The 144,179-nt window shown below is 37.7% G+C and overlaps 3 protein-coding genes and 3 long non-coding RNA genes across 6 annotated transcripts; 3 read left to right on the forward strand and 3 right to left on the reverse strand.

The window, feature by feature from the left end:
• Positions 1-2,905: 2,905 nt before the first annotated feature.
• On the forward strand, positions 2,906-17,085 carry LOC146730154 (uncharacterized). The gene is made up of 3 exons (XR_014927959.1): positions 2,906-3,054; positions 13,564-13,661; positions 17,019-17,085. It is a non-coding gene; the product is annotated as an uncharacterized LOC146730154 (long non-coding RNA).
• A 2,108-nt stretch (positions 17,086-19,193) lies between these two features.
• hox1 (homeobox 1) lies at positions 19,194-22,908 on the forward strand. Its single transcript, NM_001164912.1, is given in 2 exon segments — positions 19,194-19,905; positions 21,000-22,908. Coding segments are annotated over 2 exon segments (963 nt in total). The 5' UTR covers positions 19,194-19,244; the 3' UTR covers positions 21,302-22,908.
• A 2,389-nt stretch (positions 22,909-25,297) lies between these two features.
• LOC102800474 (uncharacterized) lies at positions 25,298-32,674 on the reverse strand. The gene is made up of 2 exons (XR_438246.3): positions 32,340-32,674; positions 25,298-25,711 (listed from the first exon to the last, which is right to left on the reverse strand). It is a non-coding gene; the product is annotated as an uncharacterized LOC102800474 (long non-coding RNA).
• LOC144341973 (uncharacterized) lies at positions 25,573-90,718 on the forward strand. Its single transcript, XR_014927799.1, has 2 exons — positions 25,573-26,199; positions 88,473-90,718. It is a non-coding gene; the product is annotated as an uncharacterized LOC144341973 (long non-coding RNA).
• Positions 90,719-97,328: 6,610 nt separating this feature from the next.
• On the reverse strand, positions 97,329-106,957 carry LOC144341975 (uncharacterized). The gene is made up of 6 exons (XM_085494341.1): positions 106,832-106,957; positions 103,017-103,035; positions 102,125-102,751; positions 101,788-102,023; positions 100,728-101,014; positions 97,329-98,903 (listed from the first exon to the last, which is right to left on the reverse strand). The coding sequence occupies exons 1-6, from the start codon at positions 106,889-106,891 to the stop codon at positions 98,894-98,896; spliced, it is 1,239 nt and encodes a 412-aa protein (XP_085350467.1). The 5' UTR covers positions 106,892-106,957; the 3' UTR covers positions 97,329-98,893.
• A 23,557-nt stretch (positions 106,958-130,514) lies between these two features.
• Positions 130,515-133,818, reverse strand: LOC144341974 (perlucin-like protein). The gene is made up of 3 exons (XM_078005414.2): positions 133,693-133,818; positions 132,289-132,307; positions 130,515-130,990 (listed from the first exon to the last, which is right to left on the reverse strand). Exons 1-3 carry the CDS (start codon positions 133,744-133,746, stop codon positions 130,515-130,517), a joined length of 549 nt encoding a protein of 182 aa, XP_077861540.1. The 5' UTR covers positions 133,747-133,818.
• Positions 133,819-144,179: the final 10,361 nt, after the last annotated feature.

Here is a 144,179-nt window from a genome sequence, read left to right on the forward strand (position 1 = left end):
ACTGTTATATATAGAAGTAAAAAAACAAGAGAACTTAGTCGACCAGATGCATTATGGGAAGTGGCACACATAGACACAACGAGGCAATTGTAGAATGCAATATTTACCATATAAGCATGTCACGCGCAGTGAGCACAGCCGTTAACACACGTGTTACCAACCAGATTTCAATTCAAACATGAATACTAATAATTAAAAAAAAGCTATATAAAATTATGTGAGCAATCTTCGTAAAAGTATAATTTTACTACGGGTGTTGTTGAGCTGATTGACAATCTGGTATCAGTTTGTTGCCAAGTAACGCAAGACCGCCATGTTGCATATTTGAAAATAAAACTCAATGGCGTACTCATCTGTCAAGATAATAAGATTTCAATTATTAAACATTCAGTGTAATGTACTTGACTTCTCACTTGTATTTAGTGTCATTAATCCGAATTATTCTCAGGGCGGAGCTACGTCACAGGACGTTATATGTTGCTAAGACGCATACCATGTATTTCTATGGGTTCTGCACGAGCTGCTGTCGAGCGCCGGTCGAAGGGTCGGTTAAAACGGCTGAAGTCGAGTAAACAGCACAAAATCAACTTTGAAGTAATCCTGAGCAACCAAACTTATATATCTTGCACACGTCGGGATAATCGTATTACACTGTTCAGGGGAGTCTCGACAACTATCCAAAAGTACTGTTTTCTGAGAGTTTTCGGCCTTTGTTTTCACTGTAATGGTTGCCAGGCAGTGAAAATACCCGGATGTTCGACCCCGATAACATTCAAGATTAATGTACTTGCTGCATAAACGATAACACTGTATATATATATAACACTGACACTTCAATTCAATACAAAATAATTAAAATAAAAACAATACTTGAAAAATAAAATAAGAAATCCTTCAAAACATTCGTTGTTGTTCGGTCGACATCCGTGAAATTTAGACTCCTTTTTTTATCGGTCTCAGTAGATCCCCAGAATAATAATAATGAAATCAGACCTAGTTCCAGTCCGGGATCTCAATAAAAATGTCAGATTTCATCTTCATTAGTTTTGTGCTGCTATTTGAATTACATGAACGTGTATTGCTTTGAACATGCCCAAATCGCCACACTAGTTATGCATCTTTCAAATTGCGCGAAAAAGAAAAAAAACTGTTATATACGTGGCATGGGACTCACGTCGAACACGGCGATGCCCAGCATTGGAACGCCACAAACCTCTAAAGTCAACTATCTTCCAACTATACATTTACTATAAAATGTATTGATTAACTGTCATTGTCAATATCTACCACAACAACTTGAATATTTAAAATCTATGCGATATTACCAGCAAATATTGTCCCGGCGATATCAAGAACATTTACGACACCTGTGATATCAAAATCAAGTGTGATCCTGTCGATATCAACAATTATAATCTCTCCGATATCAACATCAAATAAGACCTGCCGATATCTACACCATTTGTGATCTCATCGATATCAACAACAACAATTATTATCCCAATATATCACCAACAATTAAGGAACAAGGAATATTAACGATAATTAGTATGTCAGTGATATTGACAACAATCATCGTCCGTGCGATATCAAAAACAATCATCCCCCGTGCGATATCAAAAACAATTATGCCTCGGCAATACCAACATCATTTGTGATACCACGATATCAGCAACAGTTATCATAACACCAAAATTATTAACAACATTTATGATAAAATAAATATCAACAACAATTGATTCCCTAAAGATTTAATTTAATATGAGTCTGGCGATATCAATAACACTTAGATTTACGGTGATATCTCGTCGATATGAACACAAATTATTATCGATAATATATCCAAAATAACTTTGAACCTGGCAAAATAAACATTATTTATGACCCTAGTGATATCGGCAATATAATTATCACTCCAGCATGTCACAGCATTAATGCTCATCCCTCGTTGTGTACAATAAATATTACCACTGCGATAAACTACCAGTTAAGATACAAACGATTAGAAAAGAAATTGAGATTAAAAAGATGACCTGAAAGATGCTAGCAACATGTGAACATGCATCGTACCCACTTTCGATCAAAGCAGAAAAAATACATTTTTTTTCTCGCCTGCGAGGAATTGTTTACCAATGGTTGGCTATAGGAAGTACTTTCATTTTCAAATATCTTACAAATACTACTACAGTTTACCTATCCCTTATTCCCAATGTCCATTCCACAGACACACGTTTCTGAGAATTTTGCGTAAATAAAACAACATTTTCGTGTCAAATGCCTCGTATTATACCCCGGAAATTAGGAACTACGAACAAGTATAAGCTTAAAGAGGGAGGGTCGTCACCTGCGCACGCGCGGGAATTGAGTGCCAAGCGACGATAACAACACACGCTAATAACGCAAAGGCTCGTGGGTAGACGCTTGTTTGTAAACAATGACACGCTATGGCCATGTGACGCATGCGCAGGTGACGACACCCCCTCTTTAAATGGTATTTGGGATAACGATGTGGTCTTTGTGATTGCAACCTACAGTGCCTTCAGTAAAATTAGAGTTAATATATATTATCTAACGAACCCAGGGTGTCCAATACTGAGAGAAGAGATACATACGTGATCTCATGAAAGGGTGAATGTAAATTCTACGTTTGCGTTTGTTTTTTTAAATAAGAAGTAACATAATTTGTTAACATAATTTTTAAATATGGTTGCCCCTGGTGATTGTTTTCGAACGTGAACGTCACAGTTGTCCCTGACTTCTGTCAGTTTTATCTTATGTGAAATTTACAAGTAAATTAATATTATATATATATATACAGTGCACATGGCAAGGCTGTGTGACTATCCCTCTATCATAATGATATTATGGCAATGTAACACGTACATACAGTGCATTTTTTCCACAGAAACCATGTTCTATGTTGGGACTACATGACAGGGCTATGTAACCATCTTACTATCATAATGACATTATGGCAATATCATGTATACATACAGTTGGATTGTTAACGCACCAACAGGGAACGTGAGCTGATATCAGATCGTCCTGAGACAGGTTAGTTTTATCCATACTATTTTGCGTCAGAAGCCATATTCCATGTTTGGGGATGTGTGATTATCCGTATATCATAATGGCATTATGAAAATAAAATGCATACATACAGTGCATTTTACCACAGAAACTATATTCCATGTTTTGGGCTACGTGGACTGTGTGACCATGTTCCTATCATAATGGCATTATGGCAATTTAATACATACACACAGTGCATTTTACCACAGAAAGCATATTCCATGTTTGGGACTATGTGACAGGGCTGTGTATCCATCTTCCTATAATAATGTCATTATGGCAATTTAATGCATACACACAGTGCATTTTACCACAGAAAGCATATTGCATGTTTGGGACTATGTGACAGGGCTGTGTGACCATCTTCCTATCATAATGGCATTATGGCAATTTAATGCATACATACAGTGCATTTTACCACAGAAACCATATTGCATGTTTGGGACTACATGACAAGGCTGTGTGACCATCTTTCTATCATAATGTCATTATGGCAATGTAATGCATACATACAGTGCATTTTACCACCGAAACCATATTCCATGTTTGGGACTATGTGACAGGGCTGTGGGAACATCTTCCTATCATAATGTCATTATGGCAATTTAATGCATACACACAGTGCATTTTACCACAGAAACCATATTCCATGTTTAGGACTACATGACAGGGTTGTGTGACCATCTTTCTATCATAATGTCATTATGGCAATTTAATGCATACATACAGTGCATTTTACCAAAGAAACCATATTCCATGTTTGGGACTAAGTGACAGGGCTGTGTGACCATATTCCTATCATAATGGTATTTAACATTTTGATGCATACATACAGTGTATTTTACCAAAGAAACCATATTCCATGTTTGAGACAACGTGACAGGACTGTGTGACCATCTTCCTATCATAATGTCATTATGGCAATTCAATGCATACATACAGTGCATTTTACCAAAGAAACCATATTCTATGTTTGGGACTAAGTGACAGGGCTGTGTGACCATATTCCTATCATAATGGTATTTAACATTTTGATGCATACATACAGTGTATTTTACCAAAGAAACCATATTCCATGTTTGGGAGTATGTGACAGGGCTGTGTGACCATCTTCCTATCATAATGGCATTATAACATTTTAATGAATACATACAGTGAATTTTACCAATGAAACCATATTCCATGTTTGGGACAACGTGACTGTGTGACCATTTTTCTATCATAATATGGTAATTAAATGCGTACATGTAGTGTCCCCCGTTAGTGTAAAAATGACATTGATGTTCATATGTATTTCTGTTAGTTATTCATATATTGTAAAATTTTTGCTTGGAATATATAATCCATGTTTTCGTAGACGTCGTCGAAGTCAGAAAATCCTTCGAAATTAGTTTTTCTAACATTTACAGTAAAAATACAATTACGGGTTTCAGGTAACTTTTGAAAATTAAATAATGCCTTGATGACGTAAAGAAATCGGTAATTAACAAAAGCACATCGGGTTGCACGCCCTACTCGTAATTCGTGCGAAAACATGTTAAAATCAGTATATATTGTTATATATGCCTTTGTATGCTACTTAAAAAAATGCATCAAATATTATGCAAAAAATATACATGTTTTGCTTGTTTCCATAGTAATCGGTTACCAATAAAACTAATCATCAACTTACTTTGAACAGTAAAAAGTTTGTGCCGTTGTTCACTACTGAAAATTCAGTTTAAAAAAATATGGTTACCGAACAAAATTAGGGTAAATATCCATGAATGTTTTTATTTTTGGTAACTTATTAATAATAACCATTAGTTTTTATGCAAAACAAGTCTCATCAAGTCGTAAAAGTGTGTTATCTATAGTTAAAAGATGGATACTGCTGGTTTACATGTGTTAATATGAAATTGCGTTGGTTAATATTTAATTTTATGAAATAATGCTTTTACATGGCCTCTCATGAAAAAAGTTTCTAAAATAGATATTTTTGAAAAACTAATGTTTCGTGCTAGGTAAAATAATAGTTCATTTTCCTTGCATACTAATTCAATGATGGTCAACTTTGCTGAACTTATGTAGCTCAATGTCATATTTCGCTCAGGGAATCTCGGCACTTCGATATTGATCTATACAAAAAGAAATTCATGTTCATAACTCTTGATTCTTGCAGCAGACGTTTTATTCGCGCCTTTCTCGCATTATGCGAGATCTCACAGTGACCAAAAAAGTCACTCAATATTTAAACAATGTTTGAAACTAAATATTGTGATAAATTGCTCTCCACCATATAATAATAGGTCGAATACCTGCGAACAATATTAAACTGTCACCATGTCAGTAATTTCACCTCATTGTCACATTCAAATATGAGATGTTACTGAAGTAGGCGATCATAAGAAGATTCCAAAATTGGAAAAACTGGTCGCGAGTACTTTATTTATACCCATCATTTTCTCAAACAATTTTTGGGGTAAGCTCCATGGTAGTATTTGGATATTTTTGAACATGCCTCATCTTAGTTTGTATGGTGACAGGTTGGTGGAAATACTTATTAGATAATTACACTGGGGTCAGATGTTCACTGTTTAGTATTTAGTCTTTGTAATGTATATGGTTTTCATTATTTGTATCGCTATTGCTAAATAACATAACCGGCCTGCGCCAAAACTTCACGAGATCACTCACGCTCCACGGACGACATAAAATTATATTCGTTGGAGAAATGTTTTGTTCGTATTGTCTGGCCTCAAATGGCGGTTATTGCGTTCATATCGTTACTATTGTCAGTTTCATCGCTTAGGGGAGAAAAGGTCACACCCAGAGTCACAGCTGTGTGCATTACACTGCTGCTCTGTCAGTATCCAAGTAGCAGCGCCATATGTTGGAAAAACCAAACATTGTTTTTAGCAATCGACTTCCAGCTTTATTTCGATAGATCGGAAGTCAAATGATAGTGAACACGTCTGTGCATGTCGCCGAGATGTATAGACCATCTAGTAGTGTCTCAATAGCACGAGAGCGAGATCTGGACCTTACAATGAGTGCTCGTTGGTCAGAGTCAGCGTTGTTCTGAGTAATCTAGTTACCAGATATTGACATTGTTAATTTCAGTCTCATTTTGCAATTTTTTACAATATGACGATAAGATCGAAACAAAAAGAATATGATATATGTAAAATATAAACTAGTTAATATATATAAAGATAATAACACAATTATTGTTAGTGAACAAGAGCTACCAATATATAATCTTAAAATATGCACGTTCTAATGTTTATAATGTATCCTAGTCACGTTTTTTTAGCTCCGCTGTCGACTTTGTCGAGCGGAGCTTATCATATGAGTGATTGTCCGTCGTCGTCCGTCGTCGTCGTCGTCCGTCGTCGTCGTCCGTCGTCGTCCGTCGTCCGTGTCAATGTTTTACTTTTTCGACTTCTTCTTGAAAACTACAAGCCTGAATGCTTTGATACTTGGTGTATATGTACCTTGGGTAGACCTCTCTTAGGTTTGTTCATTTCATGTTGATATCTTCAATTCTCTAATTTTGGTGAATATTTTTGTCATTTTTAGTAAAAAGTGATATTTTCGACTTCTTGTTGAAAACCGCAAGTCCAATTGCTTTGATATTACATATATAGGTAATACATGTAGACCTCTCTCAGATTTGTTCATTTTGTAATGATATCTTCAATTCTCTAATTTTGGTGAATATTTTTGTAATTTTTGGTAAAAACTGATATTTTCGACTTCTTGTTGAAAACCGCATGTCCAATTGCTTTGATATTACATATATAGGTACTACATGTGGACCTCTCTTAGGTTTGTTCATTTCATGTTGATATCTTCAATTCTCTAATTTTGGTGAATATTTTTGTCATTTTTGGTAAAAAGTGATATTTTCGACTTCTTGTTGAAAACCGCAAGTCCAATTGCTTTGATATTACATATATAGGTAATACATGTAGACCTCTCTCAGATTTGTTCATTTTGTAATGATATCTTCAATTCTCTAATTTTGGTGAATATTTTTGTAATTTTTGGTAAAAACTGATATTTTCGACTTCTTGTTGAAAACCGCATGTCCAATTGCTTTGATATTACATATATAGGTACTACATGTGGACCTCTCTCAGATTTGTTCATTTTGTAATGATATCTTTAATTCTCTAATTTTGGTGAATATTTTTGTAATTTTTGGTAAAAAGTTATATTTTAGACTTCTTGTTGAAAACCGCAAGTGCAATTGCTTTGATATTACATATATCGGTACTACATGTGGACCTCTCTCAGATTTGTTCATTTTGTAATGATATCTTTAATTCTCTAATTTTGGTGAATATTTTTGTAATTTTTGGTAAAAAGTGATATTTTCAACTTCTTGTTGAAAACCGCAAGTCCAATTGCTTTGATATATTATACATATAGGTACTACATGTGGACCTCTCTCAGATTTGTTCATTTTCTAATGATATCTTCTGTTCTTTAATTGCCATGTGCATTGGTAACAGCGGAGCTATCTCAGCCGACAGGCTGCTTGTTTTTCTTAAAAATTCTGTGCAGTAACATACTTTCAAAAGCGTTTACGGATTTTTTTTCTCTGTTAATTCAATTACCTTAGCTCAATTTATTGTGCATTTTTTTATTTGGTCTCTGAAAATTCATAAAATATTGTTATTGACATGAACTCAACTAATATTGTTATTGACATGAACCCTACTATTATTGTTATTGACATGAACCCTACCAATATTGTTATTGATATGAACCCTACTAATATTGTTATTAATATGAACACATACTAATATTGTTATTGATATGAACCCTACTAATAATATATGGACATGTACCCTACTAATATTTGTATTTACATGAACCCTACTAATAATGTTGTTGACATGAACATACAAATAATATTGTAGATAAGACCCTTCTAAATTTGTTATTGACATGAAATTTACTAATATTGTGTTTCATATGAACTGTGCTAATATTGTTATTGACATTAACCCTACTAATAATGTTGTCGACATGGTCCCTGCTAATATTGCTGTGGACATGGCACGGTTCATGTCAATAACAATATTAGTAAGGTCCATATCAACACCATTATTAGAAGCGTTCATATCAATAACTATATTGGCAGGGTTCATATCAATAACACTCTTAGTAAAGTTCACGTCAATAACAATATTAGCTCGGTTCATGTCAAATAAAATTATTAGTAGTGTTCATATCAACATATTATTAGTAGGGTTCATGTCAATATCAATATAAGTGGAGTTCATATTAATAACAATATTAGTAGGGTTCATGTCAATAACAATATTAGTTGAGTTCTTGCCAATAACAATATTAGTAGGGTTCATGTCAATAACAATATTAGTAGGGTTCATGTCAACAACATTATTACTAGTGTTCATGCCAATAACATTATTAGTAGGGTTCATATCGGAAACAATATTAATAGGGTTCATGCCAATAACAATATTAGTAAGGTTTATATCAATAACAATATTAGTAGAGTTCATGTCAATAGTAGGGTTCGTGGCGATAATAATATCAGTAGGGTTCATGCCAATAACAATATTAGTAAGGTTCCTCTCAACAACAATATTATTAGGATTCATACCAACAACAATGTTAGTAAAGTTCATATCAATAACAATATTAGTAGGGTTCATGTCAATAACAATATTAGTAGGGTTCATGTCAATAACAATTTTATTAGTGTCCATATCAATAATATTATTAACCCTAACCCTACTAATATTTTCATTGATATGAAGCCTACAAATAATAGTGTTGACATGAGGCCTACTAATAATAGTGTTGACATGGAGCCTACTAATAATAGTGTTGACATGGAGCCTACTAATAATATTGTTGACATGGGGCCTACTAATAATATTGTTGACATGGAGCCTACTAATAATAGTGTTGACATGGGGCCTACTAATAATATTGTTGACATGGAGCCTACTAATAATAGTGTTGACATGGAGCCTACTAATAATATTGTTGACATGGGGCCTACTAATAATAGTGTTGACATGAAGCCTACTAATAATATGTTGACATGAAGCCTACTAATAATAGTGTTGACATGGAGCCTACTAATAATAGTGTTGACATGGGGCCTACTAATAATATTGTTGACATGGAGCCTACTAATAATAGTGTTGACATGGAGCCTACTAATAATATTGTTGACATGGGGCCTACTAATAATATTGTTGACATGGAGCCTACTAATAATATTGTTGACATGGGGCCTACTAATAATAGTGTTGACATGAAGCCTACTAATAATATGTTGACATGAAGCCTACTAATAATAGTGTTGACATGAAGCCTACTAATAATAGTGTTGACATGGAGCCTACTAATAATAGTGTTGACATGGGGCCTACTAATAATATTGTTGACATGGAGCCTACTAATAATAGTGTTGACATGGGGCCTACTAATAATATTGTTGACATGGAGCCTACTAATAATAGTGTTGACATGAAGCCTACTAATAATATTGTTGACATGGAGCCTACTAATAATGGTGTTGACATGGAGCCTACTAATAATGGTGTTGACATGAGGCCTACTAATAATAGTGTTGACATGGAGCCTACTAATAATAGTGTTGACATGGGGCCTACTAATAATAGTGTTGACATGGGGCCTACTAATAATATTGTTGACATGGAGCCTACTAATAATATTGTTGACATGGAGCCTACTAATAATATTGTTGACATGGAGCCTACTAATAATAGTGTTGACATGGAGCCTACTAATAATAGTGTTGACATGGAGCCTACTAATAATAGTGTTGACATGGAGCCTACTAATAATAGTGTTGACATGGAGCCTACTAATAATATTGTTGACATGGAGCCTACTAATAATAGTGTTGACATGGGGCCTACTAATAATATTGTTGACATGGAGCCTACTAATAATATTGTTGACATGGAGCCTACTAATAATATTGTTGACATGGAGCCTACTAATATTAGTGTTGACATGGAGCCTACTAATGATATTGTTGACATGGAGCCTACTAATAATAGTGTTGACATGGAGCCTACTAATAATAGTGTTGACATGGAGCCTACTAATAATATTGTTGACATGGAGCCTACTAATAATAGTGTTGACATGGAGCCTACTAATAATAGTGTTGACATGGAGCCTACTAATAATAGTGTTGACATGGAGCCTACTAATAATAGTGTTGACATGGAGCCTACTAATAATATTGTTGACATGGAGCCTACTAATAATAGTGTTGACATGGAGCCTACTAATAATATTGTTGACATGGCGCCTACTAATAATAGTGTTGACATGGGGCCTACTAATAATATTGTTGACATGGAGCCTACTAATAATATTGTTGACATGGAGCCTACTAATAATAGTGTTGACATGGAGCCTACTAATAATAGTGTTGACATGGGGCCTACTAATAATATTGTTGACATGGAGCCTACTAATAATATTGTTGACATGGAGCCTACTAATAATAGTGTTGACATGGAGCCTACTAATAATAGTGTTGACATGAGGCCTACTAATAATATTGTTGACATGAAGCCTACTAATAATAGTGTTGACATGGAGCCTACTAATAATAGTGTTGACATGGAGCCTACTAATAATAGTGTTGACATGGAACCTACTAATAATAGTGTTGACATGGAGCCTACTAATAATATTGTTGACATGGAGCCTACTAATAATATTGTTGACATGGAGCCTACTAATAATAGTGTTGACATGGAGCCTACTAATAATATTGTTGACATGGAGCCTACTAATAATAGTGTTGACATGGGGCCTACTAATAATATTGTTGACATGGAGCCTACTAATAATATGTTGACATGGAGCCTACTAATAATAGTGTTGACAAGGGGCCTACTAATAATAGTGTTGACATGAGGCCTACTAATAATAGTGTTGACATGGAGCCTACTAATAATATTGTTGACATGGAGCCTACTAATAATGGTGTTGACATGAGGCCTACTAATAATAGTGTTGACATGGAGCCTACTAATAATATTGTTGACATGGAGCCTACTAATAATAGTGTTGACATGAAGCCTACTAATAACAGTGTTGACATGGAGCCTACTAATAATAGTGTTGACATGGAGCCTACTAATAATAGTGTTGACATGAGGCCTACTAATAATGGTGTTGATATGAGGCCTACTAATAATAGTGTTGACATGGAGCCTACTAATAATAGTGTTGACATGGAGCCTACTAATAATGGTGTTGACATAAGGCCTACTAATAATAGTGTTGACATGGAGCCTACTAATAATATTGTTGACATGGAGCCTACTAATAATAGTGTTGACATGAGGCCTACTAATAATATTGTTGACATGGAGCCTACTAATAATAGTGTTGACATGGAGCCTACTAATAATGGTGTTGACATGAGGCCTACTAATAATAGTGTTGACATGGAGCCTACTAATAATATTGTTGACATGGAGCCTACTAATAATAGTGTTGACATGAAGCCTACTAATAATAGTGTTGACATGGAGCCTACTAATAATAGTGTTGACATGGGGCCTACTAATAATGGTGTTGACATGGAGCCTACTAATACTAGTGTTGACATGGAGCCTACTAATAATAGTGTTGACATGAAGCCTACTAATAATATTGTTGACATGGAGCCTACTAATAATAGTGTTGACATGAAGCCTACTAATAATAGTGTTGACATGGAGCCTACTAATAATAGTGTTGACATGAAGCCTACTAATAATAGTGTTGACATGGGGCCTACTAATAATGGTGTTGACATGAGGCCTACTAATAATAGTGTTGACATGGGGCCTACTAATAATATTGTTGACATGGAGCCTACTAATAATGGTGTTGACATGGAGCCTACTAATAATGGTGTTGACATGAGGCCTACTAATAATAGTGTTGACATGGAGCCTACTAATAATAGTGTTGACATGGGGCCTACTAATAATAGTGTTGACATGGGGCCTACTAATAATATTGTTGACATGGAGCCTACTAATAATATTTTTGACATGGAGCCTACTAATAATAGTGTTGACATGGAGCCTACAAATAATATTGTTGACATGAAGCCTACTAATAATATGTTGACATGGAGCCTACTAATAATAGTGTTGACATGAAGCCTACTAATAATAGTGTTGACACGGAGCCTACTAATAATGGTGTTGACATGGAGCCTACTAATAATGGTGTTGACAGGAGGCCTAATAATAATGGTGTTGACATGGAGCCTACTAATAATGGTGTTGACAGGAGGCCTACTAATAATAGTGTTGACATGGAGCCTACTAATAATAGTGTTGACATGGGGCCTACTAATAATATTGTTGACATGGAGCCTACTAATAATATGTTGACATGGAGCCTACTAATAATATTGTTGACATGAAGCCTACTAATATTATGTTGACATGGAGCCTACTAATAATAGTGTTGACATGGAGCCTACTAATAATAGTGTTGACATGAAGCCTACTAATAATATTGTTGACATGGAGCCTACTAATAATAGTGTTGACATGGAGCCTACTAATAATATTGTTGACATGGAGCCTACAAATAATAGTGTTGACATGGGGCCTACTAATAATAGTGTTGACATGGAGCCTACTAATAATAGTGTTGACATGAAGCCTACTAATAATATTGTTGACATGGAGCCTACTAATAATAGTGTTGACATGGAGCCTACTAATATTAGTGTTGACATGGAGCCTACTAATAATATTGTTGACATGGAGCCTACTAATAATATTGTTGACATGGAGCCTACTAATAATAGTGTTGACATGGAGCCTACTAATAATAGTGTTGACATGGACCCTACTAATAATAGTGTTGACATGGAGCCTACTAATAATAGTGTTGACATGGAGCCTACTAATAATAGTGTTGACATGGAGCCTACTAATAATAGTGTTGACATGAAGCCTACTAATAATAGTGTTGACATGGAGCCTACTAATAATATTGTTGACATGGAGCCTACTAATAATAGTGTTGACATGAAGCCTACTAATAATAGTGTTGACATGGAGCCTACTAATAATAGTGTTGACATGAAGCCTACTAATAATAGTGTTGACATGAAGCCTACTAATAATAGTGTTGACATGGAGCCTACTAATAATATGTTGACATGGGGCCTACTAATAATAGTGTTGACATGGAGCCTACTAATAATAGTGTTGACATGTAGCCTACTAATAATATTGTTGACATGGAGCCTACTAATAATATTGTTGACATGGGGCCTACTAATAATAGTGTTGACATGAGGCCTACTAATAATATTGTTGACATGGAGCCTACTAATAATAGTGTTGACATGGAGCCTACTAATAATATGTTGACATGGACCTTACTCGTAATAGTGTTGACATGGATCCTACTAATAATAGTGTTGACATTTGAAGAAGTAATTTTTTCATCTTTCAGAGCGTATGGTTATTGCAGATTCTACTACACGAGTCGTTAAAAGTGGATAGCAAGCAGGACTTCGCAATCTATAGACACGTGAAAATCTCTACAAAAAGGTTGGTGATCAATTATTTCAATATTCAGATTATTCTCAACGTTTTTCTACATTAAAAATTGAAACAAAAACTATACCATCAATTCACAATATACTGTAAAACATGTCTTTTTCACGAATTTAGCGAGAGAACTGATTTGCTAATTCAAGATGTCGCTAATGACTTTATTATCAATTCAAAATGGCCGCCAAACATAGAAATCAACAATGACAAGAAAGATTCTCTAAATCAACATTTCGCTATTACGTCATTTTACCACAATTCGCGGGCTAATCTGCACTGGCTCGGAAGGTTGTAAATGATTAGCTAGTTTGAATTTGCATAACAATACTGACAATGAACGTGCATTCAACGCCACAAGTTTTTTTTGTTTTTTTAGCCAATCAGAATTCATCTTCCGAGCCAGTGCAGATCAGCCGCAATTCGCTAAAAATTGAATGCCGCTTTTTCAACATGTTTTACAATATACGTTTTCAGCATATGTCACCAACCTATTTCTCGAAAATTAGGCTGGTGGACCCCAAGTTTTTTAAGTCAATACCATATTTCCCGGGAGTATAGATTATTGTAAAATAATTAAATTCTTGTTATTTTCATTTATAGACAGGCTTCAACCTTAAATGATTCTGGTCAGTGAATATATTATAATAGAACTATGTTTACAAAAATAAAATTAAAAAGTTCTCAATGTTCTCATTTGCATGGCCGTGCCAGTCACACTTAAATGTTAAAGCGCGGTGGTCGTCGCGCAGCGCGTGTTCGAATTTCATGTAAATAAACAAGGTATTTTACACGCGTTGTATACGTCGCTATGAGTCCCATATCGAACAGGACGCGGCACGACGACTACCGCCCTTTAAGAATGTTGCAAATGTAACGTAATTAATAGTACAGTGAACGCTTTACTGTGTCCAATACTGCCCGGTGTGATCAATGAGCGTACATTAATTTGAACTTGATTACTGTTTAAAGGGCGGCAGTCGTCGCGCCGCGTCCTGTTCGATATGGGACTCATAGCGACGTATACAACGCGTGTAAAATACATTGTTTATTTACATGAAATTCGAACACGCGCTGTGCGACGACCACCGCGCTTTAATTGTGGTTGACCGTGACCTTCGTGAAGTTGAAGGGTAACAAATTCGCGTATTACACTGCAAGATCGATGTTTGTCGCACTACATTTGAATTGTCGTAAGAATATATCAGTAATTTTATAGTATACGTGACTTTACTCGCGGTAAACAATGCTGAAATATATTAGTCACGTGTTTTCGCTGCGCGTGATATTCCGTCTGATTACGTAGGCTCGTTCCTAGCTGGGTATTACGTGACGCGGTCTCATACACAGTCTCATCAAAACTCAAAATACCTAACCATTACAACTTTTCCCTGATTTCGCGACTGTACTTCAATCAAACCTGCCAGGTAGTGGTGCGATTCACGGATATTTGGAAGATCTACTTGGTGATTATGATTTCAGGGCTATCTTCAAACTAGACTTGATAGTACGCAGTATTTGATGACGTACTTGAACAAAAATACCACGCGACATTAAAACCTGCTAATACTGTAAAATACTTTATTTTGGGTGTTTTGTATGGAATTTATTTTCACTGATTTTTGACAAGTTGAATGTAAACTATAGGAAAAAAAGATTAATTCCAAGTGTAAATAAAGTATTTTACAGTAGCCTGTTGTAGGATTTGACATGATACCAAACCACCGTAATTGCTATTGTGTCGTTCAATGCAGAACGCATGTAGGGTTCCTCCGTTTACCCACAACACATTGCGACCGCATCTGACTACTCTCTTTACCGATAATACCATTCGACCATACCTATTTTGTTTTCTTGTATGACAACATTATGCAACATCGAGAACGACTGTTTCCGTTTTGAATTTAATTTTAGAAAACAAATAATAAATATAACAGAAATGTATTTCAATTCTTATTTATTTTATAATTAGAATTATCGCTATTGACATATTCCCGATAAATATTGTTATTTACACGTAGCCTAATAATATTTTTATTGACATGAACTATATTAATATTGTTTTGTCAGACGTTCGTGCTATACACTAATGTAATCTAGGCAAAAAACTAAGTCTCCGAAATTACCAATCTCAAGTAATCACAATGTTTTATCCACAGAAGTTAAAAATAAACGATGAGTGTGAGGGGGGGGGGGTAACGATATATGTTGAAGATGAAGTTTGCAGTGTTGATATTGCATGCTGATGATGATGATAAAATTGGCTTATAGTTATCACATACTGAATGTATTGATTTTGTTTGCAGGGTGCACAACAGGTCTAGTATTCGTTCTATGGCAAATTACAACCATGTGCAGTGACTTTTTACTGTACGTACCAAAAACACTAGGTGTCAGTGTATCATTGTATAAACACTTAACTCTGTACCATGAAACACCGTGTTCACTTGATGATAAAATCATAATCCAAATAATTGTAATCAACATACAGTATCAAAGAACAATATTAAATTACACGTTCTTGTTTATATTGCGTCTTTAACTTACATTTGGTACTTTGGTGCCGAAAATCGCGAATACGTGATTTTTTTACACAAAACGTACACGAATTGTGCGTTATTTTCAAAATTGAATTAATCTCTATCGCATGAAATTGGCTTAAATTTGTAACTTCAGCCTGGACATTTAGGCCAGTTTATCAATTAAAAAACAACAACAAAACTATTTTTTCAAGTTGATATCCGCTGGAAAATCAAGCTTGGAGTTTCCATAGATATATGGAATTATGAAGAGAGATTTGTGAACCCCTATACGCTGTAAAATGTTTGCTTTGAATTAATTTTCGCTATTTTCGCTGAAGGAACGATTCAGTAAAAATAAAATCCAATAAATATATCCTCTTTCCCTTATTTTACATTCGAAATCATTGAAAATAGTTTCCATACAAAAATTCTTTTCAGCGAAAATTAATTCCAGCTAAAATAAAGTATTTTACAGTAAAACAGACATACACTTTAATACAAACAAGCAAAATATAATCATAGTGTATGTAGGTCAGTGTATCAGCGCGTAGCAGTTGTTTGAGGAGAGTCAGCTGGTACACAAGTAGAACGAGAAGAATGGAAAATGAGAAAAAAAATGTTTATCTAAAAAAAAAAACCCACAAAAGGCAAAAAGGTATAATAGTAACGTGTGTAACCCTGAATAAATATTCTAAGAACCGTACTTTTTGGTCAAATGTAATGTATGTGTTTGTAAAGGTGATATTCGTCAATAGTATTTAAACTTCTAAACATCAAATTTCTGTTTGATTCATACTTTAATCGTCATGCTCAAACAAATAATTACTTGTTTCAGAATCGTGGTGACGTGTTGCATTGTTTTTTTAATGGCTACTTCGCTGAGTTCGGCGATCGCCGGCCAAGACGCGGCACAGAGGCTATTTTGTATTTGAACTGTGACAGCGAGGTAAGCAAGGCCACAAAGAGTGTGCTCTTGTAAATTTCCTAACTACTATATACACGTTTTCACTCACTAGGGTCTGTACAGTGTTGAAAGTACCGTGGGTCATCGTCGACATCAGCCTCGGCTAGTTCTCGCATACAAATCGATCTTGTACACGCCCAAGAGCGGCTTGTTTCAACAAATATGGCCCGAGAGTTCTACGCAAGCGTTCATTGATAAGTTAAACAATCTCTGTGTATTGTCATCGTGCTATGCAAATTTATGCAAAACTGGGGCTGATTTGGTGCTAGTCTCGTCCCTGCACGAGTCAATACATTCTGACATTGACATTGAATTTTGGTAAACATGCGCACCGCACTTTGCTTGTTATGTACAGGATCAATAGCAATCTCCCAGCGGTTTGTCAACACAGTGGACGGTAGTTTGCCATCAATGAAACATTTCTATCGTTTTGGAAATTTCACCTAAATTCCGATCACAGTTGTTGCCAAGATACGCAAAAGACATTTTGTGGCAAAATTTATAGAAATTTTGCCGAAAATTGTTGCCGCGCGTAATTTTTTTACCCAATTCTCAGCGCCATGTTTGTCTGCCACCTCCGAACAGGGAACGAATCACTATGAGGCGCGTCCGGGAAACAATGTACTAATGCATTATAAAAATGCAAATAAATTTCCAACTGAATTATTACGCACACTAACAAAGTGTGTGTGAGTGCGTCCTTCCTGTCTCACCGACAGAAGACACGCCAGGCGCCCATTTTCGATTAGGTCTGTCTCGGTCACGCTGGGCTTTTGCTGCCATATTTTTGGCATATTGTAACATCGTTTATTGGCGAAATATAATAGCTAATCCAGTCGCTTTACCAGAAACAATTGAGCGAATATAAACTGCACAGTATCGAATTTCTGACTATTTGTGTGCGCACCATGTGATAGGGCATTAATATTTCATATCGGACGACAATGATTACGATGGTTTTACAGATCATATCACACAATAAACTGATTTACCGTTTTTGCTAGCTTATATCTGTCGCCTTTTATTCTAATTCGAGCACAATCTGAAATTACCGCCGATTCACGCACACTTAGCCCTCGAGTTGGTCTGTAATACGCCCAAAACATAAATCGACACATCTGCACAGACTCACCACGAAACAATTACAATTTGCTATTTTTTATTGGTCACATGCATGCATTTATATGTAGCGCGAGTTTTGTTGTTTACGTTTTAACTGTTAGTGAAAATGGCTGATAAATAAACGATATTAAAAAAAATGATTGTGTAATATTTGACCTTAGTTTATTGGGTCATATCTGCGATGAACCGAGCCGGAGCCGACCAAGGGTGGATTTGACAGTAAATAACGGTGTGGCGACATGAATCAAAACATTCACACATCATTCACAACGAATTAAGTCATTGGAAAGTGTTCAAGTTTAAGCGAAAGGAAAAATTAATTAAACGTGAAAGGTCCAACTTGTTTTGCGTCCCCTTGCATTCCGTGGTTGGCGGATAACTACCGTGGTAACCGAGGTCGGATGACCTCGTCACCTGCCAGTGATTGCCAAGTAAACCGTCGTTCCATTACGTTGATATTGATCGACTCAGAACTTGGACGTCATTGGAAAATAACCGGAAATCGGCTGTGTTATAGATCGAAAATCGAGTACAAATATCACGAAAATGTCACCTGCTTAGTTGAATTCTTAACGAGAGCACAGCTGAACGCTGGGATAGATATCTGCTGTTTCCGTATTCCGAGTCGACGGCACTGGTTAGTTTCCGCCAATTCTAAGAAAAGAACCCGCCACAAGAATCACAATATCACGATAAAATACATTTTAAGAACTGGGGAAAGTCTTGCTTGATCAGTAAAAATGAAATGAGTAATAAATATGTCATTACGGGTGATAGATGATCGCGGTGCTAATGCAGAAATTACAACCATGGTTGCTGATTGGTTAGAATGTGTCACGTGAGCAAGTAAATAAGCATAGAAGTGTGACGGCGTGTGAAGGCAAGTGTACCTTCGGACGCTGGCTATTTATCATCAAAGAGAAGACAGCATTGAGGCATATTTCAAAATTACGAGCCTGAACTGACAGCTGCGTAATGGACACTTCGAAAATGGCAGCCTACGTTGATTACGGTAGCGACTCAGGCATGTATCCGGCAGTTCGAAATTTGAATTACGGGTCCGAAGTTGCCGTTAACTCAGCCCCGTCTCACTACCAACACACAGCGTACGGTGTGGGTAATACCGACGCGATTGACGCACGGATGCTGTCAGGGGTGAATTCACGTGCCTCTTTGAACACCTATCAGCACTCCCATGACCCGAGCATCGCCGGACCCCCTTCTATGTACAGCAGCGCGCCTGTGACCCCACAAATGAACACTGCCGCGAATGCGTATTCCTACCCGGACTCTGTGTACTACAATCAAAACCATTACCACAATACGTCGCCGCTGACCCGGGGAACCTACCTAGAGCCGCAATGTGGGAATACCACGATATCGCCGTATAACAATAACGGTCACTACACGTCTCATCACGACCACCATCATCACCAACATCACCCACAACAACAGCACAGCCAGCCATCTCACCATCACCTCGAAGTCAGCCCAAACCACAGCGTCGCAGACGGCAGTCCCGAACCGAGTCAACATAACGGTAACAGTGACAAGGAATCGTCAGATCCAAAGTCGGGCGGCGAAACGCCGGCGATGTACAATTGGATGAAAATTAAGAGAAATCCACCCAAAACTGGTACTAACGTTTTACTTTACTAAGCTATTTAGATCGCTTCACAATTTTCGAGTCTTCCAGAGGAGACAGGTTGCTTTGTTTATTTACACAAATTATTGTGATTAATCTGCGTAGCTGTTGAGACCCCTCCAAAAGTGGGGCTTGGCACGACGGCGCGTGAAATAGCTATATTTACAATAGATCAAACATCGTCATAATTCTTCTTTATATTGACGTGTTTTAGACGTGATCTCTATATTCTACCAAAGTGCATGCCGTTTTTTGGAGTTAGCTTGATTGCTTGGCCACCAGTGTGTAAATGTACATCAAAATTTGGCAGGAAAACCATGATTTTTGCCCGTTTTTTTTTACCAATTTGTTGTTCGAGCAGACGATACGTCATATTTGCTAGGTCGATTGCTATTCTATTGCCCACATATGTTTTTCATGCATTTTAAGTCGACGGATAATTCAAACTCATAAATCTATTTTTATGACGAGACTTGTCGGTTTTAATATATATTTGGGCCAGAGAAATTGTAGTAAACGTTAATATCACCGATATTTGTTTAAACCCCGAAATACTGAGCATTGAGTTGTGTGAACGCCAGGCACTCAGGTGGCCGCATCGCTTTCCAATCATTCACGGACTTTGTGCTGCCCCTCTGAGGACCCTTGTTAACAACACCGACGAGCTTTTTTTTCTTTGATATGTGACCTGCTTTTAACAGAATTAAAAAAAAAATTGCGTTATCAGTCGGTTTCTACCGACGATTCAGTCCTCTTGTTTATTAAGGTGTGCACAATTTTTAAATATTTTTTTTTTTTTCAAAAAGGTTTTTTATACACCGCTCGCATTTCAAGCTAGAACAACAGCTAGCCACTAACGATGATATTATTGTTTCCAATCGGTTGTAATGTTACAGGTTCAATTTACTCCCCACAATTTTGCCACCTGAAGAGAATACCCCCACTCGTTTCTTGACTTCCCTGTTTTGTTGACCCCGCATACGATCGGCGACGCACAGTATGTTTTATCAGATATAGACCACAACGAACACACATTTTTGCGTATCCCAGCAACCATTTCATTTGTTTTTCTTTTAATTTTCCAGGTAAAAGCGGTGAGTACGGGTTCACGGGATCGCCAGCGAACGGGAGGACAAATTTCACAAATAAACAATTAACGGAACTGGAGAAAGAGTTCCATTTTAACAAGTACCTAACACGAGCGCGGAGGGTGGAAATCGCCGCTATGCTGGGTCTTAACGAGACACAGGTGAAAATTTGGTTCCAGAATCGCAGAATGAAACAAAAGAAACGTTTTAAAGATGGTCCTAGTTATAGTCATTCTATAAACGACGCATTAGGTGGTAAAAATGCTGATACGGTTGGAGTGACGGTCAGTACATCGTAGAACGTATTGCCAGTTTCAAAGTGACACCGTGTGCCTGGGACCATTCACTTTGTCTGGGTAAAAAGTTATATGAACAAAAAGAACTTTTTTTATTTATTTATTTGTTATGCATTACTTTCCAGTGATATTTTGTTTGTATATATCAGAACGTTATTTTGGTATGATGATTGGGGAGTTGCTGCGTAACGGTAAATTCAAAACTAGCTGAAAAAACTACTCTATATGTCTACGCTTTCTCGGTATGGCAGTACAAGTACTAAAGGTTTCGTGGCAAGATCTATTCCGAATTTACTGGTACGACGATGTTATTGAAATCTGTCAAAAATTGACCCACCATCGTAATCGCACTGACTATTGAGATGTTACAACCCACGACAAACCTACGCAAAAGGAAAGTGTGTTTAAACTCGTCATCAACACGGCTTCTTGTTAGGACACCTTGCCAAAACTCGATGCTTGACTATATACGTAACACCATGGATTCGTATGGTGGAATTTTACATTCGATCAAACAGGGTAACTAGCAAGGTATTGTGTGAGCTCGGTACTATCCGATCACCCAGCCACCACCGTTCTTGGTACGATTCAGAAATTGTAAGTTCGTTTCTCATCAAATAATCGACCTACCTCCGTAAATTAATTCGACAATGGTACCTCGAATCGTGGCGGGTTTATCGGTTAGCTGCAGTAGTTCACAGAACAATCTTGTTTTTAACAGAGTTAACATTTTTTTTTTTACCTGTGCTTCAACTTCACTTATCCCTTCCAGTCTCTTGCTGTTTCGGTACATATTCTTCGGATGCAATGAATGTTGTAACGGAGAGTCAAAACATAACAAGGTCATACATACTCCTAATTCTTATTTTGCCGTCATTTTGCAGTTTTCATTATAAAAACAATGACATTTCAATCTATGATGTGCCAGTTGTAAGTGCAACTCAGACAACAAATCAACAAATTGTGGCGTTTTCGCCGAGCAGCCCACCTATACCGTGAAGCTCGTTCTTTTGACATCGTATTTAGGTGTATTGTGCGGGATATAGGGGAGGATGACCGGCCGGTGACATTCGTTAGACCTCAGTTATAACGTGGTACACAGTGGTAGAGAGCCCCCCGGGGTTTGTCAGTCAGCCAGTGTCAACTGCTTTGTCCGTGATGGATGTCCACTCGGCCCGCGTGCATTCAAACATACATGGAGAAATACAGGGTTCTTTACAGCTTAATATTGTCAGTTTGGTTTGTGTTTGATGGCCAAACTTAGTTTAAAACGATGAACTCCTATTTATTTTACATAAACGGTACAATGTCGAGGAAACCCACACAGGACTGTGTTGCAATATATATATATATATATATATATATATATGAATTTGTACCCTTCTTCGGCTGTGTGTTGACTGTGTACCAACTGGATTCGCCAATTACTTGGGAGTCTGTGTGTTCCTACTACATATATATTTCTTTAAAAAACTGTAATCAAAACGTTGTATATGTGTTTCGTCTTATGTTATGAAAATGTGAAGTGTGTTCCGTGGCATTTGTCAACAAATTTGAATTAGGCTGTTTTGTTGCCGATGTCATAACCACGAAATAAAATCGAAAAAAAACACAGAAAATACATGTACTTTGTCTGTAGTGTTTCTGTCCTGGGTTGTCAAAGGATTTGGGGCGGAGGGCAGCGATTCCCTAGGGGGTTAGATGCGTCAACGCCGACTGAGGAGCCAAGGTCTAGTCCGTTCGGTAATTGCCCGTCACATTGTCCGTGTCGGCGTCTTTTGGCCTGTGAAAACCCAATGCATACATCGACCATTACCTCACCTCTTTTTTGTATGCAGGTGTATTTTTAACCAAGACGCCTACCCGCACTAACAATTTTCACGCCATATTTTCCCACAAACACCCTGATGCTACATTTTAACGTATTTTTCTATAACTTAATTTTGGAGAAAATTAATATAAATTTTCCCCCACAGGTTTTGATAAAAACAGTTGACTTATGTGTTTACGTAAATTGTATAGATTGTCGCAAACTTTTCTGCTTGGGGTATCAACTTTAAGCGTAATATGCTTGTCTAATAGGGAGATGATTTTAAGGAACTATTGTAGTGGATGCCTAGGAAAAAGATCTATCATCCAACGTAGGAGATTTTGACAGACAGCTCTCACATAAAATCATTAATTTCACAGTTGCCGATATAGGTGTACTTGCTGACACGCCATCTCCGGATTTTTCACACCGTAATTCATCATGTTCAAATCCAATGCATGTCTATTAATTATCTAAACTGTATTACAAGGAAGCTTTAGGAAGAGGAGGCATACTTGACAAATCAGACATAAAAATGAAATTCTGAGAATGGTGACATGTGTACAAAGGGGGATTGAAAGCAGTTTCGGTTATATTACATTATATCATACTACATTGCAAAACATTGCATTACATTACACTCTTTAGGTTTATTGATCTACGATTACGTGTGTTATTTTGACACCTCGTTCCATTACATTACATTACATTACACTGCATTACCTTATATACTACCTTACAGAGAATAACACTACATTACATTACACTCCATTGATTTATTGATCTACGATTACGTGTGTTATTTTAACACCTCGTTCCATTACATTACATTACATTACCTTATATACTACCTTACAGAGAATAACACTACATAGGAAAGATTTCAACAACACATTTACCAGTAGTTGTATGGTCACATCTGGCGCAGTCATCGTGTATCAAAAATATTGGGAACACACAGACATGGTTTGATACGGAGTATCTTTTTTCGTGTTTATTACCCGTCCACGTACGCATTCCTGACTTACAACGGTCTGTATTTGCGGTTACAGTTTCGTACTCCAGCAAACAGGATTAGGACGGGAATGATGGCATCATGTTTATACAAACGGTTAGGACTACAATAATAATAATAATTCGATTTGAATACAATATCATGCAGCTGACAAGAAAGGATTTAATTTCCAGCGTGTAACTTGATATCTGTACGATAACTGATACAGGCAAATATGCAAACAGTAGTATGGCTTTGGTGGAGGTACGGCGCTTGCGTTCAAGTCAATAATATCCGCTCCACATTGGGTGAATAAAATATGTGATATCAGGTCGGTTTAATTGGCACAAATCGGTGTGATGGTACCGGTGGGCGTTATTAATAGACAGGCAAGTCTGATCATGGTCGCCGCTATAAATACACATGATACCATTTTCTTTGTTGTCCCAGACTCGTGGTTTTATGTTTTGACTCCTTTTCTGACGGACAGCATTTTTTTTTTTGAAGTAAAATTGTTGTTTATTCGTTCATTTCAGTCGTGTTCAACGTGTGTTATGGCTCGCGTTGCGTTAGTAACAAGAAATGAACACCTCAAGTTCCGGGAGGCCGGCAGGCCTTTGTGCTGTGCGGCCTCTGAGTACAATGGTTTGGTACTAGTGGGTCGGTTCGACGGGCTTCCCTCATCCAACCACAGTTACGTAATAATGACCGAACAAGGAGTAAACAAAAAAAGTTCTCGTTGATACCTGTCTTACAGAAAACACCAATTACTGAACTAGTAGTTGTCAATGTTGTGTTACTATGGTGATAAACAACATGAAGTATACACAAAAATGCCATTTTGATGCCAGTATTCGAGTGGCGTAGTCACGGTAGCAAGGAAAAGCACATTGAAATATGTGTGCGGTCTGTTTTATTCAATACATCCCCGTATAATAGAACGTTGTAGGAAATATGGTCACCGGAATATCCCGTATATTTTACACCGATGCAGAAAAAACAACAACAGTTGTATGATATTCTGAATGCACTAAAATTGATCATTCGATAAATATTTAGTGTATTCGAGTTGAATGTTACAAAGATGCTATTCCCAATTTTTAAAATGACCAGATTTATACAGATTTCACAATTGTACACCTTGAATTCGTAGACACATACACGGATGACGTCACTACAATGCCAAGTTCACATCTTAATTTTATGTACAGTAACATTTTAATCGTTTTAAAATTACAATTCGGCAATATTTCGAAAATTAGCACAATAATTGTTCAAGTGATACTATCTGAACTTTTAGACGGAATTTTTGATAAAAGTTAGAAACAACTGTAAAAATTAATTTTAAAACGTTTTAATTGTCACATTTGAAAAGATAATGATTTTGTAGCTGTTAAGATTTCTGTGTTGTTAAATTCTGTGCTGTACAGGGGTCAAAGTTCACTGAGGCTCTCCCCCTACAGCACATTCTCACTTCATAATCAATCTTCAAGGGCCTACATCAAAAAGTCCGCCGTATCAACTTTCCATGTCCGATTCATCATCTTCAATTCCCTATTTTATTTCTGCCTCTGTCGTCACCGATTTCAGTCACACTCTGTAGTCATAACTGCAAGAGAAAGAGAGAGACATGCGATTAACATCAGGTCTGACCGAGATATGACAAGGCCGTTGTGCTGTGGCGGTCCGTCAAGTTCAGTCGGGGGGAGAACTTCGTATTTTTAAGGGTCTCGGCCGTTTCTGTCGCTCATGCTGGGTGGAAGAGTTAGCGACGAAGTTCGGTTATTGCGCTAACTGTGCCTTTCCACCGCAAAGAGCCATGCAGCAAAGTTGTGGGAAAATATGCGCCTCCGTCATCGTAAGAGCCCGGGTCTAACGAAAGTTTAAACGCCAGTTACAAGGTGGAAGCGGTTGTTATGACGCGATATACGGGCATGGTCTGAAACATGGATTAGACAAGCCGAAGCATCGGGATGAGTGATTGGTGCGAGTAGGATGTCGACATGAGATTACAGTGAGTTTGGGGGATTTTGCCTGCAATTATGAAAACCCGACAAAATGGCGGATAACGACACCGTGATCATATACAGATTGAAGGTGGGTAAGACGTACGTCTACAGATTTAACAATCTGCTCTATACAAATAAAGTATAAAAAATAACACACACCAATCCATAACAATAAAATTAATTGCTTTCTCATTATTCTTTATTATTTTCAATTGAATGTAAAGACCGCGAAGGCGTTCCGGAAGATAAAGCAAGAGTCGTGTATATACAGCCTGGCTCTCGTTAAAACTAGAACATGTACTGCCCATGTACCCGTTGTGCAATTTGTCGGCGAGTTTTTTGATTTAAAATTTCTTGATTCCCGTTAGAACATAATTCTATTTTATAATTCATCGTCATATTTGGGAAATAAAGAAATGTTTAGATACTCAACTCTGGTAAATAACCCCCGTATAATAATATGGTGTTACAACATTTATTGTTTTGTGCCGTTGTTCGAATTTTCTGTAACCTGTCCGCCATTTTCTTCGCAAAGAGGAGAACAGATTTGACATTTTTAACAAGTGAAGGGCGAGTTTGGGACAAATTACAATGTTCACCCCATGAGAAATCAATGACTATTGGGTACATATGTGTATAGATGATCTCAGCGCGGGCAATCCCAACAGTCTGATTTAAACAACAACCATTTATCTATTATTTGGGTCATTATATTATTTGCATATATATGTTTGTCTAATTAATGTAAAATATGACACAAATCCATTATTTAGTAGACTCAAATTTCAGACTCATTGACTAAAGTATTTATTTGGTAGTGTTACATTTTGAGAAAAAAAAATCAACATTTTTTCTACAAACAATCGTATGTCTACAATTGCGGTTTCGGTTTGTTCAACAAATGTGGTTGATAAAACTACACGGGACATTAGACTCGACTGAAAATGTGAACACCAAATTTTGATGTTATTTGGTCTGAACAGAATATTAAACCTTTCCCAAAGGTAACATCACATCGCCGTCCACTGCGATTTTAATACAATCATTAGTAGTGAGTAAAGTTTGTTGTTAGCATTGTTGGCACAAATGTTGTACTTTGGAACCTCTGTCTGAGGTTGGTTATTTATTTGCAAATTCTATAATCATCGGGTATTATTGAATAACAATCATTTCACTGGTAGCCAAGATATGCCACCGTGGTAGAACCAAACAGCGTGTATAATCGCATCCACCGAAACGCTGCGTTTCAGTGGTCGAATATTAAGGTGGTATAATGTTTAGGTTGCAAAAACAAAAACAGAAATATCTGTTCAAAAACTGGGTAGAGGCCGTAGATGTTGGTCACGCTGGGATGGTGGTGGTCATTAACAACTAGGAGTCAAATGTAACAATACTGGAATACAACTGGGGAATAAACTAATGTAATGTTTTCGACGGAAGTTATATGCATGCACATATACGTCCGTCTAATGTTGTGTTACGCAAGCTGTGTGTGATGTTGTCGACAATAAACCTGTCTGTACTATTACCGCAATTTAATCAATTTAGAATTGAGCTGAGGAATTGACAATGATATGAACTGCTTTTGAGAATGGATTGTTTTCTGTTAGACGACCACATTGGTCTCTATTCCGTGTCTGTGAATGCGATTACTGTAGCTATTGTTCCACCGATTATATAACGTACGGTCACCGTATTGTGATGGTCAAACGGTTTCCTTTTGACAAAATGCGATTTCCAACAAACAATCAACGGTAAAGATGCCAAATTGAGTCACGATTTTATAGTAAATTACCCCAGAATGTCTGCTGTTTGGTGTTGCCGCGTGGGTTCGTGTTCAAGCAATTGTGTCGAATGGTAATGGCTGAAGCCGTCACAAATTAATAACGAAAACTCTCCGTTTGGGTTGAAAAATTGTAATTTACTGTTACACATTAGCGTACTCGGCTCCGTGTCCGTGTCGTGGAAATACAGCGGAGACGACGAAGGGGGGGGGGGGGGTTACTGTGTCCTGTATGACGCAAATACGACAACTCAATGTTGTGGAACAGAAACAAATATGGCGTCCGTGACGATGATGGAGTGAAATTACAGAGTTTAGCTTGACGATGACGCGCCAGAATCACAAAATGATAATTTCACGCTATTTATTAACTTATTTTCGTTCTATATCTTTCTCTGGCATCTTGTCGTATTTAATCCGCAGTAAATTTAGCACGGCACCCTATTCTCAAGTTACAAAATAGCGGCAAACAGCGACAAGTAATTCATGACCTTTCAGTGTCTAGTACGAACTGACGGCTGATGACGAATGACCCCAAACATTAAAACACGTGGTTTTCTGAAACATACACACAAACCTTCTATCTACACAGCCGCCATTACAGAAATCTTCAGTCGTCTGCGAACGTGGTGAATGTTTAAATTCGTGTTTGTGAGATGTGTATGATGACGGATTCAACATACAGTAATTTGTTCTGTCATAATATTTTTTTCGGGTGCACGAAGAACGAATTACACCGTGTTTATGCACGAGACTTTCTGGAGAAGTGTTCGAAAAACTACAAAATTTTCCCTGTAAAATGAAATATTTTCCTGAATTAAAATGAAACATCATTTTCTGCGTGTCGCTATAAATGATGCCACATACAATAATGATTAAAAAAAAATTTGAATTTTTTTTTTGGTTATGTCGATTAGGAATTTTCCCGTGTTCGCGTGTTTTGCCAAAAGGTCACTGAACTGTGTTTGTGTAAGTTTGGCTCAAGACAACTATACCAATAACTACAATGTCGATGTCAACAACCATAATCGAATAGATATATTTCCATGACAAAAACTACTTTTTTCAATTTAAAATTTAGAACATAGTTTTAAGTGATATTTAATAATACGGCACTCATCCAAAATTTCTTGTCTCAAAATTGTGTACTAGTATTTACTCTTGTATTGATGTGACACAATTCTGCATGAAAGCTTAAAACTATATAGTTATATCAGCGTACCGACGCGACATAAACGGTGTCAGCCATATTGCCCATAATGAAGTTCTCATTTACCGTTGGACTGAAACTATTAGTATGCATGTGTCTGTTAGTCAATCCTTCGACCTTAACTCGTCGGATTAACGGTGTTATCTGTGTGCTAAGTAAAGAAGAGGTGTTTACAGCTCCGTTCGTGTCACGGACCGTGTACAAACAGGCTAACAAAACATTAGCCATGAGCTGGAGTTTACTGATCGGACAGTCTGCTTTGACGAAGCCCTGCGTGGCCTTCTTTCTGATGAACAGTAAACATTGCTGTACGCTGTAGCTATGCGTGTCAGTAGTCGGGTCATAGCAGTGAACGAGACACCACCGAAAACACAGATAATATAGGAGTGATATAACTTGTGAAACCATACGTATTTGCAAATTTATCAGAATATTTTTTTAGGAATGGGTCATTAGGCAGGTTAGGTGATTAGAAAATCTGGGGGAACCTGCACACAGGGAACATTTTCAAAAATATGTACAGAGAGTTACCGAACAAGAGTATATTTAAAAAAAACACTAAATGCTTAAAATAAAAAAACTCAAAACTTGGTGAAGGAAAAAAGACTGAATTATCTGCAAGTAGTTGTCAGCTACCCCCCCCCCAGTTTCCAATGGTCAACTCCTTATATGTCAACTTGTTTTGACCGATATTGCTCGGGTCAGCGTAAAAAAAACGCAACTTCGTTATAATAGTGGAATTTAGGGGGGATTCTTGAATGAGTATATCGTGGGCGCAGTAGGCAGACAAAAAGGGAGAATTTATGAGAGAAATATGGGCCCTAATTTTGTTATTTGTCATGTATTATAAATGTTTATATCTAAACAATAACACGTAAACGACTTTATTATTGTTATAAGATTCTGGTCAAATTATGTTAAACTACAATGTTTACCATGTTTAAAGTAATGATTTTCGAATTCTGGACATTTTGACCACCCAACTTAAAGTATTAAATAAACTGAAATAAAGAGAGTATATTATTCCATGTGTATGTATCCGATTGTTCGTAGAAATGTTGCTGTTTTTTTTGACAAAATGTGTTGTCGTCTGCGTGGATGAACGCGGCAAAACAAGTACTGCAATCGCCGGGTCTTCTGCTTGAATTTTGTTCCACAATGCTGTGTTCAGACCACACACGCGCTGACTGCACCCGGATAAAAGATAGGAAAACGTTTAAAGTATTCTTTTGAATCCAGGACAACTGCAGTGAAAAACACACCAGTAAATCTGTGAATTCCCCTATTCTGCCTGCCTGGTTCGACTTGATAGTTTAGCAAAACAACTATTCAGATCCCGATCTCCTGTCTTTCACTTCGTTCTTTGTCTGTAAAAATAGACTACTGCGAAGACTGAATTGCATTGTCAGATGAAAGAAGGCAAATGTCAGCAGACGATAACGCCCGTAGCGTGCCTACTGCCAGAAGATCGGTCTGAATAGAGCGTCTTTGTGCCGAGCAACTTCACAATGGAGGCATGTTATCGTTTACAAAACACGGCAAACTGGCATGGCGTCTCTTATTCGTGTGTATGTGTGAGACCAGTTACAATCACGCGAACAGAACTTAAGTAAGCAGCCAGAAAAATTTCGCACTTTGCAATTGTTGCCCAGTATGTTTTTATATAAAAATAAAAGACAAAAAAAAAAAAAACGTGTTAACTGTACCCCATTTTTGTACAGCCGAAATACACTAAATTGATCTGCAAGAAGCAACTTAAAGTTAAAAGTCCGGTTTAAAGTTGAGTTATGTTGCCTTGTTTTATTAAATAACGCCACCTACAATATGTAGTTATTGAAAGTGGATTCCCTTTCACGACGAATGTTCGAAAACGTTCTGTAAAGCGGAGTTTTGATCAAGCCAAGATGGCCGACCCTACAGAGTGACAAAATTCCTCGTTTCACATGCGACACACACTGTTGGCTGTTCTACATACAAATTGAGGCGATACTTTCCAGCGCCCCAGGGAACTGTTGCAGCGTTAATGTAAGATTTACTAGTCAACTTTCCAGTCAAATTTCCCGTTTAGCCGGGCGATGTGATACAACATCAGTAAATGTGTAACTCGGCTCTGTATTCGGCGAAAACGAATTAACCTGCATTAATGCGCCAGACTTTCTAGAGAAGTGGTCGGCAGACTACAAAATGTTTCCTGCGAGATAAAATGTGTTATTGTTTTGCATGTTTTTGCTATTAATAGCTGAACTTTCACACTAGTACATGTTTATTGTTGTCTTATTTAAATCACGAATATTTTGCTACATTAGCTGTCTCCTTTCAAAGCGATGCCATCCAAAATACACGGATTTGGTGAGAATATATGAAAATGGAGTTTTGACAATGAATCTTTAATGAAATACGCCCAGTCCCGTGTTGCGCGCGCTGATTTTACGCAGATGACAATCTATAGTGTCGGAAACCGAACTTCCCCTTTTATTCCACCTGAAAATACGAGGGAAATCAACGCGGTTTTATTCTAATGTCTCACTCAGCGCGAAAGATTTAATACGCGAGATCTGCTCCAATCTGTCATGGGAACAGTCGTCGCGGTTTTTCAGTTGCCTTTGATCACTGTCACGTTGTTGTACGAAATGAAGACATTGAACTTGGCAGTATGTCAGATTGTAAACCAACATTAACGCGCGCTTGCTTTTACAGTGTTATTGCTTTCAACGCAGTTCCATGCTGATTGACCTGTTGATAATTTTTTCAGGTGACAAAAAATCGTAAAATAAGTTTGTTAGTGTAACATGAAAGATTAACTGAAAATATCCCGCGAAAAGGGGGCCAAATGAGACGATGTATTATGAACTAACAGTGGATATCCGCGCTGTAATTACGACGTATCGCCCGCCTTGAGTGTAAACTAACAGCTAATACAGCAAAATCTTTGCTTGTCGGTGAACTTTGTGAACCCAAGGACCCAATATCTAAAGACAATTCGCTTGATTTTAACTTTAACTGGTTCAATTTAGAGGTTTCGTCGGTTTTATTGTTCGTCGATTTTCGGTGAATCTTTCCTTGTTTAATCAAAGGACGGTTTTGAGTGGACGGAGAACTTCAGTAAAAGCCGCCGCCTCGTTGTTGAGATTAGGTAATGACGGTGGGAGGGTGCCAGGGAGTGATTTACAACCCCGGGTCGGGCATTCAACTTTATAAATTGCTATATTCAAACAAACAAAACTATCAAACTCACCGAAACTTCTATGTGCCAACTTTCCTCTTTGAAAGCGTGAGGGGAAATCCGTTGTTTTGGTGGCTCTTTGTTGTAGTGTGAACGACTACTTCCCAGCCGCAGACGTTTTTTTAAAAAAATAATATAAAAGTCTGTTGAGTACGACGACCTCTTTGTTTACTCCAAAATTATTAGTGAAGTATGGTTTCCAACAGGGACAATAACTCCTAAAAACCCGTGTGTGATATCCCATATAGCGAACTACAACGATACACCCCTTCGGTGGTTAATAGTCGGCTTCGGGACTGGGCGATTTTTCAAAACATGGCCGAGTTCAAAAGAAACGTACGCACGTGGCCTAGACGAACGTGAAGCCCATGGAAAGGGATTAGATGAGATAGGGGACACTCAAACACCGTATCGTTTACACTTGTTATGCATTTGTATAGAAATCCAATTAAGGCATTTTCTTATTAGGTGTACGCTATTACCCGCACTGAATAGAAGCTCACATTGCGGCGTCTCGATCTGTACGTGCATTGTGTATAGTACTATTACGTAATGAACACGCCTTTACGTGGCCGCCACACGTTTGAAAATTCTTATTTCCAAGATAACAACCGCGTTTTTTTTTTGGAAAATATTTATCATCTCGTTTCCCGATCGTAGGTCATCGGTAGTTCAAACTCATCGTTACACGACAGCGAACTGTTTTGTGCACTGAGTCCGTTATATAAGAGTTCGCTGTGAACCATGACGCGACAATCACTGAGACGATGTCGGTTTCCTTTCATATTAGCCGCGTTCAGGGTCCCCCGCTACACGGAAGCGATTCTATTATTAACGGGTCGACTGTCAAAGTATTATGCGGAAACGCGCCTCCACCATACGGGAATACATACATCCTTACTAGCATACGATTAATCGACCAGTTTTATCCATGTACGTACACCTACGGTTTTACCCACCAGAGACTGCTTCACATTGCTCCTTACAATACCGCGACATTTATTGTATTAATACTCTTAGTGGCCCGCCAGCCACTTGTACCAATAAACAAATTAATATGACGTATAAAAAAACTACCCGATTAAGAATTGTGATAATTCTGGATAACTTGAACAATAAAACAACGTGCGTGAAAATAAAGATTTCAAAATAAATAAATACTAACCGAGACATATCAATGTTTCTAATTGCTGCCCAAATAACAAATAAATAAATAAATAAATAAATAAATAAATAAATAAATAAATAAATAAATAAATAAATAAATAAATAAATATAATCGAGACACGGATCTTGTGTTTCAAGCATTGGCCAAATAAATAAATAAATAAATAAACAATTTTATAAGCAAAAACAATTTCAAAAAAGAATTGAGACCGGATCACTTGTTCTAATTATGAATAATTAAATAAATTCAAAAATTAAATATTGGTAAAAAATATCGAGACAACAATAAATTGTTTTAAATAGTGGCTAAATAAATAAGCAAACTATTGAATGAATAGCACGCTTGGCAGAAATCTCATTTAATACTTTCTAAACAACAATTGAATTTGAACGTCCAGTCATGTCCTCTTTATCGCTAATAAATTGACCAGATGTGATGCTCTTTCTCAATAACCTTTGTCACAACAATTAATGATAATGGTTATGAGTAACAATGCATTTACAGTCAATGTTGGTGGAGGAATTATTTGTCATAATTAAAGGGCGGTGGTCGTCGTGCCGCGTCCTGTTCGATATGGGACTCATAGAGACGTATACAACGCTTGTAAAATACATTGTTTATTTACATGAAATTCGAACACGCGCTGCACGACGACCACCGCGCTTTAACTATGCTAGTTTCAGGTGGCGATTCGCGTTGTTTAAGTTATTGATGTTGGTAGTTACAGTCTCGACTGTCAATTTTGTGTGTTGAAAATAGTAATTTATCAGTTATAGATGCGATGCATTTACAGCCATCAACTTAGCTCATAATTAGTAATAATGTTGCTTACAAATATCAGTTAATGCGGATAGTTAATAATGTTAACAATTAGTAATGATGATAGTTAATGACGGTTATAAATAGTGATGATAATTGTTAAAGCGCGGTAGTCGTCGCGCTGCGCATGTTCGACATTTGTGTTGATAAACATTGATTTTCCCATAATCCAATGCGCTCTTCAAATAGAAATCACAAGTATGAGGTTTGACCTGGGCGCGACTTGCACTGATTACCACCGGTGACTCCTTCGATACCTTCCAATCACATGAAAATTACCTAATTACAGCTTGGAAACGTGCCAGTTCGTACTCGTTGATCTGCGCAACAGTCAAAGTCGCCATCTTTGTTTATATGAGACCCATATATCTCGCACATGCGCAGCGCGACGACTACCGCGCTTTAAACGCGTCAGTTATGTGTAATGGTCGTTGATATTGTTAGGATATTGAGTTGTCAGTTCTAGTCAGTGATATACTTTGTTGACAATGGCTCAAATTTACCGTGTGCATTTTATTTTATTTTATGCACCCAAATACAGTATTTTTACCAAATAATATCACATTTATTAAAGTTATTGTTCATACATGAGTTGTTGAACACACTACATAGTTTGTAATTTCATTCAGCTTCTTTCAGTCATAATTCAAGTCAAGTCTGTAATATTCTTGTAAAATCGGTAATTATGAAAAATGTTTATGGGTGCACAAAGAATCCATTTCATTATGAATTATTCTTAATATAAATTTTCTGAAGTATCTTGTCAAAATAATTTTTTTCAGGATTTGTTCTCCCAAAAAACGAAAGAATTTCACAATGTCGAAAACGGAAAGGTTTTACCGTAGTGTTTTATTTTGAGATCTGTCGCGTATTTTAATTTGCCTTTCTAGAAGAAATTACTTTATTGTATTTAGGCCTACCCTGTTTAACTAGAGTGTTATCATTATGATTATTAATATTATGAAGTCTAACAGATATTTTATTTTTCACACGAGCAATCGCTTACTTGTTTAAATGTCACGAATCGTTAATTTTTCTTCTGAATATTTACACAAATAGATGAGTAAGAAAAAAGGGTCAGCGGAGTGCAACCCCATTGAATAAACATAATTATGCAAGTTTATTTTATTTGATCACATTTTTTCTTAAGTTGAGTTTGGTGCTCATGAGATACTATCAGTCTTAGAAAGAAAATGTCCCTCAATGTTTCGGTGGGAAAAAATTGAGTATGCACTGTCTTTGTAATCCGCATCTTCCCATGACATTTGAAAGACAAAACATAAAATTTTGGTTGTGCGCATGCTCGAATCTGCTAATAAGTACTATGATGTGTTGTTCACAGTTCTCAAAACTTTGACCACAAGACGTACTCGGAAATGACGGTGTTTGATACAGTAACAGTCCCAAAGCAGCTGAACGCTTTATTGAAGACGAGTTCAATAAACATTTATATAAATACAATAAATGCTGTTAATATTGCAGGCACAATTTGTTTTGGCGGGATTGATGACAACTAGTGATATTTCGAGATGTCGTTTCCTTTTGACCAAAAAAGCACATTTTTGTGCATATTTCAAACCACAGTGTCCATAAAAAAAATACTAACAAAATTTTAAAATTCATTACAATAAGCTTTCCGAAAACATATAGTTTTGTGGACAAAGGGAGGTCATCTTGGTTTCCTAATTAACTAATTAAAATACCTATCAGGTAAACTGCATCTCTACCTTAAGTGACAATGAAACCAAACCAACCAATCACCGACCAATAATTCGAAAAAAACAATAATGGAAACCTTGAATTCGAGCATTTATTCAGACAAGATGTTACCTGTTTAACACTTTGGTCATTCAGAGCAAAACAAAACGTTTTTTTTTTTTGTTTTTTTTTTTAAATATGCTAATCAACACCAAAAGTCAATAGTGATATTATGCGTGTTGGTTTTAATTAACAAAGACATTAATGGATGATTCACTAATATATAGCAGCCATATTATGACGAGATAAAATAGGGTATGAAAAGGTTAATTTAAATGTGTGTTAACTGATATGTCAATGTTCCAATAGTGACAGCTTACGAGTATACTGTAAAGGGATTAATTATTCACTGGGTTTTAATTTTGCTTATTTCGCTGACTGGAAAATGCGCTAAATTAAAACACAGTGAATATGTAAAATTGAGCATAGAACACATTATCTAAATGATAAAACCGTGAATTTAAAACCCACTGAATATGCCTGAAACGGTAAATCAGCAAAAATTAAACCCACTGAAAATTAGTCATTTTACAGTACATATCTAGTTTTCAGTTAATAGAAAAATCGATAGCAGTTGAACTCCCATGGTGCATCTCACTTATACATACAATAGATAAATTGTCTATAAGCTTCAAAAGATAAATTACTATGTATATAACTGTGCATTTTATGTCATCATTGTTCATTTGTTTATTTCAGTCATTTATATTTCATAATTCCATGGCAAGTTCATGACTTATGGCATTGGCCACAGAAGCCAGTTTGCAGTTTAAAAAATATGTGCAGATCGCTGTCTATGAATACATCATATTCATATGAAGCATACACAGTAGTGTACTTCCAGGATGCATCACGATAATTTCATTCATATATTTCTGCTGTGAACAAATAATAAAGATCAATAATTAAAGAGTATTGCAGGTAGGCCATGGTTATGTTTGAATTGTAAGTTTTATTTAAAAAGTAATCATAGACCCTTCAATGTTTTCAAAATTAATTAATTAAAAAAAAATTGATAATTGCTAATGGGTGTTTGTGGCTGGTAAAGGGTGTAACTTGGCACATTTCAAGTGAAGGAGTAATGCAAATAAGATTCATGTTTAGGGGTTGTTTAATGGGTGTTTGTGGCTATTAAAGGGTGTAACTTGGCACATTTCAAGTGAAGGAGTAATGCAAATAAGATTCATGTTTAGGGGTTGTTTAATGGGTGTTTGTGGCTATTAAAGGGTGTAACTTGGCACATTTCAAGTGAAGGAGTAATGCAAATAAGATTCATGTTTAGGGGTTGTTTAATGGGTGTTTGTGGCTGGTGAAGGGTGTAACTTGGCACATTTCAAGTGAAGGAGTAATGCAAATAAGATTCATGTTTAGGGGCTGTTTAATGGGTGTTTGTGGCTGGTGAAGGGTGTAACTGGTACATTTCAAGTGAAGGAGTAATGCAAATAAGATTCATGTTTAGGGGTTGTTTAATGGGTGTTTGTGGCTGGTGAAGGGTGTAACTTGGCACATTTCAAGTGAAGGAGTAATGCAAATAAGATTCATGTTTAGGGGTTGTTTAATGGGTGTTTGTGGCTGGTGAAGGGTGTAACTGGCACATTTCCAGTGAAGGAGTAATGCAAATAAGATTCATGTTTAGGGGTTGTTTAATGGATGTTTGTGGCTGGTGAAGGGTGTAACTTGGCACATTTCAAGTGAAGGAGTAATGCAAATAAGATTCATGTTTAGGGGTTGTTTAATGGGTGTTTGTGGCTGGTGAAGGGTGTAACTTGGCACATTTCAAGTGAAGGAGTAATGCAAATAAGATTCATGTTTAGGGGTTGTTTAATGGGTGTTTGTGGCTATTAAAGGGTGTAACTTGGCACATTTCAAGTGAAGGAGTAATGCAAATACGATTCATATTTAGGGGTTGTTTAATGGGTGTTTGTGGCTATTAAAGGGTGTAACTGGCACTTTTCAAGTGAAGGAGTAATTCAAATAAGATTCATGTTTAGGGGCTGTTTAATGGGTGTTTGTGGCTGGTAAAGGGTGTAACTGGCACTTTTCAAGTGAAGGAGTAATTCAAATAAGATTCATGTTTAGGGGCTATTTAATGGGTGTTTGTGGCTGGTAAAGGGTGTAACTGGTACATTTCAAGTGAAGGAGTAATGCAAATAAGATTCATGTTTAGGGGTTGTTTAATGGGTGTTTGTGGCTGGTGAAGGGTGTAACTTGGCACATTTCAAGTGAAGGAGTAATGCAAATAAGATTCATGTTTAGGGGTTGTTTAATGGGTGTTTGTGGCTGGTGAAGGGTGTAACTGGCACATTTCCAGTGAAGGAGTAATGCAAATAAGATTCATGTTTAGGGGTTGTTTAATGGGTGTTTGTGGCTGGTGAAGGGTGTAACTTGGCACATTTCAAGTGAAGGAGTAATGCAAATAAGATTCATGTTTAGGGGTTGTTTAATGGGTGTTTGTGGCTAGTAAAGGGTGTAACTGGCACTTTTCAAGTGAAGGAGTAATTCAAATAAGATTCATGTTTAGGGGCTGTTTAATGGGTGTTTGTGGCTAGTAAAGGGTGTAACTGACACTTTTCAAGTGAAGGAGTAATTCAAATAAGATTCATGTTTAGGGGCTGTTTAATGGGTGTTTGTGGCTATTAAAGGGTGTAACTGGCACATTTCAAGTGAAGGAGTAATGCAAATAAGATTCATGTTTAGGGGTTGTTTAATGGGTGTTTATGGCTCGTAAAGGGTGTAACTGGCACTTTTCAAGTGAAGGAGTAATTCAAATAAGATTCATGTTTAGGGGCTGTTTAATGGGTGTTTGTGGCTAGTAAAGGGTGTAACTGGCACTTTTCAAGTGAAGGAGGAATTCAAATAGGATTCATGTTTAGGGGCTATTTAATGGGTGTTTGTGGCTGGTGAAGGGTGACAATCACCTAGTGTGTTATTATCAAAATTAATGTCAGGGTATCAGTGTTCAAGGGTGGTAACAATAGTAGAGAATGGGGGGGGGGGTATTATTGGTAGGGACAATATAATTGGATTTATTGGGTGAAAAACGTCACTAACCTACAGTGTTATTCCCATAATTTATGGCTTGTCGGAGTTTAAAGGTGGAGTTAAAATTGGTCGGGATGGGCACAGTGTAATTGGATTTACTTGGTGGGAAATATACATCACCTACTGTGTTTTTGTCAGAATTAATGTCTTTGTGCAACGGGTGGGGAAATAAACCCTTAGATAAATTAGTTTGGCCTACTTCCATAACAAAACAAAAACACCACTACACCACAAAAAAGTAACAACAACGTTGCTGATAGGACAGAGTTAATATTCGTGTTGTTAAATGAGTATCTGTGGCTTGTAGAGTGTGTAGTAACTGTCACCTTTTCAGAGAAGAGTAATGAAAATAAGATTAAGCTTATGGTATTAGGGTGGCTGGAAACAGTCAATGCGATTTGCAGGATGGGAAAGAGGTTTGTGAAGGTTACAGTGTAATTGGGATTACTTGGTGGAAAATACCCATCACGCAATTTATTATTGTCCTAAATTATGGCTTGGTGTCAGTGTCTAAGAAGGTATGAATATTGGAGAATTACAGGTGGGTGGAGCTAATATTGGTTTTGATGGGGAGAATGTCATTGGATTTACTTGGTGGGAAATACCCATCACCTACTGTGGAATTGTCATAATTTATAGCTTGGTGTCAGTGTCTAAGAATGGTATGAATATTAGAGAATTACAGGTGGGTGGAGCTAATATTGGTTGGGATGGGGAGAATGTCATTGGATTTACTGGGTGAGAAGTACCCATCACCTACTGTGGAATTGTCATAATTTATAGCTTGGTGTCAGTGTCTAAGAATGGTAAGAATATTAGAGAATTACAGGTGGGTGGAGCTAATATTGGTTGGGATGGGGAGAATGTCATTGGATTTACTTGGTGGGAAATGCCCATCACGTACTGTGTTATTGTCATAATTTATAGCTTGGTGTCAGTGTCTAAGAATGGTATCATTATTGGAGAATTACAGGTGGGTGGAGCTAATATTGGTTGGGATGGCGAGAATGTAATTGGATTTACTGGGTGAGAAGTACCCATCACCTACTGTGTTATTGTCATAATTTATTGCTTTGGTGTCAGTGTCGAAGAATGGTATGAATATTAGAGAATTACAGGTGGGTGGAGCTAATATTGGTTGGGATGGGGATAATGTAATTGGATTTACTGGGTGAGAAGTACCCATCACCTACTGTGTTATTGTCATGATTTATTGCTTGGTGTCAGTGTCTAAGAATGGTATGAATATTGGAGAAATGCAGGTGGGTGGAGCTAATATTGGTGGGATGGGGAAAATGTAATTGGATTTACTGGGTGAGAAGTACCCATAACCTACTGTGTTATTGTCATAATTTATGGCTTGTTGTCAGTGTCTAAGAATGGCATGAATATTGGAGAATTACAGGTGGGTGGAGCTAATATTCGTTGGGATGAGGAGAATGTAATTGGATTTATTTGGTGGGAAATACCCATAACCTACTGTGTTATTGTCATAATTTATAGCTTGGTGTCTGTGTCTAAGAATGGTATGAATATTGGAGAATTACAGGTGGGTGGAGCTAATATTGGTTGGGATGGCGAGAATGTAATTGGATTTACTGGGTGAGAAGTACCCATCACCTACTGTGTTATTGTCATAATTTATGGCTTAGTATCAGTGTCTAACAATGGTATGAATATTGGAGAATTACAGGTGGGTGGAGCTAATATTGGTTGGGATGGCGAGAATGTAATTGGATTTACTGCGTGAGAAGTACCCATAACCTACTGTGTTATTGTCACAATTTATAGCTTGGTGTCAGTGTCTAAGAATGGTATCAATATTGGAGAATTACAGGTTGGTGGAGCTAATATTGGTTGGGATGGGGAGAATGTCATTGGATTTACTGGGTGAGAAGTACCCATCACCTACTGTGTTATTGTAATAATTTATGGCTTAGTATCAGTGTCTAAGAATGGTATAAATATTGGAGAATTACAGGTGGGTGGAGCTAATATTGGTTGGGATGGCGAGAATGTAATTGGATTTACTGGGTGAGAAGTACCCCTCACCTACTGTGTTATTGTAATAATTTATGGCTTAGTATCAGTGTCTAAGAATGGTATAAATATTGGAGAATTACATGTGGGTGGAGCTAATATTGGTTGGGATGGCGAGAATGTAATTGGATTTACTGGGTGAGAAGTACCCATCACCTACTGTGTTGTTGTCATAATGTATTGCTTTGATGTAAGTGTCTAAGAATGGTATCAATATTGGAAAATTACAGGTGGGTGGAGCTAATATTGGTTGGGATGGCGAGAATGTAATTGGATTTACTGGGTGAGAAGTACCCATCACCTACTGTGTTATTGTCATAATTTATGGCTTAGTATCAGTGTCTAAGAATGGTATCAATATTGGAGAATTACAGGTGGGTGGAGCTAATATTGGTTGGAATGGAGAGAATGTCATTGGATTTACTGGTTGGGAAATACCCATCACCTACTGTGTTATTGCTATAATTTATGGCTTAGCGTCAGTGTTTAAGAATGGTATCAATATTGGAGAATTACTAGTGGGTGGAGCTAATATTGATTCGGATGGCGAGAATTTAATTGGGTTTACTGGGTGAGAAGTATCCATCACCTACTGTGTTATTGTCATGATTTATTGCTTGGTGTCAGTGTCTAAGAATCCTATGAATATTGGAGAATTACAGGTGGGTGGAGCTAATATTGGTTGGGATGGCGAGAATGTAATTTGATTTACTGGGTGAGAAGTACCCATTACCTACTGTGTTATTGTCATAATGTATGGCTTGGTGTCAGTGCCTAAGAATGGTATGAATATTGGAGAATTACAGGTGGGTGGAGCTAATATTGGTGGGATAGGGGAAATGTAGTTGGATTTACTGCGTGAGAAGTACCCATCACCTACTGTGTTGTTGTCATAATATATTGCTTGGTGTCAGTGTCTAAGAATGGTATCAATATTGGAGAATTACATGTGGGTGGAGCTAATATTAGTTGGGATGGAGAGAATGTCATTGGATTTACTGGGTGAGAAGTACCCATCGCCTACTGTGTTATTGTCATAATGTATTTATTGCTTGGTGTCAGTGTCTAAGAATGGTATCAATATTGGAGAATTACAGGTGGATGGAGCTAATATTGGTTGGGATGGCGAGAATGTAAGTGGATTTACTGGGTGAGAAGTACCCATAATCTACTGTGTTATTGTCATAATTTATAGCTTGTTGTCAGTGTCTAAGAATGTTATCAATATTGGAGAATTACAGGTGGGTGGAGCTAATATTGGTTGTGATGGCGAGAATGTAATTGGATTTACTGGGTGAGAAGTACCCATCACCTACTGTGTTGTTGTCATAATGTATTTATTGCTTTGATGTCAGTGTCTAAGAATGGTATCAATATTGGAAAATTACAGGTGGGTGGAGCTAATATTGGTTGGGATGGCGAGAATGTAATTGGATTTACAGGGTGAGAAGTACCCATCACCTACTGTGTTATTGTCATAATTTATGGCTTAGTATCAGTGTCTAAGAATGGTATCAATATTGGAGAATTACAGGTGGGTGGAGCTAATATTGGTTGGAATGGAGAGAATGTCATTGGATTTACTGGTTGGGAAATACCTATCACCTACTGTGTTATTGTCATAGTTTATTGCTTGGTGTCAGTGTCTAAGAATGGTATGAATAGTGGAGAATTACAGGTGGGTGGAGCTAATATTGGTTGGAATGGAGAGAATGTAATTGGATTTACTGGGTGAGAAGTACCCATAATCCACTGTGTTATAGTTATAATTTATAGCTTGGTGTCAGTGTCTAAGAATGGTATCAGTAATGGAGAATTACAGGTGGTGGAGCTAATATTGGTTGAGATGGCGAAAATGTAATTGAATTTGCTGGGTGAGAAGTACCCATAATCTACTGTGTTATTGTCATAATTTATAGCTTGGTGTCAGTGCCTAAGAATGGCATGAATATTGGAGAAATGCAGGTGGGAGGAGCTAATATTGGTGGGATGGGGAAAATGTAATTGGATTTATTGCGTGAGAAGTACCCATAACCTGCTGTGTTATTGTTATAAGTCGTAGCTTGGTGTCAGTGTCTAAGAATGGTATGAATACTGGAACATAACAGGTGGGAGTAGCTAATATTGGTTGGGATGGGGAAAATGTAATTGAATTTGCTGGGTGAGAAGTACCCATAACCTACTCTGTTATTGTTATAAGTTATAGCTTGGTGTCAGTGTCTAAGAATGGTATGAATAATGGAGAATTACAGGTGGGAGTAGCTAATATTGGTTGGGATGGGGTAAATGTAATTGGATTTACTGGGTGAGAAGTACCCATCACCTACTGTGTTATTGTCATAATTTATTGCTTGGTGTCAGTGTCTAAGAATGGTATCAATATTGGAGAATTACAGGTGGGTGGAGCTAATATTGGTTGGGATGGTGAGAATGAAATTGGATTTACTGTGTGAGAAGTATCCATCACCTACTGTGTTATTGTTATAATTTATGGCTTAGTATCAGTGTCTAAGAATGGTATCAATATTGGAGAATTACAGGTGGGTGGAGCTAATATTGGTTCGGATGGCGAGAATGTAATTGGATTTACTGCGTGGGAAATACCCATCACCTACTGTTTTATTGTCATAGTTTATTGCTTGGTGTCAGTGTCCATGATTGGTATGAATATTGGAGAATTACAGGTGGGTGGAGCAAATATTGGTTGGGATGGGGAGAATGTCATTGAATTTACTGCGTGGGAAATACCCATCACCTACTGTGTTTTTGTCATAATTTATGGCTTGGTGTCAGTGTCTAAGAATGGTATGAATATTGGAGAATTACAGGTGGGTGGAGCTAATATTGGTTGGGATGGCGAGAATGTAATTGGATTTACTGCGTGAGAAGTACCCATAACCTACTGTGTTATTGTCATAATTTATAGCTTGGTGTCAGTGTCTAAGAATGGTATCAATATTGGAGAATTACAGGTGGGTGGAGCTAATATTGGTTGGGATGGGGAGAATGTCATTGAATTTACTGCGTGGGAAATACCCATCACCTACTGTGTTATTGTCATAATTTATAGCTTGGTGTCATTGTCTAAGAATGGTATGAATATTGGAGAATTACAGGTGGGTGGAGCTAATATTGGTTGGGATGGGGAGAATGTCATTGAATTTACTGCGTGTGAAATACCCATCACCTACAGTGTTATTGTCATAATTTATAGCTTGGTGTCAGTGTCTAAGAATGGTATGAATATTGGAGAATTACAGGTGGGTGGAGCTAATATTGGTTGGGATGGCGAGAATGTAATTGGATTTACTGCGTGAGAAGTACCCATCACCTACTGTGTTATTGTCATAATTTATTGCTTGGTGTCAGTGTCTAAGAATGGTATCAATATTGGAGAATTACAGGTGGGTGGAGCTAATATTGGTTGGGATGGGGAGAATGTCATTGAATTTACTGCGTGGGAAATACCCATCACCTACTGTGTTATTGTCATAATTTATAGCTTGGTTTCAGTGTCTAAGAATGGTATTAATAGTGGAGAATTACGGGTGGGTGGAGCTAATATTGGTCGGGATGGCGAGATTGTAATTGGATTTACTGGGTGAGAAGTACCCATAACCTACTGTGTTATTGTCATAATTTATTGCTTGGTGTCAGTGTCTAAGAATGGTATCAATATTGGAGAATTGCGGGTGGGTGGAGCTAATATTGGTTGTGATTGTGAGAATGTAATTGGATTTACTGGGTGAGAAGTACCCATCACCTGCTGTGTTATTGTAATAATTTATTGCTTGGTGTCAGTGTCCATGATTGGTATGAATACTGGAGAATTACAGGTGGGTGGAGCTAATATTGGTTCGGATGGGGAGAATGTCATTGGATTTACTTGGTGGGAAATACCCATCACCTACTGTGTTATTGTCATAATTTATGGCTTGTTGTCAGTGTTTAAGGATGGTATGAATACTGGAGAATTACAGGTGGGTGGAGCTAATATTGGTCGGGATGGCGAGAATGTAATTGGATTTACTGGGTGAGAAGTACCCATCACCTACTGTGTTATTGTCATAATTTATTGCTTTGGTGTCAGTGTCGAAGAATGGTATGAATATTGGAGAATTACAAGTGGGAGGAGCTTATATTGGTTGGGATGGGGAGAATGTAATTGGATTTACTGGTTGAGAAGTACCCATCACCTACTGTGTTACTGTCATAATTTATAGCTTTGTGTCAGTGCCTATGATGGTATCAATAGTGGAGAATTACAGGTGGGTGGAGCTAATATTGGTTGCGATGGGGAGAATGTCATTGGATTTACTGCGTGGGAAATACCCATCACCTACTGTGTTATTGTCATAATTTATAGCTTGGTGTCTGTGTCTAAGAATGGTATGAATATTGGAGAATTACAGGTGGGTGGAGCTAATATTGGTTGGGATGGGGAGAATGTCATTGGATTTACTTGGTGGGAAATACCCATCACCTACTGTGTTATTGTCATAATTTATAGCTTGGTGTCAGTGTCTAAGAATAGTATCAGTATTGGAGAATTACAGGTGGGTGGAGCTAATATTAGTTGGGATGGGGAGAATGTCATTGGATTTACTTGGTGGGAAATACCCATCACCTACTGTGTTATTGTCATAATTTATAGCTTGGTGTCAGTGTCTAAGAATGGTATGAATACTGGAGAATTACAGGTGGGTGGAGCTAATATTGGTTGGGATAGGGAGAATGTCATTGGATTTACTTGGTGGGAAATACCCATCACCTACTGTGTTATTGTCATAATTTATAGCTTGGTGTCAGTGTCTAAGAATAGTATCAATATTGGAGAATTACAGGTGGGTGGAGCTAATATTAGTTGGGATGGGGAGAATGTCATTGGATTTACATGGTGGGAAATACCCATCACCTACTGTGTTATTGTCATAATTTATAGCTTGGTGTCAGTGTCTAAGAATGGTATGAATACTGGAGAATTACAGGTGGGTGGAGCTAATATTGGTTGGGATGGGGAGAATGTCATTGGATTTACTTGGTGGGAAATACCCATCACCTACTGTGTTATTGTCATAATTTATGGCTTGGTGTCAGTGTCTAAGAATGGTATTAATATTGGAGAAATGCAGGTGGGAGGAGCTATTATTGGTCGGAATGGCGAGAATGTAATTGGATTTACTGGGTGAGAAGTACCCATCACCTACTGTGTTATTGTCATAATTTATGGCTTGTTGTCAGTGTTTAAGGATGGTATCAATAATGGAGAAATGCAGGTGGGAGGAGCTATTATTGGTCGGAATGGCGAGAATGTAATTGGATTTACTGGGTGAGAAGTACCCATCACCTACTGTGTTATTGTCATAATTTATGGCTTGTTGTCAGTGTTTAAGGATGGTATCAATAATGGAGAAATGCAGGTGGGAGGAGCTATTATTGGTCGGAATGGCGAGAATGTAATTGGATTTACTGGATGAGAAGTACCCATCACCTACTGTGTTATTGTCATAATTTATTGCTTTGGTGTCAGTGTCGAAGAATGGTATCAATATTGGAGAATTACAAGTGGGAGGAGCTTATATTGGTTGGGATGGGGAGAATGTAATTGGATTTACTGGGTGAGAAGTACCCATCACCTACTGTGTTATTGTCATAATGTATGGCTTGGTGTCAGTGTCTATGATTGGTATGAATATTGGAGAATTACAGGTGGGTGGAGCTAATATTGGTTGGGATGGCGAGAATGTAATTGGATTTACTGGGTGAGAAGTACCCATAACCTACTGTGTTATTGTCATAATTTATGGCTTGTTGTCAGTGTCTAAGAATGGTATGAATATTGGAAAATTACAGGTGGGTGGAGCTAATATTGGTTGGGATGGTGAGAATGAAATTGGATTTACTGTGTGAGAAGTATCCATCACCTACTGTGTTATTGTCATAATTTATTGCTTGGTGTCAGTGTCCATGATTGGTATGAATACTGGAGAATTACAGGTGGGTGGAGCTAATATTGGTTGGGATGGGGAGAATGTCATTGGATTTACTTGGTGGGAAATACCCATCACCTACTGTGTTATTGTCATAATTTATGGCTTGGTGTCAGTATCTAAGAATGGTATTAATATTGGAGAAATGCAGGTGGGAGGAGCTATTATTGGTCGGAATGGCGAGAATGTAATTGGATGTACTGGGTGAGAAGTACCCATCACCTACTGTGTTATTGTCATAATTTATGGCTTGTTATCAGTGTTTAAGGATGGTATCAATAATGGAGAAATGCAGGTGGAGGAGCTAATATTGGTTGGGATGGGGAGAATGTCATTGGATTTACTTGGTGGGAAATACCCATCACCTACTGTGTTATTGTCATAATTTATTGCTTTGGTGTCAGTGTCGAAGAATGGTATCAATATTGGAGAATTACAAGTTGGAGGAGCTTATATTGGTTGGGATAGGGAGAATGTAATTGGATTTACTGGGTGAGAAGTACCCATCACCTACTGTGTTATTGTCATAATGTATGGCTTGGTGTCAGTGTCTATGATTGGTATGAATATTGGAGAATTACAGGTGGGTGGAGCTAATATTGTTTGTGATTGTGAGAATGTAATTGGATTTACTGAGTGAGAAGTACCCATCACCTGCTGTGTTATTCTCATAATTTATTGCTTGGTGTCAGTGTCTAAGAATTGTATCAATAGTGGAGAATTACAGGTGGGTGAAGCTAATATTGGTTAGGATGGGGAGAATGTAATTGGATTTACTGGGTAACAAACACCCATCACCTACTGTGTTATTGTTATAATTTATTGCTTTGGTGCCAGTGTCTAAGATTGGTATGGATATTAGAGAATTACAGGTGGGTGGAGCTAATATTGGTTGCGATGGGGAGAATGTCATTGGATTTACTGGGTGAGACGTCCCCATCACCTACTGTGTTATTGTCATAATTGATGGCTTGGTGTCAGTGTCTATAGATGGTATCAATAGTGGAGAATAACAGGTGGGAGTAGCTAATATTGTTTGGAATGGGGAGAATGTCATTGGATTTACTGGGTGAGAAGTACCCATCACCTACTGTGTTATTGTTATAGTTTATTGCTTGGTGTCAGTGTCTAAGAATGGTATCAATATTGGAGAATTACAGGTGGGTGGAGCTAATATTCGTTGGGATGGGGAGAATGTCATTGGATTTACTGCGTGGGAAATACCCATCACCTACTGTGTTATTGTCATAATTTGTAACTTGGTGTCTGTGTCTAAGAATGGTATGAATATTAGAGAATTACAGGTGGGTGGAGCTAATATTGGTTGGGATGGCGAGATTGTAATTGGATTTACCGGGTAACAAACACGCATCACCTACTGTGTTATTGTCATAATTTATGGCTTGGTGTCAGTGTCTAAGAATGGTATAAATATTGGAGAATTGCAGGTGGTGGAGCTAATATAGTTTGGGATAGGGAAAATGTCATTGGATTTACTGGGTGAGAAGTACCCATAACCTGCTGTGTTATTGTCATAATTTATTGCTAGGTGTCAGTGTCTAAGAATGGTATCAATATTGAAGAATTACAGGTGGGTGGAGCTAATATTGGTTGGGATGGGGAGAATGTCATTGGATTTACTGCGAGGGAAATACCCATCACCTACTGTGTTATTGTCATAATTTATAGCTTGGTGTCAGTGTTTAAGAATGGTATGAATATTGGAGAATTACAGGTGGGTGGAGCTAATATTGGTTGTGATTGTTAGAATCTAATTGGATTTACTGGGTGAGAAGTACCCATCACCTACTGTGTTATTGTCATAATTTATTGCTTGTTGTCAGTGTCTAAGAATGGTATGAATATTGGAGAATTACAGGTGGGTGGAGCTAATATTGGTTGTGATTGTGAGAATCTAATTGGATTTACTGGGTGAGAAGTACCCATCACCTACTGTGTTATTGTCATAATTTATTGCTAGGTGTCAGTGTCTAAGAATGGTATCAATATTGAAGAATTACGGGTGGATGGAGCTAATATTGGTTGTGATTGTGAGAATCTAATTGGATTTACTAGGTGAGAAGTACCCATCACCTACTGTGTTATTGTCATAATTTATGGCTTGTTGTTAGTGTCTATGATGGTATCAATAGTAGAGAATTACGGGTGGGTGGAGCTAATATTGGTTGGGATGGGGAGAATGTCATTGGATTTACTGCGTGGGAAATACCCATCACCTACTGTGTTATTGTCATAATTTATTGCTTGGTGTCAGTGTCTAAGATTGGTATCAATATTGGAAAATTACAGGTGGGTGGAGCTAATATTCGTTGGGATGAGGAGAATGTAATTGGATTTATTTGGTGGGAAATACCCATAACCTACTGTTTTATTGTTATAATTTATGGCTTAGTATCAGTGTCTAAGAATGGTATGAATATTGGAGAATTACAGGTGGGTGGAGCTAATATTGGTTGGGATGGCGAGAATGTAAGTGGATTTACTGGGTGAGAAATACCCATCACCTACTGTGTTATTGTCATAATTTATGGCTTGGTGTCAGTGCCTAAGAATGGTATGAATATTGGAGAATTACGTGTGGGTGGAGCTAATATTGGTTGGGATGGGGAGAATTTAATTGGATTTACTGGGTGAGAAGTACCCATCACCTACTGTATTATTGTCATAATTTATGGCTTAGTATCAGTGTCTAAGAATGGTATAAATATTGGAGAATTACAGGTGGGTGGAGCTAATATTGGTTGGGATGGCGAGAATGTAATTGGATTTACTGGGTGAGAAGTACCCATCACCTACTGTGTTATTGTCATAATTTATAGCTTGGTGTCAGTGTCTAAGAATGGTATGAATATTGGAGAATTACAGGTGGGTGTAGCTAATATTGGTTGGGATGGCGAGAATGTAAGTGGATTTACTGGGTGAGAAATACCCATCACCTACTGTGTTATTGTCATAATTTATGGCTTGGTGTCAGTGCCTAAGAATGGTATGAATATTGGAGAATTACATGTGGGTGGAGCTAATATTGGTTGGGATGGGGCGAATGTAATTGGATTTACTGGGTGAGAAGTACCCATCACCTACTGTATTATTGTCATAATTTATGGCTTAGTATCAGTGTCTAAGAATGGTATAAATATTGGAGAATTACAGGTGGGTGGAGCTAATATTGGTTGGGATGGCGAGAATGTAATTGGATTTACTGGGTGAGAAGTACCCATCACTTACTGTGTTATTGTCATAATTTATGGCTTGGTGTCAGTGCCTAAGAATGGTATGAATATTGGAGAATTACAGGTGGGTGGAGCTAATATTGGTTATGATGGCGAGAATGTAATTGGATTTACTGGGTGAGAAGTACCCATCACCTACTGTGTTGTTGTCATAATGTATTGCTTTGATGTCAGTGTCTAAGAATGGTATCAATATTGGAAAATTACAGGTGGGTGGAGCTAATATTGGTTGGGATGGCGAGAATGTAATTGGATTTACTGGGTGAGAAGTACCCATCACCTACTGTGTTATTGTCATAATTTATGGCTTAGTATCAGTGTCTAAGAATGGTATCAATATTGGAGAATTACAGGTGGGTGGAGCTAATATTGGTTGGAATGGAGAGAATGTCATTGGATTTACTGTTTGGGAAATACCCATCACCTACTGTGTTATTGTCATAATTGATGGCTTAGCGTCAGTGTCTAAGAATGGTATCAATATTGGAGAATTACTAGTGGGTGGAGCTAATATTGGTTGGGATGGGGAGAATGTCATTGGATTTACTGGGTGAGAAGTACCCATCACCTACTGTGTTATTGTCATAATTTATGGCTTGGTGTCAGTGTCTAAGAATGGTATGAATATTGGAGAATTACAGGTGGGTGGAGCTAATATTGGTTGGGATGACGAAAATGTATTTGGATTTACTGGGTGAGAAGTACCCATCACCTACTGTGTTATTGTCATGATTTATTGCTTGGTATCAGTGTCTAAAAATGGTATCAGTATTGGAGAATTACAGGTGGGTGGAGCTAATATTGGTTCGGATAGGAGAATGTCATTGGATTTACTGGGTGAGAAGTAAACATCACCTACTGTGTTATTGTCATAGTTTATTGCTTGGTGTTAGTGTCCATGATTGGTATGAATATTGGAGAATTACAGATGGGTGGAGCTAATATTGGTTCGGATGGGGAGAATGTAATTGGATTTACTGGGTGAGAAGTACGCATCACCTACTGTGTTATTGTCATAATATATAGCTTGGTGTCAGTGTCTAAGAATGGTATGAATAATGGAGAATTACAGGTGGGTGGAGCTAATATTGGTTGGGATGGCGAGAATGTAATTGGATTTACCGGGTAACAAACACCCATCACCTACTGTGTTATTGTCATAATTTATGGCTTGGTGTCAGTGTCTAAGAATGGTATCAATATTGGAGAATTACAGGTGGGTGGAGCTAATATTGGTTCGGATGGGGAGAATGTAATTGGATTTACTTGGTGGTAAATACCCATCACCTACTGTATTATTGTCATAATTTATGGCTTAGTATCAGTGTCTAAGAATGGTATCAATAGTAGAGAATTACAGGTGGATGGAGCTAATATTGGTTGGGATGGGGAAAATGTAATTGAATTTGCTGGGTGAGAAGTACCCATAACCTACTGTGTTATTGTTATAAGTTATAGCTTGGTGTCAGTGTCTAAGAATGGTATGAATACTGGAGAATAACATTTGGGAGTAGCTAATATTGGTTGGGATGGGGAAAATGTAATTGAATTTGCTGGGTGAGAAGTACCCATAACCTACTGTGTTATTGTTATAAGTTATAGCTTGGTGTCAGTGTCTAAGAATGGTATGAATACTGGAGAATAACAGGTGGGAGTAGCTAATATTGGTTGGGATGGGGAAAATGTAATTGCATTTGCTGAGTGAGAAGTACCCATAACCTACTGTGTTATTGTCATAATATATAGCTTGGTGTCAGTGTCTAAGAATGGTATGAATACTGGAGAATAACAGGTGGGAGTAGCTAATATTGGTTGGGATGGGGAAAATGTAATTGAATTTGCTGGGTGAGAAGTACCCACAACCTACTGTGTTATTGTTATAAGTTATAGCTTGGTGTCAGTGTCTAAGAATGGTATGAATACTGGAGAATTACAGGTGGGTGGAGCTAATATTGGTTGGGATGGGGTAAATGTAATTGGATTTACTGGGTGAGAAGTACCCATCACCTACTGTGTTATTGTCATAATTTATTGCTTGGTGTCAGTGTCTAAGAATGGTATCAATATTGGAGAATTACAGGTGGGTGGAGCTAATATTGGTTGGAATGGCGAGAATGTAATTGGATTTACTGGGTGAGAAGTACCCATCACCTACTGTGTTATTGTCATAATTTATAGCTTGGTGTCAGTGTCTAAGAATGGTATGAATATTGGAGAATTACAGGTATGTAGAGCTAATATTGGTTCGGATGACGAGAATGTAATTGGATTTACTGGGTGAGAAGTACCCATCACCTACTGTGTTATTGTCATAATTTATTGCTTGGTGTCAGTGTCTAAGAATGGTATCAATATTGGAGAATTACAGGTGGGTGGAGCTAATATTGGTTGGAATGGCGAGAATGTAATTGGATTTACTGCGTGAGAAGTACCCATCACCTACTGTGTTATTGTCATAATTTATTGCTTGGTGTCAGTGTCTAAGAATGGTATCAATATTGGAGAATTACAGGTGGTGGAGCTAATATTGGTTGGGATGGCGAGAATGTAATTGGATTTACTGGGTGAGAAGTACCCATCACCTACTGTGTTATTGTCATAATTTATAGCTTGGTGTCAGTGTCTAAGAATGGTATGAATATTGGAGAATTACAGGTGGGTGGAGCTAATATTGGTTGGGATGGGGAGAATGTCATTGGATTTACTGGGTGAGAAGTACCCATCACCTACTGTGTTATTGTCATAATTTATGGCTTGGTGTCAGTGTCTAAGAATGGTATGAATATTGGAGAATTACAGGTGGGTGGAGCTAATATTGGTTGGGATGGCGAAAATGTATTTGGATTTACTGGGTGAGAAGTACCCATCACCTACTGTGTTATTGTCATGATTTATTGCTTGGTATCAGTGTCTAAAAATGGTATCAGTATTGGAGAATTACAGGTGGGTGGAGCTAATATTGGTTCGGATAGGAGAATGTCATTGGATTTACTGGGTGAGAAGTAAACATCACCTACTGTGTTATTGTCATAGTTTATTGCTTGGTGTCAGTGTCCATGATTGGTATGAATATTGGAGAATTACAGGTGGGTGGAGCTAATATTGGTTCGGATAGGAGAATGTCATTGGATTTACTGGGTGTGAAGTAAACATCACCTACTGTGTTATTGTCATAGTTTATTGCTTGGTGTCAGTGTCCATGATTGGTATGAATATTGGAGAATTACAGGTGGGTGGAGCTAATATTGGTTCGGATGGGGAGAATGTAATTGGATTTACTGGGTGAGAAGTACCCATCACCTACTGTGTTATTGTCATAATATATAGCTTGGTGTCAGTGTCTAAGAATGGTATGAATAATGGAGAATTACAGGTGGGTGGAGCTAATATTGGTTGGGATGGCGAGAATGTAATTGGATTTACCGGGTAACAAACACCCATCACCTACTGTGTTATTGTCATAATTTATGGCTTGGTGTCAGTGTCTAAGAATGGTATCAATATTGGAGAATTACAGGTGGGTGGAGCTAATATTAGTTGGGATGGGGAGAATGTCATTGGATTTACTTGGTGGGAAATACCCATCACCTACTGTGTTATTGTCATAATTTATAGCTTGGTGTCAGTGTCTAAGAATGGTATGAATATTGGAGAATTACAGGTGGGTGGAGCTAATATTAGTTGGGATGGGGAGAATGTCATTGGATTTACTTGGTGGGAAATACCCATCACCTACTGTGTTATTGTCATAAATTATAGCTTGGTGTCAGTGTCTAAGAATGGTATGAATACTGGAGAATTACAGGTGGGTGGAGCTAATATTGGTTGGGATAGGGAGAATGTCATTGGATTTACTTGGTGGGAAATACCCATCACCTACTGTGTTATTGTCATAATTTATAGCTTGGTGTCAGTGTCTAAGAATAGTATCAATATTGGAGAATTACAGGTGGGTGGAGCTAATATTAGTTGGGATGGGGAGAATGTCATTGAATTTACATGGTGGGAAATACCCATCACCTACTGTGTTATTGTCATAATTTATAGCTTGGTGTCAGTGTCTAAGAATGGTATGAATACTGGAGAATTACAGGTGGGTGGAGCTAATATTGGTTGGGATGGGGAGAATGTCATTGGATTTACTTGGTGGGAAATACCCATCACCTACTGTGTTATTGTCATAATTTATGGCTTGGTGTCAGTGTCTAAGAATGGTATTAATATTGGAGAAATGCAGGTGGGAGGAGCTATTATTGGTCGGAATGGCGAGAATGTAATTGGATTTACTGGGTGAGAAGTACCCATCACCTACTGTGTTATTGTCATAATTTATGGCTTGTTGTCAGTGTTTAAGGATGGTATCAATAATGGAGAAATGCAGGTGGGAGGAGCTATTATTGGTCGGAATGGCGAGAATGTAATTGGATTTACTGGATGAGAAGTACCCATCACCTACTGTGTTATTGTCATAATTTATTGCTTTGGTGTCAGTGTCGAAGAATGGTATCAATATTGGAGAATTACAAGTGGGAGGAGCTTATATTGGTTGGGATGGGGAGAATGTAATTGGATTTACTGGGTGAGAAGTACCCATCACCTACTGTGTTATTGTCATAATGTATGGCTTGGTGTCAGTGTCTATGAGTGGTATGAATATTGGAGAATTACAGGTGGGTGGAGCTAATATTGGTTGGGATGGCGAGAATGTAATTGGATTTACTGGGTGAGAAGTACCCATAACCTACTGTGTTATTGTCATAATTTATGGCTTGTTGTCAGTGTCTAAGAATGGTATGAATATTGGAAAATTACAGGTGGGTGGAGCTAATATTGGTTGGGATGGTGAGAATGAAATTGGATTTACTGTGTGAGAAGTATCCATCACCTACTGTGTTATTGTCATAATTTATTGCTTGGTGTCAGTGTCCATGATTGGTATGAATACTGGAGAATTACAGGTGGGTGGAGCTAATATTGGTTGGGATGGGGAGAATGTCATTGGATTTACTTGGTGGGAAATACCCATCACCTACTGTGTTATTGTCATAATTTATGGCTTGGTGTCAGTATCTAAGAATGGTATTAATATTGGAGAAATGCAGGTGGGAGGAGCTATTATTGGTCGGAATGGCGAGAATGTAATTGGATGTACTGGGTGATAAGTACCCATCACCTACTGTGTTATTGTCATAATGTATGGCTTGGTGTCAGTGTCTATGATTGGTATGAATATTGGAGAATTACAGGTGGGTGGAGCTAATATTGGTTGTGATTGTGAGAATGTAATTGGATTTACTGAGTGAGAAGTACCCATCACCTACTGTGTTATTCTCATAATTTATTGCTTGGTGTCAGTGTCTAAGAATTGTATCAATAGTGGAGAATTACAGGTGGGTGAAGCTAATATTGGTTAGGATGGGGAGAATGTAATTGGATTTACTGGGTAACAAACACCCATCACCTACTGTGTTATTGTTATAATTTATTGCTTTGGTGCCAGTGTCTAAGATTGGTATGGATATTAGAGAATTACAGGTGGGTGGAGCTAATATTGGTTGCGATGGGGAGAATGTCATTGGATTTACTGGGTGAGACGTCCCCATCACCTACTGTGTTATTGTCATAATTGATGGCTTGGTGTCAGTGTCTATAGATGGTATCAATAGTGGAGAATAACAGGTGGGAGTAGCTAATATTGTTTGGAATGGGGAGAATGTCATTGGATTTACTGGGTGAGAAGTACCCATCACCTACTGTGTTATTGTTATAGTTTATTGCTTGGTGTCAGTGTCTAAGAATGGTATCAATCTTGGAGAATTACAGGTGGGTGGAGCTAATATTCGTTGGGATGGGGAGAATGTCATTGGATTTACTGCGTGGGAAATACCCATCACCTACTGTGTTATTGTCATAATTTGTAACTTGGTGTCTGTGTCTAAGAATGGTATGAATATTAGAGAATTACAGGTGGGTGGAGCTAATATTGGTTGGGATGGCGAGATTGTAATTGGATTTACCGGGTAACAAACACGCATCACCTACTGTGTTATTGTCATAATTTATGGCTTGGTGTCAGTGTCTAAGAATGGTATAAATATTGGAGAATTGCAGGTGGTGGAGCTAATATAGTTTGGGATAGGGAAAATGTCATTGGATTTACTGGGTGAGAAGTACCCATAACCTGCTGTGTTATTGTCATAATTTATTGCTAGGTGTCAGTGTCTAAGAATGGTATCAATATTGAAGAATTACAGGTGGGTGGAGCTAATATTGGTTGGGATGGGGAGAATGTCATTGGATTTACTGCGAGGGAAATACCCATCACCTACTGTGTTATTGTCATAATTTATAGCTTGGTGTCAGTGTCTAAGAATGGTATGAATATTGGAGAATTACAGGTGGGTGGAGCTAATATTGGTTGTGATTGTTAGAATCTAATTGGATTTACTGGGTGAGAAGTACCCATCACCTACTGTGTTATTGTCATAATTTATTGCTTGTTGTCAGTGTCTAAGAATGGTATGAATATTGGAGAATTACAGGTGGGTGGAGCTAATATTGGTTGTGATTGTGAGAATCTAATTGGATTTACTGGGTGAGAAGTACCCATCACCTACTGTGTTATTGTCATAATTTATTGCTAGGTGTCAGTGTCTAAGAATGGTATCAATATTGAAGAATTACGGGTGGATGGAGCTAATATTGGTTGTGATTGTGAGAATCTAATTGGATTTACTAGGTGAGAAGTACCCATCACCTACTGTGTTATTGTCATAATTTATGGCTTGTTGTTAGTGTCTATGATGGTATCAATAGTAGAGAATTACAGGTGGGTGGAGCTAATATTGGTTGGGATGGGGAGAATGTCATTGGATTTACTGCGTGGGAAATACCCATCACCTACTGTGTTATTGTCATAATTTATTGCTTGGTGTCAGTGTCTAAGATTGGTATCAATATTGGAAAATTACAGGTGGGTGGAGCTAATATTCGTTGGGATGAGGAGAATGTAATTGGATTTATTTGGTGGGAAATACCCATAACCTACTGTTTTATTGTTATAATTTATGGCTTAGTATCAGTGTCTAAGAATGGTATGAATATTGGAGAATTACAGGTGGGTGGAGCTAATATTGGTTGGGATGGCGAGAATGTAAGTGGATTTACTGGGTGAGAAATACCCATCACCTACTGTGTTATTGTCATAATTTATGGCTTGGTGTCAGTGCCTAAGAATGGTATGAATATTGGAGAATTACGTGTGGGTGGAGCTAATATTGGTTGGGATGGGGAGAATGTAATTGGATTTACTGGGTGAGAAGTACCCATCACCTACTGTATTATTGTCATAATTTATGGCTTAGTATCAGTGTCTAAGAATGGTATAAATATTGGAGAATTACAGGTGGGTGGAGCTAATATTGGTTGGGATGGCGAGAATGTAATTGGATTTACTGGGTGAGAAGTACCCATCACCTACTGTGTTATTGTCATAATTTATAGCTTGGTGTCAGTGTCTAAGAATGGTATGAATGTTGGAGAATTACAGGTGGGTGTAGCTAATATTGGTTGGGATGGCGAGAATGTAAGTGGATTTACTGGGTGAGAAATACCCATCACCTACTGTGTTATTGTCATAATTTATGGCTTGGTGTCAGTGCCTAAGAATGGTATGAATATTGGAGAATTACATGTGGGTGGAGCTAATATTGGTTGGGATGGGGCGAATGTAATTGGATTTACTGGGTGAGAAGTACCCATCACCTACTGTATTATTGTCATAAATTATGGCTTAGTATCAGTGTCTAAGAATGGTATAAATATTGGAGAATTACAGGTGGGTGGAGCTAATATTGGTTGGGATGGCGAGAATGTAATTGGATTTACTGGGTGAGAAGTACCCATCACTTACTGTGTTATTGTCATAATTTATGGCTTGGTGTCAGTGCCTAAGAATGGTATGAATATTGGAGAATTACAGGTGGGTGGAGCTAATATTGGTTATGATGGCGAGAATGTAATTGGATTTACTGGGTGAGAAGTACCCATCACCTACTGTGTTGTTGTCATAATGTATTGCTTTGATGTCAGTGTCTAAGAATGGTATCAATATTGGAAAATTACAGGTGGGTGGAGCTAATATTGGTTGGGATGGCGAGAATGTAATTGGATTTACTGGGTGAGAAGTACCCATCACCTACTGTGTTATTGTCATAATTTATGGCTTAGTATCAGTGTCTAAGAATGGTATCAATATTGGAGAATTACAGGTGGGTGGAGCTAATATTGGTTGGAATGGAGAGAATGTCATTGGATTTACTGTTTGGGAAATACCCATCACCTACTGTGTTATTGTCATAATTGATGGCTTAGCGTCAGTGTCTAAGAATGGTATCAATATTGGAGAATTACTAGTGGGTGGAGCTAATATTGGTTGGGATGGGGAGAATGTCATTGGATTTACTGGGTGAGAAGTACCCATCACCTACTGTGTTATTGTCATAATTTATGGCTTGGTGTCAGTGTCTAAGAATGGTATGAATATTGGAGAATTACAGGTGGGTGGAGCTAATATTGGTTGGGATGACGAAAATATATTTGGATTTACTGGGTGAGAAGTACCCATCACCTACTGTGTTATTGTCATGATTTATTGCTTGGTATCAGTGTCTAAAAATGGTATCAGTATTGGAGAATTACAGGTGGGTGGAGCTAATATTGGTTCGGATAGGAGAATGTCATTGGATTTACTGGGTGAGAAGTAAACATCACCTACTGTGTTATTGTCATAGTTTATTGCTTGGTGTCAGTGTCCATGATTGGTATGAATATTGGAGAATTACAGATGGGTGGAGCTAATATTGGTTCGGATGGGGAGAATGTAATTGGATTTACTGGGTGAGAAGTACCCATCACCTACTGTGTTATTGTCATAATATATAGCTTGGTGTCAGTGTCTAAGAATGGTATGAATAATGGAGAATTACAGGTGGGTGGAGCTAATATTGGTTGGGATGGCGAGAATGTAATTGGATTTACCGGGTAACAAACACCCATCACCTACTGTGTTATTGTCATAATTTATGGCTTGGTGTCAGTGTCTAAGAATGGTATCAATATTGGAGAATTACAGGTGGGTGGAGCTAATATTGGTTCGGATGGGGAGAATGTAATTGGATTTACTTGGTGGGAAATACCCATCACCTACTGTATTATTGTCATAATTTATGGCTTAGTATCAGTGTCTAAGAATGGTATCAATAGTAGAGAATTACAGGTGGATGGAGCTAATATTGGTTGGGATGGGGAAAATGTAATTGAATTTGCTGGGTGAGAAGTACCCATAACCTACAGTGTTATTGTTATAAGTTATAGCTTGGTGTCAGTGTCTAAGAATGGTATGAATACTGGAGAATAACATTTGGGAGTAGCTAATATTGGTTGGGATGGGGAAAATGTAATTGAATTTGCTGGGTGAGAAGTACCCATAACCTACTGTGTTATTGTTATAAGTTATAGCTTGGTGTCAGTGTCTAAGAATGGTATGAATACTGGAGAATAACAGGTGGGAGTAGCTAATATTGGTTGGGATGGGGAAAATGTAATTGAATTTGCTGAGTGAGAAGTACCCATAACCTACTGTGTTATTGTCATAATATATAGCTTGGTGTCAGTGTCTAAGAATGGTATGAATACTGGAGAATAACAGGTGGGAGTAGCTAATATTGGTTGGGATGGGGAAAATGTAATTGAATTTGCTGGGTGAGAAGTACCCACAACCTACTGTGTTATTGTTATAAGTTATAGCTTGGTGTCAGTGTCTAAGAATGGTATGAATACTGGAGAATTACAGGTGGGTGGAGCTAATATTGGTTGGGATGGGGTAAATGTAATTGGATTTACTGGGTGAGAAGTACCCATCACCTACTGTGTTATTGTCATAATTTATTGCTTGGTGTCAGTGTCTAAGAATGGTATCAATATTGGAGAATTACAGGTGGGTGGAGCTAATATTGGTTGGAATGGCGAGAATGTAATTGGATTTACTGGGTGAGAAGTACCCATCACCTACTGTGTTATTGTCATAATTTATAGCTTGGTGTCAGTGTCTAAGAATGGTATGAATATTGGAGAATTACAGGTATGTAGAGCTAATATTGGTTCGGATGACGAGAATGTAATTGGATTTACTGGGTGAGAAGTACCCATCACCTACTGTGTTATTGTCATAATTTATTGCTTGGTGTCAGTGTCTAAGAATGGTATCAATATTGGAGAATTACAGGTGGGTGGAGCTAATATTGGTTGGAATGGCGAGAATGTAATTGGATTTACTGGGTGAGAAGTACCCATCACCTACTGTGTTATTGTCATAATTTATTGCTTGGTGTCAGTGTCTAAGAATGGTATCAATATTGGAGAATTACAGGTGGTGGAGCTAATATTGGTTGGGATGGCGAGAATGTAATTGGATTTACTGGGTGAGAAGTACCCATCACCTACTGTGTTATTGTCATAATTTATAGCTTGGTGTCAGTGTCTAAGAATGGTATGAATATTGGAGAATTACAGGTGGGTGGAGCTAATATTGGTTGGGATGGGAAGAATGTCATTGGATTTACTGGGTGAGAAGTACCCATCACCTACTGTGTTATTGTCATAATTTATGGCTTGGTGTCAGTGTCTAAGAATGGTATGAATATTGGAGAATTACAGGTGGGTGGAGCTAATATTGGTTGGGATGGCGAAAATGTATTTGGATTTACTGGGTGAGAAGTACCCATCACCTACTGTGTTATTGTCATGATTTATTGCTTGGTATCAGTGTCTAAAAATGGTATCAGTATTGGAGAATTACAGGTGGGTGGAGCTAATATTGGTTCGGATAGGAGAATGTCATTGGATTTACTGGGTGAGAAGTAAACATCACCTACTGTGTTATTGTCATAGTTTATTGCTTGGTGTCAGTGTCCATGATTGGTATGAATATTGGAGAATTACAGGTGGGTGGAGCTAATATTGGTTCGGATAGGAGAATGTCATTGGATTTACTGGGTGAGAAGTAAACATCACCTACTGTGTTATTGTCATAGTTTATTGCTTGGTGTCAGTGTCCATGATTGGTATGAATATTGGAGAATTACAGGTGGGTGGAGCTAATATTGGTTCGGATGGGGAGAATGTAATTGGATTTACTGGGTGAGAAGTACCCATCACCTACTGTGTTATTGTCATAATATATAGCTTGGTGTCAGTGTCTAAGAATGGTATGAATAATGGAGAATTACAGGTGGGTGGAGCTAATATTGGTTGGGATGGCGAGAATGTAATTGGATTTACCGGGTAACAAACACCCATCACCTACTGTGTTATTGTCATAATTTATGGCTTGGTGTCAGTGTCTAAGAATGGTATCAATATTGGAGAATTACAGGTGGGTGGAGCTAATATTGGTTCGGATGGGGAGAATGTAATTGGATTTACTTGGTGGGAAATACCCATCACCTACTGTATTATTGTCATAATTTATGGCTTAGTATCAGTGTCTAAGAATGGTATCAATAGTAGAGAATTACAGGTGGGTGGAGCTAATATTGGTTGGGATGGGGAAAATGTAATTGAATTTGCTGGGTGAGAAGTACCCATAACCTACTGTGTTATTGTTATAAGTTATAGCTTGGTGTCAGTGTCTAAGAATGGTATGAATACTGGAGAATAACATTTGGGAGTAGCTAATATTGGTTGGGATGGGGAAAATGTAATTGAATTTGCTGGGTGAGAAGTACCCATAACCTACTGTGTTATTGTTATAAGTTATAGCTTGGTGTCAGTGTCTAAGAATGGTATGAATACTGGAGAATAACAGGTGGGAGTAGCTAATATTGGTTGGGATGGGGAAAATGTAATTGAATTTGCTGAGTGAGAAGTACCCATAACCTACTGTGTTATTGTCATAATATATAGCTTGGTGTCAGTGTCTAAGAATGGTATGAATACTGGAGAATAACAGGTGGGAGTAGCTAATATTGGTTGGGATGGGGAAAATATAATTGAATTTGCTGGGTTAGAAGTACCCATAACCTACTGTGTTATTGTTATAAGTTATAGCTTGGTGTCAGTGTCTAAGAATGGTATGAATACTGGAGAATTACAGGTGGGTGGAGCTAATATTGGTTGGGATGGGGTAAATGTAATTGGATTTACTGGGTGAGAAGTACCCATCACCTACTGTGTTATTGTCATAATTTATTGCTTGGTGTCAGTGTCTAAGAATGGTATCAATATTGGAGAATTACAGGTGTGTGGAGCTAATATTGGTTGGAATGGCGAGAATGTAATTGGATTTACTGGGTGAGAAGTACCCATCACCTACTGTGTTATTGTCATAATTTATTGCTTGGTGTCAGTGTCTAAGAATGGTATCAATATTGGAGAATTACAGGTGGGTGGAGCTAATATTGGTTGGGATGGCGAAAATGTATTTGGATTTACTGGGTGAGAAGTACCCATCACCTACTGTGTTATTGTCATGATTTATTGCTTGGTATCAGTGTCTAAAAATGGTATCAGTATTGGAGAATTACAGGTGGGTGGAGCTAATATTGGTTCGGATAGGAGAATGTCATTGGATTTACTGGGTGAGAAGTAAACATCACCTACTGTGTTATTGTCATAGTTTATTGCTTGGTGTCAGTGTCCATGATTGGTATGAATATTGGAGAATTACAGGTGGGTGGAGCTAATATTGGTTCGGATAGGAGAATGTCATTGGATTTACTGGGTGAGAAGTAAACATCACCTACTGTGTTATTGTCATAGTTTATTGCTTGGTGTCAGTGTCCATGATTGGTATGAATATTGGAGAATTACAGGTGGGTGGAGCTAATATTGGTTCGGATGGGGAGAATGTAATTGGATTTACTGGGTGAGAAGTACCCATCACCTACTGTGTTATTGTCATAATATATAGCTTGGTGTCAGTGTCTAAGAATGGTATGAATAATGGAGAATTACAGGTGGGTGGAGCTAATATTGGTTGGGATGGCGAGAATGTAATTGGATTTACCGGGTAACAAACACCCATCACCTACTGTGTTATTGTCATAATTTATGGCTTGGTGTCAGTGTCTAAGAATGGTATCAATATTGGAGAATTACAGGTGGGTGGAGCTAATATTGGTTCGGATGGGGAGAATGTAATTGGATTTACTTGGTGGGAAATACCCATCACCTACTGTATTATTGTCATAATTTATGGCTTAGTATCAGTGTCTAAGAATGGTATCAATAGTAGAGAATTACAGGTGGGTGGAGCTAATATTGGTTGGGATGGGGAAAATGTAATTGAATTTGCTGGGTGAGAAGTACCCATAACCTACTGTGTTATTGTTATAAGTTATAGCTTGGTGTCAGTGTCTAAGAATGGTATGAATACTGGAGAATAACATTTGGGAGTAGCTAATATTGGTTGGGATGGGGAAAATGTAATTGAATTTGCTGGGTGAGAAGTACCCATAACCTACTGTGTTATTGTTATAAGTTATAGCTTGGTGTCAGTGTCTAAGAATGGTATGAATACTGGAGAATAACAGGTGGGAGTAGCTAATATTGGTTGGGATGGGGAAAATGTAATTGAATTTGCTGAGTGAGAAGTACCCATAACCTACTGTGTTATTGTCATAATATATAGCTTGGTGTCAGTGTCTAAGAATGGTATGAATACTGGAGAATAACAGGTGGGAGTAGCTAATATTGGTTGGGATGGGGAAAATATAATTGAATTTGCTGGGTTAGAAGTACCCATAACCTACTGTGTTATTGTTATAAGTTATAGCTTGGTGTCAGTGTCTAAGAATGGTATGAATACTGGAGAATTACAGGTGGGTGGAGCTAATATTGGTTGGGATGGGGTAAATGTAATTGGATTTACTGGGTGAGAAGTAAACATCACCTACTGTGTTATTGTCATAATTTATTGCTTGGTGTCAGTGTCTAAGAATGGTATCAATATTGGAGAATTACAGGTGTGTGGAGCTAATATTGGTTGGAATGGCGAGAATGTAATTGGATTTACTGGGTGAGAAGTACCCATCACCTACTGTGTTATTATCATAATTTATTGCTTGGTGTCAGTGTCTAAGAATGGTATCAATATTGGAGAATTACAGGTGGGTGGAGCTAATATTGGTTGGAATGGCGAGAATGTAATTGGATTTACTGGGTGAGAAGTACCCATCACCTACTGTGTTATTGTCATAATTTATAGCTTGGTGTCAGTGTCTAAGAATGGTATGAATATTGGAGAATTACAGGTATGTAGAGCTAATATTGGTTCGGATGACGAGAATGTAATTGGATTTACTGGGTGAGAAGTACCCATCACCTACTGTGTTATTGTCATAATTTATTGCTTGGTGTCAGTGTCTAAGAATGGTATCAATATTGGAGAATTACAGGTGGGTGGAGCTAATATTGGTTGGAATGGCGAGAATGTAATTGGATTTACTGGGTGAGAAGTACCCATCACCTACTGTGTTATTGTCATAATTTATTGCTTGGTGTCAGTGTCTACGAATGGTATAAATATTGGAGAATTACAGGTGGGTGGAGCTAATATTCGTTGGGATGAGGAGAATGTAATTGGATTTATTTGGTGGGAAATACCCATAACCTACTGTTTTATTGTCATAATTTATGGCTTAGTATCAGTGTCTAAGAATGGTATGAATATTGGAGAATTACAGGTGGGTGGAGCTATTATTGGTTGGGATGGGGAGAATGTAATTGGATTTACTGGGTGAGAAGTACCCATAACCTACTGTGTTATTGTCATAATTTATTGCTTGGTGTCAGTGTCTAAGAATGGTATCAATATTGGAGAATTACTAGTGGGTGGAGCTAATATTGTTTGGGATGGCGAGAATGTAATTGGATTTACTGGGTGAGAAGTACCCATCACCTACTGTGTTATTGTCATAATTCATGGGTTGGTGTCAGTGTCTAAGAATGGTATCAATAGTGGAGAATTACAGGTGGGTGACGCTAATATTGGTTGGGATGGGGAGAATGTAATTGGATTTACCGGGTAATAAACACCCATCACCTACTGTGTTTTTGTCATAATTTATGGCTTGGTGTCAGTGTCTAAGAATGGTATCAATATTGGAGAATTACAGGTGGGTTGAGCTAATATTGGTTGTGATGGGGAGAATGTAATTGGATTTACTGGGTGAGAAATACCCATCACCTGCTGTGTATTTGTCTTAATTTATGGCTTGGTGTCATTGTCTAAGAATGGTATTAATATTGGTGAAATGCAGTTGGATGGAGCTAATATTGGTTGGAATGGAGAGAATGTCATTGGATTTACTGGGTGGGAAATACCCATCACCTACTGTGTTATTGTCATGATTTATTGCTTGGTATCAGTGTCTAAGAATGGTATCAATATTGGAGAATTACAGGTTGGTGGAGCTAATATTGGATGGGATGGGGAGAATGTCATTGGATTTACTGGGTGGGAAATACCCATCACCTACTGTGTTATTGTCATAATTTATGGCTTGGTGTCAGTGTCTAAGAATGGTATGAATATTGGAGAATTACAGGTGGGTGGAGCTAATATTGGTTGGGATGACGAAAATGTATTTGGATTTACTGGGTGAGAAGTACCCATCACCTACTGTGTTATTGTCATGATTTATTGCTTGGTATCAGTGTCTAAAAATGGTATCAGTATTGGAGAATTACAGGTGGGTGGAGCTAATATTGGTTCGGATAGGAGAATGTCATTGGATTTACTGGGTGAGAAGTAAACATCACCTACTGTGTTATTGTCATAGTTTATTGCTTTGTGTTAGTGTCCATGATTGGTATGAATATTGGAGAATTACAGATGGGTGGAGCTAATATTGGTTCGGATGGGGAGAATGTAATTGGATTTACTGGGTGAGAAGTACGCATCACCTACTGTGTTATTGTCATAATATATAGCTTGGTGTCAGTGTCTAAGAATGGTATGAATAATGGAGAATTACAGGTGGGTGGAGCTAATATTGGTTGGGATGGCGAGAATGTAATTGGATTTACCGGGTAACAAACACCCATCACCTACTGTGTTATTGTCATAATTTATGGCTTGGTGTCAGTGTCTAAGAATGGTATCAATATTGGAGAATTACAGGTGGGTGGAGCTAATATTGGATGGGATGGGGAGAATGTCATTGGATTTACTGGGTGAGAAGTACCTATCACCTACTGTGTTATTGTCATAATTTATGGCTTGGTGTCAGTGTCTAAGAATGGTATAAATATTGGAGAATTGCAGGTGGGTGGAGCTAATATTGGTTGGGATGGCGAGAATGTAATTGGATTTACTGGGTGAGAACTACCCATCACCTACTGTGTTATTGTCATGATTTATTGCTTGGTATCAGTGTCTAAAAATGGTATCAATATTGGAGAATTACAGGTGGGTGGAGCTAATATTGGTTGGGATGGAGAGAATGTAATTGGATTTACTGGGTGGGAAATACCCATCACCTACTGTGTTATTGTCATAATTTATAGCTTGGTGTCAGTGTCTAAGAATGGTATGAATATTGGAGAATTACAGGTGGGTTGAGCTAATTTTGGTTGGGATGGTGAGAATGTAATTGGATTTACTGGGTGGGAAATACCCATCACCTACTGTGTTATTTTCATAATTTATGGCTTGGTGTCAGTGTCCAAGCTTGGTATCAAAAGTGGAGAATTACAGGTGGGTGGAGCTAATATTGGATGGGATGGGGAGAATGTCATTGGATTTACTGGGTGAGAAGTACCCATCACCTACTGTGTTATTGTCAAAGTTTATTGCTTGGTGTCAGTGTCCATGATTGGTATGAATATTGGAGAATAACAGGTGGGTGGAGCTAATATTGGTTCGGATGGGGGAATGTATTTCGATTTACTGGGTGAGAAGTACCATCACCTACTGTGTTATTGTCATAATTTATGGCTTGGTGTCAGTGTCTAAGAATGGTATCAATATTGGAGAATTACAGGTGGGTGGAGCTAATATTGGTTGAGATGGCAAGAATGTAATTGGATTTACTGGGTGAGAAGTACCCATCACCTACTGTGTTATTGTCATGATTTATTGCTTGGTGTCAGTGCCTAAGAATGGTATCAATATTGGAGAATTACATGTGGGTGGAGCTAATATTGGATGGGATGGGGAGAATGTCATTGGATTTACTGGGTGAGAAGTAACCATCACTTACTGTGTTATTGTCATAGTTTATTGCTTGGTGTCAGTGACCATGATTGGTATGAATATTGGAGAATTACAGGTGGGTGGAGCTAATATTGGTTGTGTTTGTGAGAATGTAATTGGATTTACTGGGTGAGAAGTACCCATCACCTACTGTGTTATTGTCATAATTCATGGGTTGGTGTCAGTGTCTAAGAATGGTATCAATAGTGGAGAATTACAGGTGGGTGACGCTAATATTGGTTGGGATGGGGAGAATGTAATTGGATTTACCGGGTAATAAACACCCATCACCTACTGTGTTTTTGTCATAATTTATGGCTTGGTGTCAGTGTCTAAGAATGGTATCAATATTGGAGAATTACAGGTGGGTTGAGCTAATATTGGTTGTGATGGGGAGAATGTAATTGGATTTACTGGGTGAGAAATACCCATCACCTGCTGTGTATTTGTCTTAATTTATGGCTTGGTGTCATTGTCTAAGAATGGTATTAATATTGGTGAAATGCAGTTGGATGGAGCTAATATTGGTTGGAATGGAGAGAATGTCATTGGATTTACTGGGTGGGAAATACCCATCACCTACTGTTTTATTGTCATAATTTATGGCTTGGTGTCAGTGTCTAAGAATGGTATCAATATTGGAGAATTACAGGTGGGTGGAGCTAATAATGGATGGGATGGGGAGAATGTCATTGGATTTACTGGGTGGGAAATACCCATCACCTACTGTTTTATTGTCATAATTTATGGCTTGGTGTCAGTGTCTAAGAATGGTATCAATATTGGAGAATTACAGGTGGGTGGAGCTAATATTGGTTGGGAAGGGGAGAATGTAATTGGATTTACTGGGTGAGAAGTACCCATCACCTACTGTTTTATTGTCATAATTTATGGCTTGGTGTCAGTGTCTAAGAATGGTATCAATATTGGAGAATTACAGGTGGGTGGAGCTAATATTGGATGGGATGGGGAGAATGTCATTGGATTTACTGGGTGGGAAATACCCATCACATACTGTGTTATTGTCATAATTTATGGCTTGGTGTCAGTGTCTAAGAATGGTATAAATATTGGAGAATTGCAGGTGGGTGGAGCTAATATTGGTTGGGATGGCGAGAATGTAATTGGATTTACTGGGTGAGAACTACCCATCACCTACTGTGTTATTGTCAAGATTTATTGCTTGGTATCAGTGTCTAGAAATGGTATCAATATTGGAGAATTACAGGTGGGTGGAGCTAATATTGGTTGGGATGGTGAGAATGTAATTGGATTTACTGGGTGGGAAATACCCATCACCTACTGTGTTATTGTCATAATTTATGGCTTGGTGTCAGTGTCCAAGCATGGTATCAAAAGTGGAGAATTACAGGTGGGTGGAGCTAATATTGGATGGGATGGGGAGAATGTCATTGGATTTACTGGGTGAGAAGTACCCATCACCTACTGTGTTATTGTCAAGATTTATTGCTTGGTATCAGTGTCTAGAAATGGTATCAATATTGGAGAATTACAGGTGGGTGGAGCTAATATTGGTTGGGATGGTGAGAATGTAATTGGATTTACTGGGTGGGAAATACCCATCACCTACTGTGTTATTGTCATAATTTATGGCTTGGTGTCAGTGTCCAAGCATGGTATCAAAAGTGGAGAATTACAGGTGGGTGGAGCTAATATTGGATGGGATGGGGAGAATGTCATTGGATTTACTGGGTGAGAAGTACCCATCACCTACTGTGTTATTGTCATGATTTATGGCTTGGTGTCAGTGTCCAAGCATGGTATCAAAAGTGGAGAATTACAGGTGGGTGGAGCTAATATTGGTTGGGATGGTGAGAATGTAATTGGATTTACTGGGTGGGAAATACCCGTCACCTACTGTGTTATTGTCATAATTTATAGCTTGGTGTCAGTGTCTAAGAATGGTATGAATATTGGAGAATTACAGGTGGGTTGAGCTAATATTGGTTGGGATGGTGAGAATGTAATTGGATTTACTGGGTGGGAAATACCCATCACCTACTGTGTTATTTTCATAATTTATGGCTTGGTGTCAGTGTCCAAGCATGGTATCAAAAGTGGAGAATTACTGGTGGGTGGAGCTAATATTGGATGGGATGGGGAGAATGTCATTGGATTTACTGGGTGAGAAGTACCCATCACCTACTGTGTTATTGTCATAGTTTATTGCTTGGTGTCAGTGTCCATGATTGGTATGAATATTGGAGAATTACAGGTGGGTGGAGCTAATATTGGTTCGGATGGGGGGAATGTATTTGGATTTACTGGGTGAGAAGTACCATCACCTACTGTGTTATTGTCATAATTTATGGCTTGGTGTCAGTGTCTAAGAATGGTATCAATTTTGGAGAATTACAGGTGGGTGGAGCTAATATTGGTTGAGATGGCGAGAATGTAATTGGATTTACTGGGTGAGAAGTACCCATCACCTACTGTGTTATTGTCATGATTTATTGCTTGGTGTCAGTGCCTAAGAATGGTATCAATATTGGAGAATTACATGTGGGTGGAGCTAATATTGGATGGGATGGGGAGAATGTCATTGGATTTACTGGGTGAGAAGTACCCATCACCTACTGTGTTATTGTCATAGTTTATTGCTTGGTGTCAGTGTCCATGATTGGTATGAATATTGGAGAATTACAGGTGGGTGGAGCTAATATTGGTTGAGATGGCGAGAATGTAATTGGATTTACTGGGTGAGAAGTACCCATCACCTACTGTGTTATTGTCATGATTTATTGCTTGGTGTCAGTGCCTAAGAATGGTATCAATATTGGAGAATTACAGGTGGGTGGAGCTAATATTGGTTGGGATGGGGAGAATGTAATTGGATTTACTGGGTGAGAAGTACCCATCACCTACTGTGTTATTGTCATAATTTATTGCTTGGTGTCAGTGTCTAAGAATGGTATCAATATTGGAGAATTACAGGTGGGTGGAGCTAATATTGGTTGAGATGGCGAGAATGTAATTGGATTTACTGGGTGAGAAGTACCCATCACCTACTGTGTTATTGTCATGATTTATTGCTTGGTGTCAGTGCCTAAGAATGGTATCAATATTGGAGAATTACATGTGGGTGGAGCTAATATTGGATGGGATGGGGAGAATGTCATTGGATTTACTGGGTGAGAAGTACCCATCACCTACTGTGTTATTGTCATAGTTTATTGCTTGGTGTCAGTGTCCATGATTGGTATGAATATTGGAGAATTACAGGTGGGTGGAGCTAATATTGGTTGAGATGGCGAGAATGTAATTGGATTTACTGGGTGAGAAGTACCCATCACCTACTGTGTTATTGTCATGATTTATTGCTTGGTGTCAGTGCCTAAGAATGGTATCAATATTGGAGAATTACAGGTGGGTGGAGCTAATATTGGTTGGGATGGGGAGAATGTAATTGGATTTACTGGGTGAGAAGTACCCATCACCTACTGTGTTATTGTCATAATTTATTGCTTGGTGTCAGTGTCTAAGAATGGTATCAATATTGGAGAATTACAGGTGGTGGAGCTAATATTGGTTGAGATGGCGAGAATGTAATTGGATTTACTGGGTGAGAAGTACCCATCACCTACTGTGTTATTGTCATGATTTATTGCTTGGTATCAGTGTCTAAAAATGGTATCAATATTGGAGAATTACAGGTGGGTGGAGCTAATATTGGTTGGGATGGCGAGAATGTAATTGGATTAACTGGGTGGGAAATACCCATCACCTACTGTGTTATTGTCATAATTTATGGCTTGGTGTCAGTGTCTAAAAATGGTATCAATATTGGAGAATTACAGGTGGGTGGAGCTAATATTGGTTGAGATGGCGAGAATGTAATTGGATTTACTGGGTGAGAAGTACCCATCACCTACTGTGTTATTGTAATGATTCATGGCTTGGTGTCAGTGTCCAAGCATGGTATCAAAAGTGGAGAATTACAGGTGGGTGGAGCTAATATTGGTTGGGATGGTGAGAATGTAATTGGATTTACTGGGTGGGAAATACCCATCACCTACTGCGTTATTGTCATAATTTATAGCTTGGTGTCAGTGTCTAAGAATGGTATGAATATTGGAGAATTACAGGTGGGTTGAGCTAATATTGGTTGGGATGGTGAGAATGTAATTGGATTTACTGGGTGGGAAATACCCATCACCTACTGTGTTATTTTCATAATTTATGGCTTGGTGTCAGTGTCTAAGCATGGTATCAAAAGTGGAGAATTACAGGTGGGTGGAGCTAATATTGGATGGGATGGGGAGAATGTCATTGGATTTACTGGGTGAGAAGTACCCATCACCTACTGTGTTATTGTCATAGTTTATTGCTTGGTGTCAGTGTCCATGATTGGTATGAATATTGGAGAATTACAGGTGGGTGGAGCTAATATTGGTTCGGATGGGGGGAATGTATTTGGATTTACTGGGTGAGAAGTACCATCACCTACTGTGTTATTGTCATAATTTATGGCTTGGTGTCAGTGTCTAAGAATGGTATCAATATTGGAGAATTACAGGTGGGTGGAGCTAATATTGGTTGAGATGGCGAGAATGTAATTGGATTTACTGGGTGAGAAGTACCCATCACCTACTGTGTTATTGTCATGATTTATTGCTTGGTGTCAGTGCCTAAGAATGGTATCAATATTGGAGAATTACATGTGGGTGGAGCTAATATTGGATGGGATGGGGAGAATGTTATTGGATTTACTGGGTGAGAAGTACCCATCACCTACTGTGTTATTGTCATAGTTTATTGCTTGGTGTCAGTGTCCATGATTGGTATGAATATTGGAGAATTACAGGTGGGTGGAGCTAATATTGGTTGTGATTGTGAGAATGTAATTGGATTTACTGGGTGAGAAGTACCCATCACCTACTGTGTTATTGTCATAATATATAGCTTGGTGTCAGTGTCTAAGAATGGTATGAATAATGGAGAATTACAGGTGGGTGGAGCTAATATTGGTTGGGATGGCGAGAATGTCATTGGATTTACTGAATTTGAAATACAAATCACATACTGTGTTATTGTTATAAATTATGGCTTGGTGTCAGTGTCTAAGAATGGTATGAAAACTGGAGAAATGCAGGCGTATGGAGCTAATATTGGTTGGGATGGAGAGAATGTCATTGGATTTATTGGGTGCGAAATAACCATCACCTACTGTGTTATTGTCATAATTTATGGCTTGGTATCAGTGTCTAAGGATGGTATTAATATTGGTGAAATACAGGTGGATGGAGCTAATATTGGTTGCGATGGCGAGAATGTAATTGAATTTACTGGGCGAGAAGTACCCATCACCTACTGTGTTATTGTCATAATATATAGCTTGGTGTCAGTGTCTAAGAATGGTATCAATATTGGAGAATTACAGGTGGGTGGAGCTAATATTGGTTGGGATGGCGAGAATGTAATTGGATTTACTGGGTGAGAAGTACCCATCACCTACTGTGTTATTGTCATAATATATAGCTTGGTGTCAGTGTCTAAGAATGGTATCAATATTGGAGAATTACAGGTGGGTGGAGCTAATATTGGTTGGGATGGGGAGAATGTAATTGGATTTACTGGGTGAGAAGTACCCATCACCTACTGTGTTATTGTCATAGTTTATTGCTTGGTGTCAGTGTCTAAGAATGGTATCAATATTGGAGAATTACAGGTGGGTGGAGCTAATATTGGTTGAGATGGCGAGAATGTAATTGGACTTACTGGGTGAGAAGTACCCATCACCTACTGTGTTATTGTCATGATTTATTGCTTGGTATCAGTGTCTAAAAATGGTATCAATATTGGAGAATTACAGGTGGGTGGAGCTAATATTGGTTGGGATGGCGAGAATGTAATTGGATTTACTGGGTGGGAAATACCCATCACCTACTGTGTTATTGTCATAATTTATGGCTTGGTGTCAGTGTCTAAGAATGGTATCAATATTGGAGAATTACAGGTGGGTGGAGCTAATATTGGTTGAGATGGCGAGAATGTAATTGGATTTACTGTGTGAGAAGTACCCATCACCTACTGTGTTATTGTCATGATTTATTGCTTGGTATCAGTGTCTAAAAATGGTATCAATATTGGAGAATTACAGGTGGGTGGAGCTAATATTGGTTGGGATGGCGAGAATGTAATTGGATTTACTGGGTGGGAAATACCCATCACCTACTGTGTTATTGTCATAATTTATGGCTTGGTGTCAGTGTCTAAGAATGGTATCAATATTGGAGAATTACAGGTGGGTGGAGCTAATATTGGTTGGGATGGCGAGAATGTAATTGGATTTACTGAGTGAGACGTACCCATCACCTACTGTGTTATTGTCATAATTTATGGCTTGGTGTCAGTGTCTAAGAATGATATCAATATTGGAGAATTACAGGTGGGTGGAGCTAATATTGGTTGGGATGGGGATAATGTCATTGGATTTACTGGGTGAGAAGTACCCATCACCTACTGTTTTATTGTCATAATTTATGGCTTGGTGTCAGTGTCTAAGGATGGTATCAAAAATGGAGAAATGCAGGTTGGTGGAGCTAATGTTGGTGCGATGGGGAGATTTACTGCATGGGAAATACCCATCACCTACTGTGTTATTGTCATAATTTATAGCTTGGTGTCAGTGTCTAAGGATGGTATTAATATTGGTGAAATACAGGTGGATGGAGCTAATATTGGTTGCGATGGCGAGAATGTAATTGGATTTACTGGGTGAGAAGTATCCATCACCTACTGTGTTATTGTCATAATTTATGGCTTAGTATCAGTGTCTAAGAATGATATCAATATTGGAGAATTACAGGTGGGTGGAGCTAATATTGGTTGGGATGGGGATAATGTCATTGGATTTACTGGGTGAGAAGTACCCATCACCTACTGTGTTATTGTCATAATTTATAGCTTGGTGTCAGTGTCTAAGAAAGGTATCATTATTGGAGAAATGCTGGTGGGTGGAGTTAATATTCGTTAGGGTGGGGAGAATTTCATTTGATTTTCTGGGTTTGAAATACCCATCACATACTGTGTTATTGTCATAAATTATGGCTTGGTGTCAGTGTCTAAGAATGGTATCAATAGTAGAGAAATTCAAGTGGGTGGAGCTAATATTGGTTAGGGTGGGGAGAATTTCATTGGATTTTCTGGGTTTAAAATACCCATCACCTACTGTGTTATTGTCATACTATCAGTGTTTTAGGGTCATGTTTAAGGGTGGTATCAATAGTGGAGACATGCAGGTGGGTGGAGCTAATATTAGTATGGACGCGTATTTTGATTTTTTGGGTGGATACCTCGTGTTTTACGATGGGAGCAAAACTTGAGAAATAATATAGGTAAACAAGAAAAAGTGTAAGGCCATCATGGGTTTGTTAAAAGTTGACGAAATAATTCAGAAAAAATAGTGGGGATAACTTCCAATGGTATGCCTTGAGAACAAAGATGATGAAAGGGGATCGTGAATGACTGCTTATACTCGAACTCAGTAACCTAGCAACCTAACAACCACGAGATTAAAATTGCCAGTAAACAAAACATTTGACCCCGTCCGATATCGGAGACATAAGCATAGACTAGCTATTCTGTCATATCGAAGATTATATTAAGTTTTGACTAAAACATTTGTCGTTTCAAAGTGTCCAAATGTTCAAGCAGAAAGCCTAAAAGTAAACTGAAACTGGTATAAATTGAACAAGATGGCCGCCCAATATAAGAGAGGTCAATGACCTGATTCAGCATTGTGGGATACCTTTGACCATCCATAACGAGGTCGGTAGTTGCTCGTTGATCTGATACCTAATTGTTGGCCGTCATATCATTAAATCACACATCTCTGAAATGTGGCTTCAAAATAAGCAAATCGGTGTAATGTTTTCACAGAAATTCAACCTTGTTGTTTCTAAAGTATTGCGTTACTGTTCATTCGGACATATGTTCACCCATCGCGAAATATGAGAAAAACTGTAAATTGAATTTATTCATGTTAAAAATAAATAGTATTTGTCATCATGTTGTACTATTTCGCGGCAATCAGGTGAGAAAACAACTGTGCGATATGATAAATATGGCACAAAATGGCACAACAATTATCATGGATGTTTGAACCATACTGTGCGCAGAAATGTGTTTGGTAACCATCTATTCCTTCAAGAACTGGGAGAAAAGATAAATCTTTTCACAATATAACAGTGGTAAATGGCTCAACAATTGTCATGGAGGTTTGGACCATATTGTGTTTGGTAACCATCTATTCCTTCAACACAATATAACATAACACCATTCTATGAAGGTCAACATAATCTGGTGGTATGTTTCAATGAATGCCAGGTACATTGTCCGTGTATATGGATAAAATCATCCAGTACTCTCAAAATAAAATGCTGAGAGTTCAGGATCTGTATTTTTAATATTATCATTTAAATTTTATAATCACGATGACTTTGCTGTATTAACCTATTCACCGCTAGATTTTCTCGACCATTTTTTTTTTACTTTTGTTCGTATATTCTACAAGATTTCTGGAAATGAACCCTAATTTTTGAGCCAATAGACACAATTTCAGTTTTCATTCAAACAATTTGGTTAATTTTGTCCCAATCTTCGGAAGAATAGTGTAGACTATTTTGAACAGGACTATTTTGTGAATTCGTGAAGAAAAGAGGGAACTGGTGGTGAAAAGGTTAATCTTAAGCTACTGTAGCTGGAAATTTGAACATTTCACTACTATATTGGTTGTGATGGGGAGAATACTACCAATACAAAATACAACTGATATAGGTACCGACTTTTTACGCGCATACGATATTCTAACTCACAAAAGCTCCTTTCTATTTTAAGCAGTCGATCTCTTTAGTAGGCCACATTTAAAACCCAAATAAAATTGTTTTGGATAGGAATAAAAGCCAAATGCATACAATTGAGGTTCAGACTTTAAAAGATGTTTCAGAAACCACACAAATACAATCTCGGTTGTTTCTCGTAGATGTGATCTGAAATAAATTCTAGAAATTCTAGATGGTAGATGAAAATCCGCATATATCACTTATTTCATGGATGGTGATATCAGATGGAAAGCCCCTTATCTCAATAAGAAAATTGAATAAATCAAGTGTCCGCTAACTTATCTTACTCTGACTCAACGATCATGCTCGAATGTGGCAAGGGGAACCTATCTATTTGCGGGGACTAGTTTTGCCAATGCTGTATTCCCCTTATTCAGACATCTCGTGAATAGGTCATTGATACGCATGTCTTTCTCTGTACTAGGCCAAAAAAAAACTTATGTTGCCGAAGTCGAAAAATTGGGTCGGTCGGTCGGATATAGTATTCGGAACATGTCAGAGAAATACAGATCAACCCAAGGTTCAAAGTCGCCACTTACGGGGACTCTTTTACTGCTCAAAATGGTGAGTTTTTAATCTTTAGGCCTATTAAAAAAAAAACAAAAAAACGCGACCCGATATTTCATATTTTTCAGTCGGTCGCTGAGGGCAACAAAACAATTGTTTTGCCTTATACAGCGTTTTAACCGCAGCAGAATGTTTTGCGTCTGACACACACGAAAAAAACTCGAGTAAAAAATTCTGCCGTATTCGCAAGAAGAATCAAAATTGCAAATTTCAATAAATCGCCATTGCTAAAATGGATTTTCAATTTTCTCTTCAGCGCCTGACCCCGTTACATGCGTTGTTTTTTTTAATCAGAGGGAACAATGGAGGACACGCGGTGATGGAGGAGCTATGGGTACCCTCCTGACACCCGTCGCCATTTTGAATACAAGCTTTTGAATTGTATTGTCATTCCACATATATTGTCCTAAGTGGTTATTTGACATTTCATTATTATATTGTCGTATCTTGATTTATAATAGATATTACTTTTTTTCCAATGGTTGCACATCATAAATTCGATTCCATGTCTTTTTTTGCATAACAATGTCCACCAGGTAAACGATAACAAGTAAAGTATTCTTCCATAACTTGTACCTCATAATTTCCGAGTAATTTCCGAGTGTATTCCACAATTGTGTGTACGACCTTCTTATTTCAATGACATTGCGACTGTTAAAAGCCCTGTCATGTCTTCATTTAAGTCGAACACTCTGCGTGTCAATGAAGAGATGTCGGTCTGTTGATTCGGGTACATTGTAGCTCAATGTCACATCGGGATCGTTCGCGGAAATTCGCACGGAACATAAAACGATCGATTTAGCAATTGGAAGGGGAGTTGGCTTAGTTGTAATATAATAAATACTGATTCGTTAATGGTTGCGAGGTGAGAACAGCAGTGAAGTGCGGATATTTCGTATCTAAAGTGAAGCCCATATTGAATCAAAATGTCATTCCCAAATTCGCCATGCGATTGCTTTTATCACCTTGTGTGATATTCGGTCAGAATTAGTTCACGATTGCAAGTGTCAATTTCTGTCAATATTCATTATTACGGTGTCATCCCGGAATAGTGCAAACAAAAATAAGACTGAATTGGACAGGATCAGCAGAAAATGTTGCTATAGATACGAAATGGCGAATGTTCCATTTGTTCTCTTTCGTTGTTTATGCGTTGGTTTGGTATCATTTCCCAACATTTCGCTCGTAGCACCAGAAAACCATAAATCGTTTATTGTGAGATAAACATTCTGTAGACCCTTCTGCAATTTAACACTTTCAAATATTAAATTGAAGCAATAATGAGTTAAAGAGAGATGTATCACTCCCTGGGATTTCACCGTCGAATTACGTGACATTATGTACTGCATTGCGCATTTTCTGTCATTTTGTACAATTATTTTTTTTTAAATTATCTTACTTGCTTGATTTGGAATATGTAAATTGTCATAATTTCATGATTTGGAATATGTAAATTGTCATAATTTCATGATTTGGAATATGTAAATTATCGTATTTGCATATTATGGAGCATGAAAAATACCTTTATTTGCATGATTTGGACTAGCATATTATTTAGTAATATTTGTTGTTATACCTCTGTATTACATAGCTCAACTTTTATAATAATATAATAATAATTATGAAACCAGAACATTTTTTGTTTGTTTTCTGCAAATGTTGAACGATGACATTTTTTACCAAATCCTTTGTTGTTGGCCGCAAATTGAGAATTAATGTTGTAATAAATCGTTTTCGAAGAATGATTGCTCATCTCTGTAATGCCCGCATATAATTTCATCGTTTTCTCAATCACGTTTTACCATGACAACAAGGTACATGCTGCATGCTTCTGTCAGTGATGTTATCTCTGTCAATTGAAATATAGTATGCAGTCGCGGAAATACACTAGATGTGATGGGGTTATCTGGCGTCACTTCCGGTCACAATGAATACTGGTAGTGAACTGTGTGAAAAGGTCAGCGTAGTATATCTACTTTGGCACTTCGAACTACTTTTTATATTTTTGAGCTGGTTGTGGAAGTGTTGTTTTACATATTTGAAAAGTGTGAACGCGGCTTTGGCACATTTAGTACATGGTTATTGGGTCCGTGTTAAATGTTATCGCTGTTTATTCTTCTGGGAGTGTAATTGCAGTGTGATTTCTGTTCTATTGTGACTTGCTTATCGGTTATATCTCGGTCACTCAGACTGATCCTAAACGATATGGACACGTTCGTGAAATATGATTCAGTTGATTCAAGCACGCTGACCCGGAAACAAATAGCAACATGGGTCATCCTCGTACTCGAACGCATGTTTCAAGACAGAAATGCGAGAAACTTGTAAAACACCAGCTGGAGGGGGAAAAACATAATAAGTAAAGGAAAAATAAAGCAAAAAAAAAAAAAATAAAAATAAATAGTGATGTGTGCATTCAAAACGCCCTTCAAGCATATGAAAAATCTATTCTTTGTGGGAATCAACAAAAAACGTTCTTCAAGCTAAAAACAAAACGCGATTTCGATAGTGTGATGGCTTTCTTGTATGTAAAGAGATACACGTTTTTCAAATCGCCCCTTCCAGTCCTTTGGCGGAAGTGAAAGAGTCCCGAAGCGAGAGCAACCAGAGAACTAGAAACGTAATGTTGTATGTACACTCTCATCTGTATCCCATAACCCGCGAGGCGCCATTCATTGGAGCCGGGTCGATGACCGAACTAAGTACCTACGATATGTCTCAATTGCAATGCGACACGTTACTCGACCACCCTGTTGTGCTCAAACTCCTGGAGACAATGACGTCATCGCTGTTTATAACAATCAAAGAGTGCCTGACTGCTCTTACCGTCGTTGTTTATTATTTCAAGTGTATTGGTATTGTCAGCACTGGTCATGAAGTTACAACACCATATTTCGCGAGACTTGTGTTCTACAAAACTTTGTACAAACATATTCTAATGATTTCTAAGAGATGTCATGAAACGAGAGAAAAACAAGTATTGTGCGTTTCAAGTTTCCGAAATAATATGGTGAACAAGAAATGCAAACATAACGAAAAAGCCAAGAACGAATCTCATATGTGTCTGCCTTTATAATAAGTTTTCATTTGTATGGCTTCTTTTAAAGAAGCCGAATTACAACCCTTGGATATTAGGATTCGCAATACAATGACACCACCATTTCGAAATAAGTAATACGACTGAAGTAAAAATTATTTTTTTCTCGAAATACGTGAACTGGCACCGACACAGTAGTCACTCCAGTAAAAGATGATAGCCAAATCGTTGGAGTTCGGATTGAATCGAACAACCCGAACGCAAAACAGTTGTACGATAAACGATAGAATTATGCGCACTCTGGCAATATACAGTACGCCAATGAAAAGCGCCATCTATGGACGCCACAAATTCACCATTGAAATACTTTTTGCACATTCAAGCAGAAACATTTCTTTAGTGAATTTTGCGCCATTTCCATTTCTCGAACTTGCTACATAAACATTGTAATTCAATTAATTGCCATTTTCAATTGCCGCATTTTCTTATACTTGAAAATACGGTTTACCATCAATTTGTTGGACAGCATTACAACACCTCATTGCAGCCCACCTGGTATCAGCTTAGACTTCGAATTGTATAGAGAACGGTAACGGTAACGGTAATTCTTTATGAAAATACTAATGTACCAATGTTATCTGTGTTAATGAGCCAGAACGCTGACTTCCAATACTAGTATTATCCTGCTTGTGTGAAAGCAATCAGAGTCGTATAAATATAACGATTTTTTTTAAATACACCCTCGTTTTTTTTTTTTGGGGGGGGGGGGTTTGTTATTGTTTTTTTGTTGTTTTTGCTGCTCGGGACCGTGATGCATGGACCAGAGAACCATATTGAGAACGATGTTTCGCTTGGCATCACCATGTCAGTAGATTTGTGAAATCGAGATGTCTGGCAACACAATATATTATCGGTACTCCTTTCTAACAGCTAATTTTATGTATTACATATACTCAGTAGATAGGAAATATAATTGATAATTTGAGAACTTTTTGTGTTGCGGTTTTTTTTTCGGTTTTTTAAGTCTTGCTACAAAATTATCTCTGCTCCTAGTACTCGTCGCAGTACAAGGGTATTTTGTTTCGCAATATTTTCATTCAGGCTTGAACAAGGCAAATATTGATTTCTTTTGAAGTCCGTCTCATTTGCATATCATGAAAAGTCGTTCAATGGTACCATACGTGTATATGCCACCCGGCCAGGGGGCGACTATATCCACCGTATCCTCGCCGTGAGTCTATGTAATCCCGTGTCATGTCCCGAATATTGTTGCTGACACGCATGCGCACGTGACCGAGTTCGTGTTACCAAATTATGGCCACCATTAATGTTTTTACAACAGCGCCGTCAAGTCATTCGTCTACTGAATTGAGAGCCTTTAGCTGAATAACAAGATTTCAGTTGCATTTGAAAAAAATATCCGATACGGACGAAAACACAACATTTTTGCGCATGTTGTACCTTGGTTCAACTTTGATTGAGTTGGAAGTTTATAATAGCATCATAATTGTGTACATTTTTTCTGAACTTTCACGTCAACTGTCAAGTTGTCGGGATCTCACTAAAAGCAGGCTTGACTAACCCGACTTCGAATGAGTGCAGTGCGATCGCCACCATGGGGGCGTGTCAATCCCCAGTCTACTGATACCATCAGTTCACGTACACGCTCTTTCCAAGTCGCAGACGACACGGAAGGTTAGCGTTGGGAGATATCATCACATTCACGGGCAATTACTAATGTAATCACTCTCGCGAGATTTGGACGTAATAATGTAGTCATGTTGATGGATTCGACCAATTCCGGGACTGTTTGCTGACTAATTGTATCGTATCGTGGTGATCGGTTGAAATCATCACAGAGCTCTAGAGAGTGACGTCATGTGAGAAAGGCGGGCGCCATGGTTATCTCCAGATCTGCAGCTGACAAGCTCGGGGGGGGGGTCAATGTCTACTTTAATAAAAATCGTACAAGTAGCCACAATGTTGTTGATTTAATGAATGGATGCCATGATAACGGAGGATGGGGTGAAAGTAGACAGAGGATAGTTGGGGAAAGTAACGGTAAATTAAATTAAATTAAATTAAATTAAATTAAATTAAATTAAATTAAATTAAATTAAATTAAATTAAATTAAATTAAATTAAATTAAATTAATAGTTACGTATATACAATAACACATACGGTAGCGATCGACAAATTCTACAAATTCATGCGCATTAACATAATTATACGACCATTAGAGAATAAAGTTGGGATACAAACTACGACATTCCCAGACCGGGAAGGAAAGGATTATTTAATCTTTAAAATTATCATTCTTTCCTTGCCGGCGGGAAACGGAATCAACCAGGTGGTACGAAACAGGCCACATTGTTTCATCTCACCACCCCAAAAGTGACACTATGCAGCCAATAGAATGAAAGAAAGCGATATCACCTTTCCCGGGTATCAAAAGTCGTACAGGCAGGCTGTTTCAAAGTTGTCCGTGGTGCACATCTATGAACAGCGCCCTCGTTTCGACTGTAAACACAAAGTTAGGGTGTCACATTACACTCAGTTCATTCACACGATAGTGAGGTGTATTTACCGTAATATGACACTTAGTACTCATAGTTAGCGTTTTATGAATGAATACGTTCGTTTAACTACTACGTCCTATGCAGCTCCCTGGTCCTAGTAATAACAAACATCACGTGATAGCGCCCCTGAATGTGAATATGTAATGCTTGCGTGTTGCATTTGAGTTTATTTATTTCGACTGTGTTACGTGTATTTATTTCGACTGTTTGTTACGTGTATTTATTTCGACTGTTTGTTACGTTATTTATTTCCACTGCTTGTTACGTGTATTTATTTCGACTGTTTGTTACGTGTATTTATTTCGACTGTTTGTTACGTTATTTATTTCCACTGCTTGTTACGTGTATTTATTTCGACTGTTTGTTACGTGTATTTATTTCGACTGTTTGTTACGTGTATTTATTTCGACTGTTTGTTACGTGTATTTATTTCGACTGTTTGTTACGTTATTTATTTCCACTGTTTGTTACGTGTATTTATTTCGACTGTTTGTTACGTTATTTATTTCCACTGTTTGTTACGTGTATTTATTTCGACTGTTTGTTACATGTATTTATTTCCATTGTTTGTTACGTGTATTTATTTCGACTGTTTGTTACGTGTATTTATTTCGACTGTTTGTTACGTGTATTTATTTCGACTGCTTGTTACGTGTATTTATTTCGACTGTTTGTTACGTTATTTATTTCCACTGTTTGTTACGTGTATTTATTTCGACTGTTTGTTATGTGTATTTATTTCGACTGTTTGTTACGTGTATTTATTTCGACTGTTTGTTACGTGTATTTATTTCGACTGTTTGTTACGTTATTTATTTCCACTGTTTGTTACGTGTATTTATTTCGACTGTTTGTTACGTGTATTTATTTCCACTGTTTGTTACGTGTATTTATTTCGACTGTTTGTTACGTGTATTTATTTCGACTGTTTGTTACGTTATTTATTTCCACTGTTTGTTACGTGTATTTATTTCGACTGTTTGTTACGTGTATTTATTTCGACTGTTTGTTACGTGTATTTATTTCCACTGTTTGTTACGTTATTTATTTCGACTGTTTGTTACGTTATTTATTTCCACTGCTTGTTACGTGTATTTATTTCCACTGTTTGTTACGTGTATTTATTTCTACTGTGTATTACGTGTATTTATTTCGACTGTTTGTTACGTTATTTATTTCGACTGTTTGTTACGTTATTTATTTCGACTGTTTGTTACGTGTATTTATTTCCACTGTTTGTTACGTTATTTATTTCCACTGTTTGTTACGTGTATTTATTTCCACTGTTTGATACGTTATTTATTTCCACTGTTTGTTACGTGTATTTATTTCCACTGTTTGTTACGTTATTTATTTCCACTGCTTGTTACGTGTATTTATTTCGACTGTTTGTTACGTGTATTTATTTCGACTGTTTGTTACGTGTATTTATTTCCACTGTTTGTTACGTTATTTATTTCCACTGTTTGTTACGTGTATTTATTTCGACTGTTTGTTACGTTATTTATTTCCACTGTTTGTTACGTGTATTTATTTCCACTGTTTGTTACGTTATTTATTTCCACTGTTTGTTACGTGTATTTATTTCTACTGTGTATTACGTGTATTTATTTCGACTGTTTGTTACATGTATTTATTTATTTATTTTGAAATTTTGTTTTGGTTATTTATCGAGTGTATATATTTATTTGGGTTGTTTGTGTGGCAGTCCGCCATTCCCATCGTAATTAATGTTTAGGAACATAAATTGAAATGCATCTTCAGTCAAACGTTGGATTCAAAAAAGTAAGGACTACATTCCTTGCTCCAAATGCGATGCTGCGCATTGATACATAGTATAATTGCAGTACGAAAAGTAGTAGTAAAACGATCAGTCGCTCAACACGCAATTCGCCAAATTTCACCGCATGGGGGCAGTGTAACACTTGCTCCCATCGCAGTAACGTTGACTTGACCTTTGACTTTAAATATCGTATTTCTGTCTTTCTTCAGTCAAACAATGAAACAAGACGTATCATCTTTTTTTAATTAAATTAATTGTTATTCCCAGCATCATTCAGAATGTCGACGTATGCCATACCTATATATGTGACCTCTAAGAACTACTTTCCACGTAAAACGTTTGTTTGTTTTTATATCATTTCAAAAGCAGTACGTATGGCGAACTCGGTGGATGTGAGTGACAATTTACTTGGAATGAGTGTCAGTGCACACCATTAATCCCCGTCCTTGTCAACTGAGGTTCTTCGTTGTTCTACGGACAGTATTTCATTGCCAACACTGACAATTATACTAACCCTTGTTTATAGCGTCATGCGCGGTGTTATTTGATAACTTTACCGTGTAACATTTGCTGCAGTCGTCGTAGCAACATGTCGTGTTCATGCGACTATCGTATCATTGAGTGGCAGGAGATATTATTGTTTATATTTAAATTTTGAATTTCAAATGGATTTTTTTTTAATTGTGACAATATTAGGTATCATCGAATGAATAAAACTTACATATTAACTGAATCTGAATTATGTCTATGTTTCTTCGCGAACTGCCAATTGATTCATTGTTTGTCAGAGCACAGCGAACCATTGACCGATAGAGGGCGGTATAGCATTATAGCGAAATCTGAGGTCCACGAGTAAAAACCATACGTAAGCGGTCGATTCGATTGCTTTTAAAATATTTATACACAACATGAATGATTTACAATAGTACAGCGTCAACACATTTGATCATTTTTTTTTTTATTTATTATATTCGTGCGGAAGATGACCATATTATTATCCGTGATTTGTGAACAAAAACGAGCGATTGCAAAAGTAATTCTGACGATTTGAATTAATGGTTGCCAGCTCAATGCAACGTACAGGGATGTGTACAGTGTACAGTGGTAACTGTGTATATAGGGTGTATCGGTAAGCCCCCTCCCCCGGGGTGGGGATTCGGTGGAAGGCCCAATAAACACATGTGCGTTCGGTCGTTGAACTTGACAACGTGGGGAACGAGCTGACGTCTTCCAACTGAGTCTGCGCGACTCTTTCAGTCACGGCGACCTTCACTTTCAATGACCTCCAAAAACGAAAACAACATCGATCAATGTTGATTGGAAACTGACAGAAGATGTACGCCCTAGCAGAGTGGCAATTCGTACAGGTGGTCGGATATTGTTCACGAAGCTGCGGGGACATAAACATTAAATCAAAATTGTACTAGTAACTCCAGAAATATATTTATATAACAATTGTGGAATTAATAAGGTATTCAGTAAACGTGAGTTATAATAATAATACAGAAAATCAAAAACTGAGTATCCATGTTACCGCACTGCAGTCACGTGTAATTTCCAAAATAATTGCCGTAAATAATACTACAATACTGAAATTATGTGAAATGTATGTATTACGTGTATTATTATTCTTTCGTTCTCACTCAATTCCCAAAGTGACGACGTATGAGATAATATAATACAATTGATTTACGCGAGAGACGCCATATTAATAAAACCAAAATCCATTAAAAACTGTGTATACGCCCTCTGGTGAGTTCGGTACATTCTCAATGCACGTGTTCGCAATTATATAAACATGGATGTAACCTCTCAAAAGTAAACATGTTTTCATAACTGATTTACGCGTGTGTCGATAAATGTGAGATAAAACTTATTATCATACATCTGGCACCGAAAATAATCGAATTTGCCCGTTCATGAAACGCCGTGTGGAAGTGTTCGAAAGTGATTCGGACGCGTTCGAATGTCTTCCTTATTTGGAAATTGTGCGGTGACTTACGTCACATTTGCACACGTTCCTTCGTTTAGATCGAACGCAGCAACAATCTAGCAGGTGACCGAAATAAAATCACGTCATTGAAAAAAAACGAAGGCACAAGAACGAATACTCACTAAACTATTATTACATGCAGGAAAATCTATCTAAATATAAGATGGACGTACTACCTTCGTGCATACTTTTGGGGCATTCTCGTGATAACCTCATTTATCTAATAATAACAAGACACATTAAAACAATGCATCATTAGGTCCGTCTGTGGCTGAAAGGTATATACTGAGGGCCGATACAGAAAGTAGAATACAGAATAGCGTCCCAGTCGTAGATGAGAATCGTTGTTAACAAGCTAGCTGTTACCAAGGTATTGAAAGCGTGCATGAAATGGAATCACCATACCAGCTCCTAATATTATTGCGTCGAAAGAAAAAATATTTTTAACATGATATTCACCTCTTGCGCGGCTGTCACGGTTGAACACAATTACCAGGCGTAATGCGTTATTAGATGCAACTCTAATTTTTTAATATATTTGTACCATAATTGCGAATAATACAACAATCTTGAAGTAATATAACACGTATTTGTAAATTATTAATATTTTTTTTTCTTAAATTCAAAATCATCGATCAATGAGATGATGTAACTTCACCAACTCGTACGTGTTTTCATTGTTTATCCAAAACTACAACCGTATTCAGAAGAAATCCGTTGTTATTGAGTTGGTAAAACCAATTACTTAATAATAACAAGACGCATTAGTAGCAATACATCACCAGGTATGTCGGTTTCAAATTAAGTGTATCAATGAACTGACAGGCACAATTCGTCATAATTGCGTAATATGAATCATATTACACGATGGTTTTCTTATTTCTTCAAATTAAAAATAACAAGGTACATGTTTTATATTAAGTTGTTGATTGAGTGCTTTACGTACTGCGTTGTAGGCGCCACCCTCCATTGCATCTATATTCGAGTATTCCAATGAGATCATATATTAAAAAAACATTTAAGTTTTTATTATTTACATTTACTTGTCAGTTGTATTATTTGTTTGCCAGTCGCTTGTTTTGTATATATCTTATCAATTGTTTGTTGTGTTTTCGTGGACGCCGGTGTAAATGTGCTTGTAACGTTATTTTTACACCTTTTGAAGCGCCGATGAAAGATAGGCTTTACGGTTGAATTTTCATATGTATGAAACAGTAACCAAAGTTTACACATCCATCATCAGCTATTGAAAGTGTACTTGGAGATGGAGAAGTCATTGACTTCAGCCAGCAAGCACGTTCACCTTATTTTTGTCACGTACATCCGTTGTTATCGTGATATTCGTGGCCACTTCATACCAAATAAAGGAAATGAGTTTTCATTCAAGGTTACAAACGAACGTGTGTTTTGTAGTATGGCGTCACGATGAACAATTGAGTGAAGGCGTGATTGATCACAGGGAAAGATGTGAATATACCCGTAGAGGGCGCTCGCACAGAAATACGCACCTGGCGTGAACTATGTAGGTTTCAAACCACTAATAATTACTGTATGCAAATTGCAAGTACTGGTACAATTTGATAATTTAACAAAGCTATTTAATGAAGAGTATTTGACCTTTGACCTCTAAATTTAGGCTGCGACAAACTCAGCAATGCTACGAGACGATTAGCGGGCATTCCTCTGCTAAAGGAAGCCGGTCGGTCGAGGAAGGCTTTGCTGAGTTCCGCGCGTGTGCGTTTGTACGTTCTGGCCTGATCGATGCATTGTCTCGCATTATTTTGCCGTAATGCCATCATAATAGGAAAATGGTTACACAGTATGTTACGTAGTCCTCAACAAGCGAAAATCTATGCTGTATTGTTTGGCGTTACAGAAGAGCACCTTCGATGACATCAGGATGTTTGTCTTAAAAGTAAATTCCGAGTTTGAGTGTAAAATGTATATTATTCTACATCACTGACGTGCCTATTTATTCTGCTTGTTTTATTAGGTCGTGGCATATCGCGGCAATTGACGGAAGATGGCAAAACCCGCAATACAAGCTTGATTATGAATGTTAAAGGGCGGTGGTCGTCGCGTCGCGTCCTGTTCGATATGGGACTCATTACGACGTACACAACGCGTGTAAAATACATTGTTTATTTACATGAAATTCGAACACGCGCTGCGCGACGACCACCACGCTTTAAATCACCTGCGGTCGAAGACGAATATTGTCTATTCTGGACAAATGGATATATTATTCTTGACATTCTCTTGAACTTCAGTGGACAAATTGTGAAATATATTCGATAGGCCAATAATGTAGTAATCTGAATATTATGTTTGCCAGTGAAACGAATGTGGAGCTTGAACCAAGAACACATTTATAGAAACACGTTATTACTCATTGCATAATGACGCCGGTTAAACTTTAAAAATAATTAAAAGAAATGAGAAAACCGGATAACTAATTGAAATTTCTGGTTAGATTTAATAGTTACCAGGGACTACGATTACCAACTACTAATTTTCTTCTAGAGAATATGATTCAACCGTTATTTCTAGCCCGACAAGGACAGTTGCGCCCTCTATCGGTAAATCTTTGTTGTGATATAGACAAGACGTGGAAGGTGTAACTGTTAATTGGTAACGGTTTTGTGGTATCATCTTTCGAACTTTACGATAGTCTTGGGGGAGGTTATAATGGAATAATTCACCACGTTGTTTTTTTTTAACTTTTAACTTCTTCATATACTTGTACGAACGCCACCTTCACGTTATGCAATTTATCCAATAAGTGGGCTAATCTGCACTGGCTCGGAAGGTTGTAAATGATTAGCTAGTTTGAATTTCTAATTTGCATAACATTACTGAGAATGAACGTGCATTCAACGCCACAAGTCTTTTGTTTTTTTAGCCAATCAGAATTCATCTTCCGAGCCAGTGCAGATCAGCAGCAATAAGTTCTCGAACAAGGGTTATTTCACTAAGGCGAAACTTGGAACAAACAAGTAACCTATCATTCCCATATTGTATATATACTACGTCACAAGATACTGGGGATCACGTGGCATTTTCTGGATTCACAAAACGTCCGCAATATTATTTTACAAAGTTGTTTCAAATTTAACGTGGCGACGCGTAGAGCTTTTTGTTTTGTTTATTATTTACTTGTGTTGACCGCCACGTCAATTTGTGGTGGTCGTTGCGCCATGCATGAGTAATACACGTGTTGAGAAAAAGACACTATTTTCCCCATAATCCAATGCGTTCTTCAATTTGCATGAATATACGGTTTGTGACCAGGTTGTGTTGGTCTCTAAATACCGACTTCGACTCCTTTCGAGTACTCCTTTGATACGTTCCAATCATCCAAGGAATTACCTTGCTAAACCTTTGCAGTGTGTCTTGTTGATCTGCACAACAATCAGAGTCGCCATCTTCGTTAATGTAGGACACATATCACTCTGGCTCGCATGCGCGGCGCGACGACCACCACCCTTTAACTGACTCGCATCATCAACGAGGATAACCGTAAACGGGCCAGCAACGTCACACTAAACAATTGTCACTACGTGCACAAAATATATATCAGCGAAAATAAAAACGACGAACGTAAATTGGGGAGCAAATGTGTGCTGCCAAAACAACTCGTAACTCATACATTAACTGCATATGAACAAGTTTGCTCATTATTTGGCGATGAAACGCTATACTTTTTAGCCGAAGGCGTCCTCAACGTCGATCTTGTTTGATCGAGTTTTTGACCAAAATCCAGGTACAGCCCGGAAAAAAATGTCTCCTAGCAACTGCATATTTAAATTCAGTAGTTGATAGCAATGATGCATTCCCGGACAAGCGTTTGCTCACTTCATTTCATGTCATCGTGCAAACTATCGAGCTACATACTAATATTTCACCGTCCTAACTATTCACAAGTCTTGAGGGCGCTGCATACAAAATGCTGCGAACCTGAGTGAGTGAGTGAGTGAGTGTACCACTGTTTGTCTGCCACGCAATCCAACAAGACATATGGAGATTAACAAAACGAGAAAAGTTGAGTTGAATATATGGAAAAAATGCATCCACCGCATAGAATGTGGGCCGTATGGCATCCAGTTGTCGTACAGCAACGACAGTTGAGCGTCGGAAATGGGTATTTACGTAAGGTGTAGTCAGTTGTTTTTATTTTTGTAATAATTTAATTCAAATAAATAAAAAACGTAAATTTGTAGACGTGGACAAGATGTAAAATGTAATGTGTTATTTTATTCGTCCGTAATTTGTACAAAGATATTATATTTTGTAAGCGTATAAAGCATTTTCCACATTAAATGTCGCAATTTCCAATTTTGATTCTTAAACACAAATTATCAAGTATATTATACAAATGTAAAATGTAATTAGGAATTTACTTTATCTGTAAAGTGTAAAAAAAAACTAGTCTTTACTGTAAATGGAACTTTCCTTATATTTTCTTTAAAAAACGTAAAATGCTTTTTGTATATCATGTAACCTGTACTAGCTATTCCATTTGCCCCCCCCCCGCCCCTACTCGACAGTGATGATATTCTCACCGGAATCGTATTCATTTTAGAGCACGAACACTCAAATGTCTGAGTTTATATACTAAAATTAGAAACGTACAAAGTTAGCGCAGAGTGAAGTGAACCGATCACCACAACATAGACTTCAGTCAATGAAGAAGCGCATTGCAGGTTCAAGAATAAAAATATTTCAACTTATGGGTATTGCAATCGGTACAGTTATTCAGCTCTAGGCTTCGGACCTGCCTCGAACGGCTAAATTACACTAGGAAGATAATTAGATACTTAATTAAGTTTAAAGCCAGTGTTTCAATCGAGCACAATGACAGTAATGACATTTACAGTTGACATCGATTCATATCGACAACTGAACACAAGCAGCGTGCAATATTGGGTTTTGTTCGAAAGGTCTGCTGCAGAGTGGAGTGATACATGAAAGGTGAGTAGTCCCGTGTAGTCATGTGTGGAGGGAGAAATCACCTCCAGCGGAGTTGTAAAGTGGTCACGTGCACGCTAACATCCAGTCCACCGCCATTGTAAATTTCCATCAAAAATAGTTCTGTTTAAGGTAGAAGCCTAGTCATAATTTTTTGACAAAATTGGTCATAAATCGCATGACAATGTTCATTAGTTTATTATGTACAATCATGAAGCTAATGTCCCATGGTACAATGAAATAGCATTAATTTGTGTGTAACAGTTATGCTTTTTGAGAAACATGTCCTAATATTTCTTAAAAACTGCTATTTTTAGAACAATTCCATAGAACACAATGTTAAAGAAAAATTGCATTTTTTGACACTTTTTAAAACCCAGATTTTTCAAATAATTGAGAACAACAAAAAGTACTTCATCATTAACAATATATGATTTTTTTCAGCCTATGTCACCAGGTTAGATTTTGAGATATTGCATAATATCTCTGCCATAGGAACCTGTGGTAAAAGTGTTACAATAGTGTCAAGATGGCGACTTTCCACTAAAATACAACCATCAATTTCTCGAAAAAAAGGCTGGTGACCCCCAATTTTCTTTAGGTCAATATCATTATATTGCCTTGGAGTGCAATTTATTGTAAAATGAATAAATTCTGGGTTTTTTAATTTATGAGTAGGCTTCTACCTTAAATATGGCCGTTTCTGCTCTGAAATGAACCCGAAATTCAAAATCGTGAGTCCAAATTTATGAGTTTGTTGTATGTATGGTTCAAAACTAACATCCATATTTGAGAAAATAAAAAGATATTGTATAATAATTAACATAATATTCGCATGGTGTTAGGAATAATCTGGTTTGAAAGCGTTGTGACATCAGCAGTAATCTTCACCAACTGGTATATCAACGACATACACGCTCAGTGTGAACCCACATCTCCACAGCTCTACGTGTCCGAAGTCTGGTAAAACTATACGATGATTCGAAGTTTACTGCTGCTTTGTATGCTGTTAAGTATTGTAGCCGCTGATCCACTCAAGGTGATAGGATTCCTACAATAAGTAATGTAGAAGGACTAGCTCTACATTCCTTGTTGTAGAAAGCCCCATTAATAGTTTACAAAATATATCTGTTCATCTTCAACTTGAATTTAGTCTATTCTCGGGGCGGAACTACGTCACAGAAAGTTCCACGTTGCTAAGACGCACACCAATGTACCAATTATTTGTTATGGGCTTTGCGCGAGCTGCTGTGGAACGCCGGTCGAAAGCCGGTGAAAACAGCTGAAGTTGTGGACAAACTCAACTTTAAATTTATCCTGAGAAACCAAATTTATATATTTTACAAAAATAGGAGTAATCCTGTAACACTGTTCAGGGGAGTCTCAACAAGTATCCCAAAGTACAGTTTTTCCGAAAGATTTCGGCTTTCGTTTTCATCGTCTGATTGCCCGGCGGCGAAAATGCCCGGATGTCCGTCACCGAGAATATATTTGATTTCTAATTTACCGAAATATATTAGGTGTCCTTATATCATGGATTAACTGATTGTATTATGTATTGTACTATGGTTGTCACTCGTTTATCTGTACCTGACATGCTTGTAAATGGCCGAATTTCCCGAATAACATGAAAGGTAGTCTCGGTGTTCAATTGCCAAACTACCTTTCAGAAAACGAATCGCGCTTTTTACAAATGTAATTCAGATAAAGTAAACTGTTCATTCGCGTGACTGGAAAACATCCAACTTCCTACTATACAAATGTGGGAAAATTATTTGTCAAGAAAATTAGCAACGAGTTTTGGAATTTATTTAACCCACAACATTAATAAACGTACTTCTATGTACCACTGACGAACTGTGGGTATATTAAGTAATATTTGTAAAACATGCCATTTTTTTATATTTCGATCCCTGTTTTAGTTTTATTAATATATGGGTACGATGAAATAAAGGTTGTGGTTTATTTACTTTTATTCACAAAAAAACACGTTTTTTGAGGTCAGTGGAAAAATTGAGGGTAATTGTTAAAAAGGAGTACTATTTAATTCCAGTCACATTGACTGAGCCTATTTATGATTTAAAATACCCGGAATGTATTTAATTTCTTTTAAATTGTACTTCCGGGCAATTGATATTGACTTAAAAAAAGTTAGGGGTGTCACCAGCTTATTTGTCAAGAAAACAATGGTTGTAATTGACATTATTGCTGTATAGTGTTTTTACCATAGGTTGCCATGGCAAAGATGATATGCCATATCTCAAATTGTTGTCTGGTGATTACATATATATAATTGTACTTCCGGGCAATTGATATTATCTTTAAAAAAAATTGGGAGTGTCACCAGCTTAATTGTCGACTGAAGAAAACGATGGTTGTAAAACGGCCTTCGAACGAACAAATCCTTTCGTAACGGTTCGTAAAGTCACTAAACCTATTAAACGGTATTTGCCGTTATATCGTGTATCCAGCAATGGTCAGGTGATCACACGTCTCGCTGAATTAATCACATGACATTGTCACTTGACCACTAAGACCGCTCTCTAATGGAACGCTCGCTAATGAAATGAACGCGCTCATTGACACGCAGATCGCCGCAAACCAACCGACTGTGCTGAATAGCGCCACCTGTGTTGACACAATGGAACACGCTCTAATGGAATGACTCGAGCTAGGTCTATTCGGTTGTAATTGGCTGTATGGCAGTATGGCAGAGATAATATACCATATCTGAAATTGTTGTCTGGTGTTATATATATTATTTTATGGTGTCATTAACTTCATGATTTTACACAATAAACCATTGGTCAGGCGATATGATTATGACCAACTTTCTCAAAATTACTTTAAATTACTTCTACTTTGAGACCAGTGCAGTGCCGCCAGTACCTCAAGACCCCCCAGCCAAGTGTAAACAGTCATGATTGTAGCGCGTTTCCATACATTTTAAATGACACTACCTGGCGACTGAAACAGCTTTCATGCTTCACGTTGTCGTAAGTGGAAGTGTTTCTCTCCGTAAACTATGAAGTGAAAACACCGTTTCATATTTGTTTGTTTTCTGAAAACCGCCACCTTCACATATATATATCGTCCAATTATCGAGCACTTCAAGCACAGACAACAACTGTTTTGATTGAGCTTCAAGTTAGTAATAGTACGAGGTACTAAAGTATTTGGGCTCTGCATATAATAACGTGTTCCGGTTAGGGTAACACAATTGACATCATTTCCGGGTTTTTATTGTGGTCTTCAATAATTGCTAATTAGGTCACGTGCATCACTCTCTCACTGTAGACTATAGAGGGACTGTGGGTGTATATATTATTTTACAGTTGATATTTATAATAATAAAAAAACATTTGAAACCAAATATTTGCGCACGTGACCAAAAATTCGTGTGTATAAATTCGATGGTAGTCTGCAAAAAAAAAAAGAGCAAAATTTATCCATGCTCAAATTCCACAATACTGATATGGTGAGGCTGTGTCAAACCCATCCTACTTCCTAACAACTCAGATTTTAAATTGCTTCTAGTACATTTAATTTTGTATTCATTATATGAATTTACGACAAATGAAATTTGCAAAATTTCAAAATTGACACTATTTATTTGTTACAATAATATCAAATAGATTAACTTTTAGAAACGTCTTCAACTAACTTCATGTTGAAGTTATTTGTTGTTGAAGTTATTTGTATAGAGGGACTGTGGTCTCAGTTTGTACTCGTTGATCTGCGCAACAGTCAAAGTCGCCATCTTTGTTTATATGAGATCCATATATCTCGCGCATGCGTGGCACGACGACTACCGCCCTTTGAGAACTGAACAACAACTGTTACTAATACGAGCACCAAAACATACAGTACAACGACGCCTTAGACTCGTTAGAAACATTGTGCTAACCACGATGTTCGAACAAATATTTGTTAAATTAACGCTCGGTTTGCTACTTTCCCAGCGGAGTATATGCATAAAATGAAATACGGAGAAAAACTTATGATTCTAAGAAATATATTGTCAAATAAATGTGATATTAAAGCGGAAGGGTCGTCACCTGCACACGCGCGGGAATTGAGTCCCAAGCGACGATAACAACACACGCTAATAACGCAAAGACTCATGGGTAGACGCTTGTTTGTGAACAATGACACGCTATGGCCATCTGACGCATGCGCAGGTGACGCGTGCCCCGCTTTAATAAACATGAACCTGCATTATTCTATAAACGGTCAAAGGTTATATGTAAAGATCGATAAACCAAATGAATCTCTTCCACAGATCCAGGATGGATCGATAACTTATTTTTGCACAGCTTTTCATATATGCAGCTCTGACTCCGTGGTAGAATCATAATTTCATATCATCGATGTTAATCATAACTTTTAATGGTTTATATTATGGGCTCGCCATAAGGCCACAAATCCCTGCCAACTTGCCGAGACAAGTACCCCTCCCCGGGACAAAGCGATTTCTACAAACTTTTTATTGAGTAGTACGTTTTTGACACATGTATATCAGGTGAGAAATGTACATGGTATCGATCTTTCAATACAAGTACAGTCCGCTATTTCTGAAGTCGGAGAGGCTGTAGTTCATTTCAGATGTATGTTGGAAGTTCATTTCATATTTGTGTACCGTATAGATGCCCCGATTGCATTTAAAATGACGAACATTCGATAAACAAAATTTAAAGAAAATGGTAATTCTATAAGTAATTCGTTCTCAAGCGGATACTTTGCCCGACAAACGTCTGGTTATATTGAAGTATTGCAAAGAACTACGGATATCTACTACCGTTTTCCGTAAGTTTATGGTCTGCTCGTTGCCTTTCTGGAAACATGCAGGTACGTCACACAAGTACACTATGACAGCACACCCAAACTGCGACGAGAATGCAAAAAAATCTTCTAAAATTTGTCGAATTTTCGGCATAACTTTGTCTTTCTACCCCTGGTACGCTGACAGAAAGTAAATATACTTATTTCCATGTACCTTGGTTGTATGTATGTGTGTGTCGAGAAAGAGACGATGGGCAGAACATTGATGATACGGCGAAGTGCACAATTCCTTCTCGGTCTTCGGGGTTCGCCGTCAGTTGACAAGGCCTCTGTGCTATGATATATATCACTGGCAGAACCAGAAATTCGGCAAGGGGGCGCTCCTATTGACGTAGGCTGAGTTTGTCAATTGGTTTGCCAATTTTTGTGGGGGCTGAAGGGGGGGGGGCAGGTGCGCCTCCCCTAAATCCGCGCGTTTATAATATCTGGAGCAGAATTAAAGCTGAAGAGAGCAATTTGGATGCTTTGATGTAATTCCGTATGTGATTGTCATGGAGTCAAAACAAACTTATGATTGAGGACGTTTGGGCGTGTTCACACGCACTGTTTTGTTTAGACGTACAGGTCCGAGCGCGGACTCAGTTAGTCAGTTAATGCCAGTCTAAAAATACAGAGAAAAACACAGTCGTTAAAGGGCGGCAGTCGTCGCGCTGCGCATGTGTGACATTTGTGTTGATAAACATTGATTTCCCCACAATCCAATGCGCTCTTCCAATGGAAATCACAAGTATGAGGTTTGACCTGGGCGCGACTTGCACTAATTACCGCCGATGACTCCTTTGATACCTTCCTATGTCCTAAAAAATACCTAATTAAAGCTTCGTAACGTCTCAGTTTGTACTCGTTGATCTGCGCAACAGTCAAAGTCGCCATCTTTGTTGATATGAGACCCATATATATCGAGCATGCGTGGTGTAACAACTACCGCCCTTTAAATTTACGGCGGTGAAATAAGGGCGTAAATTCTAAGTGTAGGAACAAAGTACTAGTATTGAATCCACTCACTGTACACTCTAAAACAAACATGCCACACAGAAAGTCCCATCATCCGATTCATTCAGTTTTATTCTACATTTCCCTTGCACAGTAAAATATATTCTACACCTAAAAACACATTATGACATAGTACTCAGTCATCGGTGATTTGGTCAGGGGATTTGGCAATTACCGAGCCTCGACTGATAACGACGGACGTTGGTGGCGTGATTAAGACTCCTGGCGTGTTCAGTCGGTGCTTGGAGAATCACCGGAGAGTTTAGTCAATTATATTTCTCGCATAAAATGCAGGAAATAGCGTTTCAGATGGTCTAGATTTTCTTTTTAAAGGGAGCATGCCCGGACCCCCTAGTAAGGTTGGTGAGCAGACCCCGTCCCCATACAAAATTTCGTGCTGCGCCTCTGACGCGTAAAACAATACGCATGTGTTGTACAACTATACACACAAGGAAATGTTAATGTTGCTATTCTCGTCAAAATCACGTTAAATTCAGTGAGATCGCATTAAATAGTGTAAATACTTGTTTATGAATATACAATGTTGTTGACAATGACGTCAGTCCGCGACAAAGAATAGTCGCGCCCTCTAGTGTTGACGCGCTTCTGTGACGTAATTTTGATCTATGAATATCAGCAAATAAACGAAATATTTGAAAAAAATATGTGTTTTAAACGATAAACGACAACCGAAGACAACAGCTGCTTTGGTGTTAGGATCATGCTTTCCTCATCTACGTCACATTGACGTCACTAAAATACTTAGTCACTAGAGGGCGCAAATTCCATAAAGTGGCAACATATTTTTCGACAAAAAAGATACAATTCAAAAGATTAACATAATTCGGTTCAAATTTTCGTTAATTTGAAAAAAAAAGTCCGAATGTGTTTCTGTAAATGGCCCTCCACAGCATGCCCCCTAAACGTTCACACGCGTCGGTACCCTCCAAGGGGACAATTAACTGTCATGGGATTGTCAGTCAACAGTCTAGGAAATCGGCGTCATTTAAGTTGTAAAGCAATTTAACATGGCAAAACTCGAGGTACAATGCCTGGGTAGGGTTATTGCTATTTTAATACTATCATCGGGGGCGGAGCTACGTCACAGACGTTCCACGTTGCTAAGACGCGCACCACTGTACCATGCATTTCTATGGGCTCTGTGCGCGCTGCTGTGGAACGCCGGTCGAGCCGGTGAAAATTCGAGAAAACAACACAAACTCAACTTTGAAGTAATCCCGAACAACCAAATTTATATATGTTACACACGTAGGGCTAATCTTCTACACTGTTCAGGGCAGTCTCAACAATCATCCCAAAGTACTGTTTTCTGCGAGTTTTGGCCCTTTGTTTTCACCGCCGCGGGTTGCCAGGCGGTGAAAATGCCCGGATATGCGCCCCCGAGGATACAACTCAACAGTTCTTCTATAAACGCCAAGAAAGTGCCAAGATGTACGACATTTAGAGGTCATGAAACAAGAGCAATACGAGGTCTGCTCACGAGCACTAAGTATTCGCATACCACCTAATGACAAGTTATAAACGACTTGACTTGGGAGCGGATCCCGGCTACGAGTATACTATCTAAATGATGATGTCCATTTGTAAAGTTTATTCACATCTGTAAAACAAAATAGAAAGAATTAGAAAAAAAAACACTCATATTTATGAACATGTCAATCATGTCAATCAATCATTAAATAAATAAATAAATAAATAAATAAATAAATAAATAAATAAATAAATAAATAAATAAATAAATTAATTAATAAATTAATTAATATTAATTAAATAAATATAAAGTGAGTGTCTACGTCATAAGCTCGTTAAAGGTTATTAGCATATTGTGTACGCAGTGAGAATTCTTCGGTTCCCTTTTTCCGTATTCCGTAACCAATGCGTCATCACAGTGATGTCAATTGCAATTTACGTTTTATGTAAGTGACGTTCAACACCGTCAATGAGGTTTGTCAATCAGACCTCATTGATGGCGCTGAACGTTGTGTTTGTATTCGATGCCCACACATAAGCGACGCTACCAGATATATACACAAGCTAACAAGCAACGCCAGACCAGCGACTGCATGCTCAGAAAAAGATTTGTACACACTCCCACCATGTCATACTCTGTAATATGCATTTAGAATTGTGGTTCCCCAAAAACTTTGAATTCGAATTTAATTTATAGTGTATTGCCCGCGTCACAGATTGACAACTAATCAAATTTGAATGTTAAATCCAATGCCCAGAGCGCCCAATAGAGTAATTAAAGCGCGGTAGTCGTCGCGCCACGCATGTGCGAGATATATGGGTCTCATATAAACAAAGATGGCGACTTTTACTGTTGGGCAGATCAACGAGTACAAACTGAGACGTTAGCAAGCTTTAATTTTGTATTTTTTAGGTGATTGGAAGACATCAAAGGAGTCACCGGCGGTAATTAGTGCTAGTCGCGCCCAGGTAAAACCTCATACTTGTGATTTCAATTAGAATCGCGCATTGGATTGTGGGAAAATCAATGTTTATCCTGTGAGTTGATTGTTTCGAAACGTACAAAATAAGGCGGTACACATGCGCATTAGTTTACACGTTTACTATTTTGTGTCTTGCGAAACGTTTACAATAATCGGATCCCGCATGCTGTGTCAAGCAAAACAAAATATTTAGAAACTGCATGTTAACATCCATATTGCCTCAATCAGATAGGTTGTATATGAAATTATTTTTTTCGATGGAGTACGGTATCAAGTAACACTATTTCATACTGTTCATGCTAGTTCGAAACAAGTTAAATTTTAAGCATTTATAAGAGTACCTGGAATAACAAGTTTCAATTATATCATGAATCGTCGCGTCGCGCATGAGCGAGATATATGGGGCTCATATAAACAAACATGGCGACTTTGACTGTTTCGCAGATAAACGAGTACGAACTGACATGTTTCCAAGCTGTAATTATGTAATTTTCATGTTATTGGAAGGTATCAAAAGAGTCACCGGCAGCAATCAGTGCAAGTCGCGCCCAGGTCAAACCTCAATCTTGTGATTTCCATTTGAAGAGCGCATTGGATTGTGGGTAAATCAATGTTTATCAACACAAATGTCGAACATGCGCAGCGCGACGACTACCGCGCTTTAACCTTGGACGTAAATGGCCGTCGAGATCTCATTGGGAGCGAGAGAATCACGGGTCACCGATAATGCATTGCATATATGCACAGTAACATGCTCAGGAGTGCAAACTTTGAATTCAGCTCAAACTGCCTTAATCAATGGACGTTGTGACGGGTGAGATGAAACACATGGGTCAAAATCAAGTCTCGCGGCAGTCGCGCTCTCTTATTTTAGTTTTTTGGTACACATCGATTTCTGTGATTGTATGAAGTGTATGCAAATTAGCTGTTCAGCATGCATAAAATTTGGCAGGAAAAAAAAAACGCCTTACGTTGCACCAGGAACTTTCCAGCTCTCTCCGAACTCGACGACATCATGTACAACTATACCATTAGGTAACTGAAAGTCGTTGTGTTTGTCGCCATCGGCATTGCCAAGGAGACCACACAGGAGTCCCTGGAAGTCGGAACCAGTAAGAGAGGCACTGAACATGTGTCTTCTCAATGTCCATTCTAAAGTGAATCTAGTATCTTCCGCAATAAAACCTAAAACCACCGTCTCTCCGTTATTGTGGATGAGGATTCTCTTCGTGCCGGAAACAATTCCGGTCGAACCTTCCTGTGAATGAAAACCATATATTTTACGTTACGTATCACGACAAACATTGCTGCAAGACCGCTTTTACAATTCTTATGACAACAGACAGATAACATTGGGTCTGAGAAACACAAATATACAGCAGTCGGGACTGTTCTAGTATCGAGAAAAGCCTCAAGCATTGAGATAATAATCCTTCCTTCCCCTCTCACCCTCACACACATTCTCTCTTTCTTCATCACCTTATTACAGTCTGCCCACTATTCTCACTCTCTCACACTCTAACTATCTCACATTCTGACTCTCTTACCCTCTCTCTCACACACATGACCTTTTTCTCTCTTTCATTCTCTCGCCAAACAAGATATTGTCTCCTTATGAAATCTCTGATTTTCATTTCAGAAGACAATACGTGCCGAATTTATTTTCGCTATCTCCGCTAAAAGTATCATTCAGTGAAAATAAAATTTAGCAAATATACGTGATTTTCCCTATATTCCCGTTGAGGTCCATCACATTGCTGGAATACACCTGCCCAATTATGAGACTTTCAGAAAAATATCATAAGCAATTTAACGAAAGTTTCTTGTGGGTAACGGAAGCAGTCTGTGGATGTGGCCTGCAATTGAGATTTGGGAAAATTCACCAGATTGGGAGATAAGCAATCAGCTCTTGGAATATTTTCAATAAATGTGTTTATGAATGCAAGTGATTTTATTTAATTTCATGTTTATGGTTACACTTGAAATGAAAAACAGAAGATAAACCTCAAGGCTATGCAACGACATTCTTACCGTGGTGACATGCACTCCATATACGAATGCATGCTCCTCCCCGACCGTCACATTCAATGCCACGGTCATTGTCTTGTTAGTGTGATCTCGCCGTGCAAACTTGGCTGTGATCTCAAAATCTGGCTGCTCGTTGGCGCAGTCTCTGACAAGAGTATACCAACATTCCCCTTGGAAGGTGTATGCATGTCCATCGAACGTCTTCATGTGGGGGTACCCACGATCACCTCCTATTAGATCTGTTGGTATGAGAATGATCTTGTTGTATTTTGTTTACAGACAGGGCAAGAGATTGGATTTGTTTTGCAATATGGACGTTCAGACTGATATCATCACTCACCTGAGCTTCTTTTGACAGAAACACTTCTAACCAAGATATCATCATCGTCTATACTAGTCCAACCATCGAAGGGATAGTGTCCCATCACCATCAGGCCGTTGACATCAATACCAATGATAGTTCCATCACCCGTAACTGTGACATCAACCACTTCAGTGCCAACACTCGCTGCCACTTTCTCCCAGGTAGCTTCATCACCAGGTGCCGCTCTGGTCCACAGCGTCCCGTCATTAGCTACTCCTAGTATCTCACTTGACGGAAGCTGTGAAACTGATTGAACACAGCAACTACCTTCGACCAACGTCCACATACCTTCGATCCCGGGGCGGGTCCACAAATCGCCAGTTTCGCCAATGCCGAGAAGAGTGCCGTCATTCAGGTAAGTGACATCGATCACGCAGCAACTGTTATGGATAGGTCCTTCCCAGAACTCTTCAATAGACTGCTCACTCTTGGTGAAAAGCCTGTGGTGCTCATCCACTCCAAGTATGGTGCCATCAGGGAAGGTTGTCATTGATATGATACAACAACTGTTTGGCACTTCATGCCATATACCACTGATACCAGATCTAGAGTACAACTTTAGGTCCGTGCTTCCTGCTGCATAATAGTCCTCCTCGGCAAATCCTTAGTACAGAGAAATATTTTCATTGACGCTTGATACTTTTAGAATCAAGTTTGTTTTTTTTCCTAGCTGGCCGGGTATTGTGCTTCCGCGTGGCTCACATGCTTAACCTGACACCAAAATAATTATTTAAATATATCTATCACATTACACCCTGATAGGTAAATGTTAAATGGTGTATGTAGCTGTGTAAACATCGTAATGTTGTATAACTGCAATTGATATTATCATCTACGGATCGTGAATTCCATACAAAATATTACCTACCTCGTGTATGAATAGCTTTCTGAAAGAGATAGAAATAGATGTAGTTTATTATTTTCTTTGTTACAAAACATAACAATAATAATTATATTATCTTATGTTCAACAACACATGGGCATAGACCAGGGAAACATTGAACCCGATGACGAGAGAAAATAGAGCAGTATTTCATTGGACAAGACAAGTTCGCTTTTAAAGAGAATTCGGCGATTATTTTCATACAAGGTATATTGTAACACATCGTGGATTTGTTGAACACACGTGCTCTATGTTTTAATTTATGCATTAGAGGTGATAACCATTAGTTACTTGCTCGTCATTTCCTGAATGCGCATGCGCATTTGATGTGCGTGCAACTCGTCGATAGATTTAAAGCGGGAGGGTCGTCACCTGCAAACGCGCGGGAATTGAGTCACAAGCGACGATAACAACACACGCTAAAACGCAGAGGCTCATGGGTAGACGCTTGTTTGTAAACAATGACACGCTAAGACCATCTGACGCATGCGCAGGAGACGACTCCCCGCTTTAACTCATTTTACTTGTTACAGATGTTGACGATCAAACAGGTCACGTGGTACATATTCATTCTGTTGAGTGTTGCTGCAATACATTGATGCTTTTCAATTTAAAACATGAAAGTGGATTTATTTTTTATTTGTCCATCTGTGACAATTTACCACATTTGTGCCATATCAGATGTGTACATGTCAGGCAGCCAGTCAGTCAATTAGATAGGCGGGCATTGCATTGATATACCGTTGGCCGAGTACACGTTACAGTTACACAACAGAATAAATGAATGACCAAGTCATTTTTTTTTCATTCTGTCAGCCGACCAAAATGGTACAGTCGGTCGTTCAAGTATAAAGGTTCAAGTATAAAGCTGTCTACTTATGTACCCAAAAATTATGTTCCTTTTTTGAGCCAAAGTGTCTGAAAAGAAGGTCTAAAATGTCGGCATTCACTACTGAAATTATGATCAAAAAAGCTAAAAAAAAACGCTTAAAGGCATCCTTCTAGTTATAAAATCACGAATTGTAACAGGAATACGGGTATCGTATTTCATAACCCTTGTCAAATCTAAGCATGGTCTGGATACATTTTGAAAAAAAAAGTATCTTTCTTATCATTGTTGATGTCTTGAAAAGTAGAGATGTCTTTGAGGTGTTGATGCCATCCGCACTGACTCAACATAATATTTACTTATATTTATTTATTTAAGTTTGGTAACGACATATCATGTTCTGGTGTTGCTGGGCTTATGACTGGCTAAAACAAAATGCTTGACAAGTATGTATCAATTTTAAACATTAGTTTATGACTGGAAGTCATGGCGTGCTACTTACGCCTTCATCCGGTGTACCAGTCATCTGTTTGAACGCCAAACAGAAGTTAATACTAGCATACTAATAGTAGGTATTATTTATCATTGAAATAAATAACATGGAGAAATGGAAAATAATAGTTATTCTGTAGAGTGGTGCTAGAATGAATAATTTGAATTACAATTACAATTAAAAGTTGATTACTTGTGCATCTGTTACAATTCAATAAAGGAATGTAATCAGAATCCAGCACATAACATATCAATGTTATACAAATAAAACATCGAAACACCTAAATCGTCGTTGACACATATATTCGTTTCGTGAATATAACGAGTAAATAACAAATCTTATATTCAATATATTCATAATAATAGAAATCAATAATTACAATTAGAAAAAGTTTAAAGGTCGACAGTCGTCGCGCCGCGTCCTGTTCGATATGGGACTCATAGCAACGTATACAGCGCGTGTAAAATACATTGTTTATTTACATGAAATTCGAACACGCGCTACGCGACGACCACCGCGCTTTAATAACATTTTGAGAAAATGTATCTACGGTATTATAAATGCATCAGAAAGTGTCATTTCTTTACGCGCATGACGAAATATTATGAAAAATGATGAAAAATAAATGACTGTTATGCTGGAACTGCGAAAAGTGAAATGTTTTTTTATAGCGGGTCATTTCAATTCACACGCTAGGTCCTTGCAATTTCAACAACTTTCTCAGCTCTGGACTATATAATGTATATAGTATTTTTGTTCTTCCAAACATATTAAATTGATGGTTTCTGTACAAAACAACTACTAGACTCGGCAATCAATGGTTATGCTTTATTTGACGAGATGAGATGAGATGAATTAAAAAAGCGCTTTGTAATTTATATAGCATCAATGCCACTTCAAGTTTGTCATTTGACTATGGTGTGAACTGACTTTAAATGTCGGTGGTCGTCGCGCCGCGCATGTGCGACATTTGTGTTGATAAACATATGGAAATGGAAATCACGAGTACGAGTTTTGATCTGGACGCAACATGAGCCAATTACCGCGGTGACTCAGCTTCTTTCAGTCATAATTCAAGACAAATATAAGTCAAATATATAGAGAATATAGCAAATTATCTTTTTTGGTATATTCTCGTGTAGTCGGTAATTATGAAAATGTTATGGATCATTCTTAATATACATTTTTCTGAATTATCTTGTCAAAATCAGTTTTGTTCAGGTTTTTTTCTCTTCAAAAACGAAAGAATTTCACAATGTCGAAAACAGAAAGTCTTTATCTTAGTGTTTTACTGTATTTTGCATTGTAATGATTATGCATTTTGGTTGTATATAGTTGTTACAATTTTTTATGTGACTTGAACTAATGAACTACGTCCCGGTATTATATCTTTCACGCCTGGTTTCTAAAATATCATAACAAGTAATACATTCGAAATTGTATTTTGTCGCAGCTTTTGACTTGTAAATAAATACAAAACAATTAGGGTTCTCAAATTGATATTTCGCTATGCTGTGAAGCAGCTGTTTATTTTCAGTAGTGAGTACACCACGTGTTGGGACATAAATTAAAGATTTGTTTTCCTTTTTCTGCTCCTCCATATTATATATATATATATATATACAATCAGCTACGAAAACGTTGTGTATATACCTCAAACTATATTCAAACTTTCAGAATATGTATAATCACATAGTTATATGCTGATTTTATCTTCATTCATTGTAACATAATGTGACGTCAGATACACATGTTGGGAATGACGTAATATATTTATTTGTCGTGTTTAATGTCACTACAAATGTCAACTGCGTGTAGTATCTGACAATCAATATAAAAAGGTACACGCGAGACATCTGTAATCCCGATGGCATTGGTGTGACAAACGCATTTACAATTGGGGTTTGAATTGAGCATAAAAACTAGTATACGAGTCAACAATCGCACACTTGATTATCGCTCAAACATATAAGGACTAACATCATTTCTATAACCGTCGCATGCAATATAACCGCAACATTTGGCCTAATAGCACAACGAATAATCCTTAATTAAATTGCAGCTTGTTCCAAACTCAACATTATTAAACAATATTCGTCCAACTCAAAGTGAAAAGAAAACACTCATACGTATTTGCAGTGATAGTAATTATGCGCACCGAAACACGTATACACGTGTGTTTCATTAAATGAATACGTAGTTGTATACTATAAGAATAACAGCCAATGGTAAATCATAATCAAAAGTACTCCAAAAGTATCACTAAATAAATCTTTGTATCTGTATTGCTATGTTCTAGTAAGAGAAACACGAAATCATTATGATATGTTATTTCATGCGTCATAATGATATATATCCCGCTGATAATACATGAGTACAATTGCGTAAAATTAGTTCGGAAGTGGGTATTAGAGATTCCTGAAATGTCCCAGTAAGTACTGACCTAATACAACGTAATATACAATGTATATTTCTTACCGTATCCGGGTTTGCCGTCACCACTCCCAATGCAGACACGAATATTATTAAATACAACATTTTGGTAGTCAGAAACACTTCAGGTCTACGCTGCACAAGTTTAATGACTGCGTGTAATGTAATGTTACCACATATTGATATTTGATTTATGCAAATAGGGTAATATGTATATGGTGTTCTATTGGTCAATGGAAGTACATGTGATAACTATTCATGAATATTCATCATCATCATATTAGCACGTACACTCTTAACACGAGAACACATGGCATTCATTTGCATAAGCGTTTATATAATCATAGACCTTTTCTAAGGTCTGTGGTATAATTAGTTGATGTAAGCAGATATCCTCATCGCTATACATATATAGGAAGTCACGTAGTTGCTATATAGATAGGAGACCCAAGGGGTATAAATAAATATGGATAGGCGACAATGGCAATGTTTAGTTTAATATGACGAATCCAAAATATTCGGTAAGCCAGATGGCTGTCAATACATGTGAATGAATGAATAAATCATTTATTTCAACAAATATATACAATTATAACTGAGAGAATCACACTGAGCGTGAAAATAATTTGCAAAATTTTTATTTTTTGCGAGTAGCATAAATATTTCGTATTTATGTCACAGCGCACTGCCACCAACTTGACAGCTTTCTGTAGCGTGTATTAAATGTACACTTGTGATGTCTAGTGAGACATATGCAGTTCGATTCTCCGAAGTCAGAGAAAAAATAATATAATTCTGCACATAAATAAAGTCTAGTGTATTCATGGTCAAACGACAAATGTCCACAATGAACCTAAGGGTAATTAGTAGATATATATATATATGAATGTCCTTAAACTCACAACTCGGCAAATGTACCACACGACTACAATGAATGAATTTCCTTAAACAGTGGAATAATCAATGTATGCACACGAAAATATATTATAGTAATAGTGATAAAACAAATATATTTAGTAAATAGTGTAAAAACTGTACATAAACAATTGAAAAAGTTATATACAAATGTGAGCAAAGTTGAAACAATTCGATTGATTTGTTTCACTCATTGTAGCATAGTTATCCACCAAGATGAGAACCCGTGACACCTCGTGGCCATTCATTATATACAATACATGGCACATAAAGTAAATATGAATATGCCAAAAAATCATTTCTCAATATTGAAAACAACAACGGGAATTGAATTTTACCCATATTGTCGAATTGAAATAAAAATACGTTATAGAAAATTACATTAGCTGCGGTACATAATACGGCCATTTTATATTTATTTACGAAAGTCCCCAGGAACATATCACAATATGTGATGAATTCAACATTGGCGAGTGTATGGCGCACAAATCTAAATTGAAAATTGATATATTGAAATCAAAATGTAAATATTCAATGTGTATTGGTAGGACCCGACCTCGTTTTGTCGTATACGCAAATGGACCGACATATCCGGTGGCAGTCAACACATTGTGGGGCTAGGGATCAACCAACAACATTTCAAAATGGGTATTGGGGTAGAGGGCGTGTCACCTTGTCAGTTTATTGCTAGTAAATGCTACACCTCCAAATTTATTTCGTGGACGTAATGCGGAGTAATTCTCCTGAATATAGCGGTACTGTGTTCACATAATTTTTCTTTTCAGTTTGATCTCGGTACGACCTTCAATAGATTGTTCAATCCCTATGCCGATTAAATTTGTCACCGCGAGACTGTTTTATTCGTAATATTGTGACATTGTATTCATTTTATTATCAACAAAAGACATTATATAAAACCAGTGTAACGAGTACAGCACGTATCACTGTATTCAAATCTCGCAGGTTGGGTTTTTTGTTTATCTTGAAAACAGGTCCTAGATGAAATAATAAAATTTCACTCCAATATTCCAATTTTCAATTTGTCGTAGTACGCCCTCAGTCCAATTTAGAACATTAAGCTCGTATTTTGAAAGTTTAACTGTGATAATGAGAATAAAATAATGAATGGCCACAGTATGTAGGGCAAATGTAGGTGTAATATAAAATTTAATTTAACGAGTAATTTCAAAGATAAAACACGACGTTTTGCCATAATTCTATCTTGTTATTTGACACACACAGGGAAAAATGAATGGCCGCCTGGTGTCACGAATTGATGAGGGCATCAGCAAAAAACGTTCACAAATCAACTCAAAGAATAAAAAACGATACTCTTTTGGGTGAGACACTCGGGTAGATAGTTAGTTAGTTAGTTAGTTAGTTAGTTAGTTAGTTAGTTAGTTAGTTAGTTAGTTTAATTAGTTAATTACATACCATAACCAATCGTTGGCAAATGCGTCAAATTATGCTAATACAGTTATACAAAGCTGGCTACACACGATGATGGAACATGAATGAACGAGTCATTTGTTGCAATCCCCCCCCCCTCCCCCACAACTGTCAGTTTCACCAATTACATAAAATGTAGGCATTGAATCGTCAATGGAAAAGGGCATATGCATAACTCATAATTCATAATATAACATAATTTTCGCAAAATTGTCTGAAAAGAGGCATATTTCCTCTTACTGTTGATGTATTGAAAGGAGAAGGGGTCTAGAGGATTTGGTGACACATCACTATAATGCATTACATGGAAGCGCCTCTGAGATTGCGTGCAACTTGTGAATCAACATACATGTAATCATGTTTCGGTGATTTCGGTTTTTGACATACAGATAAATGTATGTTGATACAAACTAGCTCAACAAAAACTCTTCTCATTGAGCTTTTATCAGCTTAACGGCATTATCAAAACTATTAAATCGTTTTATAAAGACCGACTATTCTCAGTGATCAGAAGTTTTGTTCTTCCAAATTGACCGATATGAATTCGTGATAAAATATGGAGTTTATCGTAGATGCCATACATGATACCTGTGTGACGTAAAGCTTATGATATTGACATAAACCATTTAACTATGTGATGTGAGGTGAGGTGTACTTTTATTTAAGAAATGCCTAACATCGCTTCTTGGTTGAATACAACGGGGTGCAGGCATTATTTTACAGATAATTTAACTACATTTCATAGTGTATTGTATGTAAGTTGTATATTGTATTCAAGGAGCGATTTTTTACTTAATGATTTATCGTTGGGTATGCTATTAATATTTTCTGTAAGGTGATAAACTATTGAATTATGTATCAGCGTTATAACAATCACATCTGCTTTTGGAAAAAAATATAAACAGCATAACCAGTAACAACCAATTACTGAAATCAAAATTGCATTCTGTCGCACCTTTTGACCTGAAAATGAAACCAACACAATCAGTGTGTGCACAATGTGTTAGTTCGCTATGCCGTGCAACAGCTGTTACCATATCCATGTGTCCCTGTTTTAACTCTTGTTGACAAATATACTCCGTCATATCATCCGCTGGGCTGAATTTATACGTATGTGTTTTCCAATTCTCAACATCCGTGCACTTTGTCTTGATTACGTGCACAATTGACTCACTGACAGCATCAAATCATATATTATCATCAGTTCTACAGTTTTTCCCATAAAAAGTGCGATATAGATGTGAAAATGCATTTGTTATTTTTGTTTGTTTTTATAGTATTCAATAGAAGTAAATAATACATTTGTGTAATGATTTAATTTCATGTGCTAAAACACTCAATGTACATGCGCATGTCGTCAAATGAACACGTGGTTATGTGAATAATACATGGATAATATTGCTGACTATTCGTAAACAAATTTAATGCCATCGCTAAAAGTCAATTAGGAAACTTTGAAAACAACAGAATCAATCTATTAAATTATAATTTCCTGGGAAAAAAACAGTTGGTTCTTGGCATCTGCAAAGTCACCATCTAATAGATGGCACGCATAAAACCGATCGAATAAATATTCCAGCATTTTTCGGAGTTTAAAATCAAGTATGCAGTGTGATGGGGGAAAACATAGAGGACGAATATAAGTAATTTGTATGCTTGTCAGTACACAAAATATTGAATGTTTGGGTCTATTTGTACGTTTAAATCAATAGTGACATTGAAAGAGAAGGTTTTACATTCGTGAGTTGAGAGGTCAAACGAGAAGGACTGGCAAACAGTGTCTGTGAGGCACTGATGCGCGCAACCAATTACATTTGGTGTTGTTAGTTCGAGTGTGTGTCCCTGGACAGGTGCTGCCAATCCACTGTAATGAAATATACCCTGTTTTAGATACTTAGACGAAATAGCGTTTGTTGTTGATTCTGTTGTAGTTGGTGGCTGGGTTTCAATGTAGGTTGTTCCCGGTAGTGTAGTTGAAGCCCTGGTGTCTAATGGAGTGCTCGTTGTTGGTGTTGTTGATTGAATTCTTGTTGTTGGTTTTGAGGAAGTTGTAGCAGACGTAATCACTGGCAATTCAGTTGTTGTTGTTTCCTCGATTGTTGTTGGAGATTGTGGCAGTGTTTGAACTGTTGATTGAGCCAGTGTTGTTGACACGGTAGTTGGAGAAGGAAGTGTAGTTGGCGCTGCTATTGGCTCAGTTGCTGCAGAATGAATGACATATAGTGTTAGTCTACATACAATTATACAACCTACAATAACGAACAAGTTAATGTTGTAGAACCCTCTTTCGTCGCTCGACACGACACGAATAGATTTGTTTGGTGTTCCCGAAGTCCCTGATTGCTTAGCTAAGAAAGAGGGGTCAAATTGGCGTGGATTATCTTCCGGTCAGCAAAAATACGCAGTTTTAGGCCGTTGCTTTACTATACCAGCTTCAGATTTGTACCGCACATATTGATTCTGTATTGTGGAAATCAAACATCACAAACACTTCATAAAATATAGAAAACATGTTTTACATTCATACACTAAAAATAATATGAACAAAATATTATTTATTTCCACATGTTATCCATACATGCCTTTGTCAAATAAGCATGTATATTCAACTTGAGAGAAACTGACGCAAACGCGCTCACAAACGACCGGTCGCGGAATCGACCCCCTTTCTCCCGCTAGAGCGTTCAATAACATCACAGGGAGCCTAGGAACTATAATCAACTGTAATACGCAGTCTCTATGAGCGGGGGGGGGGGTATCGGCTGGTATCTAGTGTAAGAAATGGACAAGGGATGAAGGCTCCAGCCAGCTCACATTTTTTAAACTCGAAAAAATAGACGAAAAGAATGAAAAATAAAATCTAAAAAAAAATACCAGGTTGAAGAATATTAGTTGCTTCTTCAAATTTCGCCAAAGCCTTGCCTACATTTTACCGATATCTGCAGAATAAATCAAGAAAACTACACAAATTTACTCCATTTAGGAAATCCTAACGGTTTGCCCGAACGCACGGCACAGTTGGAGGCGTGGCCTGTTCAGCATTTGTCAACAACCAATCACAAGACTGGTTACGAACCACATCGAGGTCACGACTCGGTTAGCCTTGCTCCCTTGTCTATTTCTTACACTAGATACTAGCCGATACCCCCCCCCAACCGCTCATATGGAGTGCGTACAGTTGATCATAGTTCCTGGGCTCCCTGTGGTAACATGCTGATATTGGAACATGCCCGGTAATTCGAAACCGCACTGTGTTCATAACTACGATGGGAAAATCATTGAATGTCTCATTACATTTTAACTTTAATATAGAGGCAGCAGGAACATGTACAAACGCAAAGGTTCCATGGCATGGCATGATAGCCGAGAAGTCGTCTGCTGTCGTGTTGTGTCCCGGATGTTATGACGTTAGTAACCACCACCAGCGCGTCAACAATATCTAATGGAATTTGAGTAACACATTCATAATTCTATATAATGTTTCAGCTCATACTCTCGGCACAACAAGCGTGTGCGTTTCATTTTCATGAAGATTTGTAAATTTAAAAATTAAAAAAAATAACACGAGAAGCTTCTACTGGCCTATTTAATCACATTGCAACTTTTTTAGCTGATGTCGCTGGCCACTGCAGTCGATTTATAAGCCAGTTTGATTGAACTTTCAATGAAATTTATAAATATGTATAAAGACGAAGGAAACGGGTTTGTAGTGCCGAGAGTAATATTTATCGATAATCACGTGAATGGTCACTCGACTGTGTTATGTATGAAGGATAATAACTGACTGATATATTGACCTCGAATAACATCTCACCATGTTTACACTACTATCAAAGACATCAATGAAAGAGTAGGAACAAATATTGTTGAGCCCGCATTGTTATTAGTGAAAATAAGGTGTCTATCACGGGGATATTCTCATCTGGTCGGGGGTTTCTCCAACACGTGTCAGGAGGAATTCGTCTGTCTCTATGTCACGTCTGCTTAAGGTACCGGACCGGGAAAGTCACTTAAGCTTTACAGTCAAATAGACGCACTCAACAGAATATGTTTCAATAGCTAGCCTTTAGCCACATCGAGAACACCTGGAGGCAAACTGCCTTGTCGGGGTCTCTGCCCAGCACTCACCAAGACCATTTCGCCTCGTCGGGGTCTCTGCCCAGCACTCACCAAGACTATCTCGCCACGTCCGGGTCTCTACCCAGCACTCACCAAGACTATCTCGCCTCGTCAGGGTCTCTACCCAGCACTCACCAAGACTATCTCGCCTCGTCTGGGTCTCTACCCAGCACTCACCAAGACTATCTCGCCTCATCGGGGTCTCTGCCCAGCACTCACCAAGACTATCTCGCCTCGTCAGGGTCTCTACCCAGCACTCACCAAGACTATCTCGCCTCGTCTGGGTCTCTACCCAGCACTCACCAAGACTATCTCGCCTCATCAGGGTCTCTGCCCAGCACTCACCAAGACTATCTCGCCTCGTCAGGGTCTCTGCCCAGCACTCACCAAGACTATCTCGCCTCGTCGGGGTCTCTACCCAGCACTCACCAAGACTATCTCGCCTCGTTGGGGTCTCTACCCAGCACTCACCAAGACTATCTCGCCTCGTCAGGGTCTCTACCCAGCACTCACCAAGACTATCTCGCCTCGTCTGGGTCTCTACCCAGCACTCACCAAGACTATCTCGCCTCATCGGGGTCTCTGCCCAGCACTCACCAAGACTATCTCGCCTCGTCAGGGTCTCTACCCAGCACTCACCAAGACTATCTCGCCTCGTCTGGGTCTCTACCCAGCACTCACCAAGACTATCTCGCCTCATCAGGGTCTCTGCCCAGCACTCACCAAGACTATCTCGCCTCGTCAGGGTCTCTGCCCAGCACTCACCAAGACTATCTCGCCTCGTCGGGGTCTCTACCCAGCACTCACCAAGACTATCTCGCCTCGTTGGGGTCTCTACCCAGCACTCACCAAGACTATCTCGCCTCGTCGGGGTCTCTACCCAGCACTCACCAAGACTATCTCGCCTCGTCGGGGTCTCTGCCCAGCACTCACCAAGACTATCTCGCCTCGTCTGGGTCTCTGCCCAGCACTCACCAAGACTATATCGCCTCGTCGGGGTCTCTACCCAGCACTCACCAAGACTATCTCGCCTCATCGGGGTCTCTGCCCAGCACTCACCAAGACTATCTCGCCTCGTCGGGGTCTCTACCCAGCACTCACCAAGACCATCTCGCCACGTCAGGGTCTCTACCCAGCACTCACCAAGACTATCTCGCCTCGTCAGGGTCTCTGCCCAGCACTCACCAAGCTATCTCGCCTCGTCGGGGTCTCTACCCAGCACTCACCAAGACTATCTCGCCTCGTGGGGGTCTCTAACCAGCACTCACCAAGACTATCTCGCCTCGTCGGGATCTCTACCCAGCACTCACCAAGACTATCTCGCCTCGTCGGGGTCTCTGCCCAGCACTCACCAAGACTATCTCGCCTCGTCGGGGTCTCTGCCCAGCACTCACCAAGACTATCTCGACTCGTCGGGGTCTCTACCCAGCACTCACCAAGACTATCTCGCCTCGTCTGGGTCTCTACCCAGCACTCACCAAGACTATCTCGCCTCATCGGGGTCTCTGCCCAGCACTCACCAAGACTATCTCGCCTCGTCAGGGTCTCTACCCAGCACTCACCAAGACTATCTCGCCTCGTCTGGGTCTCTACCCAGCACTCACCAAGACTATCTCGCCTCATCAGGGTCTCTGCCCAGCACTCACCAAGACTATCTCGCCTCGTCAGGGTCTCTGCCCAGCACTCACCAAGACTATCTCGCCTCGTCGGGGTCTCTACCCAGCACTCACCAAGACTATCTCGCCTCGTTGGGGTCTCTACCCAGCACTCACCAAGACTATCTCGCCTCGTCGGGGTCTCTACCCAGCACTCACCAAGACTATCTCGCCTCGTCGGGGTCTCTGCCCAGCACTCACCAAGACTATCTCGCCTCGTCTGGGTCTCTGCCCAGCACTCACCAAGACTATATCGCCTCGTCGGGGTCTCTACCCAGCACTCACCAAGACTATCTCGCCTCATCGGGGTCTCTGCCCAGCACTCACCAAGACTATCTCGCCTCGTCGGGGTCTCTACCCAGCACTCACCAAGACTATCTCGCCACGTCAGGGTCTCTACCCAGCACTCACCAAGACTATCTCGCCTCGTCAGGGTCTCTGCCCAGCACTCACCAAGCTATCTCGCCTCGTCGGGGTCTCTACCCAGCACTCACCAAGACTATCTCGCCTCGTGGGGGTCTCTAACCAGCACTCACCAAGACTATCTCGCCTCGTCGGGATCTCTACCCAGCACTCACCAAGACTATCTCGCCTCGTCGGGGTCTCTGCCCAGCACTCACCAAGACTATCTCGCCTCGTCGGGGTCTCTGCCCAGCACTCACCAAGACTATCTCGACTCGTCGGGGTCTCTACCCAGCACTCACCAAGACTATCTCGCCTCGTCGGGGTCTCTATCCAGCACTCACCAAGACTATCTCACCTCGTCGGGGTCTCTACAAAGCACTCACCAAACCTATCTCGCCTCGTCGGAGTCTCTGCCCAGAACTCACCAAGACTATCTCGCCTCGTCGGGGTCTCTGCCCAGCACTCACCAAGATTATTTCGCCTCGTCGGGGTCTCTGCCCAGCACTCACCAAGACTATCTCGCCTTGTCAGGGTCTCTGCCCAGCACTCACCAAGACTATCTCGCCTCATCTGGGTCTCTGCCCAGCACTCACCAAGACTATCTCGCCTCGTCGGGGTCTCTGCCCAGCACTCACCAAGACTATCTCGCCTCGTCGGGGTCTCTACCCAGCACTCACCAAGACTATCTATCTTCATGGAGTTCTCTCTGGGACTAAGGACTTAGATTATTTATTACTTATCAAAATCAATTACAAAGCAGTTAAAGGTGTGGCCTTCATGCATACAGCCAATCACACTAAATACTGAACACATCATATCTTTTTATTAATTGTTCACTATATTACTAACTGCGAATACCAACTGTAAGAAATAGTGGTCCGGGTGGCGACGGTTATATCGTAATTAGTTCCAAACCAAGTCGAGTTGCGTCCAGGACCTCACATGAGCCTAAATGATGACAGATATAACATGTATAAATCGGACAACAGATACGCGAAAACTAATTCATGACATCTCTATGGGAGAAACCCAAATACCTGTTTCAGTTCTCATTAGGGCACATACTTCTCATACCTGAATGAAGAGAATAAACACGCACTCACTCACTGAGAGAAGTTTAGGTGAAGATGAATCAAGTCCCAACGTGGTACGAGGGTAAGTCAGAAAAGTTATTTTGTTTGTTTGTTTAGGACAGGTATAATTACCAATGCGGGAACAGGTATCATACATTAAAATGAAGCTGGTCCTCTGTGGACCACATCCCTACTTCTCAACTTAGTCTCCGTTCCTCCCAATAGCAATGTTCCACCTTCGAATAAGGGAGTGTATCCCTGCCCCGTAAAATTCTGTTGACTGTTCTTTGAGCCACTTCTTCACTGTTCACTGTAGTTTTCACTTCCTCGTCATTGAAATAATGTTTGCTAATCAAACCCTCTTTCATGAAAAGGCGATAGTCTGAGATGATATGGAGGTTCCGTTAAATTTGTCTACATATTGAATGAGGCGATTGTTCCCCTTGTCCAGATGCATGTGTGTGGCCGAGCATTGTCATGCAGAAGGAGGACATTGTCAGCTGGCAAGTTGGGTCTTATTCAGGGTATCAATGTAAGCCAAAGAGTTTATTGTTTTTTTCTCTTTTTGCCGAAAAATCGACCAGAATGACACCGTGATTTTTCCAGCTGACTTTTACATTTACAGTTACCAACTTTTTATCTTTCAGTCGACGGATCCACCTTCATACATTATAAAGTACTAGTAATGCTCCCTAAGACTTGTTGAAATCGCCAGTGGATGTTCACATCATCACTGTTCGTTGTCACGGTGTTTGACGTAATTCGAAGGGGCGGCCATTTTGAATTTTTAAGTCTAAAAACCGGAAAGGTGCGAAACAAAATATTTCAGAATTTATAACTGAGAAAATTCTCAGTTATTCTTATCAAAAACTTCACATGAAAATGCACTTATTCCTTGACTTGTGATTTTGAATGTTCTTCGTGGACCACTTTCATGGAAGTCGTATGCCTGCGCATGCTGGGTATGAAACCAAGACGATGAGACTTGGATACAATGTAAACATGTAGACGTGATATTGCAATTGTGAATGTACAAACGGACGTGATACAAATGATAAGATTCCGATTTATCGAATACCAGCAGACGATATTTTCCGCCATGACATAAGCAGACACTTTTCACCCAATTTTCGGTTAATCTCGCTTCGAGATGTACATCCGGAGATTGGTTTATTTACACTCTTACTTCTCTCATACTACTGTAAAACAGGTATTTTTTAGCTAGCACGTTATTTTAGCTAATTTAGTTAGTTCGCAATTTAGCTAGTCGCTAATTCGAAAAGAGTATATTCTCACAGTAAGATTGTTGACACTGTAGCTAAATTAAGATTCAGTTAATTTATGCATTGAATCAAATTCGCTAAAATGGCATGTAGCTATTTCAAAATGTTTTACTGTATATGCTGAGGGCGTTGTTTTCCGTGTCAGATATGGGATAGAAGTGTTGCATGGTAACGGGCGTGACATTATTACTGTATCAGAGCTTATGCGATTGCTGTTCAACGTGTCAAAGATCACATTCACTTACATTTACATATGTATCCCAACATGCCAGTGCAAGACAGAGCGTCCATGTAGAATCCTTTCAATGAATATAGTCTAGCACAATCTCTGACGTTTTGACTCCCTGGTTTGACACCGTTCTCCCACATGGCGTCTGTTTCCCAGGGATCTCCATTCACCCAAAGCCACGTGTCCTCTGTAACAGCGTCAGTGGCACCTACATAGTACGAATCGGCAGTGTACGTTGGCGATGTTAGTAAACCGATGAGGAATTGGTGTTCTTCGGATGATAGTATAGAGGTCAGTGCGTAGCCTCCCGCTTCACACGCGGTGGATGCATCGGCAAAGTTGACTTCCGTCTCATATATGCGGTAGCAATGCGAATTGAACTCGTGGTCTGCCAGGCATTCTGAAAGGTGAAACGAAAATAAGTAAAAACCGCAAACATTGCCAGCAATATGAAAGTGTTATTTACATTCTGCAGTCAAGGGGATTCACTCAAAAAAAAACGTATTCTGAATTGTTTCAGTAAACCATCCCATCAAATTACAGTGAACTTAAAAGGTGGTTGTCATCGTGCCACGCATGCGCGAGATATGTGGGTCTCATATAAACAAGGATGGCGACGTTGACTGTTTCACAGATTAACGAGTACAAACTGAGACGTTTCCAAGCTTTAATTAGGTACTAGTATATTTTATGTGATTGGAAGGCATCAAAGGAGGCACCGGTGGTAATTAATGAAAGTCGCGCCCAGGTCAGACCTCATATTTGTGATTCCAATTAGAAAAGCGCATTGGATTTGGGGAAAATCATTGTTTATGAACACAAAGGTCTCACATGCGCAGCGCGACGACTACCGCCCTTTAAATGTACTAATTTTGGGCCACGTGATTATTACATGATGTGTAAGTCTGTGATAAACAAAAAACTATCCTGCTACCTTAACCGACCATGATTTATTAAATGTGCAGTTTTAGTCATATCGACAACCTTGGTCATTGGTGTGGTAAAGAGATGTTCTCCATTGATATTGAAAACTGGCTCCGGCTGGTTCACTCGTTTTGTTTACGCGTTATATCATAACATCGTCGGGCAATTTCATTCCCTCGCGTGACCCAGTTATTGAAAAATAGCGATTCAAATTTACACAGCATTTCAAAAGAATATTATGAATATTAAATCGGTCAAAGTGATGATGCTAGAGAGTGACCTCACAATAATGATACAATAGATTTTTTTGACACATGTTACTAAAAATGAACTTTTTATATTTTTTATAATCTATACGTATATCTAAATATTCGATAACAAATGCAGATGTCTATTGTAAATGGAACATGCTTAAAAACATTGGACACAATTATCCTCCATAGTTGTCACGGTGATGACTAATTAATTAAATAATTAATTAATTAATTACACAAGTCAAGTATGAAATAGTTTTGGATCACCTTTAGTTGCTTACGAATCATCTATATTTTACTGGACGTTAACATACTAGTGGCAGAAGATTTCATTACCCTTAAACAGATGATGCAGCAACTTCTCTATTAGTGGAGTTATCCGTCGCATTATCCACGCATGCGCACTCACTAAGCACAATTCATTACAACTTGAAAGCTACCGGTGTTAAATGGCTTCTAAAAGGGATGCGAATTTACATGTACAATCAACAGATAATTTGTCGAGGCTTGCCGTAAGTATAATGAGCACACAAGTAGGTCACGTGATTGCCACTGCTGTATATTTCGCCCTGGGACAACGTGACACATATATACACAGTCTCTTCATACATACGACTTAGACAACAAAAATCGATTTACACAATAGAACTTTTTCAATAAAAACATTTTTTTTAGTAAATATTGAATATTTTGATGCGTTCGATATGTTCAATTTCGTCCAGAGTTATGTTTGTATGTAATGCAATTTATGATTAGTTGTCTAGCAACTGTGAATGTCGTCATAACACTTCCTTGAAGCCTTGGGAATCTTTTGGCTGCGTCTTCTCCCATCATTTACGTTAGTAACATGGAGTTTCAAATTACTACTCATATTACAAGTTATTCATTAAACCATATGTGTGCAGAGTCGATGTGCATTCCGTGTATTTTTTAATATACCTGCTCGTAATCGAAATTCATTTTCTATTTAATTATTAAGCTTTGATCTACACAAACAAACTTTTATGGAAGAGGTTTCCATTAATTCAATTTCAATTCAACAAATTTGTTATTAGAATATTAGGTTTATACAACCCTGCAGTGACCACTATTTATAGCCGCTGTAATAACACTGGTACCGGTAAGTAATACTGTAAAGGGGTTAATTATTCACTAGGTTTTAATTTTGCTTATTTCGCTGACTGGGAAATGCGCTAAATTAAAACCCAGTGAACACATACAATTTAGCATAGAACACATTATCTAAATGATAAAACCGTGAATTTAAAACCCACTGAATATGCCTGAAATTTAAACCCAGTGAAAATTAGTCATTTTACATTATTTGAATACAAATATCTCTGTAACACAATAAAGACACACACTAAAATTATAATACTCTACACGGAATGGGTTTAAAAGTAAGAGACTTAGGGATACCATTTCTATGGACCTAGAAACCCCACGATTAGTAGCATTCTTTCATTCTTTGTTACTTGTTTTTGCTCTTAAGATTAAAGCGCGGTGGTCGTCGCGCAGCGCGTGTTCGAATTTCATGTAAATAAACAATGTATTCTACACGCGTTATTTACGTCGCCATGAGTCCCATATCGAACAGAACGCGGCGCGACGACCACCTACCTTTAACTAACTCCGATCCCTTCGGATTACGCTGTTTGTGTTGACACCTACTATTTGCAGTGTATTCGCTTCAACACTGCAGTACCCGTAATATGCCTGCAGATTCATGCATGGATCCATGCAACATCTAAATTCAACTTACATCGAAATCAAATAAAAACAAATTCACATTTCCGCTGTATAGAATTTCGATTGGCACATGTCACGTCATTTATTTAAAGCGAGGGAGTCGTCACCTGCGCATGTGTCAGATGGCCATAGCGTGTCATTGTTTACGAACAAGCGTCTACCCATGAACCTTTACGTTTTTAGCGTGTGTTGTTATCGTCGCTTGGGACTCAATTCTCGCGCGTGCGCAAATGACGACCCTTCCGCTTTAACTTTATAATCCTGACTCGATACATATATTTACGTATCTACTTTGTTGATGTGCGATCTAGTCACATCTTTTTGATTCCTCGTATTCCATACATTAGACAAGCAACTCAAACGTTAGACTGCGACTTTCGGGCTTAAACCGCATATTACTTGGAGTGACCAAGCACATCCCCCCAACACTTTATTAACAAAAACAGGTATGTTGTGTTAATTTTAACAGCACAATAGCGTTTAGTATGAGATTCAAGGGGTGTAGCAAATGAGATTTTCCGCAATATGGTGATGCCTTAATATGGACATAGAGCATAGAGTAAAATTCATATATTGATTGATGAATTACAATTTTTACTATTCTGCCCTAAATACCATTTACACCGACAACAAATTCTAACAGATATTGTATTCCCAGCTAAAATCACCAATTCATTCCAGAAACGTATGTCTACTTAAGAATAGATATGAGGAAAATGATCATAAAAATTGGAAGTTTTGTAAACAAGTGCTTCACAACACGGAATTTTGCTTTTTATGCTGCTTGTACATTTTCTACATTTTAGTTTTTGTTATCCATATACGTATTGCTAACAACTGACAGAAACAACTGATGCAATAGAATGAACCATTAACTCACCTGCATTCTCCTGGTCGACCTATAAAAAACAATATGTAAATATCAATAATATTCACAAGCAATTCAATTTGCATAGAACAACACATTTTACCCATAACGCATCGCGATACTACATGACTTCCGATTAATGAACATAATTTGTACATAGATCTTCAGAATCCGTCTCGCATTTCACGGATTTTCAAATTATGTCGAGATGTGATTTTCAGTAAAAAAAAAACATGCAATTTTGGTTTTACATGGCGAAAAAGTATTATCTGATACCCATCTTTTGTTTTGCAAACGAATCATTTTGATATCGTCGGAACACGTTTACGAGACGTGTATCACATGGTATGTAGATATGGTGTAATATTAATAAACGGTATAGTATTGAATTACACCAACTCCAACAGAGAAAGTAATAGTTAGATTGCCACTGAATAAATCTACGCAAGGGCTGAAAAAATTCCATAAAATACAATTAAACATACGTCGTAGTAAACCTTGATCATAATGTATCACTATACGGTTGCCATGACAACGTTAAAAGTAGAACTTATACGTACCAATGTGAAAGAGACAAGGACAAGTAGCAGCAGTGTCTTTGTAAACAACATTGTGGGAGAACCTGGAATGGAACCACATTGTTTGAGAAAATATCATATAATGATGCAATCATGGAAATAGTTTTATGTGTCCGTAGTAACGCTGGTGTACATTGCCTTGAACTTGTATTTTTTGAGAGATAGGTGTAGATCAGTATACTAAGTTGGTAGCTACTGTACGTGATAGGAAAATAATTTACATAATTATATATTGAAAGCATGGCATATCTTGAATATCTCATCAAAATAAGATACACTCACGTTACTTTCTAGCTTGTTCGCTTAATATGAATTATATATGTTTTTATACTGAATTGACAAATTGTTCTATACTTCTCTACTCAGAGCTAATAAAAACAAGATATAAGACGGGAAACGCTCAAGACGCAGGGTGTGATGTACTTTTTTCAAAATACCTGATATCACCGCTTGGTTGTATCTATGTAACTGATTTGATCGTCTTTTATAATGCGTGTATCTCTTTTGCTTGTACATGTAGTTGCATTGTCTTGTGGTGTGTTCGGGGAATTATATTTTTTATACGGTTTTCAATTGTTTGATTTACAGTTGTATTTTCATTTCACATATTTCCCCCACGATGAGGAGTTAACCAGGCGTGTCCTGGGAATGGTTAGTTTCAATTGTTGTCAAGTTAAATGCCGCAACAGATTAAAACCCCCGATTTTATTTATTGGATTTTACTTGCTGTGCAGAAAGTATAAAGTCAAAACTTATTTTGTTAGTGTATTACTGTATACACTTGAAAGTAACTTGTCCAGAGTGTACGTCATATACAATCAACCACGGTAAAATGAATTGTATTCCATCCCGGTATAGGACACGATTCTCATAGCGTGTTCAACGTGGTCTGTTGTCCATTCATTCAAATATGTTATTTGGTCCAAACAATTTGATATGAATATGTAAATTATTGTCTATAACCGCATGTATCCGCTCTGCATATACTTGAGCACTTTTGTTTTGCAATAATCGAATAACCCCTGTATCTACACAGACGGCATAAATGTATGTTCAAAACATTGAAATGAGCGTCATTATCGTTACGCAGTTATATTTACTCTTTTTAAAAAATATTTCTGGGTGCGCTTAATAATTAAATAACGGCTTCACATCATGTCATATACTCATGGAAGCGACTATTCTCCAATTAAAGCAACCAGTTATGTTGTTGACTCGCAAATACAAAAATCAGAACACACTTCGGACAAAGTAATATAACATGCCTACGTGAAATGTTGTTGCAATTGAACTTCTTCCCAATGAGGTATCAACAAGCTCTGAATAATCTGAAGTAATATAAATAAATAAATAAATGAATAAATAAATAAATAAATAAATAAATAAATAAACAAACAAACAAACAAACAAACAAACAAACAAACAAACAAACAAACAAACAAACAAACAAACAAACAAACAAACAAACAAACAAATAAACAAATAAATAAATAAATAAATAAATAAATAAATAAATAAATAAATAAAGCCTACAATATAATACTTGGTAGCATAACGTGAAAACAACAGAGGAAGTACTTACACGTAATCCTGATAACGACATCCGATGAAGTGAGAGAATGTATGTGTTGTGTTTGTTGTAATCTACACGGTAAATCAATTACTGTTTTTGCTAATCGATTCCTCTTTCATCGCAATAGAAGGAATTAAGTGTAAATGACTTGTGATCGATAAACCAGCTTAGCTAGATCGAAGTTGACGGTCAGCAAATCAAGTAAAATATATGTGACTAATTTTGAAAAAAAAATATCCGATGCGGTGGTCGGTTCGTATTTTATAATTGTCATTATAATTGAACTTGTATTTTGAGTTTTCGCGATAATTAAAAAAATCCTACATGCTTTTCCGGGGTGATTGAAAACAGTAACACAAAACGGTTTTCTATTCATTGTTTGGGGGTTTGAGCCGGACAAGTGTGTGTTTTGTTTTTGTTTCTTACTGTGGTAATTATCGTTTACAGAATAATAGTTATTTTAACATGGCACTAGCAGTTTCCATGGATACGACACTCGCGACAATTTCAGTGTATGAAGTGAGAGAATAACGTTTTGTTATTAATTGTATTGAATAAAAATAATAACATACTTACTTGATTCATTCATTATCTCAGCTGGTTGTGTTTCAGCGTGTACATTACATTTCTATTGAATGTGACATCCCATTCAGATATATTCTAACAGCTACATCGCTTTCACACGAGTGTTTGTTTACACGTGCACACATTGCAGTACGTGATTTGGTAAAAGAATTGTTCAATATCATAATCTGAATTGCGGTATGTGTGTCCTAAATGTTCGCTATAATTGCTTTTCCGTAAGAATCCATGCTATTCTTTGATATTGAACATTACAGTTCTCTTTTGGGCTACGGAGTCTGACAGCGGATCAGTTCAAGGGTATAGAAATAATTGAAATTTTGATAAAAATAATATTTGTCTTTTTCTCTCTTTTTCCCCACACTTATATCTCAACGTCTTTTGCTGATACGTAAGCATAGCGCGGTATTACAGTTTATTTGGTGTTTTCGTTACAAATCTCGACTATACGCAAATACCAATTCTGGTTTACACATTATGACTACTATGAAAATAGTACACACAGTTAAACAATTGTGAAAGCTAAAACCATTTCAACGAACTACTACTGTAAAACATGTTCATAAAGCGAATTGTGGTAAAATGGCGTAATAGCGAAATGTTGATTTAGCGAATCTCTCATCATTGTTGATTTCCTGTTTTTACAATACCTGTCTGTTGCATGCCAAAACAAATGTGCAGTTATCATCTCCATAAAAACAAAGAAAAACTGTCAAGTGTAATTAGAAAGCGCCCCAGATTTTTATGTTCCGGATTACTGTATACAAATCCCCAAGCCTTGGTCATTTTGAATTAATTTTATAATAAAGTCATTAGCGACATCTTGAATTAGCGAATCAGTTCTCTTGCTAAATTCGCTAAAAAGACATGTTTCACAGTATTATGCTACAGAATAAACTGACTGAAAATTAATCAAATGGCACAAATTAATATTAGATATTAATCTATACAAACCACAAATTTAATAAAACAACACATCGGTCATGCAAAGTTCTTCTTCAAATTCTTCTGTTCAAAACCCATTGTAAACGTACGTAAGCATGAATTAACCACGAATGATTGTCACTGGTGCGTGTGTACACAAACACTACATTCATACTACCTCAATCACTTTTTTATTTTCTTCCTATGCTTTCAGTTTTTCATATCGCGAGTAATATCTTTGCTTTTTAGAGTGTTTTCTTTTGTAAACTTCCAAGCAGACTGCCCGGTATTGGTCATTGATTTTTGTAAAAAATATATATCTATATTGCGAATACAGCATGAAATGGAACAACATTAGAATTCTTTAACAGTTATTGATTGCATTGTTACCTAACGTATATTTCTTTTACAAAAACATTATACCATACATGCAAATGTGGGTCACGTGATCGATAATTCCATCTCGTAACGAAACTGCAGCAAACACAATACCCATGTCAAAAAAATTGCGTCCACCACCAGATCAAATGTGATCACAGCTGATACATTCTTTGTCCGAAGCGCTTTATTTCAATAGGTGATTTTCCGTACAATTGCGAAATCTCGCGAGATGCATGAAAGACGCGCGTCGAACGTTTGCCGATTTGATTTTGAACTCGAATTTCCTTATTTCGTAGCTCACACCGACCGGCCGATCTTCGACAGAGGAATATTGCTTCCGAATACCCTTACTTAATCGAAATTGCCTATCATGAAATGTGGACAGCACATTATTAAGCATGGAAATGTCCCCGAAATACTTTCGCGTTTGTCGAATCCCACGCGATGTTTGACGCGACTACGACGCTATGACCTTTGTTTGTCCTGTTTTTACGTTCGATTTCACGCATAACGCGTGATTCTCGCAGTGAACGGGAAATGGTCTATTCCCTTATGATCTTGAGTTGTAGCATAATACTGCGGAATACTTTATTTTCGCTTGGAATTTATTTTCGATATTTTCGCTGAAAGGATGATTCCGTGAAAATAAAATCCAGCGAATATACTTTTTTTTTTATATTTCAGATTAAACTCATCAAAAATCAGTGAAAATAAATTCCATACAAAACGCCCAAAAAGTCTTTTCAGCGAAAATTAATTCCAGCTAAAATAAAGTATTCCACAGTATTATGTTACTATATTTTATGCCGTAATTGTGTTAATGTTATGCAAATTCAGACTGATAGAACACAGTTGCGTGAGCCCCCATAGTCTGATAGTACAACAATATCTAAATATAGTATATAGAAATATGCAAATATTGACCCCGGCCAGGGTCAATATACAGATCTGTTTCTCTGAAGAGAGAAATGTTCTCTGAGGGTCACGAAATCTTTACATCGATCATAATACAATACACATAATGAGAAAAATACTGAACTATTAGATCTTCAATCCACTGCAATGTATTTCTCCCCCATCTCGGATATTTCTATTCATCGTTGTTTTTGTTACGTTGGTTCATCACAATCTCCTGGTTCGTTCGTATTATCATTTTTTTCATAATCCGTTCCAAAATGACTGTCACAATTATAAGCAAAAAAATCAGGTCACTGGGACCACTAGGACCACACAAACTACAAAATACAACTAAAGCAAACAGAACAATAGGCCCACTTCGATCGAAATAAATCACGAACAATATAATCTAACCCGCATAATATTACCTTGACGAAATAAATATTTAACGTTGTTATACGTCGTCAATACTTCCTGAAATGCCTTGAAAATTCAAGTTTCAGGATTAGCTACGCTAAAAATTTAGTGACTGGGGACTTAATTGTCTCCTGGTTACAAGTACTGATATAAAACTCAACTCAGCCCAAGACATTAAGAGGATGTCCGCGGCGATATATATAAGGGAGATATCGGACAGTGTTTTTAAAAAGCAGTACTGGTATTTTATTTGATCGCATAGTGCGAAGAAAAATCAGCACTGCTTTGAAAATATCACCGTTACCTCCGGTATTCGCCGGCAGTGACATTATTTTCAGATTCCAACTGTGCCAACTAGAAAAACATGAAAGTAGAAGCGGACGAGCATGAACAAATAGCTAACTGAGACCCATAGCAGTGGTTGAGAGCACTGTGCGCTACGTCGCGGGTAGCTGGCAAGGTTTGATGTGGAGATCAAATGTAACACAATATAATTTTTCAGACATACTGAATATGTTTTAATCAAGTGAATGTTAAATATTTCCATACTATTTGACAAAAATCGGAACAAAATTTGTATATATATATATATATATATTAAAGCGGGAAGGTCGTCACCTGCGCATGTGCGAGAGAATTGAGTCCCAAGCGATGATAACAACACCCACTAAGAACGCAAAGGCTCGTGGGTAGACGCTTGTTTGTAAACAATGACACGCTATGGCCACCTGACGCATGCGTAGGTGACGACTCTCCCGCTTTAAATGCATTTTCATACTATATCTTAGTATGTAAATTCTTTGCTGAAAATGGGCAAAATATCGCGAGTCGGATATTTATTTTCGTTGTAAATATGGTTAATGAAAATGATCTACAAAGAATTCAGCACTTGCTAGCTTGTAGAAATAAGAAAGCCATCTCAGGGCTTCGCTCTGTTTTGTCGGTGTTATTGTTCAACCCTGGGTCATAGTATTAATACTTTGTGCTACCACCCCTGCCCAAACAATATGAAACGGTAAATATGACATATGTTTACACGATAATGTACACTTGATAAGAAGATATTACAGTTGTTCAACCTGTTCACAAATACGATGTTATCAATTCGAGAACATGTCGAGCAACCCCCTCCCCCAGCGCAAAACTTTGAGGTTAATACATGATTATATTGACTAGGCAAATACTAGTAAGCGAATCTGATTGGTTGATATGATTATGACGTATATAATATAATTTATCATATTGCACATGATTGGTCAATGTACAAACATTATAGAACTGAATATAGATATCGTATTGAGACACATAATATATTATGGCTACCATAATGTCACAAAAATGCAAGAGTTATACCATCAAAAGATAATGTGTCTCAGTATCTCATAAAATATTGAACATCCGGGTCTTTCTGTGACTGTAAATTTGTGTCAGCACTGCTGCCGAATATTTTGCATTCAAGTAGTTTATGTGCGAAAGAAAATGAGTGACAGTCATTGTGTTTTACGCAATAATGGCCACATCGAATGGCATTCCTTGTTGTTATGGTTACAAGACAGCCAACAGTGGGTGCAACCATTCCAAAGTCATGGAACATAGCTTCTTTACTAAATTGTGATGTCATTTTCATTGACGTGGACGATGGAGTAGTAGAATTTGTTGTTATTGAGGTCGTCGATTTAGTGCTTGGTGATTTAGTAATCGGTGTCGGCGTACTTGAAGCAGATGTGCTAGTTGTTGACGTAGTCGTTGGTTTTATACTAGTAGATGAAGTAATCGTTGGTGTTGTACTAGTAGATGACGTAGTCGTTGGTGTTGTACTAGTAGATGACGTAGTCGTTGGTGTTGTACTAGTAGATGACGTAGTCGTTGGTGCTGTACTAGTAGATGACGTAGTCGTTGGTGTTGTACTAGTAGATGACGTAGTCGTTGGTGCTGTACTAGTAGATGACGTAGTCGTTGGTGTTGTACTAATAGATGACGTAGTCGTTGGTGCTGTACTAGTAGATGACGTAGTCGTTGATGTTGTACTAATAGATGACGTAGTCGTTGGTGTTGTACTAGTAGATGACGTAGTCGTTGGTGTTGTACTAGTAGATGACGTAACAGCTGGTGTACTTATCGTTGTAGGAGCTTTAATATAAATGGATGAAATATGCGATAAACGAAACATAGTCACGCACAAATATCGTACGAGTGAGGGCGGGTACACTTTGGCGTATTGTGGATTTCTCTAGTTTACATTGACTATACATTTTTTTTATTTTAGATCAATCAAAAGCAATAAATCAATCAATTTTAATCAATCGATAACATTAGTTCTTGATTCTGGATTAATACCTTAATTGATTTAATAATGACGTACGTTTCGTTGACATTCAATTGGTTAATTAATAGAATAGAAATAGTTAATGTTACCACGTAAAATTAAAATTGCTGTATATTTCCATTTGACAAACGTATTGTATGGTCACCCACTCTTCTATACAGGTGAATAACGCTCTACAATTACTCACACTTTTAATATTCACCCACTTTCTTAGAAAGGTTGCAGATATTAGCAGACGTTGCCATGGTGATACACAATACATATGTACGAATATTATTGGCATGAGCTGTGTGTTCAGTGCTAATTCAAACAAACGTGTCTGCCAATTTCCATGGCGCAGAGGAATTACTTACATATCGCTTCTTAACAAAAGGTTCGCATTAACATAGTTCCATAGTAGGTGTGCATCAGTTCATCCTGGTCGAATTTCAGGTTTTTATTTATAATAAAACAATTTTATTCTAGGGTCAGCATGAACTTTGCCAAACGAAGCACTTTACATTATTTTTTCATTAACTTTTAAGAATAAATGTATAATATTTATTTATTTATTTATTTATTTATTTATTTATTTATTTATTTATTTATTTATTTATTTATTTATTTATTTATTTATTTATTTATTTATTTATTTATTTATTTATTTATTTATTTATTTATTTATTTATTTATTTATTTATTTATTTATTTATTTATTTATTTATTTATTTATTTATTTATTTATTTATTTATTTATTTATTTATTTATTTATTTATTTATTTATTTATTTATTTATTTATTTATTTATTTATTTATTTATTTATTTATTTATTTATAGTATTAATCAAGAGATGTGGCCAATGAACGAATACACCTGTCTTGTTCAAAACAATTTAAAAAAATGGAATAATTCATAAATATGTGCAAAATATGGCATAATTTGTTCGCGCCAAAATTAGTGATGCTCAAATTGTTAGAACACTGTATCGAATCTGGACGCATGGAGCCGGGAACAGTCACTGCTGGCGCTGTATACAATCGAGACCTATTGAGGCGTGCCTTCGCTTATGTAGATTTAAGTGTAAAACACAGAAACAGTTGTTAAATCTGGTGACCAGTTTAGAATGATAGAAAGCGTTTACAGTCTTCAAATAACCACACACACTCTCATCATGTCACACGCTGTAATATGCAATGTTGGTTTCCCATTAACTCTGGGTATTAGTATATACTCACTTTGACATATGACCCCAGCCAGGGTCGTACAGACAAGTGCATACATAGTTGACAGTTTACTTTTATACAGCACACCACAGTCACGGGCCTGATCACTAGCTGGTACCGTTCCGCCCGACCACATCACGTCTGTCAGCCAGGGATCGCCGTTCTGCCATAGCCATACATCTTCCGTGGCAGCATCCGTGGCCCCTACGTAATACATTTCACCGGTGTACTTCGTATTTAAGAGGTCTACTAGAAATGTGTGCTCTTCAGATGAAATGATTGAAGCCATGACGTACCCATTCTGCATACACATTTTTGAGGCGTCGTCAAAAGTGAAGCTTCCGTCATAGACGTGATAACAATTTGAATTAAATTCATATTCATCCACCGCTAGACAAACTAAAAAATAAAACAAAAAAGTACAAAAAATTAAATTGCAAATTACTAAGTCACATTATTCCATTTTTCTTAAAGCGGGGGAGTCGTCACCTGCGCATGCGTCAGATGGCCATAGCGTGTCATTGTTTACAAACAAGTGTCTACCCATGAGCCTTTGCGTTTTAGCGTGTGTTGTTATCGTCGCTTGGGACTCAACTCTTTAAGTTATCTATTGCTGTCTTCTAGTATCTACTTTGACTTAAGAATTGCCAAGACGTGTAGCCAATAGCACAAAATACATAAAAATGTACGAAACAATGAATCAACACTTTGGCTGCAAGATTTCTGACGATTGCCATTGCACTGAAAACACATAATAGTCTTATAATTCGTGATGTTGACATTGCTATTCTTCGTCACATTATATTGACAACGACACGATTTTGTTCAACTGTGTAAGAAAACATTCTTTAACAAACATTTTATAATACATCAACTGCTTAAAGGGCGGTAGTCGTCGAGCCACGCATGCGCGAGATAGATGTGTGTCTCATATAAACAAAGACGGCGACTTTGACTGTTGGGCAGATCAACAATTACAAACTGAGTCGTAACAAATCTTTAATTAAGTATTTTTAGGTGATTGGAAGGTATCGAAGGAGTCACCGGCGGTAATCAATGAAAATCGCGCCCAGGCCAAGCCTCATACTTGTGATTTCCATTAGAAGAGCGCATTGAATTGTGGGAAAATCAATGTTTGTCAACACGATGTCGCACATGCGCAGCGCAATGACTACCGTCCTTTAAGTAGGTTGAACAAAACAATACAGCATTATGAGGTCGATATACATAGAGTATTAAAATGTAATTAATATATCAACGCTACAAGAGGTATATTAACGTTCGGCTATGTTCGTTATTGTTCGGGTATCTGGTATAATTACACAGTGAATACAGATGAGGAAACAGACTACCGTCAATGCTGTGGAATTCATGACATATACACACAAGCTTCAGAGAGTTTGTATATAGGGTCAATATTATAAAATCTGGCGGCGGTTTATTGACATATTATGCCAAATTCATTTTAAATGTAATATGACATGAAATGTACAATGTGATACGTATCACAAAACGTTCTACTTGCAACCATGGTAAAATAAACATGAGCCTGGAACAAGCATACTTACTGCGATTATAGGATACATTCTACAACGGAATTAGAAACACGCTTACACGCCAATCAGAATGACGTATAATGTTTAAAGAACTTTTTAATTCATTTTTTTCACTTGTTATACCTGAAATATTCAACTTACCGGCATTGACACGTGTCACCTAGTGAAAAATAAATAAAAAACAAATTATTTGTGAAATGTGCTTATTGTATATGGCAATGATTTAACGTATTAGCGAAAGCCACAGTTAAATTTTAAACCAGTTTCATTTATTTTTATAATTATATTATTAACGCTTTTAATGCGATGGTATAGAATTGAGGTGGTCACCGAGTATATTGGTGAGCAATCTAAGTTATTATAATACATCTGTCACCGTAACGCCATAAGTTACAGCGTGCCGTAATTTTGCGGTATTTTACAGGGTATTTTCACCCTTCCATATTAGGAAATGTGAATTCCAAATATGGAATGATTACGCGCGTAAGTGCCATCTAATAATAAAACAAACATGGCTGCAACCAACTTTTTGGATTTCGGCATTCCCATGATGTATCTTTGGGAGGAAAATATGTATAATAATAAGGTTATTACGAGGATACCGCAAAGTATGCACTCAGACAGTACGCCAGTCGATACTCCCGCTGTACTGTCTTCGTGCATACTTTTCGCTACCCTCCGTAATAACCTCATATTATCACATACGGAACGAGAATAATTGCATTTTCTCAACACGTTTTTTGCTGTGTGACCCGAATTATTTATTTGTTATCTCTGCACACGATGTCCACTCAACCATGTTTCAATGTTATTTTTACAACTGTTTATGGCCGCTGGTCGACAGTTTTATATGTTTTGCATTCGTCACGTCAAGATACAGCTTACAATATTATCAACCAATATTACAATATTACAATATTACCAACGTCAATATCATGATATCGATGTGCATGTGCGTATTGTTTTTTTAAACCTAATAATTTATCGAAATTTAGAATTACTTTTTTAAAATACCATATCATAACGTCACTGGGTGAGGCACCGGGTTTTCCTGCTAATTTTTCAAAGATTGCATTATTTTCAAATAAAATTCAAAATGTTAAACATTTCATCCTAAGATTGTTCTTGGTTTCCACCGCAGATAACACGAAAGCCTAAACTTTTTGGTACAACGCTAGTTACTTTATTCCACTTTCAAGGAATTCAAAGACAACGCAATAAACATGTATGAATATGTGTTCAATTAACACGCGGCACTATTTCAGCAATATTCCATACGCACTCACTTGTCCTAAATGGCGAACGGTATCATATCTAAGAAAAACATTGACATTCGAATATTTTGACACGGATTCTCTGTAAAACATTAGGGTTACTCAAAACATGTCACAGTTGCGTCACGCAGAGATGAAGAGTTCCGGTCCTTAACTAGCGATCGATTACATTACCCCCTCCCCCCCCCCCACACACACACCCACCTCAACATAACGATATTGAGTTTACATATAAATCACATATGTTTGGTCTAAACCACGATGTACTTACCAATAAACAGGAGAAACACATAAATATACATAACTTCGCTGCAAATATCATCATGAACGAAACTGAAACAAAGCCAAGGTGTTGTATGAGCAGGGTAAGACGTATCCACTTGGTAACGATAACGGTTTCTGATATTGTTTGGATTTCACAAAACACCAGGAGAATAACACATTTACGTTGCTATGTTACGTAATATTCAGTTGCATCAAAAAGGTCCAGATTTCTCCGAAGTTTTATGATTACCAACTGTATAAATCTCTACTAATCCATTTAACTGTACAGCAATTCATCTGGCTGTGTACATTTCGTCATTATACTTCTGAGAAGACTTCGTGTTTAAAGCGGGGGAGTCGTCTCCTGCGCATGCGTCAGATGGCCATAGCGTGTAATTGTTTACAAACAAGCGTTTACCCATGAGCCTTTGTGTTTTAGCGTGCGTTGTTATTGTCGCTTGGGATTCAATTCCCGCGCCTGCGCAGGTGACGACCCTCTCTCGTTTCAATCGTTCTTCATTGAAAGGAGTATATATTTCCACTCTTTACTTGTGTACAGTCTTTTGTTTCCTTGCCAATCAACCAAACTCGCATTTCATATAACTGGATGTGAACACAAACTAGAGAAACATTTCTAAAGTTATTCAGTGTATTTTTGTGTCCATGATACAGTGCTAAATATAAAATGCCATACTTACAGATTACTCCGCAGAATGCTCAGTGTTTGTCGAGATGTTTTTTTTTCTCTGTGCCAAATGGAGTAAGGAAAACGTTGATACCGGTAACTACTATAAATCCCAGGCAAATAACGAATATATAAACACATTAGCGAATCAAACTCACGACCACGGCACATGCGCCACGCCACTGTTATCAGACGCCAATCTCACTGCATCACATTACAACTCCTACTCAAAACGGCCCAGGATAGCATACTATAGTGACGAACACAGGCTTCATTGACTAGATGCATATGCACAAGTCGGCAAACTCACATCACCTATAACATAGTCAAGCAAATTACTGTAACGAAGTATATTGCGCAAATGGCCATTCAGAAAAAATGTCTCGTTTCATTGTGACACCATGAAGATGGTAAACAGACCATATTTTTAAATGGCCACCGAGATAACGTTGGGGAGGGTTAACCACGGGACTTGTTTGACCCCCCCCCCCTCCAAAAAATTCTCCGTCGCACGTACGCTGTTTAGATTAACTATATAACTACTATATAGAAAAGTGAACGGGGGTGTTAAAATAAGTCCCGCGACTCTATCTTTCTCAACGAGATCTCAGCGGCCATTTTCGAATAACACCTATTTGAAGTACAAATGTTTTCAAAATTGGTTGAATGTGTTTAAATATTGATGAATAACAATAGAAACAGACACGAAATAGACGACTATGTCCAGGTATATAATGCACTTGGCAACATTTTCGAATTGGTCGACAAGGCTCGAAGGTGACACGCATTGTAATTGGATTGGAGCTTTCTCGGAACTTTGCCGCGTCTCGAATGATACTTTCATTTTCCAAGCAGTTAGTGTTGCCGGGGGAGGATAGTTGTTTACGTTCATTATATAAAAGTCTTGATGCATTAAGAACTGTCTATAATTTACCGCTCTCGTCATGCCCAGTATGATATGCTTCAATACATAATTGCGGGCAATTGTATGCACATTGTAAGTTATCGGAAATGAGTTACTATACTCAATAAAGAACGCGTCTGAGTCTATGTGTATCGTATTGAAATACACAACCACACACACTCGATTATGTGCTGTTGACCCCGTATAATTATGGCACTTAGATTGTCACTTTATCAATAATTCGAAATGTGTATATGCCTTCTGAAATTTTTAATTGTCTCGCAAAACATTGGGTTTATTTTCATGATGAATACACGATGTGGGTCTCTGCAGTGAATGCTTGCAGCACATTGTTTTGCTTTCGAAAAATGAAGGTGAAGTTATTCAGAAGGGATTGTAATTACATTCCCTATCTGTGGAGCGCTTTTGATATAAGTGGAATAATAATTTTACAAAATGTCATTCTATTTGTAGCGAGCTCACTGAACACACGTAATCATATATAATATATTGGTATACTGGCAGCCTTCACCAATTTCGTTGTACATGTATCACATTCACTTGATATGCCATGTGTGTGTCTTTGTACGTTTCTACATTAAGGAACATAGCGGGACAATTCTACAATTTTGATTACTTACTTTGGACAACAACAACCAAATATCGTTGACAATACTTCCCATGCATCGTTTCGTTCCCATACCGCTCCTCTCTTCAAATCTCTTGGTATTTTAATTATTCATAAGCTCTGTATATTACACATCTGTTTGTTCGTTTTTGACTTAAAGAAGAAGCAATATGCCCATAGTATTGACAAATATCTAGACACACTACCCCATAAATCCCCTACAAGATATGCTGCAGGCGACAACTATTATACTCACAAAGTCAATCTCACATTAAATCAACATACTCTCACATACGCTTCCACTAAGCACTGGAACTCACTTCCCGATCGCATAAAAAGTATACAAAATAGACAGTCTTTCAAATGCCACTTAAAAAGGTATCTTCTAGAAGATATGTAAATTTTACTTTCCTATCAGTATTATGTGTATTTGTATGTTACGTTGTTTTATTTTATCAAGAGCGTGTGAGTGTTTCTGTATTGCTTTATGTATTATAGTATTCATTACATGCTTTAACTATGTCTTGTGCATCTTAGCTTATCATTACTTTATTATATATCTTGGATCATAGGTCACAGACTAGATTAGCTTGAATAAGCTATTTCTGTGATCCCACCAGCAACACAAAATATACACTATATTACTATCATTGTAATTATTACTATTATTAATTTTAAGTATTTATTTATTTATTTATTTATTTATTTATTTATTTATTTATTTATTTATTTATTTATTTATTTATAATTTACTACTCAATGTATACACTGTTTCTCTGGTGAAATAAAATTCCATTCATTTTATTCATTCAATCATCGATACTAACATGGCATATGTTTTTAGTCCAAAATCTCGTAAATTTCATATTATATATCACATCTGACATGTGTGATGTTATGTTCCCTTGGTAGTATTATTTAAAGAACTAGCTGCACAGACTATGAAGTGTTTATTATGTTTCTGGGGCAGTCGTTCTATCGGTAATATGCCAGTTCCGTGTAATTTGTTGCCACAATCCGAATGAGTGGCGTATTAGCACTTCGTGTGCGACGTAATATGTATGTAATTATTATCACTATTATATCGAGAATAAATAGAAGTACATTAGAATGTCAGGTTAACGAGTGTAGAAATTTTCATTTGATTTGATCATTGGCGTGTTTGAATTTGATATCCTATCTACCCTATATATTCGTGTCATACATTGTAACTGAACACAGTAATCGTTGAGGGCGTATTCGAGACATCGTACAGGGTACTGCTCACATCGCCGTGCATGAACACCGATTAAGGCCAGTTTACTCTGTTGCCATTATTTTGGAATAGATATATTGATGCTGTAATGTCCATAAGCAATCCAATGTTCAATGATATTATTTCATTGACATATCCTTCACAAATGAACCGCATTTGCTTCACATCTTGGCAGAGACCACCATCTTGTAAATGAGTACTCCTATGTCACAAATTATCGCTGATGTTCGAACATACTTGTCTTGGTAGAAAGTGGCACTATAACTGTGTAGTTGAATTGTTAGTTGGTTCTCAACTATTTAGTTATGTATATCGCTGAGGGCGAATGTGGCTGCTACTACGGCAGACAGGATGTACTCAATCTTTTTGAAAGACTTGACATCACCTCTTTGTTTTTAGAAGGTTAATATATCTAACCCTAAATTGACCGTGTTGTACTATGTTGTGTTTGTTCCCTTGTTTTTTTTTCTTCTTCAGGAATTGTAAAATTCAAGTTTGCTGGTTGATTTCGATGTTGGGAGTTTGCTTATTCGCTTCTGGTCCACTATAAGAAATATTCCATCATATCTCAAAATATTGTTCTATGATATTTAGTGCTTATGACTTTAGGGCGGCATATGACTTTAGAATTTGTAATATAAATATTTATTTAGATGTTATCCATGGAATTATGTGTATACATGGAATCCGTATCTGTGCTCACGTTTACGAAAATGCCCAAATGTATTGCATTTTGAGAAAAAACTTCACATGAACTGTCCTACATAAGGAATTGTTGTTCAATATCGTGGATTAAAGCCTATATACAACGATTGTCACACTCGTATTTGTGTGTGTGTGTTTGTTTTTTGGAAGAAAATGCTTCGCCAACATTCACACGTTTTGACTTTTGAAAAGTTTTTATTCTGTGCCCATAACATCAACTTGAATAATAAAGTATGGAGAGAGATAATTAATATTTTACGACCATTTTTTGTTCAACTTATGTAAAAAAAAAACGGGTCTGTGTAATTTCATTGTTATAGTGTCTGTGCCAGCACTGTACGTCGTGGTTACAATAAAGTTAATGCAATTATAAATGTACAGGGATTACAACCTAGGTAGCAAAGCAATTATACTGAGTTTTTTTGTTTATACCCGTGTTTCGATGTCAATGTTTTTAGCAAATAACTTATCACGTTTCTGTACGTACTATAAAATAAAATGATGAACATGATGATCTCCATGGGTAGACACAACCAAAGCTGGTGTTACGTTAACATTTGATGGGCACCACATTGATTGCAAATACTGCCCCATTAAAGGGCCGTGGTCGTCGCGCTGCGCATGTGCGACATTTGTGTTGATAACCATTGATTTTCCCATAACCCAATGCGCTCGTCAAATGGAAATCACAAGTATGAGGTTTGACCTGGGCGCGACTTGCACTGATTACCGCCGGTGACTCCTTTGATACCTTCAAATCTCCTAAATACCTAATTAAAGCTTCGTAACGTCTCAGTTTGTACTCGTTGATCTGTCCAACAGCCAAAGTCGCGATCTTTGTTGACATGAGACCCATATATCTCGCGTATGCGTGGTGCGACGACCACCGCCCTTTAACAGTTTAATATGATTCCAATTTGAACTGGATTATCGCTTCAAAATACGTCCATTATTTTAAGACAGTAAAATAGCAAAGATGAACTTCAAAAATACAAATATGTGAATATGTAACAAAAGACAGGTGCCCAAACGCCGAATGTGAAAAACTCCTGAGCGCAAAATCAGGTTTCAAAAATCATTCGTACAGTAACACTGTGATGTATCCACTGCAATATAGTAACACAGTGTGAATATGAATCAGATGTAGATATAGGTTAAATTTTGTTATTTTTTTTTTAATTTTTATATTTTATTTATTGTAATTTTTGCTTATTTGTCTATTGCTTTTGGTCTTAGCATGTAAATAATATATATAAAATAAAACAAAAAAAATAAATAGAAAGAAAAAAAAACTTTACCGGATTTAAACCGGATTTATAGCAATGATATTTGTACGTTTGAAACCACTGACAAATTTAAAGCGCGGTAGTCGTCGCGCTGCGCATGTGCGAGATATATGGGCCTCTTATAAACAAAGATGGCGACTTTGACTGTTGCGCAGATCAACGAGGACGAACTGACACGTTTCCACGCTTTAATTAAGTAATTTTCATGTGATTGGAAGGTATCGAATGAGTCACCGGCGGCACTCAGTGCAAGTCGCGCCCAGGTCAAACCTCACACTTGGGATTTCCATTTGAAGAGCGCATTGGATTGTATGAAAATCAATGTTTATCAACACAAATGTCGAACATGCGCAGGGCGACGACTGCGGCGCTTTAAAACTATACAGTCGATCAATAGGCGTTCCTCCAAATGTAATTGCAATGGTACAAAATAAATTATATTTCATATATTTAGTGCCGAAAAAAACACACTATTCTTGTTGTTCAATTACTAACTCCAGTGAGCATTCTGCATACAATCACTTTTTCTTCTTCTGGCGATGACGTCAGTGAAACTCTGGGAAAGTTATGGACTGTACCATTCATCCGCCGGGTAGAGTCGCGTGTACTTGTAAACTTGTTGTAAACATTACATCATCTCGAAAAGTCAGCAGTACGACCACCATTAAACTAGCTATGGTACAGTAACAGATAGTAAATTGCGTCAGCGTAAACGTCCAACAAACTAGTAGTATTTTTACGAAAATTGTGAAATGCTGTCCCAGCTGTTCACAACATGTACGTATTCACGATAAAACAAAATTACTTATTTTCAAATATGGTTATAATTGTTCCTACATGTATTTGCAGTGTCAAGTTAAAGAAAAATTATCCAGTAAATGCACCACTTTATGCCCAAATAACCCAAGCTGCCAAAGTTAAAGTTAAAAAAAGAACATAAATGGTATCGCCCGGTTTTTTATTACATCGGCCATGTTGAATTAATCCAGACGACAGAAGCATGTGTTCTGAGACAAGAAATTTGGGCGTTTCCCCTCAAGATAAGAAAAACAACCCAACAGCTGTCTTCCATTTTATACGGCAAGGGTACAGAGGAACCCAATCTAGCGATTTGTGACTAAAATGAAGCGGATAACAGCAACTTTCTGTACAATTTGTGCCATTTTCTGGTGGACAGTCGCGTTCGCTTTGGCGACCGACACGGATGTCTCAACAGTTTCTCCAACTGCAGGTTAGTGCGTCGACTGTAAGCAGTTTCCATAATTCCATGTTATCCCGATTTATTTGAACGTCTCGCTAACGTACTCTATCGTTTAGTTGTACAGACTCTTAGCTGTTCCTCAAAACATCGCCTTTTAATGCATTGTTTTGAAAACACTGACAGGCCATGCGTTTGTCCGGTCAGCTGTTCGCCGACGTCATTTACATTTGAAAAAGGTGTCCCCTTGTTGACCTGTTTATCAATGCCCTTTTTTCAAAAGACCTTTTGTGTTGGCAGCATGTGTATGTTTACATCTGCCCTCAGCTTCTTACATGTTATTTACACGATGTGACCGACCGTGCCGATTAGGGTCCTTTCATCTGATATTTCGGAGGGGGGGGGGTGAACATGGATGAAAAATGAATACTAGTACTCTCCTATTTATTTAACCTAAAATTATTTCCCCAATTCTGTTACATCATGTAGTCATTGTGGATTTTTCTGTGACATTTTTTTTAAAGAGAGCTACCTCTTATTACACTGTTATTTTTTGCTCTGTTCTTGTCTTGAAACCCAATCAAAACAACAGCTGCACCAAGCCAGTCACTGAAAGCTAGTGCACATAACAATTTATAAAATGCAGAGAATGTTTTCTTTAATGGAATTTGTTGTTCATTTTTGAATTTTAAGACTGTTTAGAAAGTTTCTTTGTACCCACCGCAATCCTAAATCTACCCTCTCCCATTCAATTGTAATAATAATAATAATAACTTTAATGAAATCGTATCCACAATGGGTTATTGGTCAATACAATAAAGGTAATATATATATAAAATAATGACAAAACAAAAAATGACAAATATTACTAAAACTAATAAAATACATAACAGTTAAGAAAAAGAGAAAAAAGAAGATAATTTATAATAAAAAACATGTATAATAAAAAAAAGAAAAGAGTGTTTCTTTGTTATGAGGCAGCTGGAAATCCTTTTTTTTAAACTGTCTTCCCTTATAGTAAAACACTTTAGATAACTATAGGTGTATTCACAAGGGGTGTATACAATTAATGTGGGGAGTGTTGGAGGGTAAGGATAGGGGTACAAAAGGAAATCTTTCTGACAATTTAACAATTCTATCTTCTTAAGGTTAAAATGATTTTCATAAAATAGTTTTATTTTATTATGTTTTCTCAAAACAAAAATATATCGTCACAAAACTACTTTTCATGTTAAAAAAATGGCTGAAAGAAAATGGCAATGTTTGAGTCATTTAACATTGGTTCTATTGCTATTGGAAAAAGATCTCATATCTGACAATAATGTTATTTTAAGACGAATAACTCTATTTTCCGTGAAATAATGCCTTTACATGGATTCCTATATTCCGAAAGTGCCCCTTTTTTGCCAGTCATGGTTTGTACCTTGTTAAAACACCCTAATCTCTATGACGTATTTCAAAATCTATAATTAAACAGCACATTTGAAACAAAATATTGTGTTTACATTTTCACTCTATTTAATTACTGTGGAATACTTTATTTTTGCTGGAATTAATTTTCGCTGAAAAGGCTTTTTGGGAGTTTTGCTCGGAATTTATTTTCACTGATTTTTCATGAGTTTAATGTGAAATATAGGAAAAAAAGTATATTCGCTGGATTTTATTTTCACGGAATCTTCCCATCAGCGAAAATAAAGTATTCTACAGAAGGTCAAAATACCAATGAGTGACTGTGAATGCCTGGGGGGGGGGGCAAAACAATGAATAATTACATATTCATGTGCTTGAACTTCACTGAGGCATAAAAAATAATTGCCTATATAACTAAATAGTTTGGGGGTGGGCCATTAAAAACATTTGAAGGGGTCAGAAGAAATTAATAAAGTTTTGTACCCATCAATATGGCAACAAACTTTATATTTTGTAGTGTGACAGCTGATGAATTTGTTTCTATATGAAGAGTGTACAAACTTTTTTTCTCCCTTTAAACTAATGTTTTTATCCCTGATAAAACCATACCTTGATGTACAGTATATATCAGCAACCGTTATCAAAATATTTCATTGTTGTTAATCAACAGCAGATGGGGTCATAAGTACTATTCAGAGGTGCAAAGATGCACTGAGCTTTTCTGCAAGCTTGGCATCTCCAGGTTCCATATTCTTGTGGTATCAAGCTCTATTGTATGGCTTTATGCAAGTCGTCTCATGTGTTTGCTGTTTTACAAAATCTATCAGATTTGTGCTGAAAATACATAAATTGTCTTCCTCTCAACAGGCCAATCTATGGTGACCCATAATTTTGTTTTTCTACTCAGCTTTGAAAAACAGTATCCTCCAGATACACCTCTTGTTTCCATTTGGTTTAACCCTTGCCTTGGCTACCTTAAAAAAATACAGGTACATTCCCTATTTTATTCCCATTAGGGAATTTCATCAAATTTGGCCTTAGAGTTGTATTTGTGGCAGAATTTAGTTTGAAATCTTAAAGCGAGAAATTGTTGATGTTCACAAACATCATGAGCTATTTTGTTTTTAGCGTGCATTGTTATCGTCGTAGTTAGAAGTCTAATTCTTGTGTATATGTGACAATCCAACGACTTTAGTGAAGTCACAAGTCTTGTACATACACAGGTGACTATCCAATTGCTTTAAAGGCTGAAGCTCAATTGTCGAGCATGCACAGATGACAACCCTGTCACTTTAAAGGCTGAAGTCAATTGACCTTGTCATTAATTTTTGTTAGTTTATTGTTGGTGTATTTCCTGTTTGAGTATTTTGACTTTCCAGGATCAAATTTTTACACAAAGTAATTTATTATCATAAATTGTGGCTTGAAATCATTGTTGTAATATTCGTAGTCACTTACAAACCAATGAAAAACAATTTACTGTCACCGCCATATTATTCGAACACCAAAAAAGCAACATTGCCGGCTAAGATGCTGACTAGTTTGCCAATGCGCCCCTGGAGATCGATCAATGGTGTCAGTACCCAGGGAGGGAGGGAGTCATCACCTGCGCATGCGTCAGATGGCCATAGCGTGTAATTGTTTACAAACAAGCTTCCACCCATGAGCCTTTGCGTTTTTAGCGTGTGTTGTTATCGTCGCTTGCGACTCAATTCCTGCGTGTACGTAGGTGACGACCCTCCCACTTTAAGTTTAGCTCAGTCTGTACTGTACATCGTTATTAGACTGAATCAATCACAGTACAGTGCAAGAGCCACTGCTTTTTAATATGTTACCAAATTTAGCATAACATTTTCATAAACCTCACTGTAGTGAATACTTTAATAAATTGTTATCCAATATTGGCTCAGCTGCCTGTAATATATTACACCCTTTCATTTTCATGATTAAATAAATCATAATGCTTGTTCAGTACATGAGTTTTCTGGTTGCTATGTTACCATGCATCTGCTCTTACTCAATGCTGGTACAGTAAAACTTTCATCCATCCTGTCATGCACATCAAAGCTCTCTCTGTCATGTAAAAATAATTATTACACCATTTTCTATTCACTGTGATATCCTATGTCATGCAAGACAGATTTCTCTAGAAAAAATGTTTACTAAAATTTACTAAAAGTCTATCACTGCATAATACTTTATTTTAGGTCCAATTAATTTTTGCTGAAAAGACTTTTTGGATGTTTTATATGGAATTTATTTTACCTGAATCATTCCTTTAGTGAAAATTAATTCCAAATGAAAATAAAGTATTTCACATTATCTATATTTGTTATCATATATATGTATATCATATATGGTATGTTTACCATTCTTTTTTTTTCACGCATATCACATTACTGAAATGCAAACAAATCCAGAGA

The sequence above is a fragment of the Saccoglossus kowalevskii genome, chromosome 20 (genome assembly GCF_978046115.1).
Source record: "Saccoglossus kowalevskii chromosome 20, keSacKowa6.1, whole genome shotgun sequence".
Taxonomy (NCBI): Eukaryota; Metazoa; Hemichordata; class Enteropneusta; family Harrimaniidae; genus Saccoglossus; species Saccoglossus kowalevskii.

Bases quoted from the DNA above. Each gene is read 5' to 3' on its own strand.
- LOC144341975 (XM_085494341.1), bottom strand. From the start codon at position 106,891: ATGTTGTATTTAATAATATTCGTGTCTGCATTGGGAGTGGTGACGGCA. The intron at 102,024-102,124 runs GTGAGTGATGAT...TCATACCAACAG, and splicing joins TTCTGTCAAAAGAAGCTCAG to ATCTAATAGGAGGTGATCGT. The intron at 101,015-101,787 runs GTAAGAATGTCG...TTTCATTCACAG, and splicing joins ATGGAGTGCATGTCACCACG to GAAGGTTCGACCGGAATTGT.
- LOC144341974 (XM_078005414.2), bottom strand. From the start codon at position 133,746: ATGATGATATTTGCAGCGAAGTTATGTATATTTATGTGTTTCTCCTGT.